Raw genomic sequence first — 144,179 nt, forward strand, 5'->3', positions numbered from 1 at the left:
GTAGTACTCCCAACTCTACTGCTGTATGTATTTTAAAACAATAAAAATAATATTCTGTAATAATAAGTGCAAGTAAATCCAACCAAATTCTTATTTTTTCCCCATGGTTACTATGTTGATGCTTTTTTTTTTTTTTTTAACTAATAAATATCAAACTCTTTCCAAAACCTTTTATTTGGGTACAATTGCTTTGCTGGTCCCCTAAGTATACTAGATAATGCAAGCCTGGATTTCCTGGAAATCCATCTGCCATCAAAGAATGGCAGCTTAATTTGATATGCTACCCAGCCAAAAAAAAAAAGAAAGAAAAATGACTTAGAGCTTATGGTATGGGAGGGAATCTTTGTAGTCACTATTTTAATGCTTGTAAAAAGTACTGACTCTAAGCAGTAGATAACTATGATTTACTTTGTAAACTAACTTAGCACTGATAACCAATTTCATTTGTTTGTAGGATGCACCAGGAACTGAATCCAGGGCCTCCCAGGTAGCAAGCAGATGCTCAACCGCTTGATCCACATCCCATTCCCTCACTTCATTTTTTAACACACCCCCCAAAAAAAATTTACTATAGGGATAGAATTTTCATCCTATGTTTGAGAATAGTTATTAAATAGAGAATTAAAACTATAGGTATTCAAAGATTGCACTGGATACTGTTCCTGTGCTTAAGAATCACTAAGGCATAAGGTGACCACTTGCAGGAGTCATATCTTCTATCGTGAAGAGTATTCTCATTATTTTATGACCAAATTATGGTATAGGTCTAGCTATTAGGACAAAGAGTCAAGGCAAAACCAAGCCAGTTTTAGGTCAAGGACAGTACTCTTAAAGAGCAGAATTAACAGAGGAAGTCCAAGAAAAAAAAATCATATATCCTACAATGATAATTAGAAGGGAACCATTGTATTGTACAAGGAAGTCTAGCTGCCCTCTCCTTTTTCCATGACTTCCTTGATTAGCAGTAGTTTGAATCTTTGTTGACGTAATAACTAGACATTTAACAAAAAGAGTAAGAAATTGTTTCCACAAGCATATCCCTTGGGCAATCTCGTCTCTCAGTTCTGTCAGCAAATACATATATATGTGTGTGTGTGTATGTATGTATGTATGTATGTATCTTCTCTTGCCCATCTAGAATGCTAAAATCATTGTAAATAACAATTATTTGCAAGCTAATGAGATTTTCAAAAGCGAACGGGATTTCATGAAACTCATTAAGGATGGGCCATGACCAACTTTGGTAGAATCAAAAGATCAATGGATAATAGTTTCTTGAGCTTTGTAGACCTGCTTTTGCATCTGGGCTTTACCATTTAATAGCTGTGTGACATTAGTTGAGTCATTTAAACTCTTTAAATTACAGTGTCTCCATCTGTTTTTTTAAAAAACAATAATACTATTGTGAGCGTTAAGTTATATGGAATGATATTCCTGTAGTGCTTAGCATAGTGCCTGCCACTTGTAAATTCATGTATTCATTTTACAAAATGGTTTTAAAATATCATCACGTGCCAGACACTGTGCTAGGGATATAGGCATGAACAACACAGATATGTCTCCTCTCTCAAAGAACCTTTAGTCTAGTAGGCAAAGCAGTCAGTTTAAAGGTAAACCAATGTAATATGTAATTACGCACTTTCAATGATGTATCCAGCTGGGGGATGTGAGGCTAATAAAAATATACTTAGGATTAATAGATGAGTAGATCTGTTGATTTCAAAGTCTTTATTTGCAAACATTTATTCATTATGAAACATCCTTGAGAATAATGAGGGAGTAACTTTGTTGGTATGACTGTGAAAACTAAGGCTTATTTATGTTAAGCATGTTGCTTAAAGTGGAAAAACAGGTTGAAATTTCCTGCTTTTCTTTTACAAATAAGGCCACTATGAGCATTCATGTACAGGTGTTTGTGTGAACATCAGTATTCACTTCTCTGGGATGAATGTCCCAAGAGCACAATTGCTAAGTGGTATGGGAAGCGTGCGTTTAGTTTCGTAAAAAACGATCATACTCTTCTTCAGAGTGACTGTACCATTCCACATTCCCATCAGCAATGTATGAATGTATTTTTGTATGAGTTTTAACTGCTGACTTAGTAGTTCTTCAGAATATCAGAAGAAAGCATGATGGTGCTTTGGTTATTAATTCCTGGAGATTAACTGACCTCCTCCTGGTGAAAGCATTCCAAAGCTTTCCACCCCATGGCTCCATGGTTGGGAAAGATTACCAGGTGAAAGCCTAGGTCAAGAAAGATGTTTTAAAATAAAGCAAAAAATTTATTCTAAATACATCTGAAAAGAGGGGAGAAAACGAACATTTATTGAGGTGATATACCAGGCATTTACCACTCTTATCTCATTTATTCCTCTCAATGACCTGAAAGAAGGGTAATATTTAGACCATTTTAGAAATGATACAATATAGGCTAATGGCCATTTAGGCTACAATGTAGCCCAAGCTAACATTTTAGAAAGGTTATGGGGTTACTAAATGGCACAGCAAGAATGAGAAGCCCTTGCTTCCACTAGCTTCTGGCTGCTCAGTGATAAAACACAGGAGGCAATCAACCTATTGGTTAAAAAAAAAAAAAGAATGAATGAATGAACGAACAAACTTTAGCTCTTGCTATTTATGAATACCTGGGCAATAAATTAATTTCTCTAAATCTGTTTCTTCATTTGTTAAAGGAAGAAATCATATCATCTCCTTCCCAAAGTTTGTGTAAGGGTCAAAGGTGATAAAATAGGAGGAAAAATTGAAGTTTAAAATGATAAAACTATGTTAGATAGCATAATTGTTTAAAAAATACAGAGTCATAACCAAATGTTGATACAATAAAAGGCATAAGACCTGGGTGGAAGGATATGACAATACCTTACTGTGTGGCTCCATGCAGATCACTTGATATCTCTGTTCCCATTTCCTCATCTGTAAAATCAATTAAAACTTAATGACATGGGCCCAAAGACTCTCATCAGGTTATGAGGCACAACCAAGCAAGCTCCTACATATGAAATCATTTTGTAAATATTTATTCCACTGCTCAGGATGTTGATATATCTGATTATAATTATCTATGGCATTCTGACCTATATCAACATGTCACATATTATGACATGAATAATTTGTGTGTGTGTGTATGAAAATAGTATTAGCAACAGTTAATAGTATAAGAATCTATGCATGCCTTCCAAACACAATTCTCTAAGAAAAATAGGCATTGGATAGGAAATCTGGAAGAACTGGGAAAGAATTGGTATATTGTGCCTGGAGAGGGGATATGGGTATCTAGGGACAGGGGTGAAGAAACTTTTCACATGTGTAACCATTTGCACTTTCCTTTTGAATTCTGAACCATGTAAATATATAGTAATATATTTTTATTTTTAAATTTTTTATCAGGACTCTAGTTTTATTGGATTAAGGCCCATATCTTTATCCTGTTTTGCCTATCTTTAAAGATTCCAATCACAAGTGAGTTCATCCATCCACAGCACCTGCAGTTAGGACTTGAACATGTCTTTGACAGCGACAGGATTCAATCTATAACACAGGGCAATAGTTTTGTCCTGAGCCCAGAGAAAAATGAGGCAAAAAGTAAGTGAAAGAAGGTTTTTGAAAGGAAAGAGGTTAAAACCGCCGTTATTGCTAAGAGCCACTATTGGATGCTCTTGGGTCTCACAGCGCCATAGCTAAGGGCAATAATACCCTTCCTGCGCTCTTTAAAAGTCTTCCCAAGCAGAGCAGTTTGGCCGGATTAGAACCTTTGCAGGCCATTAAACACTGGAAAGATGATGGTGTCCCTCTCTCCTAATGTAGTTGTTAATCAGTTATTTAGGAAATGAATCAAAATTTAAATTTAGGGTGAATTTAAGATCTTCCTTCTAAATTCCAAATAAGTTCATTAGAGCTTAACTTTTTCTTTCTGCTTTCCCCTCCTTTCCTACTGCCTTAAACCTGGTTTAGCTGCCTTCTCCACAATTCCAACCTTCGCCCGCACCTAAACTCCACCCACACCGCGGCTCGCAGGTGCCAGCCCCACTCCGCCGACGGTCTCCTCCCTCGCTCCTCCCACCTGGCCCCGAACCCCGCCCCCTGGGCGCGTCGCGGTGACGTAGGCGCCGCCGCCGCTTCAGTTGGGCAGCAAATGGGCGCAGGCGGCCGCGGGCCTTCGTCGCATCTTCGCAAGCGCATGCGCGCTAGTGCCGGGAGCCCTGAAGATCTGGCGGATCCCCGCGCGTTTGGAGGCTTGAGGGTGGCGGGGGCGGAGCGTGCCGCGAACTGGGGGCATGTCCCTGGCAGGCGCCGTCTAGAGGAAGGCCGAGCAGTCGCCACCACGCTTTCGGTCGCGGCGAGACGCAAGCGAGCCAGGCCAAGGGCCGCCGCGGCGATGCAGCGAAGGCATTGCCCACCGCCTTCCGCCTCTCAGCTCCCGGAGGGCTCCGGGGGAGGCGGCGGCGGCCGCGGTGGGAGTGAGGAGGTGGAAGTGCAGTTCTCCGCCGGGCGTTTGGGCTCGGCCGCGGCGGTTTTGGCGGCCGCCGCGCACACCACGGAGGAGGAGGAGGAGCGGCTCGAGCGCGAGCACTTCTGGAAGATCATTAATGCCTTCCGCTACTACGGGTAAGGAGCCCGTGGCGGACCCCGGCCCAGCCGTCGGGGCGCCCGCGGGTTGCGCCGGACACGCCGGAACGGTCACGCTCGCCTCGCTCGCCCTCCGGCCGCCACGCCCCCGGGGGCACCCAGACTGTCTGAGTTGACTCTGTGCCCCGGAGTCACCTCGCAAACCCCAGGCCCTCCCGGCCCTGCACACCCGCGTTCCCCCCGCGCCGTTTGCTGCTCAGCGGCATGTCTTCTGACCTCAGGATCAAATTAGCTCTCTTGCCTTCCACCTGCGTTAAGGGTTTGTCTTTGAGGCCATTGGGGGTGACCGGAAAATCAAAAAAGTGCTCTAATTATGTCAGGTAGAAGAGCATGGTGGTAAAATCGTCCAGTGTTGGGCATGATTTGTATGTGTTGCTGATGTCGTCCAAACTGAACATACGGAGAACCCAAGATCACCAGCACGTGGAGTGCAGTATAGGACACACACTTTCCCAAACTGCTTGGGAGAGCAGGTCACGATTTCCATCCCAGCCCCCTTGACACTGAACATACATGCACGTTTGTGCTGAGCGAATGAACGATGCTGCGCAATGTTTTTAACTCTCGGGTGAAGCTCAGGGATGAGGGTGGTCCGGAAGTGCTAAAGTTTGTTGATTCGCAAGCCGGGAAATATAAGGAAGAAGGCACAGCGTGAGCCACGCTTATGTTCTTTTATGCGAATATGTATCGAATGCTCACTATGGGTTGGGCACGGTGGTAGACCTTTCTGTGCGCTCTCTGCTCTTCGTTTATAATTCAGTTTCCCACGTTTCACTTTTCTAATACATGGATGTTAAAACAGCTTAATCACAGAATTAAGAGTTCCAAGATCTGAAAGGGACTTAATTGATATGTGGTCTATAGGCTGCTATGTTCTGAGTCTACAGCTGGAATCATGTATGTAAACAGGTAGGACTTTCTACACAGACAAAACTGTTCCCTTAGATTGGCTCCTGCTGTGCCTTATGCAAACTTTTAAAAAATAATTAGGAAACTTGTAGGTTTACAGAAAAATCCTGCATAAAACGCAGCGTTACATATACTTCCCCTATTATTTACACCTTGCATTAGTATAGTACATTTCGTCCAGTTGATGAAAGAACACTATTATTATTGTATTAATAACTATAATCCGTGGTTTTCATTGGGGTTCACTGTGTTGTACAGTCCTATGGTTTGTTTTCTTTTTCTATTTAAAGTTTTTATTCAAGTAACATATATACAACTTAAAATTTCCCCTTTTAATCACAGTGTTTAACTCAGTACTGTTAATTAGTATACAATGTTGTTCCTCTCATTTGTATTCTAGTTGTTCATGTATATAAATCTCTTGCCTGAATGTGACCTCCTCAAGGGCAGGGACTGAGCCTTACTTATTTTTATATCATCAGTGCCTGGCATATGTTGTTGAAGTTCTATTTTTAACAAATAAAATAACTAGTAGCAAAGAAATACATCTGTCATCCCCAAATAGTCTGTTAATTTTTGACTGATGGGTAAGCTAGACTCTTGCTTAATAAAAGCTTAAAGTTATTGGAATCTGATTTGGAATCTATTTTGTCATATAAATTTTTGAAGTTCAAAGATCTTGAAGAAACAATTTACTAATTAAACCAAATCATGGACTGCATTACTTTGGAGTCCTCTGAAAGGGAATTCATAGTTTGGGGATATTATTTTTCCAGATTTAGTAGCTACAGAGAGAGAAAGACAAACACCCAGAGAATTGAATTTGATGCAAGAATTATGCTTTGAAGAATGATATAATGAGAGAAAGCAGCTGTACATCATATAGTTGAATAGTAGGTACAGAAAAAAAATTCATACATTTTACTATTAGAAAATCCAGAAAGAATATTGGGAAATGCCTTCAAAATACAGTGGACTCAATTAGGTAAACTGTGTAATTGTTTCAGTTTTAATATATTAGGAGAAATTTAGATTTAATATTTTGAATAGCTGTCAGATAAGCCTTTCTTAGGTCATTGATTTGAAACTAGGGCCTTAGTGTGGCTATAATGAAAAGGGCACTTGCATTTATGTTCTACTCTTCCTTCCCAGGTTAATGTGGGAGTGAGGACAATTTCGGTTTTTTTTAAAAAATCTTTTTATTTGCCTGTACTCTTTGGATAAACATTTCAAATCCATGGGCTGAAAATAGTATACAGTTAAAAATATGCTTTAAAAAGTGTCACAGGGCAAAGGGAATAGAAAGTGTATTATAGCAGGAAACACACTGAATTGTTCACATTCCAATATTTTGTGATTTTTCTAGACCTGCACTGCCCAATACTGTAACCACTAGTCATATTTAACTAAATTTAAGTTAAAATTATTTAAAATTAAATAAAATTTAAAACCCAAACTTTCTGTCTCATGGCCACATTTCAGGTGTTCAGTGGCTAAATGTGGCTAGTATCTGTTGCATTGGACAGTGCCAAATATAGAGCCTTTCCATAATTGCATAAAGGGGTTCTCTTCTAGACCTTTTGCAACTACTTCAAATTTTGGAGGGTTTGCTTTTCCCGCTAAAAATCTTATTAGTCAATATTTAGGAAATTAAGATGAAAAAGTCATAGGGCAATAAATGTGTTTTGTCTACTCTGTTGTTTTTTTTTGTTGTTGTTTTTTTTTTTAATACTTTCATTTTTAAGGAGGTACCAGGGATTGAACCTAGGAACTCATAATTGGAAGCAGGCACTCGGCCACTTGAACTACATCCCCTCTCCATACTGTTTTCTCTTTCCAGTGGCTTAATTTTGCCCTCTACAGGTTTTTCTGAGGTGACATTTTGATGAAGATAAAAAATGGTTATAACATTGTACTGAATAATGAAAATCTTGCTAGCCTTAAAACACCACTCCTTGTTGGGAATGAACAGTTGTCTCAGCATACAGAATGTACTACAGTTGAAGATTTTTAAAAACTGAAATTTAGAGCTCCATTTTACAGGTAAAGTGATAGGCATGTAAAGAGATGAGCAACTTGAGTGATTTTGTTTGCACAACCAAATTGTGATAGAATTTGTCCTGAAATCCAAAATCACTGACATAAATTTTATCCTACATAGTAAGCAGTGACTGGTAAGATGGATTTAACCTTGGATATTTAATAAATATTTAATAAATGTTTAAATTGAATTGAGACAGTCTGTTTTTCTGATAAGGTATGTTTTCCTGTTTGGAATTCCTAGACTGGTTTAAGTAGTGCAGAGGAATAGGCCTGTGATCATGGCCCTTGGCTCACCCAGCATTGGGCCCTTCCTGATGAAAAGTAACTAAGTAAAAGTCAGGGTCATTGCTAAGATTACTTTCTAGGATGCTGATCAGCTGGAGATAGAAATAGCCTGGAGGAAACATGGCTACTGACTTTGCTTTCTCCCCACAGCTGCTGGAGGATGTGACCTTCTGATGCCAAATTGGTTCAGAACCAAGGAGAATCTGATATTTGTTAAAAAAAAAAAAAAAAAGCCCTAACATGGGTTGGCAAACTTTTTCTTTGAAGGGCCAAGTAGTAAATATTTTAGTCTCTGAGGGCCAGAGAGCACTGTTATAGCTTCTCAACTGCCATTGTAGTGTGAAAGCAACCATAGATGATGTGAAACAAATGAAAGTGGCTGTGTTCCAATAAACCTCTATTTCCAAAAATAGGCCAAGGAGCCAGTGGGCCATGAATTGCTGACTCCTGCCATAAAGCATATTGACAATGTGAACATATTCAGAATAGTGAAGTTAGCCCCAAATATAATGGTATAGTAAGGATTAGATGATTTTTTCAACTTTGGTAAGACCCCACCTACTCTGAGTGTCATTGTGTATGTATGTTATGGGAGCTTTGCACACCAATAGGTAAATAAGGGATAAACTATTTCATCCTGCTCGCCTGGATACTTCACTTCCGTATCAGGAATTAACAGCAGGTATGTGTGGACTCTTTCAGACAATCCATAACTCAAATGCCTTTGCAGCCATGCAAACAAGTTGTCTCCCTGGAGAACCAAAAGTGGTACCTAGGAAGCATAACTGACATTTATTGATTGCTTTTTACATATGCTGAGGAATAGAAATTTAATAGTGACAAAGATGAGACTTGTATTCTAGGAAAATTCATCTGATTAGAGATGGGGGTGGGGGATTGTTAGGCTAAAGAAAGCATTCCTAGGTAGCAGGCCTCTCAGTAGTCTTTGGGATGATAATGAGGGCCTGGGTAAACAGTGGGGATAGGATAATTTACAGAGTTTCAAGAAGTATTAGGTTGGTGCAACAGTAATGGTTGAAATATGCATTGTTGAAATTTGCCGTTTGATATTGGCATACATTCTTAAATAAATATGGTTATGTCATACATCATTTTGATGTGCATTTCTTGCTTTATTTTTTTGCTAATGACTTATTGCTGTTGATTTGATATTTATTTTAGACTATGGAAATAATGTTAGACAAAAAGCAAATTTGAGCAGTTTTCCTATTTGAGTTCAAAATGGGGCATAAAGCAGTGGAGACAACTCGCAATATGAACAATGCATTTGACCAGGAACTGCTAACGATTGTACAGTGCTGTGGTGGTTCAAGTAGTTTTGCAAAGAGAAGAGTCTTGAAAATGAGGAGTGTATTGGCTGGCCATCGGAATTTAACAATGACCAATTGAGAGCAGTCATTGAAGCTGATTATCGTAAAACTTCACGAGAAGTTGCTGAAGAACTCAACATGGACCATTCTATGGTTGTTCAAAATTTGAAGCAAATTGGAAAGGTGAAAAACCATGATAAGTGGGTGCCTCATGAGCTGCCTGAAAATAAAAATCGTTTTTGAAGTGTCATCTTATATTATCCTACACAACAACAATGAACCATTTCTCAATCAGATTGTGGCTTGCAATGACAAGTGGATTTTATCCAACCTGCGACAACCAGCTTACTGATTACGCCGAGAAGAACCTCCAAAGTACTTCCCAAAGCCAAACTTGTACCAAAAAGTCATGGTCCCTGCCTGGTGGTCTGTTGCCGGTCTACTACAGCTTTCTGAATCCCGGTGAAACCATTACTTCTGAGAAGTATGCTCAGCAAATCTATGAGATGCATGGAAAACTGCAACGCCTGCAGCCAGCATTAGTCAACAGAAAGGGCCCAATTCCTTTCCACAGCAATGCCTGACTGCACATCACACAACCAACACTTTAAAAGTTGAACAAATTGGGCCACAAAGTTTTGCCTCATCTGCCATATTCACCTGACCTTTTGCCAACCGACTTCAAGCATCTCCACAACTTTTTGCAGGGAAAATGCTTCCACAACCAGCAGGGTACAGAAAATGCTTTCCAAGAGTTCGTCAAATCCCAAAGCATGGATTTTTACTCTAAAAGAATAAACAAACATTTCTCATTGGCAAAAATGTGTTGATTGTAATGGTTCCTATTTTGATTAATAAAGATGTGTGTGAGCCTAGTTATAATGACTTAAAACCATGATCCAAAACAGCAATTCATTTTGAATCAACTTAATAGAAGGATCTGGGACTCATCGATTGTGGGGTAAGAGAAGAGACATTTTAGGATGATTTGTTGGTTTCTGACTTGGGTAAATGTATGGTGTTCCATTGATCAATGTTAGCAAGGGGTGTAATATGGCAAGAGGGATGTGTAAAGTTCATTTTAGATGTGTTCAGTTTTGAGGTACAGTGGAGGGGAATTGGGGAGCAGCCAGTGCCCAGGAGTACTAGGAATGAAGTACTGTGAGACTATTTAACCTGTTGACAGTGAATTGTAAACTGTTGTAGCTCTGCTGTTTGCCTAACTTATGACCGCTTTAAAGAGTTCTCTTTAGTGCCATCCCCTACTAATAGAAATGTAACTTGATACAATCTTTCTGAAAATCGGTTTCTACCAAGCTCCTTAAAAGTACTTCTCTCTTATGATCTGATAATTCTACTTCAGGGAATTTGTCATATATATTTTTTAAACTATAGACAGATTCTGAACACAAAGAATGTATCATATAGAAAAGTGAGGATATCTAAATGCCCAGTAATTGGGAAATAGCTCAGTAAATTTTGGTTGCATAAAATAATCATTATAGTCATTACATTATGTCTGAGAACTTTATTCTGACCTGAGAAAATGGTTATAAGGATGAAGAATTACAAATGCTTCTCAAATTTTAAGGTGTATGTGAGTGACTTGGGGACCTTGTTAAAAGGCAGATTCTGATAATGTAGGATGTTGGTATGGCCTGAGATTCTGCATTCCTAATCACTTTCCAGTGATCTGTGTACTACATTTTGAATAGAAAGATACTAGATGATTTTTAAAAAAATCTTAACAAAACAAAAATATGCCAAGAGTTTAGAAGTGGTTCCTTTTAGAAGAGAGATTATTACAGATTTTAATCCCTGAGTCATTTTATTTTTTTGCAGTTTTCATATTTTCACTGTGAACATATTAGTTATATAAATTAGATATATCTACTATTTTAGGGCACTCACATTTTCAGACAGTGGGTATGTGTTTTCATGCATTATTTTGTTCAGTTTTCAATGAAACCCTGTGAGGAAGGTGGAAAAGTAATCACACCCATTAATACCTCATAGGGTTATAACTTTTTAAAAAAATATTTATTTATTTAATTATTTCTCTCCCCTCCCCCCCCGGTTGTCTGTTCTGCTGCATCTTTGTCCGTCTTCTTCTTTGTCTGCTTCTCTTGTCAGTGGCGCCGGAATCTGTGTTTCTTTTTTGTTGCGTCATCTTGTTGTGTCAGCTCTCCGTGTGGGTGGCACCATTCTTGGGCAGGCTGCACTTTCTTTTGTGTTGGGCGGCTCTCCTTATGGGGCGCACTCATTGCACGTGGGACTCCCCTACGCGGGGGGACACCCCTGTGAGGCAGGGCACTCCTTGCATGCGTCAGCACTGCGCATGGGCCAGCTCCACATGGGTCAAGGAGGCCCGGGGTTTGAACCGCGGACCTCCCATGTGGTAGGCAGACGCCCTGACCACTGGGTCAAGTCCTCTGCCTCTCATAGGGTTTTAGAGAGCTTTTTCAGAATAATTATGTTACTATTCTGTTAATATTAATTTAATGTTAACTGACTTGAGTTAGTTCTTGGCATTTATTGTAATAAATGGCAGCTTCTGTGATCACCATTGTTATTGTTATTTATTTTCTTGTTTTTGTAGATAAGACACTTGAGACCCAGAGAAAGGAAGCAGCTTGCCCAGGGTTGCTTAACAAATAGGTGGCATAACCCAGATGTCAACACATTATCTGTCTGACTCCTAAGCTCACTATTAGACTTTCTCCAGGGGAAAAAAGACAAAACTCAGTGTAGCCAATGCCAGCTTGATCCTTTCACAATACCCCCCTGTAACACCCCCCAGCAAATCATATATACAAAGGCTTCCAAAAACATGCCAGGATTTTGCTTAAGTTTTGTCAGGAACTTCTTGTGAATTTTAAATATTACTGTTTAGAAATTAGAGAGTAATTTAGCGTAAGAGGAAAAAGTGAGAAAATCATTTGAATGAATAGATGCAAACTAAATGAAAAAAAGTACTTTTTATTTTCATTTAACGTTGAGTAAATGGAAAAGAATATTTAAAATGAAATATTTTCATTTAATGTTGATTAAATGCAAAAGAATATTTAAAATATATGCATATTTATTTATGTATATAAAATTTAAAGAATGATACTGTGAAAACCCATTAACCAGCCATCCGGTTTTAAAAAAATCCTATCCCTTCATTATCAAAATACTCTCCTGAATTTTCATATGAAGTAGAATTGTATATTATGTATTCTTTTTTTTTTAAGATTTGTTTGTTTGTTTCTCTCCCCCCCCCCTCGCCCCAGTTGTCTGTTCTCTGTCCATTCGCTGTGTGTTCTTCTTTTGTCCGCTTCTGTTGTCAGCGGCACGGGAATCTGTGTTTCTTTTTGTAGGTGTCATCTTGTTGTGTCAGCTCTCTGTGTGTGCGGCGCCATTCTTGGGTAGGCTGCACTTTCTTTCATGCTGGGCGACTCTCCTTATGGGGTGCACTCCTTGTGCGTGGGGCTCCCCTATGCGGGGAACACCCCTGCGTGGCAGGACACTCCTTGCGCGCATCAGCACTGCACATGGGCCAGCTCCACACGGGTCTAGGAGGCCCGGGGTTTGAACCGCGGACCTCCCATGTGGTAGACGGACGCCCTGACCACTGGGCCAAGTCTGCTTCCCTATTATATATTCTTCTGTAGCTTGCTTTTTTTCAATGAATATTGGCTTTCTGAGATTTATCTGTTATTATGTGTAGCTATAATTTATTCATTTCACTGCATTCCATTATGTGGCTATACTGTAATTTTTTTTGTTTAGTCTAGATAGACCTTTGGGGTTGTTTCCAGAGCATTTGTTTATTTCACACAATGCTGTGATGAACATTGTTCATGTTTCCTGTGCCCCGGTGCATGACTTTCACGAGAGCATATTTCTAGGAGTATAATTATAGCCAGGTCATAGAGCTTGTTCATAGTAAGCTTTACTACATAATGCTAAATTATTTGGTACTAATTTATGCACCCATCATCAGCATATAAATGCTCTAATTATTCCACACTTTCTCTAACACTAGATACTGTCAGGCTTTTAATTTTTGCGCATTTGATTTATGTAAAATGGCATTTCATTATAAGTATGCATTTAACTTTAAAATAGTAGTTTGGTTTTATAAATAGTCCCCAAAGTGACCTTTTTAGAGTTATCTGGAAACTTCCAGAATGCAAATTGTGAAACTTGTTATGTAAAACCATACAGAATTTCAATTATTCATTTGCTTACTGTTTTTGAAGTACTTAAGATCTTTTATGATATCTTCCCCCCCATGACACCCATGTGTTTGCGTGTTCTTTTTGCTCTTTGTTTGCACTACTTTTCTGCTCATTTTTTTTGTTCCTTGTCTGCTCCTTGTCTGTTTTGTTTGTTTGTTTTTCTTTGGGAGGCACCAGAAATTGAACCTGGGACCTCCCATGTGGGAGTTGGGCACTCCATTAATTCAACCTGATTGGCTTTAAATTTCAAAATGTATTTTGTGTATATTCTAAAGTAATTTCAAAGTAACCTTCTGCTAATTAATGGTGTAGAAATCTAAAACATTCCGTTGAAAATTTTACATTTAAAAATTGGAATCATAAAATTAAGCTAATGACACATCAATTCTCATTAAGTTTCCTTGTTTTCCCTTCTCATTGGTACAAATGTTTACTTCTGCCACTTATGAACAATTTGTCATTTGTTTGTGTACAGAAAAAACTTTTTAAAAAGTAAAAATAGACAAAACTTTTAGTATGGTATCTTTTCAACTAGAAGGTCATAAATAAAGGGCAGTATTCAGTATTATAAGGTACTAACTGTACAGAAAGCCTTGAAGTAAGATTGGCTTCTGGTGAGAGTTCTTTTGCCAACCTAAAAAGATACCTTTTCTGTTCTAGCACCAGTATGCATGAACGAGTGAACCGAACAGAAAGACAATTTCTGTCACTTCCAGCTAATCAACAGAAACTCCTTCCTCAGTTTCTTCTTCATTTGGATAAGATTCGGAAATGCATTGATCATAATCAAGAAATACTGCTGACCATTGTGAATGATTGCATCCATATGTTTGAAAATAAAGAATATGGAGATGATGTATGTGAAAGTTCATTCTATTTGTTTATGTTTTTGAATTTAAACTCTAAATACTTTGAGGTCTTATAGTTTATCCTTCCAGATTTCATTTTTATAAGTTTGCACAGGTCATTTACTCTACTCAGAGCATTTTCACTTATATTCTCAGTCATTTGGTTAGCTTAATTTTAATAGTATGCCAGAAACTGGATTTGTTTACCAATTTTTAATTTTTTTTAATGCTAAGATAATTCTTGGCATTTTGATATACCTTTCACATAGTGTTCTGACTATTCTGGTCAATAGAGGGTTAGTGACCTAAATGTTTATGAACAACTATAGTAGCCATGTAAACTCATGTTTTTTCAATATCTTGTATATAGGAAAATTTCTCTCACACATCTCAATGGACTGGCAGTCATGGAAACTGAAGTCCTCCTTTTGTATCCACAGGACAGACACAGTTGGTCCACTCCAGTGTGAACCTCTCCATGCTGCCCCATCATTGACCTGGAGGGTTTCTCTCTCTTAGAAAGATAGGATGTTTGTTCTCCATAGCAGCTCAGTTTGGATCCTCTCCTCAGTAAAGACTGCTTAATTATATTGTAACTTTATGATTAATGGCCCTTAATCTATTTAGGGTTGAGATGAGACCACAAATTATTTCATTTAGGATCTCAAACTGCACTTGAACCCTGGTTGAGGTGAGAGGCTAGTGATTTATCCACTAAACCATCTATGTAGCCCTTTAGTAGCATGTATTTTTAACTATATTCAAGACTTACTATTTTCTCAAAAGCTAATTGAATTTTTTTTAAACAGGGGAATGGAAAGATTATGCCAGCATCTACTTTTGACATGGATAAGTTAAAATCCACATTGAAACAGTTTGTGAGAGACTGGAGTGAAACTGGGAAAGCAGAAAGGGATGCCTGCTACCAGCCAATCATTAAAGAAATTTTAAAAAATTTTCCAAAAGAGAAATGGTAAATAGTACCTTGTTTTTACCCAGTTACTTTAAGATGCCTCTATAAGACATTCCACATTTTTGACTCATTTTAATAATTGTCCTGTGACTTTATGTTTTGTGTGTGTGGGTGTTATATTTGTTTTTAGAAGCCTTGTATGAGATTGCAATTGATATTTTGAATACTTTTTTTTATAGTACTTGCTTGAAATTAAAAGTTAAATAATGAAGTTAGATGAAATGTTTATTATTAATGATGTGAAATTTTTTGTATCTTTTTGGCAGAGCAAAAAACTGCAAACTGTTTTAATTCTCCTCATTTTGAGAGAGGTATGGCTCACAGCAGAGGTTCTTAACTTTTTTCTTCCCTGGAACTCTTGGGCAGTCTGAAGCTTGTAGTTTCTTTTCAGAATACTTTTTAAAATGAATAAAATAAAATGCATAGAATTACAAAGAAATCAATTTTTAAAAAGCAAATTCATGATAAGACATGCTTTTTATTTATTACGTTAAAATCTACCAGCTAGTGTAATGTAATATTGAAATTCTGAGAAGTGTATATGTAATGTTGAGAACCTCAGTAACTATAATGTGAAATGAAAATATATCTGGTGTCTTTTGGCGATGAAGTCACAGGAACTGCTAATACTACTATTGTTTGCTTCCTGTATTCATAATTGAAGAAGAAAAATCAGTTAAAGATTAATGAACATTAAAACGTAACTTTCCCCCCATTCATGGACCCAGTGAATTCTATCCACAGACCCCTTAGGTCCATGGGGATACAAGGTTAGGAACCCCTGGTTTAGTGACAATTTGGTTAAAGAGTAAAACTGAATGGAATTCATTCTGAGATTGCGATTGTACTTTAAAGGATCTATGTTGAGCATCTCATTTCTATCATCTTTTCTCCCTTCTCATTGTTTGCTTCCCTTATGTTTGGATATATCCTTCCAGAAATTTTAGTACTTATGTGTGTGTATCTCTCTCTTCTTTTTTAACTTTTTATATTGACATAATTTTAAAATTACAGAAAATTTGCAAAGATTTTATAGAGACCTCCCATATACTCTCCCAATTTTTAACATTTTGCCACATTTGCTTTATCACTTTCTTCCCCTCCTTCCATTTCTTCCCTCCCTCATTCTTTCTGTGTGTATAACTGCATATTCACAGTTATTTTTTAAAATTATTTGAGAAATTAGTTTGCCTACATCATTCTTTTTACTGCTGAATACTTTAGAATTTATTTCCTAAGAACAAGGATATTCACATATAAATACAGTGTGGTTATTAAATTGAAGAATTTAATATTGATATAATATTATTAACTAGTCTTGAGACTATATTCAAGTTTCATCAGTTATCCCAATAATGTCCTTCATAACATTTACTTTTCCACTCTAGTATAGAATCTAGTAAAGGATATTGTATTGCATTTAAGTACCATGTCTTTTAGTCTTTAATCTGGAGTAAAAGCTTATACTTTCTTCATCTTTCATAACATTACATTTTTAAAGACTGCAAGAAAGTTATTTTCTAGAATATTCCTCAATTTGAAATTATCTGATGTTTCTTCATAATTAGATCTTGATTATATATATCCCCAGCCAGAATACTTTTATAATTGATTTTGTATCCTCAGGATATCATATCCAGAGGCATACAATATCATCAGCGTGTAATTAATGATGTTAATTTCATTCACCCAGCCAAGGTGTTATCTGGTTCTTAACACTGTTTAGTTAGTACCTTATTGCAACTAATAAGCAATTTCTGGGGAAATACTTTAGGACCATGCAGTTAACATCCTACTCTCCATCAAATTTTCTCCCCTAGAATTAATGATTCTTGTGTGAACTAATCTTTACTATAATGGATGCGCAATGGTGATTTTTCTGACTCCATTGCTACACCCATACCACTATGTATTAGTCAAAGGGGTGTTGATGCAAAACACCAGAAATCAGTTGGTTTTTATGAAGGGTATTTATTTGGGGCAAAAGCTAACAGATACCAGGCCATAAAGCATAAATTACTTCCCTCACCAAAGTCTTTTGCCACGTGTTGGAGCAAGATGGCTGCTGAATGTCTGTCAGGGTTCAGGCTTCCTGGGTTCCTCTCTTCCTAGCTTCTCTGGGTTCAGGGTTTCTGTCTTCCTGGGACTTGCTTCTGTCTGGGTTCAGGGTTCCTCTCTTCACAGGGCTTGCTTTTCTTTCCTCACAACCAAGCTCTGTGTGCTTACTTTCTGGAGCTCTAGTTCAAGACTGCGACCTCCCTTTCCTGTGGTGCAGTTTCTCTATGAGTCTCTGCCCACCAAAGGGGTGGGGACTGAATGTGTTACTGAGTTGGCCCAATCAAAGCCTTGATCAGTATTTAATCAAGTAAAAGTAAAACCTCCAAATGCAGTACACTCTAATATGCCCAGAGGAAAAGACCAATTTATAAACATAATCCAATATTTCTTTTTGGAATTCATCAATAATATCAAACTGCTGCACTCCACCCTTTGAATTCCAAAACATTACAATATTTTTAAAAAACTTATATCAGTAATAATACTAAGTACAAAATCATATATAATTGGTTTATAGAAATGCAGTTTGTCTTGGCACGAAGTTCTGTCTGCCCTAGACCTCTGAAACTTACGAAACAATTTATCTGTTTCCTATACACAAATGGACATACAAAGGATAATCATTTTCATTACAGTAAGGGGAAACTGGGAGGGAAACATGAGTTATGGGTCCAGAACAGTTGAGTAAACCTGCAGGGCATCCTCCTTTCAATTTCAAAGTCAGAATCATTCTTAAAATGATGGTGTCTTCTTCCTGGGGCCTTAGGGGAACCTGCCCTTTCCACAGGCTTGCCCAATGGCCATTTTCCTGGTTCTACCCTCATCAAGCATCTGGGTAGTGACCAAGCTCCAGACCTCACCCTTGAAAAGCATTGGGGTATTCCTACACCTTACCCAATTTTTCAGTTAGAGACTTAACCCCCCTAGTATAGTGAGGTGAAGGCAACATCCTCCCTAACCTTTGGCATACAGGCTCAACTCTCTCAGAGCAACAAGTTGAGTTGACCACCTGGCCTTCCCTAATCCATGGGGGACAGGTCCACCCTTCTCGGACCTATGGGGTGCTGACCTTATCATAATTCTTGAGGAATATGCTCTACCCTCTCTGTTCCCTGGGACTGCAAAACTCTCCCCAAACCTTGGGCAGGAACATCTGCCCTCTTCAACTGCTGGGGCAAACTCACCCTCTCTGTACACATGGGTAGGCTTCCTCTCTTGGCCTAAGGTGATATCTTAATTCCAGTTATCAGCTTCCATGGTTTTCCTTTTAAAGCTGTTTCTCCTTCAGTTTCCTTTCCATTTCCCTTTCGTCCTAGCTGGCGGTGGTTTTGTTCATACAGCTCTCTCACAAAGTTTTTTGGTTTAGCATGCAAGAAGCAGGTGCCCTAGCCATCAGGCAGTAAGACTTTATACAAGTCTTTCCAAGATAACTGCATCTTCAATCCTGATTTATAAGTTCCAATAATAGTTTCTTCATTTACTTCTAAGGCATCATAAAAAGTCTCTTTAGCACCCATATTGCTATCAACAGTCTCTTCAAAGTGATCTAGATCTTTTCTATCAAACATTTCACAATTCCTCCAAAAAATACTACTTACTCATTTTTAAAACCATTCCAGAATTTTGGTAACTGCAAAAGCACTTCTGCACTCTTAGGTACCAAATTCTGTATTAGTCAGCCAAAGGGATGCTGATGCAAAATACCAGAGATCAGTTAGGTTTTTATAAAGGGTATTTATGTGGGGTAGAAGTTTACAGTTACCAGGCCATAAAGCATGAGTTGATTCCCTCACCAAAGTCTTTTGCCATGTGTTGGAGTAAGATGGTTCAGGCTTCCTGGGTTCCCCTCTTCCCAGGGTTTGCTTCTCTTTCCTCACAACTAAGCTCCTCTGTGTGCTTAGTTCCTGGCGCTCCAACTCAAGACTCCAACCTCTCTTCGCTGTGGTGCAGTTTTTCTGTGAGTCCCTGTGCATCAAGGAGGAGGGGACTGAATATCCTACTGATGTGGCCCAAAGCCTTAGTCATTATTTAATCAAATAAAAGTAAAACTTCTGAATCCAATACACTCTAATACGCCCAGAGGAAAAGTTCAGTTTGCAAACATAATCCAATATTTCTTTTTAGAATTCATCAATAATATCAAACTCCTACACACTGTGAAAAACAAACCTACTGAAAGTAGTTCAGGATTTGTTAGCAATTCTATTTTTCCCTGTACTATTGGTATACATAGTCAAAGTGTTCTTCACAATTTACTCAAGTTAGTCTTTCCTCACCCATATAGTTATGTTTTTCATTTGAAAGTCAGCACATTTAGCCTCATTTATTTCTATTTGCCTTCAGTTTTAAAGTTATTGTCTCCCCCATACCACCACCAACCTTGTCTAAGTAATTTTAATTTTATATGTGGACTATGCTTCCAAGAGTTTAAATTAGACAGTAAGGGGTATTTCCTTTTTCCTTTTTTTTCCTCCATTAACAAAAGGTAACATACTATGTATTTTATTGTGTATTTTGATTTTTTCATTTAATATCCTGTAAATATCAGTTCATAGAGATCCTCCCTCTCTTCTCTCTTCTCACCTCCCCTCTTTTTTATAGCTGAATAATAGTACTCCCTCATTTCTTCTATATTTGGCCTTTTAGATAGTTAGCAATATCTTGCAAGTATAAATAATGCTAAGTTCATAGAATGCATATGTTGCTTAGTTAGTGTATTTGTTACTTACTGCCATGCAACAAATTGCCACAAACTTAACTGCTTGAAACAACACATATTTATTTTCTCACGATTTCTGTGGGTCAGGAGTCCAGGGAGCATGGCATAGCTGGGTCCTCTACATAGGGCCTTGCAAGCTGCTGGACTACATTCTTCTCATCTGGAGGCTTGACTGGGGAAGAATCTCTTTCCAAGCTCACTCATATTGTTGGCAGAATTCTTTTCATTGTGGCTGTAGGACTAGGGGCCCTGGCTCCTTGCTGTATATCAGGTGAAGCCTGCCTTAACAATTAGACTAGGAGGCTGCCTGCAGTTTCTTGGATTGTGGGCTCTCTCCCAAAATGACCACTTAACTTCTTTAAGCCAACATGCAGAGTCTTTAGAGTATGTCTACTCTAGACAGAGTCTTACATAACATAATCATAGTAGTGACCTCCCATAGCCTTTGCCATGTTCTCTTGGTAATTAGCAAGTCACAGGTCCTGTCCACACTCAAGGGGAGGAGATTACAAAAAGGTCCAAACACCAGGGAATCATGGGCAGCTATCTTAGATTGTTATTAATAACAATAATAACGGTTGTTATTAATAACAGTTAGTTATTGCCATAAAGGTTGAACTGTTTTGCCTTCCCAGTAACAATGTATGCGAGTAAACGAGTAACTGTTAAGAATTTGAGCTTTTGCCAGTCTGATATATGGGAAGTTATATCCCAGTATAGTTTTAACTTACATTTCTTCATATTTTGAAGCTGAACATTTTCATATGTTTAAAGGCTATTTATTATGTCTTTTATTTTGGGAATTATCTTTCTTGGATATTTTTCTATAGGATTCTGTTATCTATTTCCCCCCTCAGTTTTTTGTTTCTGGTTGTTGTGACCATTTATTTTTGTTGTTTGCTTTTCACCTGTCCTCTTTTTGCACCCTTACAAGTAATTTCTTTTCACCTCTTTTCTTGTTCTTAATCCTTTCATTGCCATGTTTCTCTCCCTCTGTAAGTGCAAAGGAAAACCACCTAGATCCCATATATCTGAGAGGTCCCAGTTATTGGTCTGTCCCAGTGCTGCTGTGCTCACTGGTGTTTTTCTACCTTGTGTTCTGTCTTTTCCCATCCCCTTATCTAAGCCGTCCCTGGTTCTTTTGCTTTCCTTTCAGGTAATGATCAGAGATGTTGCATCTGAGTCACATCCCACCAGGTTGTGGTCCTTTTGGTTCCTCTTGACTTTGTTTCTCTGCTCTCATTTTCAGTTTCTGAAAGAAAAGATGTGGGTATTGGTGGAAATTTTGAGGTAGAAGAGAAATGGATGAGCGCTTACTTTGGTGAAGGAAGTTTGCAAGTTTGAGATGACCCAGCTTTGAAGGGGGGGGGGGGGGATGGGGACTGGGGGCTCAGCATGGCTGCCTGCCTGTCCCAGAGCCATACATGATGAATCTGGATGGAGGTGCCTCTCAGGACAGAGTTCTCTAGCCAGGTGGTGAACATTTCCTCTGGGCCTGGGGTCAACCCCTGTAGGCCCACAAAGCTGGACACTTGCCAGTGGAGCATCAGAATGTTATTTCCAACTCATCCTTGGAGCTAGGGTCTCTGTTCATGGGGAAACTGAGGCTGCAGAGGTTCCACCAAGGGTGGAGAGTAGAGTAGAAAATCCCCTGAAATTGGCCAGCAACTTTGCTAATGGCTGGTGAAATAAAGGTTTGTTTTGGTTCCTCATGTCAAGAGCCTCCTTTGTCAAACCTTGGGCTGACATGGACTTTTCAGACTTCCAGAGTGATATAAGAGCCAGCCCCATTTACAGTTCTGAAGTTTCTTCTTAGCTGAGTATCTCAACAATCTTCTTGCAATCTCTTTACACGTAGGACTCCTCATTTCTGCACTGGATGGCAAGACTCTTCAGGGTCCACACATATGGTTGTCTCAGTTAATGGCTACTGCAAATGAAGAACGTATTCCTGCTCTATCTCGTCTCTGGAGAGATGCAAAGCTGACCAGATTGTCGGCCTGCCCTACTTCAGCACAAGGGTGGGGTGATGCTCCTCAGGAAGGGGCTACAAAGTACCAGAGAGAGTTCTAAAAGAAACTGGGTTCCTCAGAGTGTGTGGGGGATGGGCAGGGCCTTGCAGAGAGAGGAACAGGGCCCACACCTACAGTATACGCTGGCATGTTCTGGCGGAATCCGCTTTCAAAGCAATCAGGAATTCTCCACGTCAGGTGCCAAACACTGACTCCCCACATGTGCACATGTAAAATACTCTGTTTATTTTGTCCTTTAGAAAGACCAAAGTAGTCTGGCTCCCCTAGATCCCGGTCTTATCCTTCCAACTATTCATTGCCCTGGTTCTCCTCATTTTTATATTAGGGGTGTTAGCCATTTATCTGTGATATGTATTGCAAATATTTTCTCCCATTTTGTCATTTGTCTTTCAACTTTTTAGGGTTTTTTTTTTTTTTAGTTAAAACATTTTTTATGTAGTAAACTTTATCAATCTTTTTTTTGTTTCTGGATTTTGAGTCATAGTTAGCAAGTCTTTTTTTTTTTTTCTTTTTTACATTCAGATAATACAGAAATACTCCCAAGTTTTCTTCTAGCAATTGTATAGTTTATTTTTTTACATTTAGATCTCTGATCAATTTGTTTATTCTTGTAGATTGTGTGAGGAATAGGTCTAATTTCATCTTTTTCCCAATGGTTTTCCATTTGTCCTCTATCTTAGTATCAGACCACATGGGATACCTTTTTAACTATACCTTTAAGTTATCATCATAAACTTTATTTATCAGCATATATAAATCTAATTCATCCTTTTTATACTTTTATGGTGTTTCATTGTACAAATACGTCATAATTTATTTCACCACTTCCTTATTAATGGGCAATTATATCATTTCCAAGTTTTTCTAAAAGACACAGTATGCAGTAAATATACTTGTGCAGACCAACTTTATCATTTGATTTACTATATCTGACAAGGGCATATATCTTATAAATTTTGACATTGTCAAATTGTCATCCCCTCAAACTTTAGGAGCTTATATTATTCCTATCAAGAGTACTTGACATGTGGTTGTGCACTTGCCTCCAACAAGGTAGGTCCCAGTTTGGTTCCCAGTGCCTCCTAAAGAAGACAAGCAGACAGCTAACAGACAGATGAGGGAGCCATCTCAGGTGGAGGGGGAAATAAAAATAAAAAATAGAATATTGGAGATGTTTTTCCCCCCTCTGGAGCAGTTGATTTTTAAATTTAGTGTTTCCAATGGTTCTTGGTCCATTAAGTTTGTAGATTCCAAAATGTAATGGGAACCTCTAATTGATCATAACAGAGTAAGGTGTACTATGCTAAAAAGATTTTGTGTATATAAATTGTTACTTAGTCCTCAGAACAATTCTATAAAGTATGTATTAGATCCATTTTTATAGATGAGGAAATTTTGCTCACCTAGATTAAGTAACCTCTTTGGCCAGCATCACATAGCAAGTATGGTTCAGACCCCCAAAGTCCATTCTCTTTCTACTAAAACATACCACAAATCAACATTTCTCGCTTTATAGGTGGGTTATTTTCTGTAATTCCAATTATGGATTACTTTGAAGATTAAAAGTGTTTTCTCATACAAATAATGTGATTAGGGCCCCGAAAACCAACTTAATGTATACTTTAGTTAGAGTATATAATAGTACTGTGAAAGTAGAAAATAGGTTAAATACAACTCTAGTAAATAATAGCTGTAGGTTAAATTAGCTTATCTGGGCTGGTCTTACCAAACCACTAATACAGCATTGGTTAAATACAACTGTAGTAAGTGATAGCTATAGGTTAAATTAGCTTATTTGGGCTGGTTTTACCAAACCACTAATACAGTATTGTCCTATGGAAAATGCTTGGTATTTTGTGTAAAGGGAATGTACTTTTCTATTGGCTGTTTCTTTTTTTTTTTTTCTTCTCTACCCAAGTCATGTGTCCCACAGTTAGAAATAAGTGTGAAAACTGTTAATATCATTCCTTGGATTTCTGTTATAGGCCTTTAGTTATTAAGATTATTTGTATATTCTTGCTTAAGTAGAAGAATATCTAAAAAGTTTTGGTAAAATGTTAAAGTCAATGTTGGGCCCAGTATGGGGTTAATAGTGCTATTGTCAAATGAACTCCTAGAATAAAAGAATAAATCTAGAATTTCTCAGTTTTGTTTTTGTTTTTTTTTTTTTTTGGTGAGCTTTTTTGTTTAAAGTTTTAGCAGTTGATTTTTAGGTTTGGCACTATGCCCTGACAAGTTTTCAGCCCTCTTTGCTGCTCATTTCCTCCAGAGGTCAGTATACAGCTATACTGTTGAGGCCCATTTTCAGCTGAGGTTAGTGGAGGAACAAGATATTTTGGGTAGTTTTGACAGAATAGGATACTACTTGACTTTGGCACCCAGATAGAAACTTTTTCTTACTTTATAAGAGAAACGATAATAATGTGAAGATTTATTTCTTCAGTTCTGGACTACAAGATTTGGTTGTTGGTCATGATATACCTTAATTGAAAAAGCCCCAGAACTTTGTGCCCTGAAAGGAAAATGCTTTCTAAAAACTTGAAAAGCGGCATTAAGATAGTTGTATACATATATGTGTCAGTATACAAACACATATAGTATGTATCTTTTTCTGGGTTTCTTTGTATTTAATTTTTTTATTGTGTTGTAATTTATGTACAGTGAAGTGTATATATTTTAATGTATATTTCTGTCACCTCAGAAAGTTCCCCTTTCTAGTCAGTCCTTCTGTATTAGTCAGCGAAAGGGGTGCTGATGCAAAGTACCAGAATCTGTTGGCTTTTATAAAGGGTATTTATTTGGGGTAAAAGCTTATAGTCCCAAGGCCTTGGAAAGTCCAACTCAAGGTACCATAAGAGGTACTTTCTTTTTTAAGATTTATTTTTAATTTATTCTCCCCCCCCCCATTCTCTTCTCTCTCTCTGTGTCCATCTGTGACTACTTCTATCCTTAGCAGCAGCACTGGGAATCTGTGTTTCTTTTTGTTGTGTCATCTTGTTGTGTCAGCTCTCCATGTGTATGGCACTATTCTTGGGCAGGCTGCGCTTTCTTTTGCGCTGGGCGGCTCTCTATGGGGCTCACTCCTTGTGCGTGGGGCTCCCCTATACAGCAGGGCACTCCTTGCGTGCATCAGCACTGTGCATGGGCCAGCTCCACACGGGTCAAGGAGGCCCGGGTTTTGAACCGCGGACCTCCTGTGTGGTAGGTGGATGCCTTATCCATTGGGCCAAATCCGCTTCCCGGTACTTTCTCAACTTTCTGGTACTTTCTCACCAAAGTCAGCTGCCACATGGTGAAGCTAGATAACTGGTGATCTCTGCCTGGTCTCTCAGAGCTTCCTATGTCCAGCTCTGGCTTAGGGCTCATTTCTTTTCAGGCCTTCTCAGCTGCTCTGTTTTCTTTAGTTGCAGACTATCAGGCAAATGACTCATCTCTCTGGGGCCCCAGAATCAAACAAGTCAGAGCTCTCTCTTATGTCTTTGTGAGCGAGTACCCTTTTATATCAGCTGGGGCAAGATGGGGACTCAGCTGAGTCATGCCCTACTGATGTACTCAAATCAGAAACTCTAACTTGATTTTATCGAGTAAACTTAAAACCTTTTAATTTAATACCATCAAAGGGTATCACATCCAGAGGAGTAGATTAGTTTATAGACATAATCTTTCTCTTTGGGGGATTCACAAATGATCTTAAACTGCCACACCTTCCTCCCTAAAACAACTACTTTTCTCATTTCTTTAACCATATATTAGTTTTGCCTGTTTTAAAACTTTACATAAATGCAATAATTTAGTATGTACATTTTGTATTTGGCTTTTACTTAGCATAATATCTATGAAATTAATTCACGTTGTGGCATGTATCAGTGGTTTATTACTTTTTTATTGCTGAGTAGTTTTCTATTATATAACAATAACAGCATAACAGTTTTTTAAACCCATTTTTCTCCTAATGGTCAGGAAGTTTACAGTTTTTTCTATTCTGAATAAAACTGCTATAAACATTCACATGCAGCACATGCAAATCTTTTTGTGGACATAGATTTTTCCTTCCCTCCCTTTCTCCCCCCCTTCCCTCCTTCCTTCTTTGGTAAATTTCTAAGAGTATTGTTGGTTTAAAGAGTAGGTATATATGTTTAGTTTTATAAGGAACTGCCATATCACCAGGTGTTTTTCCAAAATCTTTGTTCTGGTGATTCACATTCTTACCAATATTTGGTGTTGTAAATCTTTTCAGTTTTATCCATCAGGTAGGTTTGTAGTAGTGTGTCATTATGGTTTTAATTTGCATTTCTCTTATGACTAGTAATATTGAGTAGCCTTCCTTTCATGTACTTATTGCAGGTTCATACATTTTCATTTGTAAAATGTATGTTCAAGTCTTTTGAACACATTTTCCCCCTGGGTTTTAGTTGTCCTTTTATTATTGAATTGTAAATCATGTATTTTGCATACAAGTATTTTTTCAGATAAATGTTTTGTGAATATTTTCTCCCAGTTTGTTATATGCCTATTCATTCTCTTAACAGTGTCTTTTGATGGGCAGAAGTTAAAATTTTTGATGAATTGTTATAAATATTGATAAATTATAATTTACCAAAATTTTATTTTTGTCATTATAGTTTAGTCTTTTAGCTAAGAAACTTGCCTTCTCCCAGGTCACAAAGATAGATATTCTCTTACATTTCTTCCAAAAGCTGAATTGTTTTGACTTTAACTTTTATATTATCTACCTCATTAAGTCAGTGGCCTTATATATGTGTGTGTTGATATATTACTAGGTTCTTTTTTTACTACTGTCCAGTAGAACTTTCTGTGATGATAGAAAAGTTCCATTTATGTGCTGTCTGATATGGCAACCACTAATTGCATATGGCTAGTAAGCATTCAGAATGTGGTTAGTCCAACTAAAGAGCTGAATTTTTAAAAATTTTAGTTAATTTAATTTGAAATTTAAATAGCCAGATGTGGGAAGCGGATTTGGCTCAGCGCATAGAGCGTCTGTCTACCACATGGGAGGTCAAGGGTTCAAACCCAGGGCCTCCCGACCCTTGTGGTGCGCTGGCCCACGCACAGTGCTGATGCATGTAAGGAATGCCGAGCCACGCTTAGGTATCCCCCGTGTAGGGGAGCCCCATGTGCAAGGGTGCGCCCCGTAAGGAGAGCCGGCGCAAAAAACGTTCAGCCTGTCCAGGTGTGGTGCCACATAAACGGAGAGCTGATGCAACAAGATGATGCAATAAAAAGAAACACAGATTCCAGGTGCCACTGACAGGAATAAAAGCAGACGCAGAAGAACACACAGTGAATGGACACAGAGAGCAGACAACTAGGGGAGGGGGGAGAGAAATTAAAAAAAAAAAAAAATAACCATATGTGGCTAGTGGCTACCATTTCGACAGTGCTCTCTATTATGTTTCATAAATCTGTATATCTGCTTGTTGACATTAGCACATTTTATTACTGTAGCTTTGTAGTAAGTATTGAAGGCAGGTGGATCTATTTTTTTTCTTATTCAAAATCATTGCAGCTATTTCCATATAAATTTTAGAATCATCATTTTCTACAAAGCCTACTGGGATTATGATTATGATTACATTTGTTCTATAGATTAATTTAGGGTGAGAATTGAAATTTTTAATAATTTTTCTGATCCATGAATATGATATTTCTCACCATTTATTTAGGTTATTTAGAATTTCTTTCACTTCTGTTTTACAATTTCAGAGTAGAGGTTTTGTCTTTTGTTGAATTTATTTTATTTTATTTTTTTACCTCATAGGTAGAATTACTTTTCATTTCATTTTCTAGTTGTTTGCTGCTTATTTATAGAAATACAATTATATTTTTTTATTAGAGGAGTTGTAGATTTACAGAAATATCATACAGAAAATACTCTTCCCATATACCACCCCCCCATGCAGTTTCCCTATCATGAATACTTTGCATTAGTGTGGTACCTTTATTACACTTGACAAAACAATATTATTACAATTATACTATTAATTCTAGCTCATGGTTTACATTAAAGTTCACTGTGGTATACAGTTGCATGATTTTAAAAACTTTTATAATTTATATGTGCAACCTAAAATTTTTCCCTTTTAATCACATTTTAATATATAATTCAATGGTGTAAATTATATTCACAGTGTTTTGCTACCATCACCACTACACCATTCAATACCAAACTTTTCCATTACCCAAATAGAAGCTTTGTACTAATTAAGCATTAACTCCCCATTCCCTACGCCACTCTGGTCCCTGGTAGCCTATATTCTGGTTTCTAACTCTAAGAATTTGTTTATTCTAATTATTTCATATCAGTGTGTCTGGCTTATTTCACTCAACATGACGTCTTCAAGTTTTACCCATGTTGTTGCATATATCGGAACTTCATTAATTTTTTACGATGAATAATATTCCATTATTAGGTATATACCGTATATTGTTTACGCATTCATCTCTTGATGGACACTTGGGTTGCTTCCAGTGTTTGACAATTGTGAATAATGCCACTATGAACATGAGTGTGCAAATATCTGTTTGAGTCCCTGCTTTGAATTTTTTGGGTCATAGGATAATTCTGTCCTTCTGAGGAACTACCAAACTTTTCCACATTCCGCACCATTTTACATTCTGATCAGCAATGAATGAATGTTCCATTTCTCCACATCCTCTCCAACAATTACCTTGTGTTTTGTTTTTTTTAATAGCCATTGTAGTGGCTATGAAGTAGTATCTCACTGTGGTTCTCATTTATACTTCCCTGATGTCCAGTGTTGTCAAGCATATTTTTGTGGGCTTATTGTCTATTTGTATATCTAATTTGGAGAAATATCCATTCACGTCGTTTGCCCATTTTAAAAATTGGGTTGTTTGGCTTTTTGTTGTTGAGTTGTATGATTTCTTTGTATATTCTGGATATTAAACCTTTATCAGATATGAAGTTTCCAAATATTTTCTCCTATTCTGAAGGTTGTCTTTTTACTTTCATTATGAAGTCCTTTGACATGCAAAAGTATTAAAATTTGATGAAATCCCATTTTTTCTTTTTTTGTTTGTGCTTTTGGTGTGAAGTCTAAGAAATCCTGCTTAACCCAAGATGCCAAAGATGCTTCCCTATCTTCTAAGATTTTTATAGTTTTGGCTCTTATAGTTAGGCCTTTGAACCATTTTGAATTAATTTTTGTATATCGTGTGATAAAGGGGTCCACCTTTGTTCTTTTGTGTATGGATATCTGATTTTCCCAGTACTATTTGTTGAAAACTGTTCTTTCCCCATTGAGTGGACTTAGTTCCCTTGTCCAAAATCAATTGGCCATATCTGGGAGGGTTTATTTCTGAGCTCTCAGTTCTATTCCATTGGTCTATGTTTTGTCCTTGTACTACTTAGTACCATGCTGTCTTTTGTTTTTGTTTTTAAGATTTATCTTATTTATTTATCTCTTCCCACCCCTTCTTTGTTTGCACTTGCTATGTCTGTCTTTGTTTCTTTAGGAGGCACTGGGAACCAAATCCGGGACCTCCAGTGTGGGAGGGAGGTGCCTAATCGCTTAGCCACCTCTGTTCCCTGCTTTGTTGTGTCTGTCCTTACATTTTTCCTCTTGTGTCTTTTGTCATGTCATCTTGTTGTGTCAGCTCGCCACAGCTGTCCATAGCACTGGATTGCTGTCCTGCTTTTCCTCTTTACGAGGCACCAGGAACCTCTGTTCCTTGCTTTGTTGGGTCTTGCATCATGTTTTTCTTCTTGTGTCTCTTGTTGCGTCATCTTTTTGTGTCAGCTTGCTGCACCTGCTTGTTGCACCAGCTCACTGTCTTCTTTAGAAGGCACTGGGAACCAAACCACGAACTTCCCATTTGGTAGGTGGGAGCCCAGTTGCTTGAGCCATATCTGCTTTCCCTATGCTATTTTGAATACCGTAGCTTTGTAATATATTTTAAAATCGGGAAGTGTGACTCCTCCAACTTCATTCTTCCTTTTCAGGGCCTTTTACCTCTCCATTTAATTTTTTTTTAAAGGACATATTATTTATTTATTTATCCCCACTCCCCCTGCCTTGAGATGGCTCCCTTGTCTGTTGCCTCGGAGGCAGTAGGAACTGAACCTGGGAGCTCCCATGTGGGAGATGAGTACCCAATCTCCTGAGCCAATCTGCTCCCCACTGGCTGCATCATATGCTGGTTGTGGCATCAGCCTGTTGCTGCATCTCCTTGTTGTAGTGTTGGTTTGTTGTGATGCTTGCAGTGTCTCCTGTTTGTGGTGGTTGTGGCATCTGCTGATTGCAGCATCTGCTCTTCTTCTTTAGGAGGCACCTGGAAACAAACCCAACACTTCCCGTTAGGGAGGCGGATGCCCATCTGCTTGAGCCACATCCACTCCACTTCATTTAATTTTGATGATTGGCTTTTCCATTTCTGCAAAGAAGGCTGTTGGAATTTTTATTGTAATTACATTGAATCTATAAATCACGTTGGGTAGAGTTGACATCTTGACAGTATTTAGCCTTCTAATCCATGAATATGCAATATTCCTCCATTTACTTTTATCATCTTTGATCTCTTTTAGCAATATTTTATGATTTTCTGTGTAGATTCTTAGTTAAATTTACTACATTTATTCTTAGATATTTGATTCATTTAGTTCCTATTATGAATGCAATTTTCCTTGATTTCCTCTTTAGATTGTTCATTACTAGTGTATAAAAACAGCTGATTTTTATATGTTTGTCTTATAACTCTACCACTTTGCTGTATTCACTAAATAGTTCTAGTATACTGCTTTGTTTGGGGTTTGTCAGGATTTTTTAACAGAGAGAGTCATATTTCTGCAAATAGGGAAAGTTTTGCTTCTTCCTTTCTGATTTCAGTGCTTAATTTCTCTGGCTAGAACTTTACAATGTTTACAGTGTTGAATAACAGTGGTGATGTTGGGCATCCTTGTCTTCTTCCTAATCTTAGAGGGCAAACTTTCAGTCTTTCAACATTGAGTATGTTAACAGTGGGTTTTTCATTATACCCTTTATCATGTTGAAGTTTCCTTCTATTTCTAATTTTTTTGGGGGTGGGGGAGGTATTGGGGATTGAACCTGGGACCTTGTACATGCAAATCAGGTGCTCAACCACTGGGCTATACCCACTCTGCTATTCCTAATATTTTACATGTTTTTATGAGGAAGTGGTGCTAGAGTTTGTCACATTCCTTGTCTGTGTCAACTGAGATGATCTTGTGGTTTTTTCCTTCTTTTATGTAGTATTATATTATACAGTTGGTTTTTTACTTTGTATTCTGCAACAATGCTAAACTCCTTAATTCTAGTAGATTTTTCTTGATAGGGTTTTCTGAGTAAACAGTCATGCTGTCTATTAATAGATACTGTTTTTTAATTGTCCTTTTCTAATCTTTACCCCTTTTATTTCTTTTGCTAGTCTGTACTGTCTAGGATCTCCAGTATAATGTTTAATAGAAGTGGTGAGAGCTGACATCCTTATCCTTTCCTCTCTTTTAGAGGTTCAACTTTCTGTGTTTCACTGTTAAGTGGGATATATCTACGTATATAGATTCTTCTATTTGAGTAAATTCCCTTTTATTTGTAGTTTGCTGAAAGATATCTTGAATGGGTAAAATTGCCTATTGAGATGCTCTTGTGATTTTTCTTCTTTATTCTGTTAAGATTGTGGTTTACATAGATTAATTTTTTTTTTAATTTTTAATTTTTAAAAAAAAGATATTTAGATTATATAAATGTTACATAAAAGATATAGGGTATTCCCATATGCCCCACTCCTCATACCACCCACATTTACTCACATTAACTACATCTTTCATTAGTGTAGTACATTCATTGCTATTGATGAACACATTTTGGAACATTGCTACAGTATTTTGATGATGGTTTACATTGTAGTTTACACTGTCTCCAACACAATTCTGTAGGTTATGTCAAGATATATAATGGCCTGTATCTGTCATTGCAGTGTCATTCAGGACAATTCCCAAATCCCAAAAACACCCCCATATTACACCTGTTTTTTCTCTCCCTGACCTCAGAATCTCCAAGTGGCCATTGCCTCCACATCAATGATATAAGTTCTTCCATTCCTAGAATCACAGTAAACTGTGTCTGGATATCAGTAAGTCCGTTCTAGTCCATAGTTCTTTCCCCAATCATGATGATTCTGGGATGGTGATGTTCACTTCACCTCTAAATGAGAGGGAGTTTCAGTTCCATATGCCGATGGATGGGACTCTCTTGTTTGCAGTTGTAGACTCTCTTGGTTCCTTGGTATAGTGGTTGTCTGTCATCACTTTCTTGTTAGTTGTCCTGGGTGAGTCCAGTGAACTGGAGAGTAGGTGTTGCAACTCCGTTGAAGCTCAGGGCCCAGCTGGCACATGGACAGCCCAAAGATTCAAGTCTCTTGGATGTACACCTTCCCACTCCAGCACCAACTATAGGTTCAAATGTGTAGGGAACCAAAACTGAGTCCAGTTCTGTCACACTGGGGAACATCAACACCATAGTAGGGCCTACTGGCAGGGAAACAAACTCATGAGCTGTATGCTCCAACCACAGTGCCTGGGTGTCTCCAGAGCCCTCAGGAGCCCCACTATTTGGAGTAATGTCTAATTTGGCAGTCAGTGAGATCCTACTGAGACGAGCATAAGTGTAACTTCTGGAATGACCTCCTGACTCACTTTGAAGTCTCTTAGCCAAAAAAACTCATTTGTCTTTACCCTTTCCCCCTTTTGGTCAATGTCTTTTTCCAGTTGCATTGCAAGTTGGTACTTGGTAGTAATCCCTCAGTGCTAGAGAGGCTCATCCCTGGAGTCATTTCCCATGCTATAGGGAGTTACTGCATTTATATGCTGATTTCAGCTTATAGAGAGGCCACATTTGATCAACAAGGAGTCTCTCAGGAGGTAATGCTTAGGCACCCTATAATACTAGGCTTAGTTTCAATTGCAAGAGTAAAGGTTCATAAACACAGTCATCTATATCAAGGACCCATCAACAGACCATCATCCTTCACTAGCCATTGCCTCTGTACTTAGGGATTCTTGTTGTTCCATTAATGAATGTGGCAGAGCTCCCTAGGATGGGAATTCACTATTCTTTAGGTTATTGTGTGAATTTCCACCCACTGTGACAATGTGCCAAGAACATTTGAACATTTCTGTTTGTTTGATTCTACGATCTCTTTTTTTTTTTTTTTAATGTTACATTAAAAAATATAAGGGTTCCCATATACCCTCCACCCCCCTCACCCCCACTTCTCCCACATCAACAACCTCTTTTCTCATTGTGGCACATTCATTATATTTGGTGAATACATTTTGGAGCGCTACTGCACCACATGGATAATAGGTTACATTGTAGTTTACACTCTCCCCCAGTACATTCAGTGGGTTATGGCAGAATATATAATGTCCAGCATCTGTCCCTGCAATATCCAGCTGGGCCCTAAGCCTCAGCAGAGTTGCAGCTCCTACCCTCTGATTCATTGGACTTACCCAGGTCAGCTACCCAGGGAGGTGAAGGTGGTCAGCCACCACACAAGGGAGCTGAGTGTGCCTATAACTGCAGGAAAGAGAATTGCATCCATCATCCAAGTGAAATCTAAGCCCTGCCTCGGTATAGAGGTAGAGTGGACATCACCATCCCAGGGTCAACAGGATGGAGGAATAAAATATGGATTAGAGTGGACTTAACTGATATTCTACTGTGGAACTGTTGTGACTAATAATGGAAGAAATTATGGCATTGACGTGGACAAGTGGCCACGGTAGTTGCTGAGGGCAGGGAGAGGGAAGAGATGTGATGTGGGGGCATTTTTAGAACTTTTTTTTTTTAAGATTTATTTATTTCTCTCCCCTTCTCGCCCCCCACCCCAGTTGTCTGTTCTCTGTGTCTCTTTGCTGCATTTTCTTTGTCCACTTCTGTTGTTGTCAGCAGCACAGGAATCTGTGTTTCTTTTGGTTGCGTCATCTTGTTGTGTCAGCGCTCCGTGTGTGTGGGACCATTCCTGGGCAGACTACACTTTCTTTCACGCTGGGCAGTTCTCCTTACGGGGCGCACTCCTTGTGCGTGGGGCTCCCCTATGCGGGGGACACCCCTGCGTGGCAGGGCACTCCTTGTGGGCCAGCTTCACACGGGTCAAGGAGGCCTGGGGTTTGAACTGCGGACCTCCCATGTGGTAGACGGACGCCCTGACCACTGGGCCAAGTCAGTTTCCCCATTTTCGGGACTTGAACACATTTATATATCTTATATGTATGCCCAGGTGAACCTCCTCCCATGTATCCCCCATTCTGACACCCACACAATTGGTCCTCCCCTGCCACAGTTGTAACCCTTCTGTGATACAAAACCTCTTTAAAAATGAAGCCAATAAAATAGCCAAATACAATTAATAAGAAAATGAAATAATAATGATAGTTTTAAAAATAAGAAATAAAATACAAAAAAATTAAAAGAAAAAAATTTAAATTTTGTATAATAAATGAAAAAATACTAAATTTTTTTTAACATTTTGTCTTTTATCACTGTAAGATTTATTGTCCTGTATGTACAAGTGACACTTTCTCCCATTTGTTCCCCCGATGTCTTACTTTTTCCATTTTGTCTTCAAAGAAGTTTTAGGTCACAGCAAAGTCACATATAGAATTATGGGGGACTCCTTTATATCCAACATCCTCCCCCTTTTCCCCTTCCCCGATTAATAACATTTTATATGTGGATGGTACATTTGTTACAACTGATGTACAAATATTGAAACATAGTTACCAACCATGGTCAATGGTTTACATTATGGTTTACATTTGGACCATATACTTTAATAAATTTTGATGAAACCTAACATGGCGTGTATCCATCATTGCAAGATCATGTAGAACACTTCCATCGCCCTCAAAATGCCCCCTGTTCCATCTGTTCTATTCCTCCCTCCCACCCCTCAATATCCATGGTAACCACCAGGCTTCACTCTTTGTAAGACCAGATACATAGTTACTTGCAACACTGAGGGCTTGACACACAGGTCTGTCTTCCCCTATTGGGCACTGCCCTACTCTCGAGAGATTCCTGCTCCTCTATTTGAGAACATAGTGGGCCTCCCCAGAATAGGAGTCTTAACACCTTCCCACTCATTATGTGGGTCTCCACCTACTGATATGACACACTATGTCAAAATGAACACACACTCCCTAGAAGTCTGCCCCACGTGCACCCTGCCCAGAATGCCCCCACATCCAGTGCCCTAAACCAGTAAACCTACCTTGTCCTGTGGCCAAAAGAGCATTCCCAACATCGTAGTTTCAATCACATACCCACCAATCCCCAGTATTCACCTGCTCCCTTCACCAACACTTCCCCCAGTTCCATGGACAGTCTTAATCCCCCCTGCACACACTATCCCCCTGATATCCGTACACCACCTAACCCAGTAGTATCACTGCACCACTGTCATGCCCCTCCACTATGTAACTACACACTTCCACCTTATTATAGATTTTGCCCATATGGGCATTGTTCAGAGCCATCTTCTCCCTTTTTTATTTCCGGTAAACCTGTCTTCCAGACTCTAGCTCTGTGAGTCTGCTCAGTTTGCTTAATTCATATCAGTGAGGTCATGTAATATCTATTCTTCATTGCCTGCTTTCTTCATTGAACATAATGTCCTCAAGATTCATCCATGTTATCATCCCATGTGTTAATACTATATTCCTTCTTACAGCTGAGTAATATTCAATTGTATGTATATACCACAATTTTTTTATCCATTCATCTATTGAAGGGCATTTGGGTTGGTTCCAACTTTAGGTAATAATGAATAATGCCACTATGAACAATAGTGTGGATATATCTGTTCATGTCCTTTCAATTCTTCTGGGTATATAGCCAGCAGTGGAATTGCAAGATAATATGTGTATTAGTCATCCAAAGGGGTGCAAAATACCAGAAATTGGTTGGTTTTTATACAGGATATTTATTTGGGATAGGAGCTTATGCCATAAGCATAAGTTACTTCCCTCAACAAAGTCTATTTTCACATGTTGGAGCAAGATGACTGCCGATGTCTGCAAGGGTTTTGCTTTTCTCTGAGCTCAGGGTTCCTGTCTTCCCAGGGCTTGCTTCTTCTTGGGCTCAGGGTTCCTCTCTTCCTGGGGCTTGCTTCTGTTTCCTCTGTGAGCTTACTTCCTGGGGCTCCAGCTTAAGGCTTCAGCATCAAACTCCAACATCAAAACTCCAACATCAAAATCCTTCAACTTTGTCCTTTGTCATGTCTTTTATCTGTGAGTCCCCACCCACGAAGGAGTGGGGATGCAATGCCCTAATGATGTGGCCCAATCAAAGTCCTAATAATAACTTAATCACATCCAGGTACAGATCAGATTACAAACATAATCCAATATCTATTTTTTGGAATTCATAACCATATCAAACTGCTACACTCCACCCTCTGAATTCCAAAAAGACATAACAATATTTAATAAACCTTAAATCAGTTACAATGCAAGTACTAAATCATATCATAATCAATTTAAAGAAATAGTTTGTCTTGGGGCAAAGCCCCATCTGCTATAGACCTCTGAAATTTACAAAACAATTTATCTGGTTCCAATACACAAATGGACAAAGGATAAACATTCTCATTACAATAAGGAGAAATTGGGAGGGAAACATGAGTCACGGGTCCTCTACAGTTCAGTAAAACTGCAGGGCATCCTCTATTCAATCTCAGTCTGAGAGTCATTCTTAAGATGATGGTTTCTTTTCCTTGGTGCCTTATGGGAACCCACCCTTTCCACATGCTTGCCGAATGGCCATTTTCTGGGTTCCACCCTCATGAAGCATCTGGGTGTTGACCAAGCTCCAGACCTCACCCTCCAAGAGTGTTGGGGTGATTGCCACACCTTACCCAATCTTTGGGTTAGAGTCTTAACCCCCTTAGTACAGTGATGTGAAGACAACATTTTCCCTAACCTTTGTCATACAGGCACAACTGTCTCAGAGCAAAAGTTGACCACCTGGCCTTCCCTAACCTTTGGGACGTAGGCTCAAGCCTCTAAGAGCAATAAGTTGATCACCTGGTCTTCCATAACCTTTGGGGGACAGGCCCACCCCTCTCAGACTTGTAGGGTGCTGACCTTAACTGCTTAGTCCTTGGGGAATGTGCTCCACCATCTCTGTACCCTGGGATGGCAAAACTCTCCCAGAACATTAGGTGGGAACGTCTACCCTCTTCAACCTCTGGTGCAAACTAACCCTCTCTGTACACATAGGTGGGTTTCCTCTCTTAGCCCAAGGTGATGTCCTAATTCCAGATCTCAGCTTCTCTAGTTTTCCTCTTAAAGTGAGTTGTTTGTCCTTCAGTCTCTCCTTTCCATGTCCTTTTTATTCCAGGTTGACAGTGGATTTGTTAGTACAGTTCTCTCAAAAACCTTGTTGGTTTAGCATGCAAGAAGCTGGGGTTCAAGCCATCAGACAGTAAGACTTTCCACAAGTCTTTCTGAGATAACTGCATCTTCAATCCTGATTTACCAGTTCCAGGTGTAGTTAAATCCTCCAATGGGGCATTTTCATCCGGGACCTTGATTTCCAGAGGCTTGGAATTTTCAGAATCAGTTGCTGTTTTCTTGGTGCCCGACAGTTCAGTCCTTAGTATATCTCTCTCATCTAGCATTTTACTCTAAGCTGCAATCAGAAACCAAGCTGTGTTCTCTGAGTTTACTTTGGAAAGTTCTTCATCTATATGCCCAGACTTGCCATTTTCAAGTTCTGTGTTCCATAAAACACGAGGAGTTAATCTTGCTAAGTTTTCTGCAACTTTAAAACAATTGCCTTTCCTCCTGTTTCCAATAATAGTTTCATCATTTACTTCTAAGGCATTGTAAAAAGTCTCATTAGCATCCATATTGCTATCAGCAGTGTCTTCAAAGCTATCTAGGCCTTTTCCATCAAGCATCTTAAAATTCCTTCAAAAAATACCCCTTACCAATTTATAAAACCATTTCAGCATTTTGGTAATTGCAAAAGCACTACTCATTCCTCAATACCAAAATCTGTATTAGTTAGCCAAAGGGGTCCTGAGGCAAAATACCAGAAATTGGTTGGTTTTTATGAAGGGTATTTATTTGGGGTAGGAGCCTACAGATACCGTGCCTTCTGGGGTCTTCTCTTCCAGGGTCTTGCTTCTCTCTGGGTTCAGGGGTTCCTGTCTTTACAGGGCTTGCTTCTTCCTGGGCTCAGGGTTCCTCTCTTCTTGGGGCTTGCTTCTGTTTCCTCTGGGAGCTTACTTCCCAGGGCTCCAACTTAAGGCTTCAGCATCAAACTCCAACATCAAAAACCCTCCACTTTGCCCTTTGCTGTGTCTTTTATCTGGCACGCTCTAATGATGTGGCCCAATCAAAGCCCTAATTGTAACTTAATCACATCCAGGTACTGACCAGGTTACAAACATAATCCAGTATCTATTTTTGGAATTCATAACCATATTAAACTGCTACAATATCGCAGTTCTATAGTTCTCTGTAGTTCAGTATCTTAGTTTTCTGAGGAACTTTGCATGTGACGTTCATAAAGCCATTTCCAATTACAAAGTCCTGTAGAGGCATCCTCTACATTATCTTCCAAGGTCTTTATGGTCTTGGCTCTTACATTTAGATCTTTGATTCATCTTGAGTTAATTTTTGTTAAGTTGTGAGATGGTGTTCCTCTCTCTTTCTTTTGGATATAGATATCCAGTTCTTCAAGCACCATTTGTTGACGAGGCCTTGTCAAATATCAGTTGACTATCTGTGAGGATCTATATCAGAACTCTCAATTCATTCCATTGATAAGTATGTCTAACTTTGTGCCAATACCATGCAGTTTTTACCACTGTAGCTTTGTAGTATGTTTTAAAGTCAGGTAGTGTGATTTCATTTTCCTTTTTCTTGACTTTTGGGGGCCTCTTGCCCTTCCAGATAAATTTCATAGTTAATGTTCCAATTCAGTAAAAAATGCTTTGGTCAGTTTTATTGGGATTGCGTTAAATCTGTAGATCTGATTGGATAGAAGAGACATCTTAATGATGTTTAGTCTTCCTATATGTGAACAGGGAATATTCTTCCATTTATTTAAGTCTTCTTTGATTTCCTTTAACAATGTTGTGTAGTTTTCTGTATATAAGTCATTTATATCTTTAGTAAATTTATTCCTAGGATTTTGATTCTTTTAGTTGCTATTGTAGTTGGGATTTTTTTCTTGATTGCTCATTAATGGTGTACAGAAATGCTATTGATTTTTGTGCATTGATCTTATAACTGTGACTTTACTGAACTCATTTATAAGCACTTGAACCTCTGTTGCAGATTTCTCAGGGCTTTCTATGTATAGGATCATGTTGTCTGCAAATAGTGAATATTTTACTTCTTCCTTTCCAATTTGGATGCCTTTTATATATTTTTCTTCTCTTAAGTGCCCAAGCAAGTATTTCTAACACAGTGTTCAATAGGAGCAGTGAAAGTGGGCACCCTTACTTGTTTCTGATCCTAGAGGGAAAGCTTTTAGGATTTCTCCGTTGAATATAATTTTAGCTGTGGGCTTTTCATATATACCCTTTTTCCTGTTGAGGAAGTTTCCTTCTATTTCTATCTTTTGTAGTGGTTTTATCAGGAAAGAGTGTTGTATTTTGTCAAATGCTTTTTCTGCATCTGTTGAGATGACCTTTGATTTTTTTTTCTTTTGATCTGTTTATGTGGTGTATTACATTGATTGCTTTTCTTATCAGGAATGAAACCTACTTGGTCATGGTGTGTAATTAATTTGATGGGTTGTTGAATATGATTAGCAAGTATTTTGTTGAGGATTTTAGCATCTAGGTTCATTAGAGAGATTGGTTTATAGTTTTCCTTTCTTGTGGTATCTTTGTTTGGCTTTGGTATTATGGTGATGTTGGCATCATAAAATTAGTTAGACAGTGTTTCCTCTACTTCTGTTTTTTGGAAGAATTTAAGCAGGATTGGTAGAATTCATCCAGTTAGTCCTGGGCTCTTCTTAGTTGGGAATTTTTTCATGACTAATTCTATCTTGTTACTTGTGATTGGTCTGTTGAGTTCATCAATTCCTGCTTTTGACAGTGTAGGCAGCTTGTGTGTTTCTCGGAATTTGTCCATTTCCTCCAAATACCCATCTTCTTGGCATATAACTTTTCAAAGTATCCTCTTATGGTATTCTTGATTTCTGTGGAGTCGGTGGTGATATCTCCTTCCTCTTCTCTTATTTTAATGTTTACATCTTCTCTCTTTTTTTCTTTGTCTAGCTAAGGGTTTGTCAATTTTATTGATCCTCTTGAAGAACCAGCTTTTGGTTTTATTTTTTTAGTGCTTTCTTATTTTCTATTTCATTTAGTTCTGTTCTAATCTTTGTTATTTCCTTCTTTCTATTTCCCTTGGGGGTAGTTTGTTGTTCTTTTTTTAATTCCTCCACGTGTGCAGTTAGGTATTTGATTTTAGCTCTTTTTTCTTTTTTAATGTAGCTATTTATGGCTATGAATTTTCCTCTTAGTACAGCTTTTACTGCATCCTATAGGTTTTGATACAGTATGTTGTCATTTGCATTCGTTTCAAGGTAGTTACTAATTTATGCTTTCCTTCTAGACCCACTGATTTTCTAAGAGTGTATTGTTTAACTTCCATATCTTTGTGCCTAATCTGGTTCTCTGTCCTTTACTGATTTCCAGCTTCGTTCCATTCTGGTCAGAAAAATTATTTTGTATAATTTCAGTCTTTCTGAATTTATTGAGAGTTATTCTGTGGCATAGCCTGAGGTCTGTCCTGGAGAATGAGCCATGTGCACTGAAGAAGAATGGATATCCTGCTGTATTTGGGTGTAATGTTCTCTATATGTCTGTTAGCTCCAGATCCTCTAATGTATTATTCAGAGTCTTTGTTTCTTTATTGATTCTTTGTTGAGATGTTCTGTCTAATGGTAATAATGGTGTATTAACATCCCCCACTATAATTTTAGAGGCATCTATTTCTCTACTTAGTTTTTCCAATGTTTGCATCATGTATTTTGAGGTGCCCTGGTTAGGTGCATAAATGTTTATGATTATTCTTTCTTCTTGATAGATTACCCCTTTTATTAATGTATAGTGTCCTTCTTTGTCTTTTACAATAGTTTTGCATTTAAAGTGTATTTTGTCCGATATTAGTATAGCTACTCCTGCCATTTTTTGGTTATTGTTTGCTTTGAGAATTGTTTTCCAACCTTTTACTTTAAGCCTCCTCCTTTCATTCCTGGGTCTAAGCTGGGTCTTTTGTAGACAGCATATAGATGGGTTATATTTCCTTATCCATTCTGCCAGTCTTTGTCTCTCAACTGGTGAGTTTAATCCATTAACATTCAGTGTTACTACTGTCAAGGAATTACTTACATTGGCCATATTTTCACTTGTGTATGTCATATGTTGTTTTTATTTCTCGTCTTATCTTTTTCATTGTTCTTACATTCTCCTCCAACTCTCTGTCTCCTGTTTTTTCCTTTCAACCTACAGAACTCTCTTTAGCATTTCTTGAATTGCAGGTTTCTTATTGACATACTCTCTTTTTTTTAAAGATTTATTTTTATTTCTCTCCCCTCCCCTCCCCCCCAAATGTCTGCTCTCTGTGTCCACTCCCTTTGTGTTCTTCTGTGTCCACTTGTATTCTTGTCAGCGGCACTCAGAATCTATGTCTCATTTTGTTGCATCATCTTGCTGCGTCAGCTCTACATGTGTGCGGCACCATTCCTGGGCAGGCTGCACTTTTTTCGCTCTGGGCGGCTCTCCTTATGGGGTGTACTCCTTGCGCATGGGGCTCTCCTACACGGGGGACACCCCTGCGTGGCACAGCACTCCTTGTCCACATCAGCGCTGCATGTGGGCCAGCTCATCACATGGGTCAGGAGGCCCTGGGTTTGAACCTTGGACCTCCCATGTGGTAGGTGGATGCCCTATCCATTGGGCCAAATCTGCTTCCCAATATACTCTCTTAATTTCTGTTTTTCTACAAATATTTTGAACTCTCCCTCATTCTTGAATGTTAGTTTTGCTGGATAGAGGATTTTTGGCTAGAGTTTTTTTCTTTTGGCACCTTGAATATGTTATACCACTGCCTTCTTGCCTCCATGGTTTCAGGTGAGAAATCAGGATTTAATCTTATCAAGCTTCCCTTGTATGTGATGCTTCTCATTTTGCTTGCTGCTTTCAGTATTCTCTTTTTGTGTTGAACATTGGACAGTTTGTCAAGTATATGTCTTAACTAGGCGTGGTAGGATTTGTACTATTTGGGGTGCACTGCATTTCCTGGACATGTACATCCATGTTCTTCAATAGGGTGGAAAGTTTTCAGCCATTACTTCCTCCAACATGGCTTCTGCCCCCTTTCCATTCTCTTCTCTCTCTGGGATGCCAATAATATATATGGTTGTGTGTTTCGTGCTGTCATCAAATCCCTGTGTCCCTGCTGGATTTTTAAAATCTTTGTATCAGTCTGTTCTACTATATGTTTGATTTCTTTCTTCCACGTCACTGATTCTTTCCTCTGCGTGTTCAAATCTGCTGTTATGTGCTCCCAGTTTATTTTTGATTTCTTGTATTGTGCCATTTATCACCTTTGTATCCATTATCTTTTTATGTATGTTTAAAATTTCTTCAGTGTGTTCTCCCTGTATCTCCTTAATATCCTTAATCTCATCCTTCACTTCATTAAGTTGATTCATGGTATTAGTTTGGACATCTCTGGTTCATTGGCCATGTCTTCCTGTTTCTGAGTATGAGCTGTAATTTTTAATTAGTGGCTAGGCATCAGTTTTTCTTGATGGGTTTGTTCATTTGATTAGCTCATTTTTCTTATCTAGAGTTTTATTTTGTTGTTTTTGTGTGTGTGGTAGGTTTTCACGTTGACACTTCCATCCTCTTATTCTCTTTCTTGTTGTTGTCTATGTTCCCTTGGGGGAAAAAAGAATTAGGGCCAGAGAAGAGGAAAGAGTTAAGAAGAGAAAAAGAATAATAGTAATAATAATAGTAAAAGGTAGAAGAGGAACCATATATGACCTAGGAAAATGAATAATTAACTCAAGAAGTACAGAGGAATAAGAATAAGAAAGTGGAGTACAAACAATGAGATGAGAAATTGAATAGAGAAAAATATATAGGATGATTTAAAAGGCCAGAATGATGACAAGAGAGGCAAAGAGAAAAGAAAAGACAAATAGAAAAAAAAAATTTTTTAAAGAGAGAACAAAGAAAAAACGAGAGAGAAATAAAGACAAGAAAAATTGAAGACCAGACAAAAAGAAAGGGAATATAAGAACAATAACAGAAAGCAAAACATAGAAAGATGATGGAAGGAAAAGAAATAGCCTAGGTACACAAAATTGGTAAACAAACAAACAAAAAAGGGAAACAAAGGAAGGGGAAGCACAACAAAGGAGAAACAAAACAGCAGCAACTAATTAAAAGGGGGGGGGCGAGAAAGAGGATAAAAAGAAAAAACAAACAAACAAGGAAACAAACAGAACCATGGTAAAACAGCCTTCCCTCTTATGCCCCTGAAGAGCTTCTCAGGCTGCCGGTGTTCAATCAGTTACCCTGCACCCTGCCCTCTGCAGATTTTGAACTGGGTTTTAGCAAATTAAATTAAATTTTAAAACAACCTTTTTTAAAGAAAAATAAGAGATCCAAGAAAAGCTAATACAAAGAGAATGTCTATATGTTTCTTGTCCTAAATTATCCATTGGATGTCTGATAATCTGGTGGATCACTTCTCTAAGAAGAGCTGGGAATCAAACCAGGGGCCTTGTATATTCAAGGTGGGAACTCCTCCACTGAGCTAAACTTTCTCCTTTGGTCAGTTAGCCTTTCAGAAAGCTATCTGCCCACTTTCCCTCGGGCCTGTTAAGATCTTTGTAGTGGGCCAGAGTCCTGCCGATTAGGCACCTATCTGTCCCTGCCCTCTTTTTATTCTAATTGTTTTCTCTCCCAGGGCAGCTGGGCCTGACAGCCAATGTGAGCAGATATCCCCTCACCTCTCCTGGTTAGGTCAAGGTCCCTTCCAAGATTCAAAGGGGACCTTGGTGACTGAACTGACCACAAACCACTCTGACCCTCTTCCAGACCCCTCCTTCTCATAGGGGACCCTAAATAGGCTCTTGAAAGCTTATTGATGCTTCCTACTGCCCACCTTCTTTAGGAGAGTTGGAATTTTGATAGTTTTCAGCATGGAACTAGTCAATTGCCTGTCTCCACCCTCTCCTGAAGTTCCTCTTTCCCAAGGCAGCTGGGTGCGTCAGACTGCCTGAGAAGATTCCCCTCTACTTTCTCCCCAGGGCCACCTCATTGCCAGCTGGTATGCTCCCCAAAGTTCAGAGGGTGCTTGGGTAACCAAACTCACAGAAAGAAAACCCCTCTCCACCCTTCACCAGTACCCTCTTTCTCCCAGAGAACCCTCCATCCCACCTGGTAGCTGATGGGAGTCGGGGTTCATGGAGGCTTTTTGCCTTGAGAGTGGGGCTTCGCCTCCTGCCTTTTCCAACCATAGGGGCAAGAACCTCATGGTTTTCCCTTGAGCTGTTTATTTCTTTGTCTAGTTCTCTCAAGATTGATGCCCTGAAGCCTCCTCCTCTGTGGGTTCCCAGAACAGCTCACTTGGGTAAATTTTGCCCCTTCTTGGCTATTTTTTGAGAGTGAGCTGGGGAGTGCCCACCTAAGCCTATGCCATCTTGCCATAACTCCTCTAGATTAATTTCTGAATGTTAAATCAATCTTCCATCCCTGGGATAAACCCCACTTGCTCATAATATATTATTTTTTTAAATACATTGCTGGATTCGTTTTGGTAATATTATCCTAATGATTTTTGCATCTTTATTCATGAGAGATATTGGAATATAATTTCCTTGCAATATCTTTGTCAGTTTTTGGTATTACAGTTGTACTAGCCTAACAAAAGGTATTAGGTGGTATATTCTTCTTTCTTCTGATTTCTGAATATTTGTGTAAACTTGGTATTTTTTCCTTCCCTTCCTTAAAAGTTTGATAGAATTCACCAGTGAAAACTATCTACCCGGAGTGTTCTTTGTGAAGAGTTTTTTGGTTTTTGTTTTTATATTTTAAATAACAGTTTTGATATCTTTGATAGATTTGGCCTATTTGGGTTTTCTACTTGATGTTTTTTTTTTCACTTTGGATAAGTGGTATTTTTCAAGTTGTGTATTTTATCTAAGTTGTGAATTTATTAACAAAGTTATTTAAAATATTCTCTTATTATACTTTCAGTGTCTGTAGAATCTATATTCATTTCCTGTCCTTCATTTTCTGATATAGTTAGTTCAAGTGTCTCTTTTTCTTAGATCAAGTGTTTTGATCTTGTTAACCTTTTCAAAAGTCAACTTTTGAAATTTAATTTTACTTTTTTTTCTATTTTATTGATTTCTGCTCTTAAATTTATTTCCTTTTACTTTGTATTTAATTTGCCCATTCCTAGCTTCTTTTTTTTTTCCCCCGCCCTTCCTAGCTTCTTAAGGTGGTCGTTGACTTAAGATTTTTGTAATATATGCATCAATATCTTTTACTTTCCTTCTAAACACTGCTTTAGTTGTAACTCATAAATTTTGATGTGTTGTAATTTCATTAACATTTAGTTAGAAATATTTTCTAATTCCTCTAGTGGTACCTTCTTTGACACTTGGGTTATTTATGAAGATGTTGCTAGTTTCCAAATATATGGGACTTTTCTAGGGATGTCATTAGTGATTTCTAATTTATTCGTTTTGCTTAGAAAGCATGCTTTGTAAGATTTTAGTCTCTTGAAGTGTATTGAGATTTGTTTTAACCTCCTTCATATGGTCTATATTGGTGAATGTTCCCTTTGCACCTAAATAGATTTTGAATTTTATAGTTTTTCAGTGAAGTGCTTTTTAAATATTAAGTCAAGGAGGTTGAATAATGTAGATTATAAATGCATCTTTACTGATTTTTGTCCAGTTATCCTTTCAGTTACTGAAGAAGGGGGTGTTAAAATCTCCATCTGAGATTCTGGCTTTATTTTGTTTTCCCTTTAGTTTTGTTAGCTTTACCTTCATGATTTAAAGTGCATATTATCACAGCTTATACATTGGTGTGCATATGCATTGTATTGATCATTATGAAAGGTCCCTCTTTATATCTTTGATAAAATCTATAATGCTGACAATAATGTACCCATGAGAGCATTTTTGTGACTAGTGTTTGTATGGTATATCCTTTTCTAGTCTTTTACTTCCAACATGTTTCTTGCATTATATTTCAAGTATGTCTCTTGTATACAGCCTATAGTTGAGTCATGATTTTTTTAAAATCCATTTTTATATTCTTTGCCTTTTAGTTAGAATGTTTAGACCATTTGTGTTTTATGTAATTATTGCTATGATTGGATTTGTTTATATTTGTTTTTATCTGTTTTTTGTTTTTCTCAGTCCCTTCTTTCCTATCTTTTACTGAGATTTATTTTTAAATTCCTGTCTGATAATTCCAGCATATTTCCCATTTGTTCGTCTGTTCTTTTGATGGTGTCCTCTCATAACAATGGATTACATTTTCTTGCTTCTTTTCATGTCTTGTAATTTTTGGTTTGAATGCCAGACATTGTAAAGGGAACAGTAAGAACTGACATAATTAACACCCAGAATGGATTCCACTTCTGCCAGGTCACTAGTGTGTGGGGCTGAGTGAGTCACTTAAACATTTTCATTGTCAGTGTGGTGGTTCAGAGCTGTATATAACAGCAAAACATATTCTTAAATGTAATCTATTCCTGTGGATGTGAACCCATTGTAAGTAGGATCTTCTGATGAAGTTACTTGAGTTAAGGTGTGTAGCTCAGCCTAATCAGGATAGGTATTAATGCTATTACTTGAGTCCTTTATAAATGAAATGAATTCATACATGAGAGAGAGAAAACCACAGACAAAGCAGCCAGAAGCTAACATCAACAGACCCTGGAAGAGAAGGGAGAGAGCAGGAGATGCTGCTATGTACCATGTCATGTGTCAAGCTATGGATCAGCAGTCACTGGCAGCTAGCCCCAGAATGCCACAGCCTTCTGGAAGGAAGCATCACCTTGATGATGCCCTGTTTTGGATATTTTCCAGCCTTAAACTGTGAGTGAATAAATTCCCCATGCTTAAGCTGAATATTGCATTGGTATTTGCTTATGCAGCCTAGGAAACAAGAACAGCTATAGTTGTATGCATCAGCTGCTTCAAATAATCACTTTAGAAAAATTTGTCTATAAACCTTACCTCTAGAAAGGTGGCAACGCGGTAGTATTGTTCTTTTTCATGAAACAAAACAGTTTGAGTTTTCATCTGTGTCTTCTGTGTCTTGCAGACCGATTTTAGCATCTTTCCTGCAATAGAGTGACAAAGATCTTTGTAACATTAAACTTGCCGTTTTGAAGGCATGAATTTATAGTTCTTCAGTGGTAACTGCACTACTTTTTCCACAGGGAGTCATTGGTATATTGGTATTGTGATATGCATAGAATAGGATTAATGCTCTTATTGTTATTTAGCTAGTCTTTAACAGTGATGGCTTCTAATTCATCTTTTTTTGGAACACTTATATGTCTGTAAGCTATATAGATTGTCTTTAGCTGAATAAGAATCATGAAAATCACCACTGTGTTTCTGCTTCTGTCTAGTAGTTTTTGATAGTATTCTGTACTATACTTTCTGAAACCACAGTAAAGTAGATAATAAAATCATCATATATATGTATTCCTATACCACTTAAAGCTTTCATTGTGTTTTTTTCCATTCTTAATGACATCTATGACAATTTATTGATTTTTATTCTATAATTATTTCTCAGATTTATAGTGTTAGTGTTGTGAAAGCCAGAATCATCTCAATAAGCAAGTAAAGTTAGAAGCATAGTTGAATTTATCCTTATTTCAACCATGTTATCAGACAAAAAAAAAGACCTCTGCTTGTTTCAGCATGTTCAAATATCTGGTGTACAAGATTCAGAACTAAAATGGTAATAATGTACTACCCTTTTCTTTTTCTTTCTTGTGCCCTGTGGATATAATTTAGGAAGAAGAGTTTTAGTGACATGTTTTCTAGAAAGTTTATTCATAGGCTTCATAGCTAGGTAAATTTCAAATACTTCTTTACTGAAAATACTTGAGAACTTATAGTTCTTGTTTGGACAGGCTGTTTGTTTACATTTTAGTATCTGTAGATTTGTTCATGTATTTTGTATTCAAGTTTGTTAGAGCACGGTATGTTTGAGGTTCCCAATATTTTATATAACACTGTCTTTTCTTGTCATACTCTTTTTATTTTTTAAAATTTCAAACAAAAGGTCTCACTTATTTATTAATGAACCAACTTATTTATACCAAAGCATTAAAAACAAAGGAAAAAAAATGTTTTTCTCCAATAAAATAAGTCCTACTGTTCAGAAAGTGTGTCTTTTCAGCTTCTTATGGTAAGATGTTAGTGATTTTGATACAGTGTAAACATGTAAGTTATCACATACAATTCCTTACAGACCCAGCTTGGTTCTTCTCTAGAATCTTCTCTTGGAGTTGTACCTGATTTTATTGCCAGTTTTTATTTGAATCCATTGAGGAATGGGACAATTCTGTTTTTGTTTCTTGGCCAAGGAACTGCTTGATTCTAAGTCTTATGAGATAACATGGCAAAGCTGGACGTCAAATGCACACACAGTGGTGGATGAAGAGAGAGAAAGAGCTTTTTTTTTCTGTACATGTCTAGATTGAAGATGATTTGTCATAGATGAGATTGTGCGATCTTGGTCTTTTTACTCATGAAATAATGAGGTGGCAACATTGACGTTCTGCCTTTAATTCTTCTTTGTAAGATATGGATAATTTCATAGCTTAAGTTGGAATAAATAACTAAAATTTAGATAGTTCGTACAGGTCATTTTTGTTAATTTTTATAAATGCTAATATAGGGTATTTTGTTAATTTTTATAAATGGTATTAATCCAAATGCTTCAAAAATATTAGAATTATTAATAAAATATAATCCAATCTCTTATATTTTCTTAAATTTTTCATTGTTTTTATGAATAAATGTTTTAAGTTTTATAAATTTTTTTAAACTGAGGCGCTTCAAGTAATAAATTTCCAAAAGGATAGTAAGTTCTTTAAAGTTTCGAATTTGTGGTTTCTCGCAGTGTATATACTATCCATATAATTCCCTACTTATTTATGTATATAAAAGTTTCTGATAGTTGATTTTCCATCAGTCTGAGTTACATGTAGATTATGTTCTCCTTTTTGGAAAATCGGTGATGAAATATTAATAATAAATCCAGTGACTTGCACTCTCAGCATTGCTGACATTGTTGTGCTGATTAAGATGGGAACCTACATGATTCTATGAGCATTGGGTATGAACAAAATCATACTTAAGATACTAGAAGTGATATTGACGTAAGTATTTAGCAATTGACCTCCAAATTTACCTGAACGTTGATTGGAGTGTTATTACTATGAAGAGTTTACCTCACAACCTACTTTTTGAAAACATAGATATTTTGAATTTTGAGGGTTACCTGAACTTTTGTGTTTACTGAAGCTATTAAACTAGCATAATTATTCATTGCTGTGTAGAGCAATGAAATAGTTGAGGAACAGTATGGTATGTAGTGGTTAAGAGTGTAGACTGTGATTTAGATTACTGGGTTTGAACCTCAGCTCTACCATTTGGAAGTTGTGAGTAACTTAACTTCTGTATATCTCAGCTTCCTCATTTATAAACTGTGGATGATGCTAGTATTTTTTATGGAGTTGTAAGGATTAAACGAGTTAACATGTGAAAGGTACCAAATGACTAGTACATGATACTTTTAACTGCTATTAAGCTAATGTTAATATTATTACTGTTGACAGGTAAAATACAGGTTCTTGTGAAAAGGCTGAATTAACAATTACTGATTCTAATAGATTATTTTAAAAATAAAAGGTAATTAAAGAAAATTCATGTTTTTTATAATTTATTTGAGAAGTTTTGAGTTAACAAAACAATCATGCATACTATGCAGGTTTCCCATACATTGCCCCACCACCATCACCACACATTGTTGTAACACAGTTGTTACAAATGATGAGAGAACATTTCAATAGTACTGCTATCTATAGTCCATAGCTTCTTATATTTGGTATGTTTGTCCCATAAACCCTGTTATTAACACCATGTATTAGGATTATATATTTGTTATAGTTCATGAGAGAACATTCTCATATTTACACTATTAAACACAGTCCATCATTCACCTCAAGGCTTCGTGTTTTATATGGTAAACCATATAAAGCCCATCCCAAGTGTACACTCAGTGGCTCTCAGATTCATCACAGAGTTGTCCTGTCATCAGTGCAGTCTATTCCAGAACGTTTTTGTGAATCTAAAAGGAAATATCCCATACCCCCTTAAGCCCCCCCTTATTGACCCTTAGTACTGATGTAGTACTTTCTTTGCCATTGCTGTAAAAATATTACAATATTACTGTTAGTCTCTACATTACATTAGTTTTATTTTTACCATGTATCTCCAATTCTTAACACCTCCTACAAGAGGAACATTCTTACATTTGTATTATTAACCACAATCATAAGCCACCACTGAAATCACTATTATACAGTCCCGAGATTATCCTCAACTTTCTTTCAGTTGACATTAACCTTTCAGTAGACTACCCCTTTCATCCACAATCATGTTTATAAAGCAGCAGTGTTGATTATATTCACTGTAATGTGTTACCATCTACTCCAGCCATTTCCCCGTATTTACAGTCCCTCTTATTAAATATTTTACTTACATTCAGCATCAACTTCCCTTTCTCAATACACATTCTGTCTCATTGTAACCCAAAACTCTATAGTTTAACTCCATGAGTGTACTCATTTTATTTAGCTCATATTAGTGAGACCATACAATATTTGTCTTTTTGTGTTTGGTTTATTTCACCCAATATAATGTCCTCAAGATTCATCCATGCCTCCCAAGTTCATTTTTTCTTACAGCTGAATAGTATTCCATCATACATACATACCACATTTTGTTTATACATTCATCGGTTGATGGACACTGGGGTTGTTTGTGTCTTTTAGCAATTGTGAATAATGCCACTATGAACTTTGGTGTGTAAATGCCTGTTATCAGTTCTTCTGAATATATCCCTAGGAGTGGAATTTTAGATTATATGACAGTTTTATATTTAGCTCCTGAAGAACCCCCAAGCTGTCTTACACAGAGGCTGCGCCATTTTATATTCGCACCAACAGTGAAGGAGTGTTCCTGTTTCTCCGCATGACATATCTCATGGTAGTTTTGATCTGCATTTCCCTAATAGCTTGTGAGGTTGAGCATATTTTTATGTGCTTTTGGACGTTTGTATTTTTTTCTTTGGAAAAATATCTGTTCAAGTCTTTGCCCATTTTTAAATTGGGTTGTTTATCTTGTTGAGTTTTTTATTGTATGATTTAATATAATATGGAGATCGAACCCTTATCGGATATGTGGTTTCCAAAAATTTTCTATCATTGAGTAGGCTACCTTTTCACCTTCTTCACAAAGTCATTTGAAGCACAGAAGTTTAAGGAGGTCCCATTTATCTATTTTTTTCCTTTTGTTGCTCATGCTTTGGGTGTAAGGTTTCAGAAACTACCACCTACCACAAGATCTTGAAGATGTCTATATTTTTTCTAGGAGTTTTTTGTTTCTAGTTTTTATATTTAGGTCCTTGATCCATTTTGATTTAACTTTTGTATAAGATACTCAATAGGGGGCCCTCTTTCTTTCTTTTACTATGGATATCCAGTTCTCCAAGCACCATTTGTTGAATAAATTATGTTTGCCCGGCTAGGTGGGCTTGGCAGCCTTGTCAGACATCACTTGACCATGTATGTTAGGGTCTATTTCTGAATTTTCAGTTTGGTTCCATTGGTCAACATGTCTATCTTTTTATGCCAGTACCATGCTGTTTTTACCACTGTAACTAAGTAATAAGCTTTAAAGTCAGGAAATGAGAGTCCTCCAACCTTGTTCTTTTTTTTTTTTTTAATCTTTTGTTATCTTTTTTTTCTCTTAAGATACATAGATCACACAAAATGTTACATTAAAAAATATAAGAGGTTCCCATATACTGCAACTCCCCACCCTACCCTCATTCCTCCCACATCAACAACCTTGTTCTTTTTCAAGACATTTTTGGCAAAGCAAAGAGCTAGATGTATAAACTATAACAGAGATATGAAATACTGAAACTATAGAAGTAAGATCAAGCTTTGCCTAAGTTATCTGGGAAAGACTTCATAGATTTGGTGATATTTAAGCTAGGATTCTATGACTGTGTAGGGGCGCTGAAGGTTAAAGTGAGACAGTCTTCTGGGATTGTTGGAATTTTTTATTGGGAATAGATGAAGTGCTAACTTTGGGTCCACATTTTTGAAGGGGCTGGACACTGTAATCCTCATTTTTAACCCTTGTTTTCTTCTTTGAGTAAAACCTATTTCAACACCCAGCCCTATTAAACCTTGATGTTTCACCATATTTGCTTTAGATCTTTTTGTTTTTTGGTTTTTTTCCCCAATGGAACAGTACAGGTAAAGTTGAAAGTGCCTTGTAAAATCCCAAGATCACCTTCCTCCCCTCTTTTCAGAGATAACGGTAACATGACTTTGTTGTTTTGTTACTCTTGCTTTCCTGCATTAACTACATATTTATATACCCCTAAACAACACATTGTATTGCTTTGTATGTTTTTAAAGTTTTGCTTTCCTGCATTAACTACATATTTATATACCCCTAAACAACACATTGTATTGCTTTGTATGTTTTTAAAGTTTAGATATAGGTTTGCAGCCTTGATCACATTCCGTGGCTTGTTGATAATTCTGTAATAGCAGTTTTATACAAGGTAATATTAGTTATTTTAAATACTCACTGTAAAGGGGTTCTGAATCTTATTGACACTCATTAAAGCACAGGATGAGCTTTAATAGATCTTAAAGATACCTAAGTCTTTAAGTATATAAGAAATGTTATACACACACATACTTTAAGAAGAATATATGTACAAATTAAAGCTGTTTATTTCACGTTTATTAAGCTATAATTCACATACAGAATAAGTCACCTATTAAAAAGTATAATGGAGTGGTTTTAATGTATTCAAAGCATTATGCAGCATTCATCGCAGTCACTTTTTTTTTTTTACTTTTTCATCATCCCAAAAAGAAACCCCATGCCCTTTAGCAGTCGTTCCTCATCTGCTCCTCTCTACCTTCCCAAGCCCTAGATACTATTATCTACTTTTTGTCTCTAGATTTACCTGTTCTGGACATTGCATATAAATAGAATTACATTATGTGGTTTTTTGTGTTTGTCTTCTTTCACTTAGCATAATTCATCCATGTTGTAGCATGTGTCATAACTTCATTCCTTCTTATGGCTGAATAAATCCTACATTGTATAGATATACCTTATTTTGTTTATCCATTCACCATTGATAAACATTTGGATAAATGATTGATAAAACATTTGGAGTTCTATCGATCTGATTTGCTTAGGGAGAATTCGATAATACCAGCCATAAAGTTAACTTTCCATAGGCTACCAAAGTAACTGTTGGTACTATTATTAGCACAACTTTCCATTAAGGTTATTGTGATTTCCAATTTCATCCATTTTCATTTGGATAAACATTCCACTTTGGAGCTATCATGAATTATGCTACTATGAACATTCATGTACAAGTTTTCATGTGGACTTATTTTAGCTGCTTAGTTTCTCCTTTTATGTATTTTAGTAGTATAATTTCTGAGTTAGCATATGGTAACTAAGGTCAGGCCTATTTATTAGCTATATTCTGTCTTTGTTTTAAACTGAAATGTATTTCTAATAACGGAATAAAGTAAAAATGTTTTTCTGATTCTTTTCTGTACCAGAAGGTTAAGATTGATTTTGCTTTTTTGTTTTTTCCCTTAGTGTTTGATGTTTGGTGCTTTATTTGTTTCATTGTAATAAATCCATACCTATAGAAATGGATTTTTATCAAATATCAGAAACTACAGGAGTAAATTACTTTCCTTTCTATGAGCATTGCGAAGTATTTTGAAATCAACGGCTTTTAGCTGGAATTAAAGAGTTCTGTCAATCTGATTTAGTTAGGGAGAATTTGATAACAGCAGCCATAAAGTTAACTTACCATAGGCTACCAAAGTAACTGTTGGTACTGTTACTAGCACAACTTTCCATTAAGGTTAGTGTGATTTCCAACTTCTGTGTGGTAACTTTTTTATTAAGGGGTCATCAGCCATTCAGAAATTATTAGTGACTTTTTTTAAAAGACTTAAATACTTCTTATTAATCTACCTACAAATCATTTTTCTTTCTTTTGCATTACTTTGATCTAATAATGGTTTGTTTTGTTTTGTTTTTAGTTCTCAGCCTAGAACAGCCTCTGGGGGTGGAGGGTAGGGAATGCATATTTTAATTGGGCAAATGGAAACTGAGTAAAGGAAGAAGTAATTCTGGGGAGTGGAAGTGGTTCAAGCAGTTTGAGTACCCCCCTCCCATATGGGAGGCCCCAGGTTTGGTTCCCAGTGCCTCCTAAAGAAAAAACAAGCAGACAGCCAGCAAAGCCAAACACACACACACACACACACACACACAAAACCAACAAGCGAACAGATGATGACGGAGTCATTGGGGACGGGGGAGAAGTAATTCTGAAGAGTAGGGCTTTTGGTGGGTGGACAACAAGAGTGAGGCCTGGTTGGTGTACCACTGTGACAGGTCTTTTTATAAGGGGACAGATAGCACAGAGTTCTAGAGCTAAAAGTAGTTTTCAAATCCTAATGTTAAAAATATATATTCTTATTAAATGACCAGTATAAATAAACATGAGAGAAGTGAGAGAATATGCCCATTTTCCTCATTAAAAAATTGAAATATGCACAAATACACACATACCCATATAACATATTGTATATAATTTAGAATATGAAAAGATTCTATTTAATCTTACTTTATTTTAGTGAAAGTTGTTCTTTGGTACCTTGGTGTCAGTTTACCCATTTAAATATTAAAGGATGCCTTACTAATTTTATAGGTCTACTTTTTGAAATCATTTTTGACTAGTTTTGTATCATCATGTACATAGAAAATTAAACAGTGAAATAAATGAAATACACTATTTAAAGGTTTTCATGCAAACACATAACACTGAATAGCCCTCAGAAAACAGAGTGGCAAATTCCTGTTACTATGTTTATACATTGAGTTTTCAGAAATCTCTTAGTTCTCTGTTTCTTTTTCATTTCAAAGTGGAAAATGCGAATATTATCACATGGATTGCCAATGAAATGCCCTGTAACTGTTTGGTGCCCACCAGACTTAAAGAGCAGGTTATCTAAAGATAAGAAAGAATTGTACATGATTGTAGCCTTGGAAAGTGGATTTGATTTATGAACCAAACTTAGGGAATACAAACAATCGTGAAATTCCGTTTTCATTGTCATGATGCCAGCTAATTACACACATTTTCTTTTGCTTTCCTGTAAGAATATCATTTAAATTTATTTAGGGTTGTAATGATTTGCCAGCTGTTTGAGAGTGGAATGGCTGATCTTAATAGCAAAGGAAATGTGTGATGGCAGTGTGACTACACAAGCGGAGGAAACCAGTTTGTGAACCTCTAGTTTGGTGTAATGTATTTGCCATCAAAAATGCCCAATTAGAAAGAAGGCAGTTCAAAATTCTTTTCCAACAGGAATATATAAGCTTTTAGAGATAATACCTGTTGCATTGAAATCTACACATATTTAGTCTATTTAGTTATATAAACTATTGTATTAAATATTGAATTTTTAAGAGGTCAGAGTCTTAAGTGAGCTTATACTTACTGAATATCTAAGTTTTTAGTTGTTAATGTGGATTTTCTCTCTCTTTCTCTTTTTTTTTTTTTTTTTTTTTTATCCTTTGAGGGTTTGGACATAATTTCCTTATTTCATTTCAGGGATTCTTCTAAAGTAAATATTCTGGTACCTGGTGCTGGACTAGGAAGACTGGCCTGGGAAATAGCTATGCTAGGTTATGCTTGTCAAGGAAATGAATGGAGTTTTTTTATGCTCTTTTCTTCCAACTTTGTACTTAACAGGTATTTAATTTACTTTTTGCTGGAAATAGTAATTTCTCAGACTTAGAATGACTTAGCTATTTTTCAAACTGAATTTGAACTTTGGATTCTGAATTTGAAGATAAGTACATAGTGTTTGATTTTGATGTGTATCATAAATGTGTCTTAGATTAAAATCAAAATGCTTATACAAAGTACCACTTAAACCAATTGTCTAGTACACAGAATGTTGGAACAGAAGGTAAGTGACCTTTTAGAAAGTGATTGGCAATTCCAGGAAATTAAAATGATTTCTGTGAGAATGATCAGGACTAAGTGTGATCTAGGAAGGAGCATTTTCTCATTCTTCCTTAAACTTCTTTACACCTTTTACTGTATGATTAATGGAAGAAGAGTTCATTGTTAAAATCATAAGTTTTTTCCTTAATCAAGTTCTTATAAAATGGCCAACTGTGCTTACATGACTGAGTTAGGAAGTTCTCTCAGAACTAGTGTGGCCTCTTTTGGAAAGTAGTGAGAAAGAGTTGTTAATTTTAAAGTCAGGTGTGTGAGAGGAAATACATGCCTACCTTATTTAAATGATAAATTGTCTGGAGTGGCAGTTTGAGTTAGGGGGTTAGTGAGAAGGTAAGGAGGGGAATGTATAAAATAAGTAGCAAATTTTTTTACTTGAAACCAATACCATTTTTTAAAGAATAGTTGTACTGTTTTTACGCTTGAGTTTGAAGTTTGGAAAAACAGTTTTTTGAAGTTGAAAGAATAATATATTTATAACTTTTAATTTAATTTTTTTCTGTCTTAATCCGTTATTGGTTGCTCATCTACATGTATATGTGCATTTTCAAATAACGGGTAAGGGGCATTGGTAACACTTCCAGTAGTGATGAATTATATAAAGTAAAGCTTCAAATCAAGCAAATCATATTTTAGTATTTAAAGTACGTTTTCTTGGTAAAATGTTTAGTAAACACTGACTTTTATATCCATATGTTGCAGATGTTCTGAAATTAATAAATATAAGCTTTATCCTTGGATCCATCAGTTTAGCAATAACCGGAGATCAGCTGATCAAATTCGACCGATCTTTTTCCCTGATGTTGACCCCCACAGTCTTCCTTCTGGTTCTAACTTTTCTATGACGGCTGGAGATTTTCAGGAGATATATTCAGAATGCAGTAAGTTCAAAGCAAATGTTTTAAAGGTCTTTTCCTTTATTCAAAATTTAGTGAACAAAAAGAATATACAAAAAAATACAAAATAAATTTAATGAGCTAATTTTAAGTTAAGCCAGAGTTTTGGTCATTCATTTTGGTGGCAGAATATAAGGTATATTTCAGTGATACTTTAGAATATTTCCAAGGTCCATACAAGGCAATAATAAGAAACTTAAAGAAATCTATGAAGAAGTCATGAAATTTAAAATCTGTTGGCTCTACTAGAATAACCATATAAACAAAGTTCAGATGAGTAATGGATATGATAAAGTTGAACGTAGTAATCACCTCTCTGTAGAGAGGCCATGACTTGAAGGACAGGGAAGAATTGCATTGCAGGCAGGCAGAGGTACAAAGATATGAATGAATAAGGTAACTAAGGATGGCAGAACAGCCTGGCTGGAAGGAAAAGGGAGGTTTGTTTAGGGATTTAGTGGGAAATATGGCTAGAAAAGAAGATTGGTTCCAGAAATTGTGGATGACCTTTACAGTTAGGCTTCAGCCTTGCAAACTGTTGAAGAAATTTTTGTTGGGCCTTAGGAAAATAGAGACAATGATGGGGAAAGAGGAGAAAAAGTTAGACAGTAAAAGGAAAAAGAAAACTAAAATGTTGGGGTGTTAACAATATAGTTCATTAAATAAACATTTGTTGGGAAACGGACTTGGCCCAGTGGTTGGGGCGTCCGTCTACCACATGGGAGGTCCGTGGTTCAAACCCCGGGCTTCCTTGACCCGTGTGGAGCTGGCCCATGTGCAGTGCTGATGCGCGAAAGTGCCGTACCACGCAGGGGTGTCCCCTGCGTAGGGGAGCCCCATACGCAAGGAGTGCGCCTGTAAGGAGAGCCGCCCAGCGCTAAAGAAAAGTACAGCCTGCCCAGGAATGGCGCCGCCCACACTTCCCGTGCCGCTGAGGACAACAGAAGCGGACAAAGAAACAAGACGCAGCAAACAGACACAGAGAACAGACAACCGGGGGAGGGGGAGGAATTAAATAAAAATAAATAAATCTTTAAAAACAAAAAAACAAAAAAACATTTGTTGAGCACTTACTAAATGCCAGGTATATTCTAGGCATTGGCTAGAGAGCAGTGAGCAAAACAAAATTCTCCACAGGGCAATTATATTCAAGTAGGGAGAGAGAGGCAATAACAAGTATATTGTAAGGGAGAAAAATAAACAGGGTAAATGGGATATAGATTATCTAGAGTGGAGCTGCTATTTTATATAGGGTTGTTAGGGAAGACCTTTCTAAGAGCAGACATTTTTTAAAAACAGGCTCAGAATCTCAAAGAAGTGAAGAGGCAAGCCATTCGAATATTTGGGGGAAAATATTCTAGACAGAGGAAATGGCAAGGGAAAGAGATGATGGTGAAGGAAATGTGCTTATTCTGCTCAACAAAAAGCAAGAGGGTTAGTTTGGAGAGGGTTTGGCAAAGCAGACTTGTAGGTCATTGCACAGACTTTAAAGTTTGACCTAGCGAGATGGGAAACAATTGGAGGGTTTAGAGCATGGAAGTAACAAGATAGTAAAGTTTTGTTTCTTTTTCCTTGAATGCTGGCTTTGGGAAAAACTTATACTCTGGAAGTAGAAAGGGAAGGAAGAAAGGCATTAGGTCTTCAAGATAAGTTAGGGACCAAAGTCTCCAAAAAGGAGTAGAATAATGGAAAACATCACATAGGAAAATAAAAATGACTTTATCCTAGAGCAAGTTTTGAGGGAGCAAATGATGGTAGTGATCCTTGATTGGATCAAGTGTCATTATTGTACCAGCATTTGTACAGACACCATTTCTTCAATTCTGTCTTAATCCTTGTACTAGAATTCAGCCTCAAGGAGGTAAACAGTGTTGTCTGCTGAGTTCCACCCACTTTTTTTTTTTTTGAGGTACTGGTGCCAGGGATGGTGAACCTAGGGACCTTATGTGTGGGAAGCCAACACTTAACCACTGAGCCATGTCGACTCCCCATTCACCCACTTTTTCTGACTACCTCTGTTCCCCTCTTTTACACTTGTTATTATCTGAAGGTAGTGATCAGTGTTTAGGTATTCTGATGTCACTTGATTTCTCTGTGGGCAACAAGTGAATGTAGTCTTCTTGCAACTTGTCAAAATTGGTTCTTAATACTGGTTTAAATCCCAGTTTAAAAACCCAAATGACCATTATTTCATTGTAATTATTTTTAAAATGAAGGCTAGAAGTTGAATAGACTAGAAACAACTCATATAAATATCATTTGGTAAAGCTATCTAGTGGGAAGTGCATTTGGCCCAACGGATAGGGCGTCCGCCTACCACATAGGAGGTCCAAGATTCAAACCCAGGGTCTCCCGACTCATGTGATGAGCTGGCCCATGCGCAGCGCTGATGCGCACAAGGTGTGCCGTGCCACCCAGGGGTGTCCCCAGCGTAGGGGAGCCCCACACGCAAGGAGTGTGCCCCATAAGGAAAAAAAAAAGTGCGGGAAAAAAAAAGGACAGCTTGTCTAGAAATGGCACTGCACACAGAGAGCTGACGCAGCAAGATGACGCAACAAAAAAGAGACACAGATTCTGGGTGCCGCTGACAAGAATCCAAGTGGATACAGAAGAACACACAGCGAATGGACACAGAGAGCAGACAACTGGGACGTGGGAGGGGTGGGAAAAGGGACAGAAATAAATAAAAATAAATCTTAAAAAAAAAAAGATATCTAGTAATACATGTCATCAAAAATGATTTCCAGGGCGGCGGACTTGGCCCAGTGGTTAGGGCGTCCATCTGCCACATGGGAGGTCCGTGGTTCAAACCCTGGGCGTGCTGAGCCGCGCCGGGAGTGCTGTGCCGCGCAGGGGTGTCCCCTGCATGGGGGAGCCCCACGCACAGGGGGTACGCCCTGTGGGGAGAGCTGCCCAGACCAAGGGAGTGTGCAGCCTGCCCAGGAATGGTGCCGCACACACGGAGAGCTGACACAAGATGACGCAACAAGGAGAGGCACGGATTCCCGCGCTGCTGACTACAACAGATGCCAGAAGCAGACAAAGAGGATGCAGTGGGTGGACACAGAGAGCATCCGGGGAGGGGGGGGGGAAGGGGGGAGAAATAAATAAATTAATCTTTTAAAAAAATGATTCCCAGATTGATTACCCTGTCAGATTAATTACAAAGTATCTCCCCAATATAATTACTTGATTACCTTGATTATAGTATTGATAAGAAAGAGTTTAGCTTCTATATCCCTGCAGTTAAATTAAATGTAAGAGGTAATGGGTAAATTTATAGAATTAAAAGAAATATTAAAATAACTTATAGTAATTTGATTTTTCTTGAATAGATACATGGGACTGTATTGCTACCTGTTTCTTCATAGACACAGCTCATAATGTAATTGATTATATTGATACAATATGGAAAATACTCAAGCCAGGTGGAATTTGGATAAATCTAGGTAAGTTCTTCAGTATTCATAGGTATTTATTAGAATATTATACATCAATCTGAGTGCTTATAGCTCTTCTACATTTGGTAACTTCACAGTACTAAATGTTCATGAAAGTTATAATGAAAAGATCTTACCTCTCCCATGGATACCTCTTCCTTGGGGCATAAGATACTGGAAAAGAGTAGGTATGTTACTTTTGTGATTACTTTGAGTTTATGTATGAATAAAAGTATTTCATTTATACTAAAAACTTTTTTACTGCACCCAACAGCTGGGTACTTGAAATAAAATTATTGTTATGACATAGCCCTCCCATCCAGAGTCTAAGGGAGATTGCCAGTTTCTCCTCTTTAAAATAAGGATAGAGTAATAAAAATTTCAGGATAAAATATACTTGTCCTTTTTTAGTGATACAGATAATCCATGCTATGAAAGACGTCAAGTCTAGAACATAAAGTTTTGCGGGACGAGTGCTATGTATTACAGTACACAAAAGGACAGATATACATTGTTTTGAGTCCTTGCCTTTAGGATAAGTATAGTTTTGTTGCTGATTCTGTTGCCCACTCTTTTTTAATGATTTTTTTTCTTTTAATGATTGATTTTACTACAGGTTTTGCATTAAGACTAAACCTAATGTAACATTTTGTATTTTGTGTGATCTATGTATCTTAAAAAAAAAGAAGACCAAAAAAATAATAAATATAACTAATACTGAAAAAAGTTTACCATTTGGAAAAAAAAGACTCAACCTAAAGATAGCAAGCAGTAGGTCTTTTCCAGATTTCTTTTTAGAATTTCATAAGACCTGATGAAAGTAGTAAAAACATGTAACCATAATATGAAAAAATGTCCCAAACCTTACGTCTTCTTTAAAAATAGTCACTTTGGGAAACTTTTCCTAAGGAATGACTAAAAAGACAACATTACCTACTGTGTATTTGTGAGTTAGGTACTATGTTAGGCCCTTACAAATACCTTATTTATCACAGAACAATCCTCTATTCAAATGATATTATTACTTTTACAGTTGAAGAAACTGAGTCTTGGGTTAGTTTGCAGAAAGTTTCTGTACTTTATATATGGCAGAAATAAGTTCCCCACCCAGATCTGACCCTCTGAATGCCTAGTCTGCTAACTCTGTGGCTTACCTTTCAGTCATTTTATAAATATATTATTATAGCCCTATATTTATATGATTGAAATTTTTGACCCCAGTTACTGAGTTATGGTAAGGTTTTGTGTATTTTCCAGCCTTAACTTTCATAGAAACAACTTTCTTTTTGAACTTTTATTTCATTGGGTTTGTGTTTGATCAAGTTATATAATCATAATAATTATAACTACCTGGAATAAATAACATTGGCTCTTGGTAAGCATACTAGTTGTGGGCATCAGAAGTAGTGGAGACACTGGGTAACAGGAGGTCAATTAGCAGAGCTTCCACTCTTACCGGAGTTTCAAAACAAATTTGAGACTTGAAATAATGGGGTAATTCAATCCCAATTTGTTATTTGGAGTAACAAATGAAATAGTTATTTGGAAGGTTAATACTCCTTTCTTTGTATAAAAAAATTTTTTTAATGTTACCAATCTTAGAATGAGTTTTCCCTTAAATATTGGTGTGCTCCAAGTTTCTGTTCAGTGTTTTTCACTTTTTATGCCAGGTACTTATTTTTTACTCCATGTTACTCCAGTCCCATGGCTTCTTCTTTATCAATTCCCAAACTATATCTCTGGTCCAAATATTTTTCTTGTGTGCTCCAAGTTTGTATATTTAACTTAGATGTACCACAGATACTTCAAAATCTGTGTGTCTCCAGCAAATGATTTTCTTTTTATACCTCTTCTGTTCCATCATCTACTCAGATTCCCCCAACCAGAAACCCAGGAGTCCTCCTTTACACATCTTCTTCCTCACCATCTACTTCTAGTCAATCTTCTGTCTTTTAAAGCTTCTTAATAGCTCTTGAAGCTTTCTTTCCTAGGATTTCTCAAATGTGGCGCTATTGACATTTTTGGGGCTGGATCATCTCCTTACTGGAGAACTGACTTGTGCACTAGAATATGTTTAATTCCATTCCTGGCCTCTACCCACTAGATGCCAGTAGCACTTTCACAGTCATGACAACCAAAATATCTTTAGACATTTGAGAACCATTGCTGTAGCCTCGTGCCTTTACCCTAATTCTTTTTTTATTTTTATTTTTATTTTTATTTTTAATTTTTAATTTTTTCTTTACCCTAATTCTTACACTCATAATTATTTGTCTGTATTGCTTCAATGGTTTCCTTAAGAAGATCCCTGTCTTTAAGCTGTCTTCAACATTCCAACTCCCAGTCCATTCTCCAAGTTGCTGCTAGAGTGATTTTCCTAATATGGAAATCCATTCTTATCAAACACTTTGCATTAAAAACTAGCTTTGATAATAACCCAGACTCTTCAAGACCGTGTATGATGACCTTTGTGCTTTTTCTTCTGATGACGCCTTACATTAATCTCAAGTGCCAGTTCCCTGACCTAAAAATAGAAAGTCCTTTTTCTTTCCCTTTCATTTGGCTAGTTCCTTTGTGTTCTCTAACATTCTGCTCAGGTGATCCTTTCAGATATGATTAAATAGTCTGTATTCTTCACTTATGTTCTGAGAGAATCTGTCAGTGGCATTCACCACGTGTGGTATAATCATCTATATATTCTCCCCCCTCCCCCCATGGCTTCCTTATCTGTTTTTGCTTGTTGTTTTGCACTTGTCTGCTCGTTGGTTTTGCTCTGCTTGTTGGTTTTTCCCTCATTGTATGCTCATTGTTTTTACTCATTGTTTGTTCCTTGTTTTCTATTTAAAGATTTAATTTCTTTTTATTTCTTTCTCCTCCTGCCATGTTGTTTATGCTTGCTTTCTGCTTCCTGTGTCTGTTCATTGTGTGCATGTCCTCTTTTCCAGAAGCACTGGGAACCAAACTTGGAACCTCCCATTTGGGAGGGAGACGCCCAATTGCTTAAGCCGCCTCCGCTCCCTGCTTACTGTATCTCTCATTGTGCTTTCCTCCTTATGTCCTTTTTTGTGGCATCTTGTTGTGTCAGCTCCCCACAACAGCCCATTGGGTCATTTCACTGTCTTCCTCATCGTCTTTAGGAGGCACTGGGAACCAAACACAGGACTTCACACGTGGGGGTGTGTGATGTGAGTGCCCCACTGCTTGAGCTACATTTACTCCCTGCTCATTTTTTCGTATTTATTTGTTCACTGCTCGTTTTGTTGTTTTTTTTGCTTGACGTCTGCTTGTTGTTTGTTTGTCTTTAGAAGGCACTGGGGGGAAGCGGTCTTGGCCCAGTGGTTAGGGCATCCGTCTACCACATGGGAGGTCCACGGTTCAAACCCCGGGCCTCCTTGACCTGTGTGAAGCTGGCCCATGTGCAGTGCTGATGCACACAAGGAGTACCCTGCCTCGCAGGGGTGTCCCCCGTGTAGGGGAGCCCCACGCACAAGGAGTGTGCCCCATAAGGAGAGCCGCCCAGCGCAAAAGAAAGTGCAGCCTGCCCAGGAATGGTGCCGCATACACGGAGAGCTGACATAACAAAATGACGCAACAAAAAGAAACAGATTCCCATGCCGCTGACAACAACAGAAACCGATGAACACCCAGCAAATAGACACAGAGAACAGACAGCTGGGGCGGGGGAGAAGGGGAGAGAAATAAATAAATAAATCTTAAAAAAAAAAAAGAAAGAAAAGAAAAAAAATAAATAAATAAAAGGCACTGGGAACCAAACCCAGGACCTTTTATATGACAGGCAAGCACACAACTCCCTGAGCCATGTCTGCTCTCTGCATATATTTTTTAAATTTTTATTTATTTTTATTTTTATTTCTTTATTGAAGTATATTATTCGTACATATGCAAACAATAAGTGTATAGTAATAGTTATGAACTTACAAAACAAACATATATAACATCATACAGGACTCTAATAATTCACCCTACCACCAATACCTTGCATTTTTTCTTAAACATTTTTAACTAATGATTAAAGAGCATTGTCAGAATATTACTACTAACAAAAGTATTTTTCCCCCAACCCACCCTATTATTATCTTTATATCATTTATATATGAATATACAAAAAAAGTGTATAGTAAAAGTTGTTAAATACTGGGGTCCCATACATCAACCCTCACCAACACCTTGCATTGTCATTAAACATTTGTTACAAATTATGGAAGAACATTGTCAAAATCTTACTACTAATTATAGTCCTTATCTTATATTTGGTGTGTTTTTCCCGCAACCCACCCTATTATTGATTTTTAAATATATTTTTTTATGATAGAAGTTGTAAATATATAAAACAATCATGCACATGTGCATAATTCTAAAACAACACCCCTTTATCAACACACCACACTGTGGTGGAACATTGATTACAGCTAGAATAATATCATCTGATTGTTACCACGTCCATAGTGTACATTTGGCTCACATTTTCCATATAACCCCATTATTAACACAGTACATCTTTGGTATAGATGCAGTATTATGTTATTACTGGTAACCACAATCCATAGGTCACTCCAGTTAGTGTTCCCATGCTTCTTCACATTCTCAGCACCTTGCAACAGTGATGTACATTTGCTCTGCTCACAAAGGACACTCCTGTATCTGTACCATCAACCACAATTCTCATCCACCTCTTGGTTTACTGTGCTTTTGAGTTCCTAGATTATTCTCTAGCATTCTTTCAATTGGCGTTCACATACCTAGACTACCATTTTCAGCCACATCCCCATTTATAAAATAGCTGTTAATCACTATTCATTACCATCCATTCTATACATTTCCACACTTTTACAGTAAAGCTAATTAAAACTTCTATATGCATTAAACATCAGTAGACCATCTCAGTCCTCCTCTTATCCTTTAAGAATCCACCACCTACCATGAGGTCTTGAAGATATTTTCCTATAATTTCTTCTAGAAGTTTTATGGTTATTGCTTTTATTTTTAGGTTTTTGATCCACTTTGAGTTAGTTTTTGGATAAGGTGTCAGATAGGAGTTCTTTCCTTCTTTCGGCTATGAATATCCAGTTCTTTCAGCACCATTTGTTGAATGGACTATTCTGCCCAAGCTGTGTGGGTTTGACAGGCTAGCCAAAAAACACTTGACGATAGATGTTTCTGAACCGTAAATTTAGTTCCACTGGTCTGTGTTTCTGTCTTTATGCCAGTACCATGTTGTTTTTACCATTATAGCTAGGTAAAATGATTTAAAGGCTGGAGCTGATGGTTCGCTTTTCCTTTTTATGGTGTTTCTAGCTATTCAGGACCCCTTACCCTTCAAATAAATTTGTTAATTGTGTTTTCAATTTTTTTTTTTAAATGCTGGTAGAATTTTTATAGGGATTGCATTGAATCTGTATATCGATTTGAGTAGAATTTACGTCTTCATCATATTTAGTCTTCCAGTCCATGAGCATGGAATGTACTTACAGTTATTTAGGTCTTTTTAAATTTCTTTTAACATTGAGTTGCAGTTTTCTGAATACAAGTGCTTTACATTGTTGGTTACATTTATTCCTATATGAGTTTCATCTGTCATATTTTATTTTCACGACTCCTTTGACACTTTTTGTCCCCAAGCAATTGTCCCCGTCTCCTTCCCGCCCAGTATTGGCAGCCGGCGCTGCCCCTCCTTCTCCCCTTCTCCGTCTTCCGCCTAGCCGTTATCTAGACAGCCCACACTTTCCCCTTCCCCTCCCTTGCTCCTAACCTCTTAGCCAGCTTACTGTCCAGTAACCGCCTACTGTCCAGTAACCGCCTACTGTCCAGTAACCGTCTACGCAAGCAACAGCACCCGCCGGCACCAGTCAAGTCCCTTTACGTATCCCTAGACCCTATAAAACCATGTCCCCTTCAACAATAAAGCAGACTTGTGCCTAGACCTTGTCTCCGTGGTGTTCTTGCTTGCACCGCGCGTCCCCCGTGCCTGAGCGGAGAGAGCAAGGGCCCAACGGCTTCATGCCGAACCCCCTCCTCTCCTTCGACCGTGAGGCAGCCCCCGTCCAGAGAGCCCGCCCGGCCAACCGCCGACCCTCCCGGAGGCCCGCCGCTGCCCGCATTTGGCGCCCAACGTGGGTGGGGCCCACTCTGACGCCTACCCCCCATGCTTCGCTTAAGGTAGGGACTCTTCGGCGTCTTCCATTCAAATCAGAATGGGTACTTCGCTCTCCTTCCGTCAGGTCCCGCAGGTTCGGGCCCTGGCTGCCCTCCTGGAAACTAACCAGGTTAGAGTTTCCGTCCACCAGCTTCAGCGCTACTGGGACTTACTTCTCCCGTTCAATCCCTGGCTCATCACCTGCCCGCTCTGGAGTCCTCAGACTTATGCCCGGCTGATCGAACGAGTAGCCTCAGCCATGGAACATGAGGGCCGGGTCTTTCCCCCCGGCCTCCTCCCCGCTCTTGTGGCCATTTGCGCTTGTTTGCAAGGCGTGCCCGCTCCCGAGGCCAAGGCCTTCCCGTGCGATACCGTGGATGAGTCAGGGGAAGGGCGCGACCGCCAAGACGGCGCTCCCGGTAACGACTCCGATGCCGAATCGCTCTCGGCTCAGTTGGAGGCCGCGCTTGAGCTTGACCCCCCTTGCGCCGCTGATTCTGACTCCGACCAAGATGGCGCACTTCCGCCTTCTTCCTCACGAAACAAAGGAAAGCCCACCCAAGAGGGTGCGCTCCCTCCTTCTTCCTCCCAAAAGAGGAAGAAGCCGCACTCCCCGCCCCTTCCTGCTTCTTCACGGAAGGACTATCCGCCGTTGTACCCTCCCCTTCCTGCCTCAGCGCCATCTTGCCCCTACCCGGAACCGGCGTCATCTTGCCCTTACCCGGAACCGGAAGCACTTCATCCGCCATCTTCTGATGACGACCTAGATGATGCGTACGAGCGCCCGCTTATGTGCCGCCGAATAGACACCCCCTCCCGTGCTCTAATAATCTCCTCTTCGAGCCCCCCACTGCTCCAGTTGCTGATATGTATCCACTAAATCCCAATCGTTCTCGAGCGAACCCCCAAGTATGGGTTCCCTTCTCCCCGAAAGACGTACAAACCCTCCGCAGCGCTGTCCGAGAGGATGGTCTTGCCAGCCCCCATGCTCAAGACCTCCTTGAACGTATGACCTTTGCCCGCTGTCTCCCCTACGACTGGATATCCCTCGTGAGAGGCATACTTCCCTCGGGGCAGTTATTGACTGGCGCGCACATTTCGCTGCCGAGAACGAAAAACAAATCGCCGAGAACGCCCGCGACGGCACCCGATATCCTGCCAACGCGTTCCTCAGACTGGGGCGCTACGCCATGCCACAGAGCTACGTCGCCCTCCCTCAAGGCTTCTTCCTCCAGCTAAAGCAGTGTGCCCTCCGTGCCTTCCACAACTGCGCTGCCTCCGTGCCCGAGCCACTCACCAGACTTTTCCAGAAACCAGAGGAACCGTTCTCCGACTTCATGGCGCGTGTCCAGGCCGCGGCCGAGCGCAAGGTCGTTGGCACACAGGCCCAGACCTCCTTCATCAAGGACTTTGTTCAGGAGGGCGCAAACCCAACTTGCAAGGCGATCATCAGGCCGCTGAGAGACAAGCCCTTCCACGACTGGGTCCTCGCCTGCTCCGGAGTCAACGCCCAGGCCTCCGCCGTGGCCCAGGCTGTCCTCGCTGTCGTCTCGGCCTCCAACGAATGCTTCCGCTGTGACGAACTCGGCCACTTTGCTCGAGACTGCCCCAACAAGCCACGGCCGCCGCCGGACGTGCCCAACATAGGCCATCCACCACGGCCTCCTTCCACTCCGTGCCCGTGGTGCGGAAAAGGATACCACTGGGCCCGCGACTGCCGCGTCCCTAACACCAGCCGCAAGCCTTTAAACGGCCATGGGGGCAGGCCTCAGCCCCGCAACAAAGAGGCCGCAACGACTCAGCGTCCCCGCCCATGAAAGTACTCTGGTCTGTTCCCATCGCACCCTCCACCAGGCCTCTTCTCTCTATCCAAGTCTCCGGCCGCTGGCTCACAGGGCTACTCGACACAGGAGCAGAAATTTCCTGCATCCCACTCGACCAGGCCGGGCACCTCCCTCTGACCGATGGCCCCCTAGTGGTGGGAGCCACTGGCCAAGCGCCCTCCCAGCAAGTTGCCCAGGACGTCGTCTGGAGAGACGCAGAAGGTCGACAGGGAACCTTCCGCCCCCTCGTTCTGAAGGAAATCTCGCAAGTTCTTTGGGGCCGTGATATCCTGCATCAGTCGGGAGCCGTTCTCACTGCCACGCCACCGCAGCTGCCCCCCCAATAGTTTCGGCCATTGCTCGTGTTCGACCTCCAGCACCCGTTCCTCTGCAATGGGACACAGAGGAGCGCATTTGGGTGGAGGAATGGCCTTTCCCAATCCCTAAACTGGACATTCTTAAGGGGCTTGTTGATGAGCAGCTTCACGCAGGCCACGTCGAGCCCTCCACCAGCCCATACAACTCGCCAATTTTCTTCATTCAAAAGAAGAACGGGAAGTCCCGTCTACTTCAAGACTTAAGAGAAATCAACAAACACATCAAGCCTATGGGATTGCCGCAGCCCGGCCTCCCCCACCCTACCACGGTGCCCCAGCATTGGTTTGTTGCAGTGATAGATATTAAAGACTGCTTTTTCTCCATCCCGTTGCACCCGGACGACCGACCGAAATTCGCCTTCACGGTTCCTCAGACCAACTATCGGGAACCGGCACTGCGATACCACTGGCGCGTTCTGCCTCAGGGCATGCGAAACAGCCCTGCCATTTGCCAGATGTATGTACGCGAAGCCATCCAGCCACTCGTGAAGTACGCTAACATCATCCACTATATGGACGACTTGCTTGTGGCCCATCCCTCAGAGTCAGGCCTGCACGCAGTCCTGGAGCAATTGCTGCGCCACCTTCAAGACCTAGATCTCAAAGTCAATACACAGAAGCTAACGGTTCATCCACCCTACCAGTTCCTAGGGTTCTCCATCACTTCCACCGTTGCGCCCCAAACGCCACACATCAGAATTCCTGACCTGCTTACGCTCCTCGAATTGCAACAACTCTGCGGACAGATCAATTGGTTGCGCCCAGCGCTGCCGCTTACCACAGAGCAACTCCAGCCCCTGTACCGGCTACTCTGCTCCAACGCTCCGCCATCATCCGCACCCAGAAACAGGATTTGCCTCACCGACGAGGCCAAAAATGCCCTGGCCCGGGTAAATAGAGCCATCAAACAGTGCCAACTCCAGCGACATGAGCCTGGGAAACCGTTGTTAGGCCTAGTCTTACCCACTCGGGGAACACCTACTGGCCTTCTTTGGCAAGACGGACCGCTCCTCTGGGTCCATATGGCAAAGAGCAAGCTCTGAAAGATTGGACCTCAAACCACCCTACTCGTTCAGCTCGCCACCGCCCTAGTCACACAAGCCACCCATCATTATGGGTGCCCACCTGACACCATTGTGTGGCCCTTCACCGCCCGGCAAGTCACCACCCTGCTACGCAGCTCCGTTGATATGCAGACTCTTATGGAGCTTTATCATGGCAACTTCAATAACCACTTTCCACAGCATCGGTTACTGCAGGGCCTTCCCCTGCTAGAAATCGCCGCCCCCCGGCCATTTCCCTTTTCCGTCCAGCAAGCCTCTTCCAGACACCACCATCATCTTCACAGACGCCTCCAAGACTAAGTTTGCCGCCGTTGTCTTCGCACCCGGCGAGCACCAGCCACGTTCACATGTGCGCCTCCATCAATCCTCTGTGCAAGTGGCCGAACTGCGTGCTGTCATCTTAGCACTCCAAACCCATCCCCACTGTCCACTGAACATCTTTACAGACAGCCTCTACTGCCTACAAGTCTGCCAAGTCATTGCCTTTTCTGCGTTTTTTCCGCCCGACAACTCAGCGAGTGGAAGCATCAACGTCGCTCTCCTGGACCTTCAAGAGCTCATAGAGAACCGCCGACAGCCTTGGTTCATCGCTCACATCCGCAGCCATTCCGGCCTTCCCGGGCCCCTGGCCCACGGCAACCACCTTGCTGATCAGGCCGTTCACCTGCTTCCAGCCGAGACCACCGTCGCAGTCGGAGACCTCATCAATCAGGCCAAGCTGCTGCACACCAGATTTCACTTCTCAGCAGCTGGCCTCCACAAACTCTTTCCAGACCTCTCAATCCATACCTGCAAACACCTTGTGCGGTCATGCCGAACGTGCGCTCCATTGCTGCCCTTGGGGCCGCTCCAACCGCAGGGAGTTAACCCTCGTGGGCTCCGCCCCAATTCCAGATGGCAACTGGACGTCACTCACATCCCCCAGTTTGGCCGATGGAAATACCTCCACGTAGCCATCGACACCTTCTCTCACCTCTGCTACGCAACCGCGCTCACCGGAGAAACGGCCAAGCACGCCATCCAAGCGCTCAGAGAATCTATTCTTTTCATGGGCGTTCCATGGGACATCAAGACAGACAACGGACCTGCCTACCGGAGCGCCTCCCTTGCCGAATTCCTCAAGCTCTACGACATCACCCATCACTTTGGCATTCCCTACAATCCGCAGGGACAAGGCCTAGTAGAGCGTGCTCACCAGTCTCTCAAAACCCTCATTCTCAAGACATCTGCCGACCAGCCGCGTCGCACCCCTCGCGACGTCGTCACAGAGGCCCTGATCCGACACAACCTGATGACCTTCAATGCCCAAGGCTTTTCACCGGTCCACATGCACTGGGGGCCTACCTTCCGGCCCACCCCTGCACCGCTTGTTCTCTGGCGTGACCCGCAGACCACCCAGTGGCATGGACCCTCTCTTAGCCCAAGGACGGGGATTCGCCTGCGTTTTCCCTGATCAGAGCCGCAGCCCATCTGGGTCCCAGGACGTCTCATCAAGCCCCACACCGCCGAGGCTTCCGCTAACGCTGACACCAGTGATCCTCCTAACGAGTTGCCTACCTAACTTGCCTCCTTCCCATCGCTGTTTCCTTTGTAGTTTTCTCTCTCTCTTTTGTCTCCACAGATGATTCGCCACCACACGGGTAGTTCCGTTCTTCCCATTGCTCTCATCATCATGCTTCCCTTCATCTCCCCGGCCGTTGTCAACTCGGCCCATCAATGCTCCAATTGGACCCTTCAGCGCTGGCAAGAGGAAGCCTTCCTCATCATCAGAAAACTACTGCCCACGCCTGAATCCCCACCCCTCGCCGTTGGCCCCAATAAAGTCCTCAATCCCCCCGCCTCCCCCCCCTTCCAGCGGCACCTCCCCTCGTCCATCGCTCCCCAGCCATGGCCCCCCTACCAAGTATTCCAGTCCCCTTCTCGCGTTAATCTATGCATCCTACTTATCTCTAAATACTTCTCACCCCAACCTCACCAAGAACTGTTGGCTCTGCCTCTCCCCCTCCCTTCCTATCTATGAGCCTGTCGCCGTTAACTTCATGTTCAACGAATCCACTTCAGTATACCCAGCCGAGTGCAACTGGAACACTTCCTCCGTCCCCCTAACCTTTCAATCTGTTTCGTCCACAGGACGCTGTGTTCATTCTCGTCAAGGTTCCCACCCCTCCCTTAGTGCTTGCTCTAACTACTCCTCTCCCAGCGCGTCCGCCAAGTTCTTAATCCCCCTTAACACCTCTCAGTGGCTTTGCACCTCCACCGGGCTAACCCCCTGCCTCAATGTCGCCACCCTCATTGCTACCCATGAGACTTGCCTGCTCATCCTTCTCGCTCCTCGAGTCGTTTACCATTCTGACCACGAATTTTTCCGCCGCGTGCTGAGCAGACAAACCTCCCTCCACTTACAAAGGAGAGAGCCTGTCACCACAGTCCTAACAGTCGCTACCCTTCTAGGTCTTGCAGGGGCAGGCACAGGGATCGCCGCCCTCGCCACACAGTCCTCTGCCCTCTCCTCTCTCAGACAGGCCGTCGACGAAGATATCACCTACCTTCAAAATGCTGTAAAACATCTAAAAAATTCTCTCAATTCTCTCTCTGAGGTAGTCCTCCAGAACCGCCGCGGCCTCGACCTCCTCCTCCTTAAGGAAGGGGGTCTCTGTGCCGCCCTTGGAGAGGAGTGCTGCGTATACGCCAACTCCACCGGCTTAGTCGAGGACAACCTGAGAAAGGTCCAGGAGGGATTGGATAAGCGCCGCAAAGAGCGAGAAAATACGAACTATTTTTCCAGTGTTCTCCATACCCTCCTCCCATACCTCCTTCCATTTTTAGGCCCACTCATCATCATCATCTTAGCCCTCACTGTAGGACCCTGGGCCGTCAAAAAAATAGTCCGCCTCGCCAAAGACCAAGCCAACGCGGTATTCAGCTCCTTTGTGCAGGTTCATTATCAACGCCTCGCCACTAAAGAGCCACCACCAAGCCATCCGCCGCGCTCCTCCCGCCCCCGCCGCAAACACCGAACCACACGCCTGTAACCTCCTGTCTCCCTTTCCTCACTCATCTCCCTCCTTCTCCCCCAATCGGGCGAGGGGTTCAGGAACATCACGACGCCGTTTTGCTGGCAGAGCTCGGCGCGCGCCAGGCGCCGGCGTGCGCCGACCCCAGCGGCAGGCACATGCGTCCTGGCCAGACGCTGTGTCCTCTGCAGCTGAGAGCAGCTGGGAGGGCCCTCTGCTTCTCGCCGGCAGCCGGTCCTCGTGGTCTCCCTCCTCCCCTCGTCTTACCCCAGTACCCCGTCCCATACTGCCCCTGCTGCCACCAGTTCACCTCCCCCGAAGCACATACTTTTAAACAAAAGGGAGCAATTGTCCCCATCTCCTTCCCGCCCAATATTGGCAGCCGGCACTGCCCCTCCTTCTCCCCTTCTCTGTCTTCCGCCTAGCCTTTATCTAGACAGCTCACACTTTCCCCTTCCCCTCCCTTGCTCCTAACCTCTTAGCCAGCTTACTGTCCAGTAACCGCCTACTGTCCAGTAACCGTCTACGCAAGCAACAGCACCCGCCGGCACCAATCAAGTCCCTTTACGTATCCCTAGACCCTATAAAACCATGTCCCCTTCAACAATAAAGCAGACTTGTGCCTAGACCTTGTCTCCGTGGTGTTCTTGCTTGCACCGCGCGTCCCCCGTGCCTGAGCGGAGAGAGCGAGGGCCCAACGGCTTCGTGCCGAACCCCCTCCTCTCCTTCGACCGCGAGGCAGCCCCCGTCTGGAGAGCCTGCCTGGCCAACCGCCGACCCTCCCGGAGGCCCGCCGCTGCCCGCAACTTTTAATTACTTTTATTGATATAATCTTTTATTTCTAGACTCTCAGGCCTCTCTCTCCTGTCTTTTCTTTTCAGGCTCTCGCACACCCTTTAGTATTTCCTGAACATCTGGTCTCTTGCTTAGAAATTCTCTCAATTTCTGTTTATCTGTGAATATTCTAATCTCACCCTCATTTTTGAAAGACAGTCTTGCTTGATAATAAGATTCTTGGCTGGAAATTTTTCTTCTCCAGTATATCTTAAGTATATCAGACTACTCTCTTCTTGCCTCCATGGTTTCTGGTGAGAAATCAGCACTTAATCTTATTGGGTATCCATTATATGTTATGCATTGCTTTGCTCTTACTATTCTGAGAATTCTCCTTGTCTTTGGCATTTGGCATTCTGATTAGAATGTGTCTTGGAGTGGTCTATTTGGATTTTTTCAGATGTGAGTATGTTGTGCTTCTTAGACATGGATATCTATGTCCTTCAATAAGTTTGGGAAGTTCTACCATTATTTCTTCAAATATTCCTTTCCTTTTCCCTTCTCTTCTTCTTCTTGGACACCCATGACACATACATTTGCATGCCTTTTGTTGTCATTTAGTTCCCTGAGACCTTGTTCAATTTTTTTCCATTCTTCATCTATTTTTTTGTATGTTCACTTTCAGAGGCCATTTCTTGAAGCTCACCAATCCTTTCTTCTGCCTCCTCCAATCTGCTATTATATGATTCCAATATTCTCTAAAATTTCATTTATTGCACCTTACATTCCCATAAGATCTGCTATTTTTCTATGTATGCTTCCAAATTCTTCTTTGTGTTCATCCAGTGTCTTCCTAATATCTTTAATCTCTTTAGCCATCTCATTGGATTTATTAAGGAGATTTGTTTGAACATCTATGATTAGTTATGTCAACTCCTTTATGTCATCTGGAGGCCTATCTTGTTCCTTTAACTGGGCCATAGCTTCCTGTTTCTTGGTGTGGATTGTAATTTTTTGTTGGTGTTTTGGCATCTGGATTACTAGAGTATTTATTCTGGGTGTAGTTTTTCTCTTTAGTTTAGGGCTTTCTGCCCTTTCTCCCTTGCTGGTTGTTCATTAGGAGCCAAGGATGCAGTTGGTGCTATAAGCTGTGGAGGTTCAAGCTGCCCTCATTGTCCCAGGGACCAATGAAGCTTCTCCCAACTTTCTCCTTTGCCAAGGGTAGGGACAGAGCCATAGCTGTGTGGAATAATCCAAGTTGTGCAGGCCTAGACTGTAGCTGCCCAGAGAGAATGATGAAGCTTCACTCCCTTTTCTCCCCTGTCTGGGGCAGGTATCTCACTGCAGGTGTGGGCAGCAATCTATGCAGTGCAGATCCAAGATGACCACAGTTGGCCTGGTAGACTTCCAGTTATTCAGTCTGTGCCAGCTGAATGTACCTCCAGTTACCTGGATAGGCTGATGCAGGGCCTGCCAGCCTCCTCCCTTCCAGAGGTGGGGCTGAAGCCTAGTCAAGGGCTGTAGGCCTATCTGGGTGAAAGAAACCAGTTCCTGCCTTCACTTTGATTTTTAGTCAGCCTGGCTTCCCTTCATGCTGAGGGTGGGGTAAAAATGGCAGCCACCACTTTCTAACTCAGATGGATTCACACCCCAGCTGTTCCCAGGGTTCTACCTTAGCCACTGAGTCTACTAATCAGTAGCTGAAATCAGTAGCCGACCATCTCCTCCTCCTCTGTTTTTGGGAAATGGAGCTTCCAATCCCAGCCACAGAATAGCTCCTGGGGGAGCTCATGCTGCCAGAGTAGTATAATCATCAGCCTCTGGCTTGGTGGGTAATTTCCCGGAGAAGCTGGTACAGGTTCCCCAGCTTCCTCAGGGCTGGGGCCTAGGCTCGAGCTGCAGTCTGATCTGGATGGAAAGAAGCTGGTCCCTACCAGCACTGTGATTTTCAGTGAATCCGCTTCCCCTCCTTCCAGATGTGGAGTTAAAATGGTGGCTGCTGGCCTCTTTCTGACTTGGACAGGCTCAAACCTTAGCTGTTCTTAGGATTATATGTTAATCCGCTGAATTTACTCATCAGTAACTGAAGTTGGTGCCCAACAGTCTCTTCCTTCCCCATTTTTGGCAAGTCGAGCTTTCAATTCCAGTCGTGGAACAGCTCCTAAGGTGGCTTGTACCTCCAGTGGAGAATGGGTACCGGCCTCCGTGGCATGGAGCGCTCTACTTAGGAATTTTCTTTGCAGATGGGCAATCTCCTCCTTCCATTACTTCAAGTATGTTGCAGGATCCTCTTCTGTCCTCCTGGAGCCCCCAAACAGGTGCTTCAGCTAGCTCCAGAGAGCTCTGGGTGTTTGCTAACTGCCCTGTAGCAGGAGCTGACTCTAGGACCTCCTTACTTCACCGCCATCTTGCTGGCTGTCTCCCTCCCTACATATATTTTTGAGTTAGTCTTTTAAGTCTTTAAAAGTACTAAGCATATTGTGCATGCTAATTTTAATATCTCAGGTCTTTGCAGGTAAGTTTCTGCTTTCTTTCGTTTCTGCTGAATCTTGCTCAAGGTGCCTTGCTTCTCTGGGTGCTTGACTTTAATTGTTTGTTGCTTGAGAAATTTCTGTTTAGGGATTTCCTAAAGCGTAGGTTGAAGGTTGTTTTTTTTTTTTTTTCTTCCATGGGAATTTGCATCTACTTCTGCCAAAAGGTTTATCATTGTCAGTCTAGAGCTAATTTAAACTAAAATCCAGACTGAACGTTTATAAAATTAGGCTACAAATCTACTCTAGAGTTAAACCATGATTTAAAATCTCTTGGGAATTGTTTTCTTTTTCTCTTTTTTCTCCTATGAGCACCAGGTCAGCTCTTTTTTTTTTTTTTTTTTTTTTTTAAGATTTATTTATTTCTCTCCCCTTCCCCCCACCTCCGCCAGTTGTCTGCTCTCTGTGTCCATTCGCTGTGTGTTCTTCTTTGTCAACTTGTGTTCTTGTCAGCAGCACTGGGAATCTGTGTCTCTTTTTTGTTGCATCCTCTTGCTGCGTCAGCTCTCCATGTGTGTGACACCACTCCTGGGCAGGCTGCACTCTGTAGTTAAAGTATAGACAAGAGAATTTATTTTTTCAAGTGTTTATTGGTGAGTATTAGGATGAGAGATTGTTTTAATTTTATTCTTATGTTAGTAGCTATTATAAGCATGCATTGTATTTACTATCAAGAGAAAAAATCTATGCTTCCTCTGTTATGGTCATTAGAAGAATGTGAAGAGACTTGAGACTTGAGGAAATAACTCCCTGGGAAGTATGTCTATGTTTTATTCACCTGTTTATACCCAGTGCCAAACATTTGCTGGTGCTTGGTAAATGTTTGTTTAAAGAATGATTGAGTAAGTAATATTTCTAAGTGTACAGTTTGACACATTTTGAAAACTGGATAATCATATAAGAACCTCCACTGTCATGATATAGAACATTTCCATTTCCATCATCTGAAAAAATTCCCTTGTGTACCTTTTTAATCAATTCTCACCTCTCTTCCCCAGTCCCTGATAATCACTATTCTGGTTTGTTACTATAGTTTGCCTTTTCCAGAATATCATGTAAATAAGATCATAAAATATGTTTTGTGGATATGTGTACCTGGGTACCTTTCTTTACCATGATGCTTTGAGATTCATCCATGTTATTGCATGTATTAGCCACTTGTTTCTTTTTATTACTGAGTAATATTCTGTTGAATGAATATATTACATTTTGTTTGTTCATTCACTGGTTGATGAATGTTTTTTGATTGTTTCTAAATTATTATGTTTATAAAGTTGCTATATTCATTTGAGTACAAATACAAATCTTTGTATGGCTGCAAATATTCATTTTTCTTGGATAAATACCTGGTAGTTAAATTGCTGGAAAATATATAACGAGTGTATGTGTATAACTTTACAAGAAACTCCCAATCTGTTTTCCAAAGTTATTGTATCACTTCACTTTTAAGTGTAAACTGTTATAACTCTTTTGGAAAGCATTTTAGCAGTTTGAATAAAGTCATTAAAAATGTCTTTTCCCTTTGACCTAGAAATCCCATTTCAAGGAATGTTCTCTTAAGGAAAAGTAGATAAATAGCAGATATTTGTTGAAGTACCGTTTGTAACAATAGACCAAAAAAAAAAAAAAAAGAAACCCACCACCCACCATATCTGTATAATTGCCTTTGGGTGATAAAAGTATAATTGCTTAACTGGATATCCAACACTATGGCATTATAGTTGATTCAAATGAAACATGTTTCTTGACATATTATCTCATAATCTAGATAGGAAAACAGTGCTAATACATGAAAACAATCAGTAAGCAAGGCAACATTGTATTAAGTAAGTTTTAAAGTCTGCTATAGGAATGTTAGGGGAATGAGTAGTAGGGCTGGAGACTTGGATAGATTTTTTTTTTAAACTTGTTTTCTGCACGGTTTTGAGACATGGATAAAACTTGGATCGAAGGACTTGAGTTTCCTAAGTGCAGCACAATATAAGTAGAAGTAAAATATAGCCTAGTATGACTTGTTAATGGAACTATAAGAAGAATCACCAGAGTGTGTTTATGTAGATATAATAAAGCCATTTTATTGGAGACTCTTAACAATAATTGGGCAGGAAAAGCATAAACTTTAAAGCCAGAAAGAATTTACTATGACTTTGAGGTTCTATTTTCTTACAAAAAGGCTTCAGGATAGCCTAGCTGGCATACTGCATGTGTGCAGTAAAAATGGTAGTTACTATCATTTTTACTGGTATTAATACTGCTAACAGGAATTTAAGCTTGATAGTGTAGTTTGATAGGGAACCCTTGTTATCTTTTGAAAAGAACACTGGCAGTATATCAGTTATATTCATGATCAGGTTTTTTTCGTGGTTTATGTAGGATATAAAAGAGGAGAGAGAAAGAAAATTTTTTTTTTAAATTTATTTATTTAATTCCCCTCCCCTCCCCCGGTTGTCTGTTTTCTGTGTCTTTTTGCTGCGTCTTGTTTCTTTGTCCGCTTCTGTTGTCGTCAGCGGCACGGGAAGTGTAGGCGGCGCCATTCCTCGGCAGGCTGCTCCCTCCTTCGCGCTGGGTGGCTCTCCTTATGGGTGCACTCCTTGCGCGTGGGGCTCCCCTACGCGGGGGACACCCCTGTGTAGCACGGCACTCCTTGTGCGCATCAGCACTGAGCTTGGGCCAGCTCCACACGGGTCAAGGAGGCCCGGGACTTGAACCGCGGACCTCCCATGTGGTAGACGGACACCCTAACCACTGGGCCAAAGTCCGTTTCCCGAAAGAAAAATTTTTACCCTCAGTTAATAATGTTCCACTGAGTGGTCAGTCTCTTGGGAGCAGAAACTTTTTCCTTTTTGTTACTTTTATCTCTAGTGATTATCACATTGTATTAGGAGTGGAAGTGGGGACTTGGTCCCAGGATTTGTAATGAGCCCAATGAAAGGTCACGGGAGGGAAGTGGACTTGGCCCAATGGATAGGGCGTCCGTCCACCACATGGGAGGTCTGCAGTTCAAACCCCAGGCCTCCTTGACTCATGTGGAGCTGGCCCACGCAGTGCTGATATGCGCAAGGAGTGCCGTGCCACGCAGGAGTGTCCCCTGCATAGGGGAGCCCCACGCAAAAAGAGACACAGATTCCCGTACCGCTGACAACAGAAGCGGACAAAAGAACACGCAGCAAATGAACACAGAGAACAGATAATTGGGGCGGGGGGGTGGAGTGGGAAGGGGAGATAAAAAAATAAATAAATAAATAAATGAGAAAGGGCAAGGGAAATTTGTCTAGATTAGTCCTGAGGTATAACTGTTGAGTGATGGCCTTGCCTGGACAAGGTTGATGTTTTGGAGAAAATGTGAAAGATTAAGACTTGAAATTCTGGTTTGATTCAGATGTTATTAGATCCTTGGATATAGAAAATGATGGAATGGTAAGGAGGGAATGAAAAAAATAGCTGTAATAGCTATTTTACTTAATGCCTTCTATATTGCTTTTTTTTTTTTTTTTGCTTTTTTTCTTTTTTTTTGAATGTTGCATTAAAAAAAATGTAAGAGGTCCTCATATACCTCCCCAGCCCCCTCACCCCACTCCTCCCACATCAGCAACCTCTTTCATCATCATGGCACGTTCACTGCATTTGGTGAGTACATTTTGGAGCACTGCTGCACCATATGGATAATGGTTTACATTGTAGGTTTACATTGTAGTTTACACTCTCCCCCAGTCCACCCAGCGGGCTATGGCAAGACGTACATTGTCCAGTGTCTGTCCCTACAGTACCACCCAGGACAACTCCAAGTCCTGAAAATGCCCCCACATCATATCTCTTCTTCCCTCTGCCTACCCTCAGCAGCTACTGTGGCCAATTTCTCCACATCAGTGCTACAGTTTCTTCCATTACTAATCACAATAGTTCCATAGTAGAATATTATATCATATTAAAATCATGTTGCAGATGAGAGAGTTAATGACTTGCCTATAGGCACACACTTAGATCTAAGAGCTGGGATGTGAACTGGGATTTTTTAAAAGTGAACTCCTTCTAGGAAGCCATGTCTGTAACTTCCCCCACCTCGTTCTCTCTCCTACCCAGGGTAGCTTGAGGACCGTTCTCTGTTTTCATTTGATACCTAGTTTATATCTGCAGGTTTGCATTTACTTAATGGAGTTATATGCCTTTGGAATTTGGAGGCTTAGCATTCTGATTCATCTGCTCCAGTAACATCAAGAGTTACAGATATAGAGTCATGATACGGAGAACCAGTGCAAGGCTGGTATACCAGATAGACTCATTCCCCATGAGTGTAGGCCTAGCACTTAGATGTCAGTTACTAGACCAAAGTTTCAAATGTCTAGATAAATGTCCCTGGCAAATGTAAAGTTTCTTCTTTTTATGTTTGTCTTATCCACTAAAGTCTAAGCTCCTTCGCTTAGAGGCCAACTTACTATGCAGTTTGGAGTTCAGTCTGAAATAGCTACTGGTACATGTTTGTTTGGCATTCGAGTAATTTATTCATAGTGTCTTTAAATCATAGGTCCTCTGCTGTACCACTTTGAAAATTTGGCAAATGAACTTTCCATAGAATTGAGCTACGAAGATATAAAAAATGTTGTTCTTCAGTATGGATTCCAGGTAGAGGTAAGGATGGAATGAAATATTGCCAAATTTTAACTTCCAAAGTACTTAAACAGGAATGGTGATATTATAGAATTTACAGGTTTTACCTTATAACCTTTCTCTTTTCTCATCTATAAAGTAAAGATAATAGTACTTAGCATTCAGAATTATAAAGATTTGGGATAATGTGTAAGTTAATGCATCAATTACAATCCCTGGTGTAATAGCCTTTCAATAAATGGTAGCTGGGAAGTGGACTTGGCCCAATGGATAGGGCATCCGCCTACCACATGGGAGGTCCGCGGTTCAAACCCTGGGCCTCTTCGGCCCGTGTGGAGCCGGCCCATGTGCAGTGCTGATGCACGCAGGGAGTGCCGTGCCACGCAGGGGTGTCCCCTGCATAGGGGAGCGCCACACACAAGGAGTGCGCCCTGAAAAGAGAGCCGCCCAGTACAAAAGAAAGTGCTACCTGCCCAAGAATGGTGCCACACACGGAGAACTGACACAGCAAGATGATGCAACAAAAAGAAACACAGATTCCCGGTGCTGCTGATAAGGATAGAAGCAGTCACAAAGGAACACACAGCAAATGGACACAGAGAGCAGACAGCTGGTGGGGGGGGAGGGATAAATCTTTAAGGAATAAAATAATTTAAAAAAACGGTAGCTGATAATTATAATATTGACCTCTGTAGACTCTCTGACAGATACCAGGTGTAGGCTTCAGGGAAGCAAACAAGGTGGCTGGTATAAGAAGGATACTTCTCACTATACATCCATATGTCTGTTTGATCTTTTTTTATCATGTGCATTGTAAGATTGTATGATACTTTGTTGTATACCAGATGTACATTTACTTAAAATCATTGTGTTCTTTTTTTTTTTTAAGATTTATTTTATTCCCCCCCCCATTGTTTATGCTTCTGTCTGCTTTGTCTGTTTGTTGTGTGCTCTCTGTGTCTGCTTGTCTTCTTCTTAGGTGGCACTGGGAACCAAACCTGGGACCTCCCACTTGGAAGGGAGGCACCCAGTCACTTGAGCCATCCTCCCTACCGTTGTGTCTCTCATTGTGTTTCCTCATTGTTTATCCTTACTGAGTCATCTTGTTTCATCAGCTCGTCATGCCAGCCTATTACATCAGTTTGTTGTCTTGTTCATCTTCTTTAGGAGGCATCGGGAACTGAACCCAGGACCTCCCATGTAGTAGGCAGGCACCCAGCTGCATGAGCCACATCCACTTCCCCATTCATTTTTTTAAAAAGCAAAAGATTTGGTCTTAAAAATAAAGAGAAGCAATGTAGTATAGTGATTTACAGTTCAAGCTCTGATTTCACTGCCTGAGTTTAAACCCCATTTCCATTGTTTAAAATTAGCAGTGTGATTTGGGGTAAAATACATAACTTATCTGTGCTTCATTTTTTCCTGAAAATAGGCTTACAAACAGTACCAATCTTATGGGGTAGCTGTATGCAGTAAATGAATTAATATACATAGAGTGCTTTAAATAGTACCAGCCATTTATTAAAGGGCTCAGTATTGCTTAGTGTTGTGCTCATCATGATCATCATCATCATTGTTGTTTTTACTTGTATTGCAGGTGGAAAAAGAATCTGTCTTGTCAACATATACTGTGAATGACCTCTCCATGATGAAATACTATTATGAATGTGTCTTGTTTGTGGTCCGTAAACCACAATAATTGTCTCAAGTGATGTCACCAGAAAAAAAAAAGTTTGATAGGAGCAAATGCTGAAATAAACAACTGAAAATCAGCTATCAGTAATGACAGGACACAACCTCAAATCAGTGGTGCCTTCTTATTCCTAACAAAATTTAGAAATAGTGTCTATTTTCTTAATATGTGTTTATTGCTTTTTCAGAAATAACTCCATGCATATTTGTACTACACAAGTGAAAATGGAGGAAATGTCTTCAAGTATACTTTTTCCTTGGAGCACAGAATTGTATCTTTTAGTAGACAAAAACTTTTATCTCCAGTGTCTTCATGAAGCGGTCCTGTTACAAGTCTGCCATATTAATGACTAATAGTATTGAAGTCCATAATAATCTCCCTTTTTATTTTGTACCTATTGCACATGTTCTGGAGTCCAAGGATCCTATGTCACATTCAACATCTGGAATTGGGACTTGTTCATTTTGGACATAAGCAATCTAAAGTATGTCTATTCTTTAAATCATTCAAATTATTTGATTTTCTTTTTTCTACTTTACCTGAGAAGAAAAGCATCAAACATTTCATTTTTATGAAATGCTAAATTTAATAGCATCACAGGCCAGTAAAATGCATTCAGGTGATCTGAGAAAATAGTAAGTATTTTTTGGCAACACTTAACTGAAAACTTTTTGAAAATACACCCATCACTGGATCACTTTGAAACATTTGAGATCTCAGTATCCTGAGGCACAAAAGCCTTTATTTGAGGTAATGCTCAAGAGAGTGCTAGTAAAATGGGAAGATTATACAATTTGCCCATTTGAAGTGTATTTCAAGCTATAAATGAATACAGTTTGTCAGTGTGATGTTTACAATAATGTCTTTAGAGTATCTGGATTATAAAAGCAAGCACTTTTTTTCGTTAAAATAATTGTATACTAGTAGAAACTGTCATAATGGTATTAAAGTGGGGAAATTTTGAATATGAAATTCAGGGATGAATTACTGCCCATGGTCTGTGTCTTCATGTAAGCAGCAGCCATTTATGTAATTTCAGATTAACACCAATTTTGTTCCCTGATAGCTGAATCTTAAACAGTATATGCTGCTTTAAATTTCTACCTCTAGCAGAACTTTATTGGAGGGAATTTTCCTCTGTATTTTTTTGTTTATTATTCTGTTTCTAGTTGCTTGGAAGGGTAGAGATAACTAATACAATTTTTTATCCTTTTCTTGGAGAAAAGGAAGTACTCTTGTTGAGTATCTTCACAGGTGATTGTGATTATATTAAAAGACCTCTTTGGAGATTTGAATTAGATGGACTTAATCATAACAATGTGCTGTTAGAATGTCATTTTTTAATAGAAATACTATGTAAATCTTTAGATCTTTACTGTCACTTAGGTAGGGAGAATCACAGCATGATTTGGCATCTTAGCAGGACCTTCTGCAATACAGTAAGGGAGCTTTTGTGATCTTTTACTCCCATTATGCAGTATATTATTCCCTGGAGTTAATTTGACTTGACAAATTATGGAAGTTTGTAACCTGTGTGTTTTCTTAAAACTATTTCTCCTTTTTTTTAAATGTCCTTCAGTACTTGGCAGATGTTCATTTGGTCGGAATTCTCATTACCTACATGAATGAACTGGAAAATAATTGCAAGGGTAAACAAAAACCTGAAATATTTATTTTGATTTTTAGGGAAAAAAAGACTTAAAAGGAGCCTAAGAATTAGAAAAAATCATTGAAAGGAAAAGAATGCATGCTCTTTTTGAGTACTTCAGAAACAGTTTATTCCCTGACTAGTATTCACTTTTTTTTTTTTTTTTTTACAACTAGTATCAAAACCAATCTTTGTTTTTCTTACAGAGGCAAAAGCAGTTTGATACTCACAAGTTGGTTCTTTACATAAAATTTTTTGCTATCAGGATTTATTCTTTAATAAGGTTATTTATATTTTAAATGAAAACATATTTTGATTAATTCTGAAATCAATTATTCCCTTTGTTTTTCATTTTCCCCTCATATCATGAATATTCTTTTTTAACTGTTCTACACAAATTTGCTTCACCTTTTTTCTTACAGTTTTTGCCATTCTAAACTTGAAAATGTGGTATCAGTCAATATAGGTGTCACTGGAGGATTTATTTAATTTTGTATTTCTTATAGTTAGTCCTAGCTACTAAAGTGTGAAAGCCTTAAATTAATTTTTTCCCTTGAATTAGCTCTCTATATAAATGTTTTCATTCATTTTCATAAAGTGGGAAGGAGAAATGTCATTGTGCTTGCCTTTTTATTTTATTTTTAAATTTTTATCTCCATAAGCTGAAGTAGTACAGGTTAGGCTATGTTAATCAAGTGAACAATGTGGAATATGTAAAATATAAAGAGAAGCTGTATAAATCACAGTATACAATTAAGAAGTTTGGGAACTGTAAAATGTACTGTATTTATATGTAACTCTCATTCTAAAAGTTACCACAAAGGCGGAATTGGAAGCTTCATGTCTGCATGAAATTTCCTATATTTTTAATGTGTATGATGGACTTAATTTTTCTTGAATATTAAAGTCTGCCAATTGCTACAAAATATTTGCTTGGTTGTTTCCATCTAAGTTTGCATAACCACAGACATGGGAATTTTAATTAATTGAGCATATATTCTTTTGAACTCCTGGATTAGCATATTTTTCCATGCTTCTAGAAAGTGAATTATATGAGTATTTGGCATTTGAGTATCAGTCTTTACTAATTATTTTCACTTTGTTTTACTCAAGTTTTCTGTAATGAAGCTGGAATCCACCAAGGAAATAGATCAATCTTGGCCTTTGGTTTTGTTAAATAGTAGAAAAAAGAACTATACTGGAAACCAGTAGAAGAGAACTTCAGGACCAGCCATTTGTAAAAAGAGCACTGGATTTGGCACTTTGATCCTCTGAGTTCATTTTCCTGAACTATTGTTTGTAATCTGGGAAAACCACTCTGGACTTGTTTTCTCATCTGTAAGATAAGATTAATACCTATTTCAAAGGGCTTTTGTGAGGTTATATGGACAAATGTATGTATAATCATAGAAAATTAAATGTAGTATCAATCTGTGTTAGCTGCTATAGTGATACAAAAAGGTAAAGGTTGATAACAGGACAAGAGATTTGTTTTGATAATGTTATGGTGACCCTTTGAAAAATGTATCAGTGGAATTATGGAAAAGAAGTCAAAGATAACAGGTATAAATATTGATTATAAAAGTTTGGTGAGAATTGTAAAGAAATATAATAAATAGTGATGGGAGGGAGGGCACAAGTAAAATCTTATGGAGGGTTACTCCCACACCTACAGATATGTTAGTACACACCTCCGACATATGTTTCCTTCTTATTTAATAGATGTTTAGCATGTGTATGTGCATTTTTAGTCAAGTTGTCATTCAAAAAGACTGCACCATTTACATGCTAGCAACAGTGTTTGAGAATAACTTTGTATCCATTCCCTGGCCAATAACTGGATGTTGCTAAGGTTTTCATTTTTGTCAATGTCCTGGAGGAAAATGGCATCTTGTTTTATTGTTTATTTCCCTATGAGAGAAGCTGAGCAATTTTGATAAAGTTAATGCCCAAAGGGGGGGTATCTTTAATCTGCCAGGCTGTAGGCTTCCATGTGGCACACCAGACAGCTATTTAGTAAAGCTAGAAAATGTAGCCAGATTCATCAAAAGTATTAACCATAGCCATGACGACTGCTGGCTAAGCTGAACAGCAGCAGCAGTCAGTGCACACCATTAGATTTCAACTTAGTCAAACCATCCGTGGACTAGGCCCAGGAATTGGGGAGCTTCTGTGAATCAAGGGACCCAATGAGCCAGTGGCTTTTCAACTTTGTTATCAAGCTCAAGTGACCCATGCCAAAATGGGAATACCAAGCTGAAGAGTTGTAAGTCCTACATGAGTCAGATATTGGTTTCAGCAGTGGCATAGTGGCAAGTTAATAGCTGCCTTCTTGTGTAAAACCAAACAAAAAGTATACTTGGTGGTTGCATCAGGCACAAGGTGCTATTGTGCGGGGCCATGGCTTTCCTGTGTCCTCTGGTAGCCATATAAGGTTGTTTAAAAAATCAATTTTATTGATACATATTAACAAATCCATCCAAAGTGTAAAATCAATGATTTGGTTTGATCACATAGTATGGATGTATCATTTCAGTCATTATTAGAGCATACTCATTATTTCAATAATAATAAATAAAAACCAGACAAAAAATTCAGCACCTCTTAATCTCTCTGCTTACCCTACTGTACAAATCTGCTATTTCTGGCTATTCTTGCATATTTATTTATTTTAAAACAGTTTTATTGAGATAAAATCACGGTGTTGTGCATTCATCACCAAAAAAATTTTAGAACAGTTTCTTTACTCCAGAAAAGAAAAACTCCACACGCCTTAGTGGTCACCTCTCACAGCCCTACATAACCACATAATTTTTTTTCCAGAACATATAAAGTACTTTTATAACCCAATAATAAGAAAACAACACTTAAAAATGGGAAAACGTGAATAGACATTCAACAAGAAGAAACATTCAATGCTTTTCATCACTAGGGAAATACAAATTTTAAATCTGTTGAGTTGTCATATACACACTAGAATGGCTAAAATCAAGAGAGATAATACCAAGTGTTAAAGATGTGGAAAGACCGGAACCCTTGTATATTTCCTTGTTTTTTTCTTTTACACTTTTTAATTAAAATTAATAGATCTGTACATATTAAATAAATGGAATCATATACATAATTCTTTTTTTCTGAGGTACCAGGGCTGGGGATTGAACTCAGGACCTCATATGTAGGAATCTGGTGCTCAACTACCGAGCCACATCAGCTTCTCTGGGTTGGTTTTTTTCATTTGTTTCCTTGTGGATTTTCTTGTTTGTTTATTTTCTTTTTAGGAGGCACCAGGATCCGAACCTGGGGCCCCTCATGTGGGAAGCAGGGCCTCAACAGCTTGAGCCACATCCACTGCCACTGCATAGTACTTTTGTGTCTGGTTTATTTCACTTTGCATAATGTGGGCTTTTTGTTTTTTGGTTTTTGTTTGTCTGATATTAACATTTTGTAATATTAACATATATTTGCTCAGTTTCAAAGAAAAACAGTTTTATATATGCAATATTACCCATACTCGTATTTTACATGAGGTTTTACTATGCTGTGCCGTCCCATGTTACATTTCTTAGTCTTCCTTTTAGTAATTTACATGACCTTAGACATTACCTTTTAACCACTGTCATACCCATATAATAGCACTGATAGTTACCAACACTATGATGTGTTTTCATATTTTCTGTTAACACACATCCTTTTACCAATTCTGCATTAGTTAACCCTCGGCTTTCCATTCTCTAAACTCAAATTCTATTGTCTGGTAACCCATATTCAAGTTATTAACTCCATAAGATTACACATTGTATTTCGTTCATAATAGAGCAGTCATACCTATTTGTCCTTTTGTGTCTGCTGGCTTCTCAACATAATGACCTTCAGGTTCCTCCATGTTGTCATATGCTTTACAACTTCATTTCTTCTTGAAGCTGCATAACATTCCATCATGTGTCTATAACAGAATTTGTTTATCCATTCATTGGTTTATGGATACCTGGATTGTTTCCATTTCTTCGCAATTATGAGTAAAGTCACTATGAACATTGGTGTGCAGATGGCTGTTTGTGTCACTGCTCTCAGTCCTGGGTACATACCCAATAGTGGTATTGCCAGGTCACGTGATGAATCTATATTCAACTTCTTTAGGGACTGCCAAACCAGCCTCCTTAGTGGCTGTACCATTCTACATTCCAATCAATACTAAAAAAGTATTCCTATCTCTCCATATCCTCTCCAGCACTTGTAGTTCTCTGTCTTTTTAATAGTGGCCATTCTAATAGGTGTGAAATGATATCTTGTAGCTTTGATTGCTAGTGATGTTGAACAATTTTTCATGTTTTTTTCCCCATCATTTATATTTCTTTGGACAAATGTTTATTCAAATCTTTTGCCCATTTTATAATCAAGTTGTTTGTCATTTTATTGTTGAGTTGTAGCATCTCTTTATAGATTATCTATTTTATTTTATTTTTTTTTAAAGATTTATTTATTTATTTAATTTCCCCCCCTCCCCTGGTTGTCTGTTCTTGGTGTCTATTTGCTGCGTCTTGTTTCTTTGTCCGCTTCTGTTGTCGTCAGCAGCACGGGAAGTGTGGGCGGCGCCATTCCTGGGCAGGCTGCTCTTTCTTTTCACGCTGGGCGGCTTTCCTCACGGGCGCACTCCTTGCGCGTGGGGCTCCCCCACGCGGGGGACACCCTTGCGGCAAGGCACTCCTTGCGCGCATCAGCGCTGCACATGGCCAGCTCCACACGGGTCAAGGAGGCCCGGGGTATGAACCGGGGACCTCCCATATGGTAGACGGACGCCCTAACCACTGGGCCAAAGTCCGTTTCCCAGATTATCTATTTTAAACCCTTACCATATATGTGTTTTCCAAATATTTTCTCCCATTGAATTGGCTGCCTTTTCACCCTTTTGAAAAGTCCTCTGAGGTGCAGAAGTGTTTAATTTTGAGGAGTTCCCATTTATATTTTCTTTCATGCTTTGGGTATAAGGTCCAAGAAACAATCACCTATCACAAGATCTTGAAGATGCTTCCCTTTATTTTCTCCTACTAATTTTATGATCCTAGCTTTTATATTTAGGTCTTTGATCCATTTTTAGTTGATTCTTGTGTAGGGACTAAGGGATCCTCTTTCATTCTTTTGGTTATGAATATCGATATCCAGTTCTCCCACCACCATTTGTTGAAGAGACTGTTATGTCCTGCTAACATGAACTTAGGTTGGTCAAAAATCTGTTGACTGTAGAAGTGAGGGTTTATTTCTGGGCTGTCAATTCTATTCCACTGATCGATGTGTCTATCTTTATGCCAGTACCATGCTGTTCAGTTACACCTTTGATTTTTAGATCTTCTTTTTTAATATGGGCATTTAGGACTATAAATTTCCCTCTCAAGAGTACCTTCACTGTATCCCATAAGTTTTGATATGTTGTGTTCTCATTTTCATTCATCTCAATATGTTTACTAATTTCACAGTTTCTTCTTTGACACACTGATGGTTTAGGAATGTGTTTTTCAGCCTTCACACATTTGCATATTTTCCTCTTTCCATCTACTATGGATTTCCAGCTTCATTCCATTATGATCTGAGAAGGTGCTTTGTATAATTTCAGTCTTTTTTATATTTATTGAGACCTTCCTTGTGGTGCAACATGTGGTCTATCCTAAAGAAAGGACCATGAGCACTTCAGGAGAATGTATAACCCACTGATTTCATATGCAAAGTTCTGTATATGTCTGGTAGGCCTAGCTTGCTTATCATCTTACTCAGGTTTTCTGTTTCCCTGTTGATCTTCAGTCTAGTTGTTCTGTCTAATCATGTGAGTGTTGTGTTGAATTCTCCCAACTATTGTTGTAGAGATGCCTATTTCTCCCTTCGGTTTTGCTAGAGTTTGTCTCATGTATTTTGGGGCACCCCAATTAGGTGTATAGATATTTATGACTATTTCTTCCTGGTAGATTGTCCCTTTTTAAAATATATAATGGCCTTATATATCTCTTATAACTTTCTTGCATTTAAAGTCTGTTTTGTCTGATATTAATATAGCTACCCCTGTTCTTTTTTAGTTATTGTTCGCATGGAGTATTTTTTTTTCCCAACCTTTCACTTTCTGCCAGTTTGTATCTCTTGGTCTAAGGTGGGACTTGTAGGCAGCATATAAGTGGCTCATGTTTTTTTAATCCATCCCGTCAGACTGTATCTTGATTGGGGAGTTTAAACCATTCACATTCAATGATATTACCATTTTATTCTTTGGTTTTCATGTCATATCTTATTTTTATCTTTTTATTGTTTTGATTATCCTGCTATTCTTCTACACTCTCCTCCAAGCCTCTCTCACCTGTCTTTTTCTTCCAGGCTGTAAGGCTCCCTTTCATATTTTCTGCAAAGTCAGATTCTTTTTTACTAACTCTCCTAGATTCTGTTTGTTTTTGAATATTTTAAACTCACCTTCATATTTGAAGGACAGTTTTACCTGATAAAAAAATTCTTGGCTGGCACTTTTTCTCTTTCAGTATTCTAATTGTATCATACTACTGTCTTCTCACCTCCACAATTTCTGATGAGAAATCCACACTAAATCTTACTGGTCATCCCTTGTGTGTGATGGTTTGTGTCTCCCTTGCAGCTCTCAGAATTTTCTTTGTTTCTTTATTTATTTTGAGGTTCCAGGGCCAACTGAACCCAGGACCTCATATGTGGGAAGCCGATACTCAACCACTGAGCCACATCTGCTTCCTCTCTCTATCTTTGATGTTTGGCATTCTGAATAGTATGTATCTTGGAGTAAGGCTATTCAGATTTATTCTGATTATGGTACACTGCACTTCTTGGACATGTAAGTTAATTTCAAATTCTACTTTGTGCTCACTCAGTGTCTTCTTGGTGTCCTTTATCTCTTTAGCCATATTGTCTTCCAACTCATAAATTTGATTTTGGAAATTTGTATGAATCTCATTGATTAGTTGTCTGAAATCCTTTGTCTCATCTGTGTTTTTGATATGTTCCTTTGCCTGGGCCATTTCTTCCATTCTCTTAGAATGACTTGTAATTTTTTGCTTATGTCTAGGTATCTGATTATGATGGTGAGTTTACTCAGTTATTCAATTTCTCTTTTGTAGGGATTTAGTAGGGGAAGACTGTATTATTGCTGTTCTTTGGTTCTTTTTTTAACCTCTTGTAGGTCTTTAGGATTGTCACTGTTAGCTGCTGAAATTACTGGATCCAGAGCCCAGATATCAGCAACTAATTCTGTTCTGAGGGTCAAAAGCTGAAGCAACCTTAGGCTGCATCCCTCTCTCTCCCATTTCCTGGGGAGGTGGATCCCAGTGGCCCCTTTGTATGTAACCATCTGCCCCAAAGCCTGAGAATTCAGGGATGGAGGAGGCTCTGGCAGCTCCAGTCTACTCATGGCCTTAATGTTGAGGTTCCTTTCCTGTGCCTCACTGTCTTCTGGGTGATGTCCAACCTTTCCCTGGTGTCCTACACCCTAGAACTTTTTTTCCCCAGGCCATTTCTGCCTGTCCTTTAGCTATTTTTCTGTGAGAGGAGAGAGTCCTGTGTCTTTATAATCCACCATCTTCCCAAAAGTCCCTAAGTTTTGATGCCATGGCTTCTCTTTTTCCTGGGGTTCTATCTTATTTCTGGACCACCCAGGAGTGGGAAGTCCATGTGGCATTTCTGGAATGTAACACTCATGGGAAGGGGAATTACAGTATTGTAACAATTCCATTATTATATTCAGATGTGATAACCAAAATAATATATTGAGTTGACCCAAAGGGAACCCCTTGCAGGGTTATTTTAACTTCTCTTCCTCACTGTGAGGAACACTAGTCCAAGAGAGACTAAGTGATAGTGGTGGGGAGAAAATTTGTCTGCTATTTCCTCTCCTGTGTATCTTCAGTAACCGATGAACACCCAGCCTCCAGGACCCCTTCCTTCTGCCTATGTGCATGCCACTGTGCTCTGCCCTGCAGTCTTCCAGTTTTGATCACTCTGGCACCAAGTGCCCATCCTCATCACCAACCAAATTGTTCTGTGGCAGGAGCCAGACACACAGGTGTAGTTGATTTTGCTCTATTAGGGAAGACTTTTTCATTCACTTCCTCTTTTGAGAGACCAGTGCACTAGCTCAGCCAAATGAGCTTTTGTCTTCAGGTCACCTAGGCTCTATATGGAACAACAAAGTGCTCCTTACTAACATTAATTTCAACTTTGGAGGCTCCTTGCCTCAGCAGTCACAACCACAGTAGCCCCTTGGCTGGGGTCATGGAGTTTGCTGCACTATTGTAATGACACATCTCCCCCCTCTTCCTGCCTGGGAGGGAGAGAACAACAATTAAGGTACCAGTGGATGACTTCAATCCTACCTCATGCTGCTCAGTACCATTAACATAGAATTTGGGGGATTCATCCTTCCCCACCTCACCCACCATTTAGGCAAGGCATTCGCTAGGAAATCCCAAGCAGTCTTATTACTGAATTGGCCTGCAGGGTCTTGTCCTTCCTAGTCTGGAAAGCGATGTCTATCAGCATCCTCTCCTCAATGGAGCCTGGGATTAGAGCTGATGAGGTAGTGTTACTGTTTCACAGAGAGCTGGCAGAAGACATGAGAAGTTTACAAATAAGAGAGTTCCTGGATACCCTTGACCCAGCTTCCCCCAATGACATTTTATATAAGCATAATACAATTATCAAAATGAGGAAATTGACATTGATATGATACTAACTAAACTACAGACCTTGTTTGGAGTTAGCCATTGGAGTTAGCCAGTTTTTGTATGCACTCATCTTTTTTCATCTTTTTTTTTTTTAAAGATTTATTTTTTATTTCTCCCCACCTCCACGCGCTCCCCCCCCCCCCCCGCCCGCCAGTTATCTGCTCTCAGTGTCCATTAGCTGTGTGTTCTTCTGTGTCCACTTGTATTCTTGTCATTGGCACTGGAAATCCGTGTCTCTCTTTGTTATGTCATCTTGCTGCATCAGCTCTCCATGTGTGCGACCCCACTCCTGGGCAGGCTACACTTTTTTTACGCGGGGCGGCTCTTCTTACGAGATGCTCTCCTTGCAAGTGGGGTTCCCCTATGGCACTCCTTGCACACATCAGGACTGTATGTGGGCCAGCTTCACCACACCTGGGTTTGAACCTTAGACCTCCCATGTGGTAGGTGGATGCTCTATCCATTGAGCCAAATCTGCTTCCCCATCCTTTTGCCTTTAATCTATATAGTTAAATTGGATTTTTAATTGACAATACATAGTTAGGTGTTGCTTTTTTATTAAAATTGATATTGGTCTTTTAATTGGGTGTTGAAACCATTTCCATTTAATGAAATTATTGATATGGTTGAATTTAAACCCACCATTTTGCTAGTTTTCTGCTTTTCATTCTTTTTCCCCTCTTCTTGCTTTCTTTTGGATTGAGTATTTTCTGGATTTCATCTCTATTATTGGCTTATTAATTATAGCTCTTGAAAAATAATTTGTGTGGCAGTTTAAGATTATTTTATGAATCCCAAAAAGTGAAAGATTATGTTTGTAATCTAATCTTTTCCTCTGAATGTAATACCCTTTGATTATACTAAATTCAGGTGAGGGGTCTTTGATTAGATTACCTGTAAGGTTGCTTTGAGAGCTTTTTTAAAATTAACCACATCAGTAGGACATGACTCAGGTTGAGTTCCTGCCCCCTTTCTGGGTCTGATATAAATGGACCCTTATTCAAGAAGACACACAGAGGAGAAAATTTCTCTTTTTTGATCCTCTGTGTGACAGAAATGAAAGGTTCAGACAGCTAAAGCTCCTGGAAAGAGATGAATCATTTGCCTGATAGTTTACAGCTGACCTTGGGAAGAAAGCTGATCCTGATAGGTAACCCTGAGAGATTAGCCCTATACCAGCCTACAGTTGAGATTAGGAAGCTTACAGACTTTCTTTTTTTTTTTTTTTTTTTTTTTTTTTTTTTTAGTGTGTGAAGGAAGCTTACAGACTTTCAAGAGGAAGAGGAAGCCCAGAGGGGGATGCTGAAACCTCATAGAGATCACCTGTCATCTTCCTTCAACACGTGGTAGCTGACTTTGGTGAGAAAGTACCTCTTATGGTACCTTGAGTTGGACCTTCCACAGCCCTGGGACTGTAAACTTTTACCCCAAATAAATACCCTTTATAAAAGCCAACAGATTTCTGGTACTTTACATTGGCAGTCCTTTGGTGGACTGATACAACTGGTTTCTCTGAGATTTACAGAATACATCTTTTTTTTCCCTGTCCTTTTTTTTTTTTTTTTTTCTAATTTAGGTACTGGGACTGGGGATTGAACCCCAGACCTCTTAAAGTTCAACCAATGAGTCATATCAGCTCCCCTGAGTTTATTTTTTTGTTTGCTGCTTGTTTTTGTTTTGTTTTGTTTTTAGGAGTCACCAGAAACCAAACCTGGGACCTCCCATGTGGAAAGCAGACACACAACTGCTTGAGCCACATCCACTCCCAGAATACATCCTTAATTTATTACAGTCTATCTTTAAATCATACCACTTTAAATATAATTATAAGAACATTACACTATACTTCCAATTCCTCCCTTCCATTATTCATGCTATTGTCATTTTATGTATATAATAAGCCCCAGAATGCACTGTTAATGTTTTTTGCTTTAAACAGAGAATTCTTTTAAAACATTAAAAGTAACAAAAATATACCTTTTATATGTATCTTCACTTTATAATTTCTGCTGTGTTTAAAATATGTTCACAATTCTTTGATAGGTCTCCCTTTGGTATAGCCTAATTACCTCCCCTTGGGTGTGGGCTGTATTTAGTGGCTCTTTGTAATGAATACAGTGTGGTGGCAATGTGTGATTTCCAAAGATGGGTCATAAATAACATTGCAGCTTCCATCTTTCTCTCAGATCACTTATACAGAGTGAAGCTAGATACCATGTCATGTGGACACTCAGTCCTGTGGAGAAGCCCACATAGTAAGAAACTGAGGGCTACCAAACACAGTCAGTGAGGAATGGAGGATTTCTGCCAATAGCCACATCACTGATCTTGGAAGTGGATCCTCCATTCCCAGTTAAGCCTTCAGATGACTACAACCCCAGCCACCATCTTGATGGCAACCTCATGGGCAACCCAGAGCCAAACCATCCAGCTAAGCTGCTGTTGAATTCCTGACCCAGAAGCTCTGAGAAAAGGTTTAAAACACTAAGTTCTGAGGTCATTTTTAAAGGCAGTAATAGATTACTAATAAACTGCACTCTTCATTTCTTTATGTGGATCCAAGCTTTCATGTGGTATTACTTGTCTTTTATTGTAGTCTTCCAGCAATGAATTTTTTCAGTTTTTGTTTGAGAAAGTCTCTATTTCACCATTTTTGGAGACTATATTTCATTGAATATAAAATTCTAGATTTGCCTTTTATTTTTCTTTAAAAATGTCACACTTATGCTTCTGATGAATAGTCTGCTATATTTTTTATCTTTATCTCAATATGCTTCTCTGGCTGCCGTCAAAGTTTTCTCTTTAATTTTCAGTAGTTTTGCCGTGATGTTTCTAGGTGTGTATGTGGTTTTTGTTTTGGGTATTTATCCTGTTTTAGTTTCTCTGAGTTTGTTGGATCTGTGGTTTGATGTTTTGTTAATATTTCTGAAAATTTCATGACCATTATCTCTTCAAATATTTCTTCTCCCCATTTCTCTTCTCCTTCTGGGACTTTAATTACATTTATGTTAGATTATTTGTTATTGTCTCACAACACTATTCTGTTTTCATTGTTCTTTACTCTTTTTGTCTCTGTGTTTCAGTTTTTACCTAATTTCAAGGTCCTGGAATCTTTCCTCAACTGTGTCCAATCTATTAATGAACCTGTTGAAGGAATTGTTCACCTTATATCATGCTTCTTATACTTAGCATTTCCATTTATCTTTTGTATACCTACCATCTGTCTGCTAAAATTCCCTCTGTGTCAATGTATATTGTCCACCTTATCCACTAGATGCTTTAATATATTAATCATAGTAATTTTTTGCAGTTTTTATTTTTTATTTTAACAAACCAATTTTTTGATACATATTAATAAAGCATACAATTCATCCAAAGTGGATAATCAATGCTATTTGGTATAGTCACATCTATTATTAGAGCATACTCATTATTTCAGTAATAACCAAAAAAGAAACAAAGAAAATTCTTCACTTCTCAATCTCTCTATGCTTCCCCTGCTGTACATAGCTGCTATTTCTGGCTATTCTTGCACAATTATTTATTAGGCAGTTTTATTGAGATATAGTCACATACCATATGCTCTATCCAAAGTGTGTAGTCAATTGCTTTTAGTATAATCACAATGTTGTGCATTCTTCACCACAAAAGAATTTTTGAACAATTTCATTACTCTGAAAAGAAAAACTCCACACCCCTTAGCAGTCCTTCCCCAACCCTACATAACCACTAATCTAATTTCATCTTTATAAATTAATATATATTTACATTTTATATAAATGGAATCATACAATATGTAGTGCTTTGTGTCTGGTTTCTTTTATTTAGCATAATGGGTTTTTTGGTCTGATATTAACATCTTGTAATACTAACATACTTTTGTTCAGTTTCAAAGAAAAATGGTCTTATAAATACAATTTTGCCCATATTCATATTTCACATGCAGTTCTCCTATGCTATACACTCCCATGTTACATTTTTTTAGCTTTCTTTTTAGTAATATGCATGACCTTAGACTTTCCCTTTAAACCATAATCATAGTAATTTTAAAGTTCCTGTCTGAAAATCCCAATATATGGGTCACCTTTAAATTAACTTCTGTCTATTGCTTAATCTCTTGCCAAGGACTGTTTGGTTGTTTTTTTTTGTTTTTGTTTTGTTTTTTCCTTTTTTGCATGTCTTATATTTTATTGAATTCCATTTCTCATCAGTAGAAAAAAATGGAAATTGAGGTAAACAGTATTTATGCCTGGAAATGAGCATGCCTGTTCTATTAGATCAGCATGGGAAGCTGAGTCAGTTTTGAAAGAAATGAGCCAGGTTTACATTTTGCTGTTGTTATTATCCTCAGCGCATCACAGGCTTCAAATTCCTTTAGCAGGGCAGATGTTAGCTTATGCTTAGAGTAGAGGCTAGGGTGCCAGAGAGTTTATTCTCAATGTTCCTGCTTCCCTTTCAATTTTCAGCTCTGTCTGCATGCCTGTGCCACAGAGGGGTTCTCTCTCCATGTTCTTGCCTCTCCCCCAGGGCTAGACTGCTGGTTCTTATTACTCTGTACTTAGAGTCATGGTGGTGGTGGTGGGGCGTTCTCTGTTGTCATTGTCCAGCCTCTGTCTTAGACAGTCTCTCTGCACTTGGCCTCAGAAGTGGATCTTCCTGATTCCTACCCTTACCCCAGTAGTAAAACCAATAGAAGGTTCTAGGTACCAAATTATTTTCTGCTTCTCTCCCTAAATTGTGGAAAATTTCCACCAGAAATAAAAGATCTTTGCCTCTGTCCTGGGGATGAGAAGGTTTTCTACCCTTCCCCCAGTGATATGGGCTATGGGTGGGGGCTGTACGTCTCTTCATGACGCTGGGCTGTGTGTGTCAAAAAATAAAAACTGCAGCCCCCCCTTTGGTAACCATGCCAACACTCCAGTCCCGGAAAGCCAATTAAGCGATATAGGCTCTATAGAGTTCGAATATTCAGGAAAGATGCAAACTAAATATGTTAATTTAAGCTTACCTGGAATGTGGGAAATACATGTTAACTCAAGCTTATCTAGCACTCAAACAAAGCACCATTTAACTCTTCACTCCTACATCCTCTGTATAAAAGGAACCCAAAAATCTTATTTGGGGCTCAGTTTTTATTAGGAAAAGAGTCTGCCAAGTCCGGCCAGTCGTAAATAAATTTCCCTTCCCAAAATTATTAACTGAGTCCTGGCCTTTCATATGTGATCATTCAATCTCCCTGCTTCCACAACATTTCTGGGGGCACGTCCGAGATCCCAACAAAGGCCAGAGATGGTGGCACTTCACCGCCCTATTTGAATATCTCTGAGGAAGCTGGGAGGGCTCAGGTGAACCCCAAATCTTGGTGCCCCTGGACTCCTTCCAGTCCAGAAAGAGGATGGGAAAATTGGACACAATGGAAGGTCTAAAAGAAAATTCTGGGAACAAAAAACTTGGAACACACAAAAAAGGTAAGATTCCCCTGGCGGGGTGGGATATAGTATCAGGAAAAACTTAATTTTAAATGTTAGAAGGGAGGTGTGATCAGCTTCCAAAAAGAGCAAAAAGAGGACCCCAGTACCTCCAGACATCTGGGGGGAAGCCATCTTCTCTAGGTCTGAAGAAAAAGCCTGATGTTTAAGTTTAGCTGTGTGTTAGCATCTGATTCTGGTCTTGCCTCCACTAAGATAGTGAAGGTTTGATTATAGTGGAAAAGGACATTGATGGGTTTAAGTCCTAATACCTCCTGAAAAATTGGTCTGGATTTGGAAAATCTTGGTTACAGAAAAATGAATTGTTTTTTTGTAATAAAAGCTTGGTCTGGATATAAGTTAAACAGTGGAAAAGTTTAGCCAGAAATAAGTGTTTTAGTGCTGGATTGTAAATGAGCTTGTTTTGTAAACAGCAAGGGTAAGCAAAAAATCCTGTTAGAGGTTTGGTGTTGGGAATTCCCCCTCCCTAGAGTTACAATAATTGATGGGCTGTAGCTCAGGGTGAATATTATGGGTCAGATTAATGGACTTTGTGTTTCTGTCTGTGTCTATTCGATACCAGTGTGTGTTTTCATGCCTCCAGATGGTAATGTTAAATTGTGTAATTGTGTGAAATAGTGAACTTTGGTTAAGCTGGAGCCCTCCCTTGCCATTGGCAAAGGAGTGGAATGACTGTAGTTTATAAAGCAGACCGGGGAGTCTGAATGTGCGCACACGCTCAGGATTTCTCCATGTCCATATCTGCTGCGCGCCCAGGTTTATTAAATCTGGCCCCAGTCAGAATGGCTGATAGAACAGAAGCTTGCATCATGGCCCTGCCAGGACAGAGGTCCCCTGGGAGGGCACCAAGTCCTGGGAAGCTTCTTCGGGCCATTTTGGCAGCCTGGGGCTTGCCTGCCATTGCCTTCTCCTGCCTCCTCCCCTAGGGGGATGCATGGCAATGGCAGAGAGCCTAGGGCCTACCCCTCCAAGCAGGTCCACACCTTCGTAAACAGCATTCCTGTCTAACCACACCCAGCTACCTGAGAAGAAAGAAAAAAGTAAAAGGGTAAAAGGGCGCTGGGCAGAGCCAAAATGAATGCAATGGGAATTCCTTCCCCAGGGTCATCACAAGCCAGGATCTCTTTGCATGTCTGTGTTTAAATGCTTTGAAATGTTTTAAAAACTGTAAGACTGGTAAAGTGCCTTTGACTAGCAAAAACAAAAACAAAAAACTATTGCCTCAGAGACCCAGGAGAATGGTGAACCTCTAATCACTTAATAGCCTTTTGATGGCTGGTTTAACTGGGAATCTATCAGACAATAAAGTCATAAAAAACTGCGGAGGAAAAAGAAAACAGTTCAATTTGGCAATTTCATGCTAATTTTAGTCAGCCTGTCCCCCAATGCACCGGAAATGCAAAGGAATAAAATTCTTTTGTTTTAATCTGTGCTTAAACTTCATGTTCAACTCTTAACTTTTTTATCAGTTTGCTTGTGCCTAGAAAATCAAATTTAAAGTTCACAGAACTGTTAAAATTATTTTAACTGCATAATTGATAAATAAAGGTACCTAAATTAATTTTAAGTAAAAACTTTCTAGAAATTAAGAATTAAAATCATTGTATAAGTACCTTTATATGTATATATAAATTTATAACAAACTATTACAGTGGAGCAAAGGTAGCATAAATTTCAGCTATTGTAATAGTAATCTTAAACTAATTTACCTCTGTTTATGGCTACTTCAAGTTTATCTAGTGCTTACTATAATAATAGTAATTATAACAAACTTATTTTATAGTTATTTTAGAACTAATTTCATCCCTAGACTTCAACTACTGTGATGGTAACTATAGACTGAGTTTGCCTTTGCTTCCGGTTACTGCAGGTCTGGCCCACCCCTTGCCTCTGCTTATGGTTCTAAAGCAAAGAAAAAAAATGTATCATAGCATTAGAAACATTTTGGTTATAAGCCATTAATTAAAAAGAGCCACAAAGGGGGGAAACTGTGAACCCCTAATCTGGAAAAGCCAGCAAAAGAAAGCCTTCCAAAAAAATCTCTCAAATATTGTTTTAAATGTGTTTTATAAAAAAAGGGAAAAAAAGTTTTAAAAAACTAAGTGGTGTTTCTGTTTCAAACTATTCGTGCCTGCCTATTTGCTCAAATTGTTAAAATTAAATATGTAGTTATATAAGTAATAAATATTCCTAAAATGCAAATTAGACTAAGTGGTATGGAAAAAATCATATAGAAATCTAAATATAAAAACTATTGGAAAAGCTATAAAAATCCTTATTAAATTATAATTGGAACAAATTAAGTAATTGCTTTATATTCCAAAGCCTAAGAGTCAGTATGCTTTTAAAATTATTCACAGTTTTAAAATTATCAAAGACAAAAGGTTTTAAGCCCCTGTAAAGAAAAAGAAAACAACATTCTTTGTTTAAACAGTAACAATTTCAACTTCTGTAGCTTGAGTGTTATCTCTTTGGTTTATGGACTACCAGGTTAATAGGTTAACATTATATGTATTGGATCTTTAAAATAATAAAAGCCATAAATTTGTGTTTAATAAAATTAAGTTAAATGTAGAGCTGCTCTCTCTTAAATGCATAAAGTAAATTCCATTAGTTACTAATTGTAATCTAAGGTAAATTTGCCAGTCTGTGGTTGTGATCAGTTATAGAGTTTGTAAAATCATCTTCCAAACTGAAGCATTTAAATGGCTAATTCTAAAAAGCCATTATTAATTAAAAATCTAAATTGGTATTAATAAAAAAAAACTTCATAACAATAAAACCTGCCTGATGGTCACCTCCATGTAAATAGTCAAGTGGTAGTAATGAAATGTTACTTTGATTCCATTAGGAATCTTCAGTTTTCATTTAAAAAAAAAGAAAAAGTTATTTTTCCCTCTACTGCTAAAATAAAATACTAATTAACATCTTCATAGTAAAAGTGTAGAAATAAAAAGCAAAGTACTAAAAAGTTAAGTTAATTTGATATGTAACACATTGCATTGGTAATGTTTAAAAGGTATATAAAAATAAAGAGAGAAACTTCAGCATTATCAAACTCTCTTGTGCATTCAAACCAGGCCTTGAATACACTGCAGGTTGAGTTTGAGTTATTTGAGTTATTGGCTAGTTTGGTCACTAACCCCTAAAACAATAAAAATATCTACTACATCTCTGGTCATCCTCTTGAAGAGGATGGGAACTACTTCACAGTTTCAAGCTCCTACAGCAACCAGCAGTGACCTAAGTACAGCCAAATGTACAATAAATATCACCTCCAGACTGGCACTGTTTCATAGTGCCAAAGAGTGCTGTGCACCAGGCTGGTGGAATCCTGCAAACTACCTTCTCAGCTTCTCTCTAGGATCAACGGTACTGCAGCTTGCTCACTGTGTGAAGGACATACCAAGTGGAGCCATAATCACCAGAGTATTATAAGTAGAACTTAAACACAATTGACATTATGGCCTGCTCCTCAAGGAGAGATAACATGTAAAGTATTGCAAACTGAAACTTGAGTCTATTAATTACAGCTAAAAAAACCCAAAAACTTAAACATTAAGTACTGTACCTATATTCTAAATATACGCCTAATGATTATGGTAATACTTCTATTAAATCATATGCAAAAGTACATTAAACATGTTAAAAGTCCTGGTAAACTTCATTTTCTGAATAGTTAATAAACATGTCTATAAGATAAAAAAATAGCCATTTGCCTAAGAGCAATGGGGCCAACAGCCCTTTTAATCTAAAGAGCCACCAGACTAACTTGAGAGCAACCTCTCACAGTCTTCACCCCATACCAGGTAAAGGATGTGCTTAAGGCCAGGGGCCACCAGTAGTTTACAGGTAGCCGGTTAATTAAATCAGGCTAAATTGCTAAAAACCCCTGAAATGCAAATAAGGGTATGTCAAACTCTTAACCCAGCCACTCTACTACTGGTAGAGGGCCCAAAGTCAGATCCTGAGGGACCCCTTCTCCACTCCTGTCTCAAAACTCTTAACCAAAACTACACAAGCAGGCCAAATTTAAAAGATGAGCCTCTTGTAAACCCAAACATTAAATGGTTCACATATGGAAGCAGTTTTATTGAAAAGGAATTTAAAAGGCATGCTATACAGCGGTTTCTCAATTTGAAACCATAAAAGCTAAGGCCCTTCCCCCTGGAACTTTAGTCCAGAAAACAGAGCTGATTGCCCTTGCCCGAAGTTTAAAGCTAGCAGCTGAAAAACAGGCTGATGTTTACACAGACTCTGAGTATGCTTTCCTTGTCCTTCACGCTCGCTCTGCTGTGTGGCAGGAATGGGACTTGCTTGTTAACAATGAGTCACCTGTTGGGCATAGACAAAAATCCTAAATTTACTGGAAGCTGTTCTCTTGCTTCAAGAAATAGCAGTTGTTGGGAAGCAGTTGTAGCTCACTGATAGAGGGTCCACCTACCATTTGGAGGGTCCAGGGTTCAATACGCAGAGCCTCCTGAACCATGTGGTAAGCTGGCTCTCATACAGGGCTGCTGCACACAAGGAGTTCCATGCCACGCAGGGGCACCCCTGCGTAGGGGAGCCCCACGTGCAAGGAGTGACCCTGCAAGGAGAGCTGCCCTGCATGAAAAGAAAAAAAAAAAAGAAAAAGAAATAGCAGTTGTACATTGTCCAGGGCATCAGTAAACAAACACTGCTGTGGTGGTGGGGAAATGCTTGAGCTAATACAACTGATAAGTTGGCAGTACAACCCAGGTTTCCCTCCTACCCCTTGTTCCAGCACCTGTGCTAGTACTTGAAGTTCCACAGTGTACCCAGGGTAAACAAACTGGGACAGCTAACTTAAAGTTTACCCTAAAAACCAATAAGTAGCTTTTTAAAATGCTCAAATCTACCTGCCAGGAGCAATCCAATAAAAAGTTCTTCCTGAACTTCACCAAGGCATTCATCTGGGGAAAAAATGTCCTAATCAGCTTAGTCAAATGCGTTTAAAAAATAATAATAATACTGATAAAAACAGTCAAAAAAATTTTATCAGGACTTACTCAAAGCCAAAATATAAAACCTTCACTCTGTAGTTCTGATCATTCCCACAGCTGTTAAAGCTAAACAAATGTCCAGCATCATGTACTAATCCTGAATAAAGTTAGCTACCCAAGAGTACCAGTTCACCAGAAGCACCTGATGAAACACACAAGTGCCAGTCATTAAACAGCCTGGGATGCTTCTTCAAAAACAAAGCTAAGTACCTAATACCATTGTCTATTACAGTTTCTCTCTAGAGTTAACCAAGAACATAAAATAACTTTATATATATATACTATTCCTCACCAACTTTAAAAAGGGGCCATCTTTGCAGGAGCCTAAACTTTTCTACTTCTGTAATCTAGTGTCCTCTTGAAAACACCATGTATTCCCAAAGTTCTAATTAAGTTTGTTTCTTTCAGAATGGGCATCTTGTTAATCAGATGAAAACTTCATCCAGCTTCATACAGAATGCCAGATCCGTCTTCCTCCAGTTAAAATAACAAAGTTTTTACACCCTATCAGGTAGGGACTTTAGCCCATGTCCAGCAGGAAGTAGCTACAGAAAAAAGATCATCTCCCTTCAGCACCCCTCTAAGATTAAAGGTATAAACTCTCTAAAGGGAAAATTAAAATTAATGGATAAATCTGGAGACTGGCAAGAAATCCATGTGCGCACCGGTGACCCCCAAGATAGCTGCTGGGGGCCCCCACCCCCAAAACCTTGCTGTCCAGAACGAGGACTTCTGGAAACAGAAAAAGCCCTGGATGTTGCCCAGGGGCTCTGTCTTTGGGCTCTCACTGAGAAATTGATAAGTGGTAATCAATCAAAACAACAAACAGCCACCCATCTTTTAACTCCAACAATAGTAATGCCAAAATCTTAGCAAGTTAAGCTGGCATAAAGGGGGGAATGATATGGGCTATGGGTGGGGGCTGTGCATCTCTTCATGAATGACCTGGGCTGTGTGTGTCAAACAAAAACTGCATCCCCACCTTTGGTAACCATGCCAACACTCCAGTCCCGGAAAGCCAATTAAGTGATATAGGCTCTATAGAGTTCGAATATTCAGGGAAGATATAAACTAAATATGTTAATTTAAGCTTACCTGGACTGTAGGAAATATATGTTAACTCAAGCTTATCTAGCACTCAAACAAAGCACCATTTAATTCTTCACTCCTACATCCTTGTATAAAAGGAACCCAAAAATCTTATTTGGGGCTTGATTTTATTAGGATAAGAGTCCACCAAGTCCGGCCGGTTGTAAATAAATTTCCCTTCCCAAGATTGTTACTGAGTCCTGGCCTTCCATATGCAATCATTGAATCTGTCTGCTTCCACAACACCAGAAGCAGCTGAGTTTTGCTGTTTTTTCTTTCTCAGAAGCAATGCCTGTGCCCTTGAATGTCTGCTGACCCTCCCATAAATGGCTTAAGGTTTTTGCTTATATCAGAGGAAAGCAAGGGAAACAGGTGGGTTTTTATGCCTGTCCTCCCACCTCATGAGCCACTCTACTACATATCTACACCTTTGAGGGGGCTCTTAAGTCTCCTGACTTGCTCCTAATCTTTCTCTTGGGCCCAAAGGAAAGCCATTTAAAAAGTTCATAAGCAGGGGAAGCAGCTGTGGCTCAATCAGTTGGGCTCCCGTCTACCATACAAGAGGCCCTGGGTTCACATCCCGGGGCCTCCTTGTGAAGGCTGGCTCATCCGCATGCTGAGGAGAGCTGCCGGCCCGCAAGCCCCGCAGAGTGCCATCCAGCCTGCAAGTGATGTGGAGAGTCAACTCAGCAAGGTGATGCAACAAAAAGGGAAACAGGTAAAGAAAACACAGAAGAGCGTGCAGCGAATGGATACAGAGAGCAGACAACAAGCAAGCTGCAAGGAGAGGGGAAATAAAAAAAGACAGAAGAATGCACAACGAATGGACATGAGAGCAGACAGCAAGCCAGCTGCAAGAGGGTGAGGAATTAAAAAATAAAAGCTTCATAGGCGATTGGAGGTGGTTCAAGCAATTAGGCATCTCCCTCACACATCAGAGGTCCTGGGTTTGGTTACCAGTGCCTCCTAAAGAAACAAAAAACACAAACAGATGCAGCAAGTGCAAAACAATGAGGGGGTGGTAAGAAATAAATAAATTAAATAAATCTTTTTTAAAAAAAGGGATCTGGGGTGGAACAGAGGGTGATCACCTCTCTCCCACTCTGGAAGGTGCCAAGATTGGTTCCCGGAGCCACCTAATGAGAATGCAATCAGACACAGAAGAATACGTGGTGAGTGGACACAGAGAGCAGACAGTGGAAGGAGCAGGGAGAAATAAATAAATCAATCTTAAAAAAAATCCTTAAAAAAAAAAAGAATTGGTTAAAAAGCTCATAAGCAAGTACAAACATCCCTGTGTCTGGAGTCCCCAGTCACTCCAAACTGAAATGCTAACCCATACTTGCTAAGAATGTAAAATTGTCACAGATTTCTTATTTAAAAGGCAGCCACCTCTTCTCTCATGCTGTGCTAAATGCAAAACAGGTCATGTGTCTCATCTCTTGGAAAGCTTTGTCTCTCTTTAGAATTCAGTTTACTTAATTGCCTTACAATGTCAGTTTTCTGATGGGTTTCAGAAAAATTATGATTTTGAAGAATATCCAGCTTGTTTTCATTGTTAGTGTAGGAGCCCCCTTTTTTTTTAAGATTTATTTCTCTCCCCTCCGCCCCCCTCACCCTGGTTGTCCTGTGTCTATTTGCTGCATCTTTTTCTTTGTCCACTTCTATTGTTGTCAGCGGCATGGGAATCTGTGTTTCTTTTTGTTGCGTCATCTTCTGTCAGCTCTCATTCCTGGGCAGGCTGCACTTTCTTTCACGCTGGGTGGCTCTCCTTACGGGCGCACTCCTTGTGCGTGGGGCTCTCCTACGTGGGGGACACTCCTGCATGGCAGGGCACTCCTTGCACACATCAGCTCTGTGCATGGGCCAGCTCCACATGGGTCAAGGAGGCCCGGGGTTTGAACCACGGACCTTCCTTGTGGTAGACGGACGCCCTAACCACTGGGCCAAGTCCGCTGCCTATAGGAACCTTGTAAAACACACAACAGCATAGCTTTAAACAATCTCATATAACCATTGATCTGACATCACACTATATATCCCAATATTACACATATGAGCATTCTATGAAAAGGATTTATATTTGTGATTTTTTCCCCTTCACCATTTTTTCAACACATTTTTACTGAGTTCCAACTATTTTCTAGAAACTGTTATTACTGCAGATACAGCAGTGAATATGTTTAAGATGCACATTAACATTTGAATATAGTACCTCACTATTTTCAAGGATTTTGTCCTGTAAGATATCTCATTTAATCCTCTCACTGGTCTAGTGAAATAAGTAAACAATGTGGTGGTATCTACATATTCCATATAAGGAAAATGAGGCATAAAAATTTTTAGTATACTTCGTTAGCCTGAAAAAAATTCACCAAACTAGAGGTTGTGATATTCTTTTTATTTATTATTTTGAATATGGGGTACATACACATGAAAAAAAAAATTAATATACTACAAAAGGGTATACAAAGAAATGAAGTTTCCCTCTACCTTAGTCCAGGTTCCCTAGGAAATATCCTAAGGCAAACATTAAATGATAATGCTTTCTTAAGTTGACATCCTAGAGCAATGTGAGGGAAAAGGGAAGGTTAGGAAAATGGGAAAACAATATAAAGTTATTTATTATGAAGCCAGCTACTGCTTCAAAAAGAGACATAATAGTTTTTTGGCTACATGGGGACATTTCTGAAAGTAACAGCCTGTCTTAGTTTGCAAGGGCTGCTAGGACGAATTCCACAGACTTATTGGCTTAAAGAAGAGGAATTTATTTTCTCACAGTTTTAGAGGTTAGAAGTCCAAAATCAAGATATTGGCAGGATTGCGCTTGCTCTGAAGTCTAACATTACATTCTGGTAGTGGACTGCGGACATAACTTAATATCTCTATCACATGGCCATCTGTCTCTTGTCTCATGACTGCATCCAAATTTCCTCTGCTTATAATGACTATAGTCACATTGGACTGAAGTACATCCTCATTCAGGTTGCCCTCATCTTAACAGAATCTTAAAGATCTGTCAAAGGAAACAAAATCACCAATATAATTAAAGTGACAGGTTTATTGAAAGAGAAACTGCTCGAGCAAGGAGCTCTCAAACCAGGGTAGTTAAAGTGAGTAACTCAAAATGGCAAGAGGGCTACAGTGGCTTATAAAGGCAATTACAGGGATTTTTGGTGGAAAGTTAGAATGATTAGTTGTCATTTGAGTTCTTTATTATATAAGAAGGTCTTATAAAGTGGGAACAGATAAACATTAGTTAAGGAAGTATACGAATCCATTTTAATAGTCTATCTGTACTGGACTGAGAACATCTTAACATTAGATGTTGCAACTTATCAGCAATGCTCTACCTTCTCAGTCTGCATTCATCTATGCTTAATTTTTATCTTCTAAAAGTCCTTGCTATTCTTTGGAAAGGGGGCCACTACCAGCAACAACCAATGCAGGTGGTAAATTTATTTTATTTAACAGATCCTGTTTACAAATGGGTTCACATCCACAGGACCATGGATTAGGACTGGAACATATCTTCATGGGAGACATGATTTAAACCATAACACACTAAGAACAGTTCATAAATGGAAGAGAGAGGGAAAAATTTATCTACCAGTCACAGTTTGCTCCAGCAAAGATAACCCCCTGTGCTTCAAGATTGTGCCATGTGACTCTTTAAGAAACTGCTGGTGAAGCAGATGTGGCTCAAGCAATTGGGCTCTTGTCTACCATATAGGAGGTCCAGAGTTTGCTTCCCGGGCCTTCCTCATGAAGCCAAGCTGGCCTGAGCAGAGTGTTGGCCCGTGCAGGAGTGCTAGGCCACACAAAGTGCTGAGTGCTGCCCTTGCAGAGAGCTGGCACAGCAGGGTGATGCGACAGAAAGAGACACAGAGGAGAGACAATGAGAGATGCAGCAAACCAGGGAGCTGAAGTGGCTCAAGAGATAGAATTCCTCTCTCCCACTCCAGAAGGTCCCAGGATCAGTTCCTGGTGCCGCCTAAAGAGAAGACAAGCAGACACAGAAGAACAAACAGCAAATGGGCACAGAAAGCAGACATCAATTGCAAAAACAATGAGGGGTGGGGAGCTGGGGAGAAATAAATAAATCTTAAAAAAAAAAAAGCTGCTGTTGAGACCAGATCCCATGCCTTTCTGTGAAGATGTCAAATGGACAGTAAACAAACCTGCCCTTTGTTCCAGAGGTAGACACTGGCTCTACCTTCCATGTTTGTTCACTGTGCAAACATCCTTGAAAAGATAACCTGTAATAAAGACAGCCAGGAATCACAAAGGAAATTAGGAAATATCTTGAAATGAATGAAAACAAAGACATAACATACCAACCCTTAGGGAATGAAACAAAGGTAGTACACAGAAGGAAATTATACTGTTTATGCTTACACTGAAAAAGAAGAAAGATCTCAAATTAGCAATCTATCTTCACTCCTAAAGAAATTTTCAAAAAGAAGAGCAACCTAAATGCAACATGAGCAGAAGGAAGGAAGGAATCAAAATTAGAGGAGTAATGAAAGAAAATAGACAATAGAATCAATGGAACCAAAAGTTGGTTCTTTGAAAAGATCAATAGAATTAACAAATCTTTACCTAGACTGACAGAAAAAAGGGAACAAATAAGAAAAAGTAGAAATGAAAAGGGGGACATTAATACTAAACTTATAGATATGAAAAGGATTATAAGAGAATATGATGAACAATGGTATGCCAACAAATTAGATAACCTACATGAAATGGACAAATTCCCAAAATTTGACTCAAGAAGAAATAGATCTCAACAGACCTATAACAAGTAAAGATATTGAATCAGTAATCAAAAATCTCCCAACTAAGTAAAGTCCAGGACCACTTCACTGGTAAATGTTAGCTAACATTCCAAAAGATCAAAATCCTGCTCGAAGTTCTCCAAAAAATTAAAGAGAAGGGAGAACTTCTTAACTCATTCTATGAGGAAAGCATCATCCTAATACCAAAGCCAGATAAAGATATAAGAAAACAAAATTAAAGACCAATATCCCTTATGAATTTAGATGCAAAAATCCTCAACAAAATACAAGCAAACTGAACTCAACAGCACAGCAAAAGGATTATATACCATGAACAGTTTGGATTCATTGCAGAAATGTTAGCTTGGTAACATTGTGCAGTTGTGGAATACAATTTGGTGGTTCCTCAAAAAGTTAAACAGAACTATTGTGGCACAGTGATACCACTGCTAGGCATATACCCCCACAAACTGAAACAGGGACTCAAAAACAGACATTTGAACTCTACTGTTCATAGCAGAATTATCCACAACAGCCAAATCCTGGAAACAACCCAAATATCCATCAACAAATGAATACATGCTACAACATGAATGAACCTTGAAGACATCAGACTGAGTGAAATAAGCCAGACTCAAAAGGACGCATATTGTATGCCCACTTATATTAAGTAAATAGAATATGCAAATTCATAGAGACAGAAAGCAGAGTAGAGAATAACAGGGGAAGAGTAATGGAATTTATTGGAAAAGATTAACTGATTCTTTTTTCACATAAATGGGCTCATACTATAGAGAAGATTGTGTAAATTGACTTTAAAATCTCCCCACCTCGTGGCTTTTTTTTTTTGCGTGCTGTCTGCTCTCTGGGTCCATTCGCTGTGTGTTCTTCTGTCTGTATTACATATTTTATTTCCCCTCCCCCCTTGTGGCCTGCTTGCTATCTGCTCTGTGTCCATTTGCTGAGCACTATTCTCTGTTTTTGCTTGTCTCCCTTTTTTGTTGTTGTGTCACCTTGCTGAGTTGGCTCTCCGTGGTGCTTGGGGGCCGGGTGGTGCTCCGCAGTGTGCGGGCAAACCTGCCTTCACAAGGAGGTGCTGGGATGCGAACCGAGGACCTCCCATATGGCAGATGGGAGCCCAACTGATTGAGCCACAGCCACTTCCTAAACTGACTTTTTAAAACTTTTTATTTTTTAGGGTATTTTTTTAAATTAGAGATGTTGTAGGTTTACAGAAAAATCATGTATAAAATACAGAGTTCCCATATACCATTCTGTTATTAACATCTTGCTTTAGTGTGGTATATTTGTTACAATTAATGAAAGAACATTTTCATAATTGGACTATTAATTATAGTCCATCATTTCAAATAGGGTTTACTGTTTGTGTTGTATAGTCCTGTTTTGTTTTTTGTTTTTTTTTTCCAGTAACATATATACAACCTAAAATTTCCCCTTTTAACCACATTTAAATATATAATTCGGGTCTTTTTTTAAAAAGATTTATTTATTTATTTCTCTCCCCTCCCCCCGCCACCCCCAGTTGTCTGTTCTTTGTGCCTATTCGCTGCATGTTTTTCTTTGTCTGCTTCTGTTGTTGTCAGCGGCATGGGAATCTGTGTTCCTTTTTGTTGCGTCATCTTGTTGTGTCAGCTCTCCTTGTGTGCGGCTCCATTCCTGGGCAGGCCGAACTTTCTTTTGCGCTGGGCGGCTCTCCTTACAGGGCGCACTCCTTGCGGGGCGCACTCCATGCGCTTGGGGCTCCCCTACGCGGCAGGGCACTCCTTGCCCGCATCAGCGCCGTGCGTGGGCCAGCTGCACACGGGTCAAGGAGGCCGGGGTTTGAACTGCGGACCTCCCATGTGGTAGACAGATGCCCTAACCACTGGGCCAAGTCCGCTTCCCATAATTCAGGTCTTTTAATTACATTTACAATATTTTGCTATCATCCTCACCAACCAATACCAAAACTTTTCCATCAACCCATACAGAAACTTTGTACAGTTTAAGCATTAACTCCCCACTCCCTACTCCCAACATGGCTTCTGGTAACCTAAATTCTAGTTTCTGATTCTATGAATTTGCTTATTCTAATTATTGCATATCAGTGATGTCATATATTTGTCCTTTTGTGTCTGTCAGCCTGCCTCTTACCAGATGCTCACCAAAGCACTGTTTGCACTGGATTTTAGAGAAAGTACCCTTCTGTCTAGCATTACATCAGTCCATATTATATTCTCACATAAATATCTGTTTATCACTTGTTACAAAAACATGTTTTCCTCAATTTGTATACATTCTAATTGTGGTCAATATTTTTATAATGTTTCTTTTGGGGGAATTCAAGATAATTACTATCATTTCAATATACAACAAAGGGAGGGAGGACACCTGGAAACTTTTAGGGGTGATGGATATGTGCATTATCTTAATCATTATGGTTTCACAGTTTAAAAATGTCAAAACTTATAAAATTTTACACTTTAAATGTATGCAGTTTATTGTATGTCACTTAGACTCCAATAAAAGTGGTTAAAAAACATAAAACAAAAAATATGCCAGATGGGAAAGTTACAAAGAAAAGCAAAGGAATGATTAATACAAAATTCAAAAGAATAATTGGCTGGAGTGGAGAAAAGAGAAGGATATCTATCAGTGGGCAAACGGTACATAGGAGTTTCTTTTGTTCTGGTACCAGTAATATCCTATTTATGAAACTGGGTGATGAATGTCTTCCTATCATTCTTTTAACTACATATATGTTCTTACAACCTTTTGTATATGTGATACATTTCGCAATTTAGAAAAAAAGAGGGTTTGTGGAAAGGAACTCAGAGGAATGAACCTCTACTTACTAAACTACACTCTATCAATATTTTGGGCAGGGCCCCCCAATACCTTTAAAAGTATATCATCTGAAGGCTTGCATTAAAATCTCTCATCTCTGATCTGAGACACTGGCTTCAAAATGATAAACACTTAATCTGTATGAGGCAGCTGGGTTATCAATTTCAAATAAGAACGAATGGAAAGATAAAACTGAAAAGTTTTTGGTTAAAGTAAAAGGAAATGATTGCCTGCACTGGGAGTTGCTGGAAGGGACATCTTTAAAAAAAAAAAAAAAAAAATGATTGTCCAGAAGACAAATACAATTGACTTGCAAGGGCTATCCAAGAAAATGGAAACAATGGAAAACACCCTACAAAACAGCAGATAAGCAATACCGGGCAATAAACCAATTTTGGTCTGGTAGAGGAGATTATCAAAATGGACAAGCGGACCATATTAATTAATGTATATCTGCTACCCACTTTGTAAGACTCCCCTGACTCTGTCTATGAAGGAACTTTATTGTTTGCTGGTCATTGTTACCCCTGAATTGGAAACTCCCTTTAAATGCCTTTATCAACAGTTGTGACCAGATGGCTGTTGAGATTCTCACTCTGGTTCCCCTGGTTTGAGAGCTCCTCCTCCAGAAGCATCCCCTTCAATAAAACTTTGATTATATTGGTGATTTTAGTTCTTTTGACAGTTTTTGTTGTCAGAAGTGGGATCCAGAGAAGCCTCTCTCCAACCCCACACCAGCCATCCCCATGGCTGGTGAGTGACCAAGTATGGTGCCGGCAGGACCCATTGTATCTATTGCTCTCTTACCACTTGTGGAACACTAAAGTTTCTCCCAGATCAAGATTCTAGCTTTACTTTTTTTGTGTATTGAGATATTTAGGTTAATTGCTGGTGGTTTTGGTTTGGTTCTGATGTTTATTTGGTGAGTGCCTGGTTCTGTCTGGGGTGTAGGAAGGTTCCACTATACATTAAGACATTTGCTTTTCTGTTTGTGGGTGCCCTGAATAATTTTCGTTTTCAGAATCTGAATGAACATGGGCACTACTCAATCTAATTCTCTTTACTCTCCTAGAAAAAAAAATCATGCTGCATGTATGTTTTCTCACTATTAGACTAGTTCACGTTTTTAAGTAAAAAGATAAATCTCATCAATGAGGATATGAGTCTGCAGTGGCAGTTTTGGGGAGCACTGGATTTAGGAAAAAATCATACATCAGAGAGCTGCCTTAGAAAAGAAAGGATCCAAGACCTACAAGAAAAAATAAGTAACATTCTTTTGATTGGTATATGGAGGTCTCTGTTTGAAATTCTGAATAAACAAATGCTTCACTAAAAGATTCTGTGGCTAAATCTAATGAGCAATTTGACAAACTTCAGGAACAACAAACTAGACTCATTTTTTTTGTACATTCTAGACTCATTTTTAAAATTCGTTCCCCTCCAGGTAACTCCCTCATCTGTTTGCTCATTGTCTACTTGCTGTTTTTTGTTGTTGCTTTTTTGCTCATTTGCTGCTCATTGTCTGTTTTTTGGTTGGTTGGTTGTTTCTTCTTTTAGGAGGTATTGGGAACCAAACCCAGGACCTCCCATGCAGGAGGTGGGTGCCCAAGTGCTTGAGCCACATCCACTCATTTTTTTTTGTTTTTGCTTGCTGCCTGCTTGTTGTTTGTGCTTTGTCTGTTTTTTTTTTTTTCTTGTTGTCTGCTCATTTTTTTCACATTGTCTACTCATTGTTTTTTTTTGTTTTTGCTCATTTTTTGCTCATTTTTGCTTGATGTCTACTCGTAGTTTGCTGAAAATCTGGGACCTCCCATGTGGGAGGTAGGCACCCAACCCTCTGAGACACATCCACTCCCCCACTAGACTCATTTTTTTTTTTTTTTTTTTAAGATTTATTTTTATTTATTTAATTCCCCTCCCCTCCCCTCCCCCGGTTGTCTGTTTTCTGTGTCTTTTTGCTGCGTCTTGTTTCTTTGTCCGCTTCTGTTGTCGTCAGCGGCACGGGAAGTGTGGGCGGCGCCATTCCTGGGCAGGCTGCTCCCTCCTTCCCGCTGGGCGGCTCTCCTTACGGGTGCACTCCTTGCGCGTGGGGCTCCCCCACGCGGGGGACACCCCTGCATGGCAGGGCACTCCTTGCGCGCATCAGCACTGCGCATGGGCCAACTCCACACGGGTCAAGGAGGCCCGGGGCTTGAACCACGGACCTCCCATGTGGTAGACGGACGCCCTAACCACTGGGCCAAAGTCCGTTTCCCTAGACTCATTTTTAAAATGCCAGTTGCTGCTAAAAATCTCTCTCTCCCATGAGCCAGGTATGCAGGCTCTACAGGCAACTATAGAATTTAAATCATACATACATCGTAAATGATTATAATTAACGATTTTCCTAAACTCAAACAATACCAGAAAATATTCATAGAAAAATGTAGAAGTATTTTGGGTACATATGATCTAGGGTTACTTGACCTATATCAATTTATACATATATTGGTAAAAAACTCAGATGTTAAATCCTGGGTGGAAAAGGCTGATTGGACTGACCAAAAAGGGATCACTCTTTGCACAATAAACCTGAACCAAAAATGCCTGAAAAATAAGGACAAAGGCTTCAAAAGATTACACATCGGAGCAAAGAAAATTTTAGTAGTTTCTTCCAAAAATATTGGACAAACTTTAGACTTTATATTGAACAGGTAACCTCTACTTGTCCCATCTGCCATGAATTCAGTCTGGTGAAAATCTGAGTGGGACAATGACAGAAGGCCAGCTCTTAAATAAACTAGTGAGTTTTATATTTTTGTGTTTTTCATGTTTTTTCCTGTTTCTGAGTCAGTCTTCTGACTCATGACTGAAAATTGAAGCTATATGCTATTTTGATCTGTCTGCATGTTTATGAAGTATGTATGTTATATATATATATATCTTTCCTACCTCCATACGGTATTAACATAAAATTTCCTAAAAGGTGGGGGGTGAATGTAGCTCAAGTGATTGAGTGCCTGCTTCCCATTTATGAGGTCTTGGGTTCAACCTCCAGTACCTCCTAAAAAAATCCTTAAAAGAGCTCCATTCAAGTTGGCTTACAGATAAATAAGCCTAGGGAAGCAGATGTGACTCAAGTGATAAGGCCTTCACCTACCATATGGGAGGACCCAGGTTTGATCGTTGGGACCTCCTGGTGGAAAAAAAGAAGAGAAAGTGTGCCTGTGTGATGAGTCAGTGCCTACACAGTGAGCCAAGTGCCTGAGTGCCTGCAAGGTAAGCCAGTGCCCGTGCGGTGAGCCAGTGCCTGCACAAGTGAGTCATGCAGCAAGATGATGACACAACAAAAGAGAGATGAAGGGGAGAGCAAAGTGAAGAGCAGCAGAGACCAGGAACTGAGGTGTCACAATTGACAGGGAACCTCTCTCCATGTCAGAGGTCCCCAGGATCGAATCCCTCTGAATTCTAGAGGGGAAAGATGAGAAGAGAATACAAAAATAGAAATAGATACAGAAGATCACACAGTGAATGGACACAGATGGCAAAAACAGCAGGGCAGGGGCAGGCACAGGGGTGGAGACAGGAGTGGGGACAAAAATAAATCTTAAAAAAAAAAAAAAAGATAAATAAGCCTAGAATTCCAGAAATAGAAAAAGCTGAACTTCTAATTCTTCCAACAATAGAAAAAGCAATATTCTCATAAAAACTATCTCTGTTGTTTTGAAAATTCAAGTTCATTAAGTTAGTAAACCTTTGCCAAACAGGGCTAGTTTAACATTGTTAAGTACAATACATGCATACAATTTTATTTTACTTGGGCATATTCTCCATTTATACAGGTTTACTGATCAAATAAGCTAGAGTTATGTTTTCTAGATATTTAAGGTGATGAAAATATAAATTTGTGTTTCACCAAATAGAGTTAATATTGTCACAATCTATATTCAAAATTAATACAGGATGGCAGCTTGAAGACAGTTTCTGAGATCTTTTTGGTAACTTAAATATAGAGGTTGTATGCATTTTTGTTAAGGAAAAAGACTAGTTTTGTCCTAAAGTAAACCGTCTGGTTGCAGAATGAGACATGGGGAAGTGTAGGACAAAACTTTAATTGATATAGAAAATTGTAGAAGATTTGTGGACAAGGAATTTTATTTGTCATGGTCAAAGTTGGCTAAGATGTAATAGGTTTATAAAGTTATCAACCAGTATATGCATGCAAATCTAGTATTTAATTTTCTGTTAAAATGAGGTATTTTAAACTCAGTAGAGGTTATAAAAGGTTTTTCTTTATCATCTGAGTAATCAGCTGTGACAGTTTGTATTTTGTGAATCCCAGAAAAAGATTGTTCTTAAATTAATCCATTCCTGTGGGTGTGGGACTCTGCATTGAATTCAGTTAAGAGGCCTTTGATTAGATTACTTGATAAAATTGATTTAGGGCTTATGATTGGACTACATCAGTGAGGAGTTAGCTAGCTTGGGTCTCCACCCTCTTGCTGGGTCTCATATAAATTGAGACATAGAGAGAGGCACATGGAGAATTTTTTATCCTGCCATGTAAAAGAGGACTCTAGGTTCCCTTATAGGTTCAGAGAGGCAAAGAAGTCCTGAGAGACTGAGAGAGAAGGCCGGAAAGAGACAAGCCCTATGCCTGGTGGCCTACAGCTGAGCTCTGGAAGGCAGTAGATTTTGGAGGGGAAAGCAGGGACCTCAGTAGAGATTGGCTGCCATCTTGCTTCATCATGTGGAAGAACCCCAGGATCACCAGTAGCTAACTTTGGTGAGAAAGGATCTCTGCTGATGCTTTGATTTAGACATTTCACATCTTTGGAACTGTAAGCTTTCACCCTAACTAAAATTCCCTTTATAAAAGCCAACCCATTTTTGTTACTTTGGATTGACAGCCCCATGGCAAACTAAGACATCTGCATATAAGGCAAAGATCCTGTTAATTTGTCAGAATAATTTCCTGTGCTTTATATTGACCTTATCGTCCTTTATTGTTTAAAGAACATGCCTTCTTACTTTTGAAAAAATTATTTTACAATCATGCTACTTCCTCTCTTTTAAAAGTATTGCTTTTGTTAAATAAATAAACCAAGTGTTGTTTAACAATGACCCATGATCCTATTTAACCAAGTGTTCAAATCTGACAACTTTTGACATTTTACCTTTCTCAATCAAACCCTAACTGATGTCTTCTTTTTTTTAATCTCAAATGGTCTTTGGGATTTTCCATAAGGCCCCTGGAAAATCCCAAAAGATTTCTTTCACCTTGTAAAAAGAGAGGTGGTAAAAATAGGTTTATTTGATATGTATGCATGGGAAGTGTTGTCAAATTAAAAAGGGTTTTCTAGGGGAGCGGATGTGGCTCAAGTGGTTGAGCACCTGCTTCCCATATGAGAGGTCCAGGATTCAGTTCCTGGTGCCTCCTGAAAACAACGAAACACACAACAAGCAAACGAACCAAAAAACCAAATCAGGGGAGCCAATATGACTTAGTGGTTGGCACCGGCTTCCCACATAGGAGGTCCTGGGTTCAGTTTCCATTGTCTTCTAAAAACAACAAAATAAATGGAAAAGCTCAGTGGTTGAGTACTGGCTTCCCATATATGAGGTCCCAGGTTCAATCCCCAGCCCCGATACCTGAAAAAAGTATATATGTGTGTGTATATATATATTTTTCCCCTAACCTTCCATTGGTTAAACCCGTTTGTGTAAAATGTTGAAAATATATTTCAGAAATTATGTAACTTTCCTAGAGTGTTGTCAATGTCCTCACTATCCATGACATGTCCTTGTACTATTATGCCTGATATTAACAGTAAAGTGTTATTGGTCATCATTTCCGTTATTTGTAAAAAAACGTTACACATCACCAAAACAACCAAATCTCCTGCTCAAATGCAATCTTTGGAACGAACTCTCATCAGAACTTTCACTTTTGTGAAATGATAATGTTAACCACGGCCGCTTTAAGCCTTTTGCCATCTAAAGAGTTTTTATTCTCTTGCTTCCCTGAAAAAACTTAAAGTACAGAATACTTCATTTTCAATGACTGTCTTGGAGACCGTGGGAAGGACTATGCCAGGCATTCTGAGGCACTGACTTCTAATGATATTTCTCAAATACCTTTGAGACTGCCACTGGACTGAGTCACAATCTCTGGAATTCTCGTGGAGAAGCCAGTGGGCTCATGAGATTGCTAACACAAGATCCCAGGACTGTATGAATTGATCAGGAATTGCTTGGGGGGGGGAAAGGAATTGTTTGGATTGTTGCTGATGTTTTAACATTCTATTTTCTAGATATCAGGAATCTCTTACTCTTTTCCCTTGAGTTTTATCTGTAATTCATAAAACACTTCTCTCTCTTTCTGCTTGATCCTCCAGAATTCAGAAATACTTATTGAGTATTCTTATTTTTATGGCAAAATAATTATTTGCATAGATTCAAGAAGAATCTCTCGTCCTTGTTAACAGGATCTAACTGGAGAAACTGTCACTTAATCGGGCATGACCAGACGCTTTTAAGGGACTAAGGTTGACTTAATAGGCCAAAGTTTACAAAACCCTCTGTAACCTGGCTCCAGTGTTCCCAGCCTTTCAGGTGAGGAAGGAAGGTCACTTTCTGGCAGGTGTAGGTAGGTGTGTAGGTGATATTGGGGAGGTCTGGGAGAAAGACCTCAACCTAGGGTAGGAGGGTTCTTCCCCCCCCCCCATTTTTAGGACATACTGGGAATTGAACCCTGGGCCTTGTAAATGTGAGGCAGGTGCTCAACCATTGAGCTCCACCTGCTCCACAGGAGGGTTCTTGACACCGTTGTGGGAAAGAAAACAAGGTCTAGTCATGTAGTAGTAGTAGAATTTAAAGTGAAAGTACACACTCAAGAAGGGCGTATAGGTGTGCTCATATGAATTGCATGAGTTGTGCCTGCTAGGGCCAGGGATGCTGTTTTATTAAGGCTGGACTCACTCCCTTCTTCCCCCTCCGTGTAAATTAGGACTTGTACCTCCCAACATTTTTACTGGTCTACCTTATGCAAAAAAGGGATTGAAAACTATAACTTTTTATTGGCTCAGTGTTCCTCCAAGTGGGAACTGTCCAGGGGAGGGGTCTGTGAAGCACGTGGTGGTCAGGTGATGCGTGGACCTCTTGTCATCTGGTATCTTCTAGCATTAGGTCTCTGGCTCTATATTATGAGGCTAATCTTCTGTTGGTTCTCCTCATTGCTGAGTTATCTCCCTTCTCCTACCTTTCCCTACCTCAAAGGAAGTATATGATACTTTGAGGACCTCAAGAAAGAGGAATTCACCCAAATTTATAGGTACTGTAGGTGAAATCTGGTGGCAAGTTCTTGGCTTGGTTTCCTAGATTCAAGGGGCCTTTAAAAGTACAATCTAAGGCATTCATGAAAACTTTCACCAAAGCAAATTTAAAAAGGTCTATATGGTTAAGTCTTCATTATTGCTGCATTTATCTAAATAGTCAGGCCAAACCTAATGAAACCAGCCATATTTTATGATCAAGAATAATCTTTCTTGGGAGTGGATGTGGTTCAAGCAGTTGAGTGCCCACCTCCCACATGGGAGGTCCCAGGTTTGGTTCCTGGTGCCTCCTAAAGAAGACAAACAACAAGCTGGCAATGAGCAGACATTGAGCAAAAACAATAAGCAGACACAAGCAAAAACAAATGAGTGGGGAGTGGATGTGGTTCCAGCAGTTGAGTGCCTGTCTCCCACATGGGAGGTCCTGTGTTCAGTTTCTGGTGCCTCCTAAAGAAAAAAACAAACAGACAACGAGCACAAACAATGAGCAAACAGAGGAGAGTCATGGGGGCAGGGAGCGGGTGAGAATAACCTTTCTTTGGGGTGTAAGGTTAAAAGGAAATTGAAAAAGAAAAACAAGTATTTTCCCTGGTGTAAAATGGGAAAGAACACCTCTTCCCTTCGAGCATTCTTTAGAAAACTTTGTAAATCTTTTCCTACTCCTTTGATATGTATGAATGTTTAAAAAAGCTAAATAAGCCCTTTACCAACTTTACAACCCATAATTATCTTCTCAAGGACTTGGGAACTATCCCCCTGGAATGTAAACACCAAGGAAGTTAGCAGCCTTATCTCCCCCATTCCATGGGAGTTTAGCTTAGGCCTCTGGCTCCAAATTGTAACTATCTACCTGTCATAGAGATATGAGAAGTTTTATTACTGCTTTGTATAAAGGCAATTAGCAAACACAAGGACCACAGCAATTAACAGGTGAATTTAGGATGAACTATGTATGACAGATGATGCAGCCCAGTCCTCTTACTTGAGGACTAGTTATCATTTATCATGAGAAAATGTATGTAATGGGTGTATAAAGGTAGAATTCTGTTAGAGGTTTGCAGTGATTACCAGGTCATCAGGCTGTGGCTCCATTCCGATCAACTGAGCAAGGTGCCTACGTTTGAGTGTGAAAGGACAGCTTTCCGCCCCCTCTCCCCCAAAGAATGAGGCATATCACCATGGGAATGAAACAGCTAAGGACCCTCATCCCTTCAGGGCCATCAAACCCTCCTGCATTCCAAGAAACCCTACCTCCTAGCCTACCATTCCCAAGCCATACACAAAGAGAATTCACTTCTACAGCCCTTTATTGATCCAAGGCTGTACTCTAGACCCTAACCCCTCCCCAGGAACTAACATTTCCTCGCCTTTTGATGTACTGTATAAAATCACATCAGCACCTTCCACGAGTGGGCTGAAATCTCTCTTCAGACCCCCACCATGCTGGTGAGGGGCTGAAGTCTGTTCTTCAGACCCCCTCTGTTGGGAGAGGTTCCCAATAAATTTTCCACCTCTGGTCCTATCAGTCTCTGTGTCCCAGTGAGTGCTGTTTTTCTCCAACTTCTTTGCAATTTCTTTTAGCGGATTGCTAGTGATACAGCCCATTCTAATTTAATACCTATTCAATAATAAAATTAACTTTCTTTTCTCCCTTTCTGGAGAGGTTTTCTAGGTTGGGGGAAGGTTTTGATTTTTAATTTTATTTCCCCAACAGGCATTATCGCTGATCAAAAGGAGGATGATTTTAGAGAGTTTGTGTTTCAACAGAAAACTATAGCACACTCTTGTGGGTCTGCTCCTGTTCACTGCCTGAGCTAGTTAGCATCTCCTTTGTAAAATGTAGATCACTGCATGCTTTTGTTACCTACCTGTAAATTGGTTACCTACCTGTGATCTTGCATATACTGTCTACCCTATGTGCCAGTCAGCTAGCTAGCTTAGGATCTTTGGCACTTTGGGCATCTAACCAACAAAAGAGGGCTCATAGCCCAATCCTGTGACCTACTGTAATACAGGTTCCACTCTTTCATGTGCACCATCATACCTTCTCTAGGGACATATAACCTGGAATGATCAGTTATAAATAGATCTAAGGTTATGGAACAGAGCTTTAACACCATCCTCAATTCTCTTCAAGTCCTCAAGATTGCAGCTAACAGCATCAGTGCTCTCGCAAGAGACAGGTTCTAGATACCCTGACTGCCCATGAATAACATTGTTTTTATGTTAATAAGTCTGATAAAGTAACCTAAACATTTTAAAGAACAAAGTTAAGACGTTTCCTGATATCAGTCAGGCTCAAACATTTCAATGGGCAGACCTATTTCCTGACTTAGGTTCTTATTTTAATGAAATATAGGGGACAATTAGTACATTTTGAATTTATGCTTTTAATTGTGATTATCAGTATATGTTTTGATTTGCTTTTAAAGATTTAGTTTTATTTTATTTCTCTCCCCCCACCCCTCCAGTTGTCTGCTTTCTGTGTCCACCTGCTGTGTGTTCTTCTGTGTCGGCTTGCACCCTTCTTGGCATCACTGGGAAACTGAGTCTCTTTTTTGTTGCATCATTTTGCTGCATCAGCTCTCCATGTGTACGGCGCCACTCCTGGGTGGGCTGCGCTTTTTGACGTGGGGTGGCTCTCCTTGGGAAGCACACTCCTTGTGCATGGGGCACCCCCATGCGGGGGCGCCCATGTGGCATGGCACTCCTTGCGTGCGGCAGCTCTGCACATGGGCCAGCTCACCACACAGGTCAGGAGGCCCTGGGTATCGAACCCTGGACCCTCCTATATGGTAGGTGGACACTCTTATCAGTTGAGCCACATCTGCTTCCCATTACATATATATGTTTATTTCTTGTACAAATTGTACTTCAAAATTCGTTTCAAACTCCCTGACACCCTAAGACTGGTGGCTGCTCTTAAGATAACTAATTAAAAGGAAAATGAGATACAAATGGGACTATCTTTATGGACTGAGATGAAAAATAAAATTAGATACCCTTACTTGGAGAGAGGGCCATATCTTCAATCCATTCAATTAAGTAACCCTGCTCCAACAGTCTTAAGTAATTGGATAGCTACTTAATTGTAAGAGATAGGGATCAGTTTAGTTTTTCACATAAAGGTAATATAAAGCAGGGAGGAAAAAATATTAATGTAACCTGGCAGCCAATGCCTCAGTCTCCCACTCCTGGGTTAAGCAGGAACAAAGGAAACCAGCTTAAGTTAGTCCTATAGCTGGTAAAAAGAATGCACAAGAAAGAGCTAAGTCAATACCAATCAGCACTAAATTCCATTCCTTATTTGGCAAAAGGAGCAGGTAAAAGCCAAAATGGAATGTGATGGGGGAATCTATTAATCAAAAACTAGTGGACTTGAGCGGGAAAGTTAGACCTCTCAGATAGGCTGTAACCTCTGAAGTACCCAATCTATGGAGAAACAGAGGAAGGGCTTGCGTGCTAGGCTTAGGGGTGTAAATCGTGTCATTTTTCTTTGTTCCGTGCGCCAGCCATGTTTTCTGGTTGTGCACCCCTTCTTGCAAGATTGAGAATAAATTCTTTTCTTCTCCACTATCTGGTGAGCCTTATTTTCTTCCAGAAGATTTCTTTCTTATACTATGAAGTTCACTCAATCAAGAAAGGCAAAGAAGCAACAGAACTGACTAAGCCCACTCGACTGCCAGACAAGAAATCAATGGTGACTGGACTGTTCTGGTCAAGTTCCCAATTAGAACATTGGAAAGTGAGCAGAAAGGGGGACAGTTAAGTCAAATAAAATGGCTGCCTGCACTGGGCATTACTGGAAGAGATCCCTTTCTGAGAATGGATTGTCCAGAAGACAAAAACAGTTGACTGCCAGGGGCTTTCCAAAGGAACGGAACAATGGAACATACCCTGTGGAATTTCAGATAAGCAAACCATATTCATCAATGTATATTTACTGTCAGCTAATCATTTTACCCCTCCACTTGGAAATCCCCTAAATGCCTTATAAGCAGCTGTGACCAGAAAGCTATTCTTATTCTTGCCCCCTTTTTGAGATCTTTCTCAGTTTCTGCTCCAATAAACCTGAAGTTTTGATTAAAGTGGTGACTTTGTATCTTTTGACAGTTTCTACCCTAACTTGTTATATTTCTGGGCTTGTTAATAAATACAAGTAAATAACTGTCTTATCCACACACAACCTTGAGGTGTAGGGCCATAAAGTAATTAATACTTAGGTTGTAGGTGGTACCTACCAGCTGAGGCAGAATTATCTTTCTTGCACAGTTTCCCCTTTCAAAGCACTTCTAATAATCTTTTCTTCCTTATATTTTTGTTTTCTTGGTTACTTTGTCCAAACAATTAAAATAAGAGCTACAAAGAGAGTAAGAGAGAAGAACAGTAAATACACTGCTGCTGTCCCACCTTAAAACACACATAGTTTTGCTATAAATATGTAGTGGAGGTGTTTTGGAATCTTGGTTCTGACCAGGCAAAGAGTAAGCAGGGAACTCTGTGTGCTTCCCACATAATTTAAGACCAAACAATTTCAAGGTTCAAGTGGAAAAGAGAAATGCTATACTCCAATCTTGGCTCTTGCCAACTAACTAGCTGTTTTGGATGAGCTGCACATCTCTGAAACTCATTAGTGAATTTTTAACCAAGAGATCTTTGAGGAATGTGGTGGCTACTTCACTTTCCACAGCAGACTCCACAAACGATAGACTTTGTATTAACATGCTAGCTTTTGCTTCTCATCATTTCCTTCAGGCCCGACCTCAGCTGTTTCTTATGAATAACCCACTATTAACGTAGGGCTGGAGCTTCTTAACATTAGCTCATTAGGACAGTTTGTATAATCTGGTGTACTAATCTTGCAGAGTCGTCTCCATGGTCAGACTCGCGGCAGGAAAGAAAATCATGTTCATTTTAAGGCTCCTGAATTTCCGAGAGGCATCTAAAGGGGCCTTGCCTAGTATTTGCACCGCGGAAGTGAGATACAATCCGCTCCTCAACACCGCGGAAACACCGCCACGCAGCTCCGCGGGCAACACCGCGGGGCCTTTAATAAACCCGCCACCACCTTCCCGCCTCCCCCCAGGGCGCGCACTTCCGGCCGCGGGGGCGCTCGGGAGCCTCCACCAACCAGCGGCTCCTTCGGGCCGGCGCGAGTGCGCAGGTTCGAATCTCCGCCGCTTCGCGGTTACTCCCCAACGTCCAGGCTGCTTTTCCGCGGCGGCGAGGGTACCGCACGCGAGTTGCTCCGACCCGGGGCCGCCCCGCCCCCTCTACCCTGCAGCAGCCTCGGCCGGACTGCGTCCTCGCGCTCCGCCACGCGCTCCGCCCCCGCCGCTCCCAGCGCTCGGCCTCCCGCGCCCGGCGGGCTCCGCCCGAGCCTTTGGGGCCCATGGCCAAGCGGCGTGCGGCCGAGCCGCTGACGTTCCACGTGCCTTGGAAGCGGCTCCTGCTTTGCGACTTCACAGAGGAGCCGCAGCCGCCGTCGCCGCTCTGGATCCCGCCGCCGGGGGCCTCGCATCCCGGGCAGCCCCTCGGCGTCCCAGAGCTGCTCCGAAAGCGTAAAATCGACGCCGGGGCGATGGCTGAGCCCTTGGCTTCGCCCAGCAAGCGCCGCGACGGCGGGGACGGTAGCGCCCCCGGCGGCCCGGTCGACGGAGAGCGTGAGGGCCGCGGCCTGCAGACTGGCGAGCCGCCGTTGCTGCCGCCGCCGGTGCGGCCCCGCGGGCCGGGGGAGGAGCCCGTGGGCGCCCGGCCTCCGAGGGGCGGTGGCGACGACGGGGCGGGGCGCGCAGGGCCTCCGCCGGGAGACTGGGGGGCTGCGCCTCGCCAGGTAGGGCTGGGTGCGGGCGGGGTGGGCGGTGGGGGGTGGGGTGCAGGGCCCCGCTGCTCTCCCCCGACGCTCACGGTGCACCCCTGGAAGGACAGAGCGTTCCACCTTAGACCTGTGTTGGGTCAAGACGCCCCAGAAGCCGGGCGAACTGTCCGTCCAGAAAATGGACAAAACGTTGAGGGAGCACACTGACTGCCCACAGCCCACCCGTGGCAACATTTTGCGGGAAGGCTCCGACGGGCTGAAAGGATTTCGCTTAACTAGCGGGAAAGGGACCGTCTGTTAAGGTAGATGAGGCCTTTTAGTTTCTATTTAGGAGCACATGACAGACGGTAGAGTATGGTAAAGATGTGACCGTGTCCGCAGCTGTAGATTTAGCTCAACGACCAACGTCAGAGAAAGATTAATGATTATTCTAGAATCGTGATACATTTCTTCCTGAAGAGTGCCAGCAGTGTGATAACCATCAGTTTGGAAGCATTTTAGTCATAGTACAGCCCTTCTGGCAGAGGAAGAACCTCCGTATCTTGCGAGATGCCCTTTTGACTTAAAATGTTAAATCTGCCCCCATGAAAAAGAATCCTGGTTGAAAATTAAGTTGAGGCCCTTTTACGAAGATCACTGGGCTACTCTTGGGGAACTGGGCCTACCTCGTCTTTGCGTGTAAGAATCCTAAGAAGATCTGGCTTGTCTAGATCTGCGCTGTTTTCCATATTTGCAGCCTGTAGCCATATGAGAATGTTGGGCACTTGAAATGTAGCTAGTCCAAATTGAGATGTGCTTTTAGGTGTACAATACAAACTAGATTTAAAAGATTTAGTAAGAGAAAAGAAAGGTGAAATACCTCAAATTTTATATAGATTATACGTTAAATCACATTTTGGATGCATTGGATTAAACTGGTAATTCTACCAGTTTCTCTTCCTTTTTTACATATGGCTACTAGAAAATTTAAATTATATATGTGACTTGCCTTGTATTTTTATTGGACAGCGCTCTTCTAGATTTAGGAATTCGAGCTGCTTTTTGGCAGTTCAGGGATAATTTACCAGGGTCTTTGGAAATGCAAAGATCAAGTGCAGTGTTCCAATTCACCAAACTCTTTTCAACCACTCCTTTATAGCATCCACAACACAGTTATCCATTGTGTTCTTAAATATATTTTGGAAGAGTTTATCAAGTACCTTGCTAAACAGAATTAAGGTTCCTTTGGCATGATTTGTTCTTGGTGAAACCCAATAAAATAATGAGAAATTTATAGTTAGGAAAGATATTTTTCTGTGGTCGTGAGAAATTATCCTTTAGACTTAATCTGTATGATTGAACATTTCTGGATGAAATTATAAATTTCAAATACTTCTACCCCTGGTTTTCTTGGAATTTAGAAAGCATGAGCCTTCTTTAGACTTTTTTCTTCTGAATGTTCTTATATAATCAAATTCACTTAAAACAATGGCAGTTATCAAGACATTCTAGATGTTGAGATAGGTTGTGTAGCTTGAAAACTTCCTCCTCAGCCCATTTTTGGATTGTGAATCAGGTACCCCACCTGTACATAGGCTTTTCTCTCCCACTAGAGGAGGCAGACTGCTAGTGCCACAGAACTGATACGAGGAAATAGGAGAATGGTAGCTAGGCCAAGGGAGAACACTTTAAAAGAATGACACGAAGGCACCTGCTTAGAATATAGACACTTCTGCCTCCACCACAGTAGTGACGAACTGTTAGCTCTTCCACTTCCTGAAGTCACTGTAAAGCGCATGGTAAGGAACAAGCTTAGGTGTAGGGATTCCTTCACCAAGATTGGTCTCTCGTTCTTTTGGCAAAAGCCCAGGCACTCTGCCATGTTCCTTCTTTTTAGATCTGTTCTTTGAGCTGCAGAACTGGAAAAGGGACATGCTTCCTCTAGCTACCTTCTTTCCTTCCTTCTTCAAAGGCACAAGTCTTTTTCTTAAGTGTTTTACAGCTAATTACCAAGGGAAAACAGGATACAGCAAAAACAAACATGGAGAAATGAAAAAGCTTTTTAAGTTTTTGCAGTAAATGTCTATGGTTCCTGATAAATGCTCAGAGTAGGACTGAAGTCGCTGCCCTCAGCCTTGGTTTCTCTCATTTAGGAGAAATTCCTTCAAATATGTCCCTTTACATTGGGGATGAGTTCTGGGCAGAATAATGGCACCTCCTTTCTGTCCTGAAACTTCAGGGTATTTCCTAAACTGTTTCAGATTTTTTAAAACTAAGACCTGAAAACCAGATATTCATTAACTATCCATGTCTTTTCATAGTAGTGTCACCTTATGTAGATTCATTGTGTTATCACTGCTGACATACTGTTAGAGAGTAAGCAGAAATTGTTCTAGGGAGAGAGTGATTAATGATTCAATGGCTTTATTAGGCAGTTATGAACACATACTTTGCTAAACCTTAATTCTCACGTGAGTTCTAGGTAGGTATCATCCCCATTTTACTGATGAAAAAGACAGGTCCAGGTCAAAGTTTGTGGGTGGTGCAATTAACAATGCAAACCCACAGTTGTGATGACCAATTTTGTGCTCTCAGCCACTAGGTTATATTGACTTCATTAAAGAACCTTTTGGTCTTCAAGAAAATCAAACACACCCAGCTTTTTCTTTTTTTATCTATATTTATAGGTGGATAATTTGAAAAATAAGTTTTCCCAAAAGGCAAGCTTGTTTATTCCCAAATAGAAGCTTGTTTTTAATTCCATTTGCTTATTACAGTAAAATTTTTCTTAGCATCTTATGAATTAATACTATACATTTTTATCCCAATATTGAGAAATTCCCCGAAAGTTAATTCTCTAAGTCTTAGAGCCTAAGGTCAATACCAGCAATGGACTTGCTGATGAGATTTCCCTGTAGATTTGTGCTGTCTACATAGTGACCACTGACCACACGTGGCTATTAACCATTGGAATGTGACTGGTCTGCATAGTTCTGGAAGTATAAAATTCATGCCAGATTTTGAAGACTTAGTATGACAAAAAGATTGTAAAATATCTCAATTTTTAAAATATCGATTGCATATGGGAATGATAAACATTTTGAATATATTGGGTCAAATCAAATATTAAGATTAATCTGTTCCTTTTTTTTTTTTAGCTGTGGTTGATAGAAAATTAAAAATTACCTATGTGGTGCTCATATTTTTGTTGAACAGTACAACAATAGCAAGTATGAACCTAACATAGATTACAACATTACCCAACCACCTGCGAGTATGTTAACTTTCAAAATGGTCACCTCGGAAGCCTGTGTATAATTCCAGTGCTTCAGCCTTTGCACAAAGTATTTTGGGGATGCTTTTGAACGTCATTGGAACATAAGCTTCATTTTATAGTTACTTGAAATAATTTTTTAGCCATCCATAGTAAGCTGCTGAATTTTTGGATTTATACATTTTACTGTTGACCTAAAAGTTATTCATGCCATGTACCAAATGGTATCTTTAATAAAATGATCAGTTTAAGATACTCTTACTATTCACAATGTTTGTAGCCTAATACTTTTTAGAAGAAAAATATTTTGGTTTATGTAAAGCCAATCCTTTAAGATACCAAACCTTAGAAGAAAGACAAAAATAAGTTTTAAGGCATGTATACTGTTTGTATAATAGATCCTTATTTTCTTGACTTAAAGATGAAAAATTCTAGGACCGTTTTCAGACTTTTTTGTTGTTGTTGTTGCAATAGGGGAGAATATTGAGGGAAGAAAGGCTCTTGAAAGAAATTCTTTTAATATTTTTAAATTCAAATTATTAATACTAATAAATACTTTTGCAAATTCTTAAATATTAAAAATGCATGATATGATTGAGTCCATGAAGTACTTTAATTAGGCAATATTAAAAATGTACATTTTTTGAAAATGCAAAGTAAAAGACTGCAAATTCTTAGAGTGCTTTCAAAACAGAATAAAATTTGTTTCCTGAAAAAGCTTTTTCTAAACCACTCATGTCCTTTCATCTCTCTCCTTTTTTTCCAAAGGTCACTGAAGAATTTTGGCAGTATAATACCTTCCAGTACTGGAGGAATCCTTTACCACCTATTGATCTAGCAGACATTGAAGATATAAATGAAGACAGCCTGACAGAAGCAGAACTTCAGGGCAAGAGTGAAGTGGTTGAGAGTGACATGGAGTCTTGACATAAGGAACTAAAGAATTGGTTTTCACTGAATTTGAGGAGACATCTCTAAGTGAATTGATATATTCTTCAGGAAAAAAGTTATTTTCCATACTTGACTTGATATCATTCCTAAACTTGAAAAATGAGGAAAATTAGTTTTAAAGATAAGTACCTGTGGTCATACTGAAGCTCCTAATAGGGATTTGTGAAGAAATTAGTACAGTTATTAGGGCAAGTATTTTAGGTATGTATTCTTAAAATGTTTTGTTTAGATTCTAAATTTGAAGATGTCAGTCTTATAAAAAAAAGAATTCTGGCAATTTTAGAAGTAGTGGGAAACACTCAAAATACTCTGTCTCCATCAAAAAGTTTATTTGAGAACATGAAGTGAAGATTGTTTTATAATAACTGTTATTAATAAAATACTTTCTAATACATATTGCCTCTTCTCAGTTGAACTTAAACATCTATGCAAACTTAAAATATGGGGGATTCTTTCTGAAAGATAGAATTGTTTAAAAGAGCTTTCTAGATGTAAAGTAGTAAGCATTTCAATTTGAGTAGCATGTTTGCATAGCTTCCAGTATTTGGTATTTATTAATTTGCTATGGGCAATCAGAAATAGATAAAGAACAATAAGAAATGAGTAGGTGTTCCCAACCTTTTCCCAGAATAAGGGAAAAATGTATCATATGATCAATTTCTTGATTTTGAATTGCTCTAAGGGCACAGTTTTTATTGCTTATTACTTTAGATATGTAGTTCTCAACACTGACAACTCTTCAAAAACTTTGCCTGGGTCACTCTCAATCTTTCGAGAGATTCTTATTTACTTGTTCTGAGGGGGGCCTTGGTTATAGCTATTTAAGTGCTAATCCTTCCTTGCTCCTCCTTACCCCCTTATTACTCTAATGTGCAGAAAGGATTGAGAACCACTAGTCTAATGGTAGTATTTCCTGTTTAAAGGAGATAAGTAATTTAAGCTCAAGCAATGCCTCTTAATTAGCTTCAGTTTTATTTTGCTTTGTTGATGGTTTTGTTACAACTAAATTATTGTGTTACTACTGTTTCATTGTTAAGGTAATAAAGTAAGTAATTTGTGTTTGAATTATATGAGTATCAATGATTAAGTTAATTAACTTCTGTACTTTTCCAGAATGTTGGCTTTGTAATTGAGTAATTTGTCCCTGCTTGTGTATTTTTGGTTGTTGATAACATTAGATGCGAAATTCAGGAAGGGTGATAATGCCAAAGAGAGAGGAAAGAAATTTTGATGTTTAATGTATACTGCAAGATTTCAGTATGGGTTGATGTTAAGAGTAATTTAGAACAGCTGGTAAACTGTATAGTATTTTGGTTAAGAATCCAAGTTTTGGTTAAGAATCCAAGTTTGGTTAAGAATCCAAATAGACATGGTTCAAAGTCCTGTACTGCCACTTCCTACCTATGTAATAGTAAACAAGTTATTTCTCATCTCCAAGCTCAGATTCCTTATCTGTAAAGTGAGAAGAGTAATAGAAATATCTACCTCATAAAGACTACATTTATCAAGTAAGACAATGTATTAAGTGCATCATCTTGTTTAATTTCACAATAACCTTTTCTGTAACGTTCAAAAAAATCATTAGAATAAAGGTGCTTCCTGTAGTTGCACTTCATTCCACTGTAAATTGACTGCTACTGGAAGTTTTAGGATAAAAATTGGAGTTGAAGAAGGAGCAAAGGTAGCAAACAAGTGGGCAAAACAGGTAAAGAATTGCAGAAAAAATTGGTAAACTTTCTTCCCTTTTATTTGACTTGAGCATAGGTCTGTTCTTGTTCAATGCAGTCTTCCTAGTACCAAGTATAGTGCTTGGCACTAGTAGGCAGTTCATATTGGATGAATGAACAAATGGATATTATTTTTTTTGTTGATGGCAAGGTATTTTTTTGTTTTTGTTTTTGTTGAAGGCAACAATTTTACTTCTAGGAACATAGCTAAACATGATAGGCCATATGCTCAAAGATGTGTATACAAAAGTTTTGTTGGAGCATTGGGAGAATAGCAAAACCTTGGAAATTATAAATGTTGGATGATGGTTGGACAAATCCTTACTATGAATTCTGTGCAGCATTTGAATCAAAAGGTAAGTGTGTATTGACTAGGAAGAGCTTCAAAATATTTTTTAAATGATATGAGCAATTTCAGAGTCTATATAGTGTTAATTTATTAAAACTAAATTATATATATATTGTATACAGATATATGAATGCATAATTAAAGGACCAGAAGAAATATACCAAGCTGTTGATAGTTGTTACCTCTGTGAAAAGGAGTTGAAATTCTGAGGATAAAGGAAAGTGAAATAAAGGTACTTTCACATATTTCCCTAACTCATATGCCAATTTTTTATGATTGTGAAATTAAAAATACTTAGTCAAAATTCAAATAGTACTGAAGTGTATATGGTGGCAAATGAAGTCCTCTAATAAAGTCACCCCTTAGAGATAACTACTGTTAAAGGTTTATTAAAAGTTTCTGCAAAGGTCCAATTTTGAAGCATATATAGACATACATTTAAGATATAAACAACAGATGATTAAAATACAGTGTGAGGAAGGAAGATGATATAAACAAGGCAAAAGGTAATTAAAAAACAGCAAGTCAAGGAAGCCAGCCCTAAAATGTAAGGCAACGTTAGCCAGATTGTGAACTCCTTGAAGTCAAAGACCATGTCTGTTTTTGTATATTCGGTGCCTGGCACATGATAAGAAATAAGTATTGTTGAATGAAGAGGAGTAGGAGGAGTGTTCCAGACAGGAAACTATGTGCAAAAGCCTGAATATAGCTCATTTGAGGAACTTGAAGTTGTTTATGGCTGGAATGTAGAATGTGAGAAGTGATTAAATCAGCAATCAGGAGCCACATTATGAAGGGCATGTGTTGATCATATAAAAAAGGAGTTTAGTTTTCATCCTGAAGACAATTAGAAAGCCACCTGAAGATCTCTGAAGATCAGAGAAGGGAGTTTAGCTAGATTTGCATTTCCATATTAGTCTTTAGAATGCAGAATGGATTGGGTGCTGGGCAAAAGCAGGAGATGAATTAGGAAGTTGTTAGTTTAAACTATGAGATGTGAGTGGGGAGAAGGGAACAGAAATTAGAGACACAAAAGACATGGAATCCAGAGCTGTGCAGTTCAGCATAGTACAGCATAGTACATAGTAGCCATGACTTACAGCTAGTCACAGTTGTGCTATGCTTTAAATATACATCAACTTCTATGGTATAGTATTTAAAAAAATGAATGTAAACATCTAATTTGTTTATATTGATTACATGTTGGAATATTTTTGACATTGTATTCGGTTAAATATATTAAAAATTTACCTCTTTTTTTTAACTTTTTAAATGTGGCTTTTTAGAACATTTAAAATTATGTAAGTGGTTTACATTATATTTCTATTGGACATTGTTGTTGTGGAAGACTTAGTGATTGGTTGAGGGATATGAAGAAGAAAAGCCAGGGAAGTGGACTTGAGCCAATGGATAGGGCATCCGCCTACCACATGGGAGGTCCACGGTTCAAACCCCGGGCCTCCTTGACCCGTGTGGAGCTGGACCATGTGTGGCGCTGATGCACGCAAGGAGTGCCCTCCATGCAGGGGTGTCCCCCATGTAGGGGAGCCCCACGCACAGGGAGTGTGCCCTGTAAGGAGAGCCGCCCAGCGCAAAAGAAAGTGCAGCCTGCCCAAGAATGGTGCCGCATACACAGAGAGCTGACACAACAAGATGATGCAACAAAGAGACACAGATTCCTAGTGCTGCTGATAAGGATAGAAGCAGTCACAGAAGAACACACAGCGAATGGACACAGAGCCCAGACAACTTGGGGGTGGGGGTGGGGGGCTGGTGTGGGGAGAAGGGGAGAGAAAAAAAAGAAAAGCCAAAGGAGATCAGCCAGGTTTCTGGTCTTGAGAGTTTGGGTAAGCCATTGAAACAGAATACACAGGGAGGACCAGGTTTGATGGGTGGAGAGGAAGCTCTGGGTATCTGAGGAATAGCTAAATGAAGAGTTCAAGAAACCAGATAGATAGATGGGTCTGGATGTCAGAATAGAGATCGACCATGGAATTAGAAATTTTGTAGTCATCAGCAAGGAGTGAATGCTATTACTCCAAATATTGTGAGTATGAAAAAAGGGACTGGGAAAGATTAATACCAATATTTAGTCAACAGGGAAAAATGACCCAGAAAAGGACTGTAAACAATGTAAGCAATTGAAATAACTCCAGACTTAAAAAAAAAAAAAAAGCAGTTAATTTGGTAAATCTCGAAATAAGTTGACAGATTGAACTGTAGATAAATCGAGATGGAAATTAAAAAGTTTTTTGGTTTTTTTTTTTTTAATGAATACCCATCACTCAGATTCCTTCATGTAACATCTTATATTAATAAAGCATGATTATAAAATCAGGAAATTAATGTTCATGATAATTCTGTTAAACTGTTATGAAGACATGCAAAGATTGTCTTTTAAGGAATATATATCAATCTACAGGCTTTATTCAAATTTTGCCACTTGTCCCCCTAAGTTACTTATCCTTTAATCTAAAAAATTTCTCAGAATTTCTATGTCTTCCATGACCTTGGTACTTTTTGAAGAGTATTGATCAGTTAATTTGTTGGATGGACCGCAGTTTCAGCATTTTTTGTGAGAATATCATAGAAGTGATGCTGTGTCCATTTTTAGTGTATCATATAGGAGGCACAGGATGTCACATTGTCCCATTATTGGTGATGGTAACTTTGATCAAAATTTGCTTAAGCTTGTGTCTACCAGGTTTCACTATTATAAAGTTACTTTTTTTCCCTTTGTAGTATTTTCTGTGAAGATACTTCGAGGGCCTGTAAATACCCTGTTTCTAATTTTGTCCACCAATTTTAAGACCTGTTATTATTCTTGCCTGAAATGTTTATTACTCTGGTACATGCCAAATGGTTATTTTCTATTTCCATCATTCCTCCAACATTTATTAATTAGAATTCTATTGTAAGGAAGAGCTTTCTTTTCACACCCATTTCTTTATTCAATTATTTATTTTAGTAGAGACTAATGAGTATGTATTTTATCCTATGAGTTATCAGTTACTATCATTCATTTCTTGTACAAATTATCTCAGATTTGGCCACTAGGAAGCCCTTCAAATTGGCTACCTGTGTCCTTTTTTGTTTGTTTTTTTGAGACAATAATTTTATCTTGCATTTAATTGTCATGTAATTTAGGTTATAATCACAACTATGTGCTAGTTCTTACAATAAACAAAGAATGATTCAGGTGCTAACTTTTTAAGGGTGTGTGTGCATACTTCTTCCAATACAATTATATGATTCTAAGATATCAAGTCTTTTATTTCATTTTTGGTTTTCTTTTTCTTTTTTTATTGGAGATACTATAAATTTACTGAAAAATCATGCAGAAAGTACAGACTTATTATGTACTTCATCACACACAACTGTCCTATTAACACTTTGCATTAGCGTGTTACCTTTGTTACAATTGATGAAACAATGTTATTGTAATTATACTATTAATTATGATCCATAGTTTACATTAGGATTCACTGATTTATACAGTTCTATGGTTTAAAATAATGTTTTTGTACTAACATATATACAACCGTAAGTTTCTCCTTTTAACCACATTAATATATATAATCCAGTGGTGTTAATTACATTCACAATGTTGTGCTACCATCATCATCACCTATTACTCAAAATTTTCCATCACTCTAAACAGAATTTTGTACCAATTAAGCATTAACTCCCCATTCTAAACCCTGACTCCAGCCCATGGTAAACTGTATTCTAGTTTCTGACTCTATGTGCTTATCTGATTATTTTATATTAGTGAGATAATACAATTTATCCTTTTATTTCTGGTTTATTTCAGTCATCATGTCTTCAAGGTTCATCCATGTTGTTGCATGTATCAGAACTTCATTCCTTTTTATGACTGAGTAATATTCCATTGTATGTCTATACCACATTTTGTTTATCTGTCTGTTGATGGATGCTTGGGTTGAATACATCTTTTAGCAATTGTGATTAATAGCCCTATGAATATCAGTTTCAAGTTCCTGCTTTCAGTTCATTTGGGTATATACCTAGAAGTGAGATTGCTGGGTCATATGGTAGTTGTATACTTTACTGATGAACTGCCAAACTGTTTTCCACAGTAGCAGTACCATTTTACACTACCACTGGCAATGAATGTGTGTTCCTGTTTCTCCACATCTTCTCCAACACTTGTTATTTTCTGTTTTGTTTTTTTTTAAAAAAAAACAGTATCCATTCTTGTAGGTGTGAACTGGTATCACATTTTGGTTTTGACGGGCATTGTCCCAATAGCTAATGATGCTGAGCATCTTTTCATGTACTTACTGGCCATTTGTATAATTTCTTTGGAGAAATATGCATTCAAGTCTTATGCCCATTTTTATTTGGGTTGTTTTCTTTTTTGTTATGGAGTTTTAAGATTTTTTATATATTCTGTATATTAAACCCTTATTGAATATGTGGTTTCCAAGTATTTTCTCCCATTTGTAAGTTTTCTTTTACTTTCATGATAACATCCTTGGGTGCACAAGTTTTTACTTTTAATGAAGTTCCATTTATCTGTTTTTCTTTTGCTGTTTGTGCTTTTAGTGTAAACTCCAAAAAACCATTACCTACAACAAGTTTCTGATGATGCTTCTCTCTGTTTCCTTGTAGGAGTTTTATAGGTTTGATTTTATATTTAGGTCTTTGATTAATTTTCAGTGAATATTTGTTTATGGTATGAAATAGGGGTCCACACTCATTGTTTTGCATCTGGATATCCAGTTTTCCCTGCACCATTTATTGGAGAGACCATTCTTTCATCATTGAGTGGACGTGGCCCTCTTGTCAAAAATCAGTTGACTGGGAAGCAGATATCTCTCAGTGGTTGAGCACCTGCTTCCCATGTACAAGGTCTCAGATTCCATCCCTGGCACCTCCTAAAAGAATAAAAATTAAAATAAATCAATTGGCCATTGATGTTGAGGGTTTATTTCTGAACTTTCAATTCAATCCATTGATCAATATGTTGGAACTTGTGCCTTTAAAATGCTATTTTGATTACTGTATCTTTGTTATAAGTTTTAAAATCAGGAAGTGTGAGTCCTCCAAATTCATTCTTCTTTTTTAACATGTTTTGACTATTTGGGGTCCCTTACTCTTCTATATAAATTTGGTGATTGGCTTTTCCATTTTGATTGGGATTGCATTGAATATGCAAATTACTTTTGGAATAATTGACATCTTAATAATATTTAATCTTCCTGATGGTTAGGCTTATGTGTCAACTTGGCCAGGTAATGGTGCCCAGTTGTTTGGTCAAGCAAGCACTGGCTAAATTGAACTGTGAAGATATTTCATGGACTTAAATCATCAGTGAATTGATTGCCTCTATGACTGATTACATCTACAATCAACTGAGGAGATTGCCTTCAGCAGTGAGAGACATCTCATCCAATCAGTTGAAGGCCTTAAAAGGAGAAGTGATTTTAGCAGTCAAGAGAGAGAATTCCCATCTCAACTTCAGATAGCCAACTTCTCCTGGGGGTCTCGCTGAAGTCCTTTCATCATAGTTCCTGAGTTGCAGCCTGCCCTACAGAATATGGATTCATGCCTCCCAATGGTTGTTTGAGATAATTTTATAAAATCTCATAATATTTACAGATATCTTCTCTCAATTGTTTCCCTAGAGAACCCTGAGTAATACAGCTTGGTGCTGGGAGTGGTTCTTGAGAAACAACCTTAAAAATGGGATTTCTGAATTGGTTCTGAGGTTTTTGAAATTGGCTCTCTATTCTGATTAGATTCAAAGGTACTAATGATTCTGTTTCCAATAATCAAGAGGCCACAGATAGTCTATGGCATGTGTTGGTAATAGAGATACACAGAATTATCACCACTGGATATGGCTGTTTCCATGCTTATAAGAGCCAAACCTCTGAGTGAGTGTTTTGACACCTTTACAGAATTTTGTAGAGTTAAAAGTTACATTGATATTGACTGATTGTTCCTAAATATGCTGGATACAGTTATAAAAGAAATGGTTGAGCTGAAGGTTCAAATTTGCAAATCGTCCTGCATGAATGATGTGAAAGTGTCTATGTATGCCTTGAAAGAAAATCTCATTTTGTGCAACCACAGACTTGAGATCTCTGAAAACCAGACCTAGAGTCTCATTGTGTGAGTAGGACAGTTACAATGAAAACTAAAATTTCAACCTTGCAGGGTGTCTGCTGTTAAAGTGAGGACATTGATTGGAAAGGAATGGAATCCTGAAAATTGGAGTGGAGACATATGAGTTGATAATAATGGCAGCAAGGACATTGAACCCCTAAATTCTGTTGAGCTCTTGCCAGATAAACCTGTAATGGTTTACCTGGAAACACCTTCCCAACCTCCAGTCTGCCTTGAGGATACAGCCACCAGACCTCCAGTCTTTGCCAAGGAGTCTGCCATCCAACATCTACCAGAAGAGATTAATCCTGTCTCACTAGATGAAACTGCAATGGAATGCCCTGAGATAGTTGACTTGCAAGACACTTAAAATCCTTCTTGTTACCCACCCCCCACCCCCCTCTGTACTTCCAGACCTTTAACTAGTCTTAAGTCCCAACAAGCCCCTAAAGGTGAAGTACAAAGGTGAGGAAGTATACTACCAAAAGAACTGCATGAGTTTTCCAATTTTTACAGACAGAAATCAGGAGAATATGTGTGGGAATGGATATTAAGGGTGTAGGATAATAGTGGAAGGAATATAAAGTTGGATCAGGCTCAATTTATTGATATTTGCCCAGTAAGCAGAGATTCTGGATTCAATGTTGGATTCAGTGTTGTAGTTTGAGGGGTTAGAAAGAGCTCTAACAGATAGTTTGGGTGGCTGGCTGAAACATGGATCAAAAGATGGCTGACTCTACCTGAGGTCAAAATGCCAGAACTACCCTGGTATACTGTAGAAGAGGGGATCCAAAGGCTTAGAGAGATTTGAATGTTAGATGGATTTATCATATAAGACCTTCTCACTCACCCCAGGAATATGCAGAGGACACACCTTTCACCAGGACTCTGAAAAATAAAATTTGTGAGACTAACTCCATCTTCCCTGAAGAGCTCTGTGGTTGCCTTCTCTGTAGGTCAGATATTTCCATGGGAACTTCTGTCAATGAACTGGGGTCCTTAAACACTATGGGGATGACTGGATCCTGGATTGGCAGAAGCCAAGTGGCAGCACTTAATTGCCAAAGACAAGGTAGGTGTGGCTACCACAATGAACAGCCAACTCAAAACAGCAGTCACAAAATAATCTGAGATGCAGAGGCCTATGGTGTTGGCTAATAGATGCTGGGGTGCCTAGAGGTAAAGCTTATGGGCAATCTACTAAATTCCTACTCGATCTGTATAAGCAGAAGAGTTCTATGTCAAGTGAATAAAAGCCCAGCTTGAATTATACAGAGACTCATGACCTCTTAATTCCTAGAATTGAGATAGTTTACAGACCCAGAGCCCCATGAGCCATCCCCAGAGGGATCTATGGCCTTTTACCAGGGTAACTTTGCCTTGGAGAAAAGAAAATAATCAGACATTTTAGGGATTATTAGACATTGGCTCAGAAGTGACATTCCAAGAGATCCGAAACATTACAGTGGTCCACTGGTGAGAGTAGGGGTTTATGGAGGTCAGGTGATTGATGGAGTTTTAGCTCAGGTTCATCTCACAGTAGGTCCAGGAGTCTCTACCACTAGTCCAGCTGCTGTACAAACTGCACTACCTCTTGGGCCATATGATTCAGCTGATCCAATGGTGCTGGAAAAGTCAGTGGCAAATAGAGAAGCTGTCTGAAGCCTTTCATATGGGAGAATCATGATGCAGACCCTTAGGGTTTTGGAGCAAAGCCTTGCCATCCTCTGTAGGTAATTATTATTCTTTTGAGAAACAGCTTTTGGTCTGCCACTGGGCCTTAGTAGAAACTGAAGACTTTCAAGAAGATGGCAGGCTAGAAAGACAGGAGACTCTCTTCTCAAAAAAAAAAAAAAAAAGCTAGAGGACAGGCTGAAATAGCCTAGAAAAAGATCTAGGGTTTAGGACACCAGGCAAAGGCTTGATACCACCCAGAGGAGAGAGGGACAAAGGAAATTGTGATGACAGAACTGTGAGTTCAATGTGAGTTGAAAACAGTGGCTGCTGCTGCCAATACCATCCCCCACACTAAAGACACTATAGAATTCTCTTGTCTTGGCCTGCGACTACAGACAAAGGGGGCTCCAGGGATCTACTAACCTAGGAAAGGGGAGAGAGAGGGACACAGCCTAAGACTCACTCAGCTTCTGACCCACAAATTTGGTCTGCTGGGTCCCACAAGCCCTTCCAGGCCAGGTGGGACCACACACTGGTTTGCCCTGGGAGCTGGTGAAGTACTAGAGAAATCCTCTGACCCTCACAACCTCCCTCTCTTCAAACTGGGACTGATTGTTGAGGAACCTCCCCCCTACCCCCCCCCCAAGGAAAGGGGAGAGGGGAGAGAGAGGGACACAGCCTATGGCTGACTCAGCTTTTGACTCACAAATTTGGTCTGCTGTGTCCTATTGTTTGCCTTGGAGTCAGCAAGGGGCTAAAAATCTCCTCTACTAACAGGGACTGATTGTTGAGGACTCAGAGGGGAGTGGAAACATTTCCAACTTGGGAAAAGGGAGGAGCCTGCCAGAGAAGACTGGAGAACTGTCTCAGAGAAAGCTTGAATTACAAGGCTCATAGCCTCCAGACTGGAAGCTCTGCCAGATTGATCTAGTCTATGTTGCAACAAATACACTCTGACCAGAAATTGAACTGAGAGCTTCCAAGGAGTGCCATCTGCTGGCAGGCCAAGGAAGTGCATGCAATAAAATTAAAAATAAGTAGGAGAGGCTTTTTCTGGCCTCTATAACCTCCACTCCCGAGGCCCTAGGAATTGACACTACAACCAATTACTGAGTCCAGTGCCCAGTTTTGAGCAACCAGCAGGACAATCCTAAAAATCCAGGTCAAGCCAAGAATCAAAGAGCAGTGGTAACACACAGCTCCTGCCACTGAAACACTACAAAAGAGAAAGAAATTGGACATCTGAGTAAACTAGGTCCTAATCATATGCCTAGATATCAGCAAAAATTAAGACCCATATCAAGAAATGAGAAGATAAGGCTCAAGAAATGGAATATATCAAAGGCCCAGAAAAGATGCAGAATTTGAGAGAACTAATGGGTGCGATGTGCACAAATTTCCAAAATCAAATCAATGAGTTGAAAGACAATATGGTCAAAGAGATAAATGACATCAAGAAGACACTGAGTGAGCACAAGGACGAATTTGAAATCCTGAACAGAAAAGTAACAGAGCTCATGGGAATGAAAGACACAATAGGTGAGATCAAAAACACATTTTGGGGAAGCAGACTTGCCCCAATGGATAGGGTGTCTGCCTACCACATGGGAGGTCTGCGGTTCAAACCCGAGGCCTCCTTGATCCATGTGGAACTGGCCCATGTGCAGTGCTGATGCACTCAAGGTGTTCCATGCCATGCAGGGGTGTCCCCCATGTAGGGGAGCCCCATGCATGAGAAGTGTGCCCTGTAAGGAAAGCCTCCTAGCATGAAAGACAGTGTAGCCTGCCCAAGAATGGCACAGCACACATGGAGAGCTGACACAACAAGATGACACAACAAAAGAAACACAGATTCCTGGTGCTGCTGATAAGGATAGAAGTGTCACAGAAGAACACACAGTGAACGGATTCAGAGAGCAGACAATGGGAGGGGGGGTGGAGGGAGAGAAATAAATTTTAAAAATCTTAAAAAAAAACACATTTGGGGCATATGACAGCAGACTTGAAAGAAGAAAGAATAAGTGATATTGAAGACAGAATAGCTAAAATTGAAGAGAGGAAAGAATGGAAAAAATTGAACAGGGGCTCAGAGTTGAATGATGACACAAAATGCAACAACATACAGGTCATGGGACTTCCAGAAAGGGAAGAGAAGGGAAAAGGGGTGTAAAGAATATGTGAAGAAATCAAGCTGAAAATTTCCCAACTCTCACAAAAGAAATGAACTTACATGACCAAGAAGCACACCATACCCCACTCAGAATAAATCCAAATAGACCCTAAGACACATGCTACTCAGAATGTCTTTTTTTTTTTCCATAGAGTAAATATTTTATTGGTCATAAACATGTCAGACACAAGGGATAGAAGCACTCAACAAAAAGCAAAGGACTCTCCTTGCAGAGTTCACAATTTCCACCTAATAACCAGCCAGGTGCCTTTTAGCCTGCCTCTTCTGAGTGCTTCTCCCAACTCTAGGTCCATAATCAGATGAGGATGGCTTTCTAGGTATCACAGACCTAAAAAAGGAGGACACCTCTGCTCCAGCAACAAGCTGGCATCTTCAGACATGTTAACACTGTTAACACAGTGAAACACAGGGGTAACCTGCAGAATAAATGGAAACACCTGGCCTTGGGTCCCTCCAAGCCCAGGTCCTGAGACATTATAGGAAAATCGAGTGGCAGCTGCAGGTACTCTGCTGACCTGGGCTGTCAAAGTCTCTCCAGGTTGCTCTCGCATGCAGTTGGAGATCCCTTGGCCACAAGCAACCAGAGATCTTGGGAACATGCTGGCAGAATGTCAAAATCAAAGATAAGAAGAAAATTCTAAGAGCAGCAAGGGAGAAGCAAACCATCACATACAAGGGACATCCAGTATGACTTAGCATAAATTTCTCTTCAGAAACCATTCAGGCAAGAAGACAGCCATATGATACAATTAGGATACCAAAAGAGAAAAACTGTCAGCTGAGAATTCTTTATTCAGCAAAATTGTCCTTCAAATATAAAGGTGAGTATAAAACATTCACAAACAGAAACTAAGAGTTTGCAAAAAAAAAACAATCTACCTTTGGAGGAAATATTAAAGAAATCCTTAGAACCTAGATACAGGAGAGACAGGCTTGGAGGACAGTATAGAAGAAAGAATAGCAGGAAGTATAACCAAAAGAGTAAAAAGACAAAAATAAGATATGACATAGGAAAACCAAAGAATAAGATGGAGGCAGTAAATAATGCATTTACAATAATATCATTGAATGTGAATGGATTAAACTCCCCAATCAAAAGATACAGGCTGAGAGAATGGATTTTAAAAACCATGAACCATCCATATGCTGCTTACAAGAAACTCACCTTAGACCCAGGGATACAAACTAGCTGAAAGTGAAAGTTTGGAAAAAGATACTCTATATGAATAGTAACCATAAAAGAGCAAGGGTAGTTATACTCATATCAGACAAAAAAGACTTTAAATGCAAAAAAGTTATAAGAGAACAGAAAGCCATTATATATAAATAAAAGGACAATCCACCAGTAAGATATAACAGTCATAAATATCTATGCATCTAACCAGGGTGCCCTAAAATACATGAGACAAATTCTGGCCAAACTGAAAGGAGAAATAGACATCTCTACAATAATTGTTGGAGACTTCAACACCCCACTCATATCATTAGATAGAATAAGTAGACAGAAGATCAACACGGAAACAGAGAACTGAACAATATGATAAATGAGTTAGATCTAGCAGACATATACGGAACACTGCATTCAAACTCAGCAGGTTATACATTCCTCTCAAGTGCCCATGGATCTTTCTCCAGGATAGACCACATGTTAGGGCACAGTGTCACGCTCAATAAATATAAAAAGATTGAAATTATACAAAGCACCTTCTCAGATCATAATGCAATGACACTAGAAATCAATAATAGACAGGAAAAAAGTAAATTTGCAAATGTGTGGAGGATGAACAACACACTCTTAAATAATCAGTGTGTCAAAGAAGAAATTGCAAGTGAAATCAGTAAATATATTGAGACAAATGAGAATGAGAACAAAACTTATGGGATACAGTGAAGGCAGTCTTCAGAGGGAAGTTTATAGTCCAAAATGCCTATATTAAAAAGGAAGAAAGAATTAAACTCAAAGATTTAATTGAACAACTAGAGAAACTAGAAAAATAACAGCAAACCAATTTCAAAGCAAGAAGGAAAGAAATAAAGATGACAGCTGGAATAAATGAAATTGAGAATAAAAAACAATAGAGAAAAGGGAAGCAGATATGGCTCAATGGATAGAGCTTCCACTACCATTTAGGAAGTCCAGGGAGTGCTGCTGCACACAAGGAGTATTGCCCCACACAAGAGTGCCCCCTGTGCAAGGAGTGACCCCTGCACAAGGAGTGCAGCCCCTGTGAAGGAGAGCAAGACTGCCTAGGAG

At 39.4% G+C, this 144,179-nt stretch overlaps 2 protein-coding genes and 1 non-coding gene across 4 annotated transcripts; 2 read left to right on the forward strand and 1 right to left on the reverse strand.

The window, feature by feature from the left end:
• The first annotated feature begins 4,123 nt into the window (after positions 1-4,123).
• On the forward strand, positions 4,124-87,157 carry CARNMT1 (carnosine N-methyltransferase 1). 2 transcript variants are annotated; one of them, XR_001118980.3, is made up of 9 exons: positions 4,147-4,626; positions 14,102-14,297; positions 15,099-15,262; positions 56,132-56,272; positions 57,248-57,426; positions 60,777-60,890; positions 81,141-81,244; positions 82,821-83,400; positions 85,678-87,157. XR_001118980.3 is itself a non-coding variant. In XM_004464329.5 (8 exons), the coding sequence occupies exons 1-8, from the start codon at positions 4,154-4,156 to the stop codon at positions 82,920-82,922; spliced, it is 1,473 nt and encodes a 490-aa protein (XP_004464386.2). In that variant the 5' UTR covers positions 4,124-4,153; the 3' UTR covers positions 82,923-87,157. The 2 variants fall into 2 exon arrangements, 1 of the variants encoding a protein (XP_004464386.2); XM_004464329.5 differs by having other exon boundaries at positions 4,124-4,626; positions 82,821-87,157.
• Positions 87,158-124,937: 37,780 nt separating this feature from the next.
• On the forward strand, positions 124,938-130,914 carry C8H9orf40 (chromosome 8 C9orf40 homolog). Its single transcript, XM_012527484.4, has 2 exons — positions 124,938-125,657; positions 129,664-130,914. The coding sequence occupies exons 1-2, from the start codon at positions 125,217-125,219 to the stop codon at positions 129,820-129,822; spliced, it is 600 nt and encodes a 199-aa protein (XP_012382938.2). The 5' UTR covers positions 124,938-125,216; the 3' UTR covers positions 129,823-130,914.
• An 11,483-nt stretch (positions 130,915-142,397) lies between these two features.
• LOC111765565 (small nucleolar RNA SNORA44) lies at positions 142,398-142,528 on the reverse strand. The gene has a single exon (XR_002797868.1). It is a non-coding gene; the product is annotated as a small nucleolar RNA SNORA44 (small nucleolar RNA).
• Between the last annotated feature and the right edge of the window lie 1,651 nt (positions 142,529-144,179).

Source organism: Dasypus novemcinctus, chromosome 8 (assembly GCF_030445035.2).
Source record: "Dasypus novemcinctus isolate mDasNov1 chromosome 8, mDasNov1.1.hap2, whole genome shotgun sequence".
In the NCBI taxonomy this organism is placed as follows: Eukaryota; Metazoa; Chordata; class Mammalia; order Cingulata; family Dasypodidae; genus Dasypus; species Dasypus novemcinctus.

Coding starts and splice junctions, on each gene's coding strand:
- CARNMT1 (XM_004464329.5), top strand. CDS start 4,154: ATGGGCGCAGGCGGCCGCGGGCCTTCGTCGCATCTTCGCAAGCGCATG. Junction 57,427..60,776: donor GGAGATATATTCAGAATGCA/GTAAGTTCAAAG, acceptor TTTCTTGAATAG/ATACATGGGACTGTATTGCT. Junction 81,245..82,820: donor AGTATGGATTCCAGGTAGAG/GTAAGGATGGAA, acceptor CTTGTATTGCAG/GTGGAAAAAGAATCTGTCTT.
- C8H9orf40 (XM_012527484.4), top strand. CDS start 125,217: ATGGCCAAGCGGCGTGCGGCCGAGCCGCTGACGTTCCACGTGCCTTGG. Junction 125,658..129,663: donor GGGGGGCTGCGCCTCGCCAG/GTAGGGCTGGGT, acceptor TTTTTTCCAAAG/GTCACTGAAGAATTTTGGCA.